General features: G+C 41.0%; 1 long non-coding RNA gene across 2 annotated transcripts; it reads left to right on the forward strand.

Moving 5' to 3' along the window:
* The first annotated feature begins 2,904 nt into the window (after positions 1 to 2,904).
* On the forward strand, positions 2,905 to 78,994 carry LOC102137358 (uncharacterized). 2 transcript variants are annotated; one of them, XR_012428941.1, is made up of 4 exons: positions 2,905 to 3,039; positions 60,961 to 61,028; positions 72,708 to 72,781; positions 78,542 to 78,994. It is a non-coding gene; the product is annotated as an uncharacterized lncRNA (long non-coding RNA). The 2 variants fall into 2 exon arrangements; XR_001487565.4 differs by lacking the exon at positions 60,961 to 61,028.
* The last annotated feature ends 65,185 nt before the right edge of the window (positions 78,995 to 144,179 follow it).

Consider the following 144,179-nt stretch of genomic DNA (forward strand, 5'->3'; position numbering starts at 1 on the left):
TTATTTATTTGAATTTGCCTGTCTTTTCGCAATCATAGGTTTGTAAGATTCATCTATATTGCTGAATGATGCTGTGGTGCATTCATTTTCTTTATTGCTGTAATGTATTTCACTTTGAGACTGCAACCTGATTTATTTCCCCATTCTAAGTTGGTTGACTCTAAGCCATCTTCAGTTTTGTTTTGTGATGTACGTTGCAAAAATTGTTCACACCTCTATACGTCCAGGCCTTCTGCCAAGCAACTTACTTTGGGTAATTTTTTTAAAAGGCAGTGGTTTGCTGGGTGTGAGCCATGGCTTCAAGAGGGCTTATATGCCTCTCCCTCCTCTCCTGCAGCTCTCCCATCACCATGAGAAAAATAAAGGCAGGCTAGGCTGCCAGTGCAAGGAGGAGGGTGAGAGATGTGGAAAGAAATAAACCTGAAAATAAATGAACAAGGCCAACCAAGATCAGCTGAACCCTGTAAATACACAAGCTATAAATGCTTATTGTTATATAATGCTAATATCTTGTAATTGTTTGTTATGTGTTATTTAGCAATAGATAAGTGATACAAGCTGCTGTAAGTGATATGCTTACACATCTTCTTGTCAAAATTAGAAATTTGCAGATTTTCCAACTGCAAAGCCTAAGTTCTTTCCATTGTACTGGATCTTAGCCTTTATCAAGTAGTTTTGGTGAAAAATGTCAGCTAGAATTTAAAACCTTACTCCTAGCATACGAGTCTAACTGTGAATAATGCACCCATGGCTCTCATAGAACTCCCTCTGTACCTTTTTTGTTCATTTGTTTTAGTTTGTTTTTATTTTTATTTATTTATTTTACTTTAGAAAATTTCAGCTTTTAAAATATCTTCTTTGATTAACTGGGAATACTTCTTGCCCATGGCATTCTCTTTCTTTGTTTTTATTTCTGAGTCCTTCAACAGCAAATGTGGAATGATCATAGAGTAAAGGTGTCTAGGTATCCAGATTAATACATGTTCTCAATCAACTGGAATCCAGAGGTCTCAAACTGGTGGCCGTGAGGACAAATTAAGTCCACAGACATACTTTAGTCTACAGAGTTTAAAAGTTGTTATTGAGACCACAAGAAAAACAAAACAAAAACAGACATTTTACATAAAAACATAGATTTTACACTTTTCTAGAATCATCATAATATTTATTAACATTGGGCCTGCAGTCCTACTTGGTAAATATTGAATGAAGCTGAGAAGCAGTTTTCCCTTTTGAGGGGTACATGGCCTCTAATTTGCCACCATCCCCATATCTCCTATTCTGCTCAATACTGGGACCGAGTACTGGTTGACATTGATAATAATCCATATGACTGTTTTCTAATGAAAGAGAACTATTTCTCTAGCAAAAAATGGGGCAAAAAGGGGGGATTAAAAGGGAATTCTAATTTATGTTTCTGGCCACTAAGGCTCTAATAAGTCTACACTCAATGATTAATGTGCATTAGATCTTGTCACTCAGTTCTCAGCTCCAGAACCTTCAATGGCTCCCCACCGTCTATGGGATAAAGTCCAACTCCCTTAATGTGGCATTCAGTCCCTTCACAGTCCCAATTCAAGCTTCCTTGACAGCCACACCTCCTACCCTATACATCTGTGAACTGTAGGCTCTAGAAACCCTGCACAAATTAGAACTTCTGGATCTTCTGCTCATTTCACATCCCCTTATTTTAGTCCATGCTGTTCCCTCTTCCTGAATTGTCCTTCATTCTTTTTTTTTTTTTTTTTTTTTGAGACGGAGTCTCTCTCTGTTGCCCAAGCTGGAGTACAGTGAGCGTGGCACGATCTCTGCTCACTGCAACCTCTGCGTCCCAGGTTCACCCCATTCTCCTGCCTCAGCCTCCCAAGTAGCTGGGACTGCAGGCGCCTGTCACCATGACTGGCTAATTTTTTCTTTCTTTCTTTCTTTGTGTGTGTGTGTGTGTGTGTGTGTGTGTGTGTGTGTGTGTTTTCAGTAGAGACAGGGTTTCAGTGTGTTAGCCAGGATGGTCTCAATCTCCTGACCTCGTCATCCGCCCACCTCAGCCTCCCAAGGTGCTGGGATTATAGGCATGAGCCACCGCGCCTGGCCTGTCCATTATTTTTAAATGCCATTTATCTGCTGTTGTATTAAAATGCTGCTTATCCACTAAGGTTAAACCAAATTCTTCTTCCTCTATGGACCCCATTGTCAGTGTTAATGGTTGGAGTTCTTTTGAATCTTGAGCTCTATGTATCTTCATTTTGAAACATAATTCCTTCTGTCCTGATGTATGAGAATGCACAAATGAATAGTGAACATCTCACTGAGTATTCACTCCATGCCAGGCACTACGTTACATACTTCATGTGTGGTTCACTGAGTCTCACAACTGGTACCTGAGACGATGTGAGCCTTATCCCCATTTTACAGAGAAGGACACTATGATCAGAGAGGCCCAAGGTCACAGCCACATAAATCATATAGCTGGGATTTTCATCCTGGTGCTTTGGCTTTAGACCCCAAGTTTCTAACCACTATGCCACAATCCCTGTCTAGTGTCTCCTACCAGATGACCAGATAAGTAATTGCCTATTATTTGTTTATTTTTCTCATTCCATCCTAGCATGATGCATTAAACATAGTATGTATGCAATGAATATTAACTGAATGACGGAATCAGTGACAGAAAAGTGTGACAATCTGTTTACCATCTTCCTTTGCTTTTGAGAAACTGATGGCGCTACATTACCCCCAAACCCTTTGTTTGTTGGTGGTTTGGGGTTGGACATCTGAGACAACCTATCCAATCATCATCCTCTAATCTCCTGGTAACACTGGTTAGCTCCAGGATTGGCAAATAGTTGGCGCTGAACCAATTGGAATTCTTCCCTTGAACTTTGCAGACTGTAAGCAGGAGAAATCAGCAGTCTGTCATCAGTGGTCGGAGCTGTAAGACCTAAAACCTGGATGTTCTTGAAGACCATGTTTCCTGCCATGCCAAGAAAACCAGGCTGCAGACAGTGAAAATTAACAGAAGAGGCAAAGAGAAACAGAAAGGTAAAACACAGAGATTCTGAATAGCATTCGCTATTTGTTACTGTTATTGTTCCTAAAATTAGTCACCTTCCTTGACCTTCCCCCAGCTTCAATGGTCAATCTTTACTGGAATCTATGAGCCAGTATTTTCCCTTTTGTAGCTAAACTGGTGTGAATTTCATTTCTGTTACTTCCAACTGAAATAGCCCTGATGGATGTAAGCAGAAGTAGAATGTGGACTAAAAAGTGATTCTGTGTCACAAAACTATTTTCATGAACCTCTGTGTCACCTATTAAAGAGATATAAAGAGAACACATTCTGTATTTATTATTTATTTAGGACTACAAACGCATTATCCTTGGAAGTTAAAAAAAAATAGATAAGACACTTGCTGTCCATGAACTCACAGTTACCAATAATTAGAATTTTTATTCACTTCTGTACACTCAGCACCTGGCCCCAGGACTGGCACCTAGCAAGATTTCATAAGTATTTGTTGAATAAATAGATGGGATACCCAGAATTATGGAATGATCGCAAGGTAATGGGGGCATAGAGGAGGAAAATAAAATTCTGCTAGGGCAGGGGAGTTGTAAATGGTTCAGGCAAAGTTTCCCAAAGAGGAGGATGTATTTGAACTGAGCCTTGAAGGATGTGTAGGTGTTTGGTAGGTAGAAAAGGAAATATGCAAGATTGAAGTTCAGACAGAGGGAAACATACATGTTATGGCCAGAGGCATAAAGTGCATGGCAAATTACAAAAACCAAAGTTCCAGGAGGCTGGATGATGGTGTTAGAGAAGGCTGGGAGAAGGGACTGGTGAGGTAGGCTGGGTTGAGTAATGCAAATAGAGAAGATTAAATATTTACATAAGCTCATTAGTGACACTGTGTGCATGTGACAAGTATGATTTAGTTTAAACCTCCAAGGTTTAAATACCCTAAGTGCAACTGTATCTTTTTTGAAATTCATTACATGACATTAATAGGCTCTTTCTCAGCTTCAGTAGTGATCATATTCATGATTTACTCCATCTCTCGTCCCTGGGGTCAGGGACAGTCCATTCTGACCTCCATCCGTCCTCTTATACCTTCCTCAGGAACTAAACATTGGCTGCTAGAAAGCTCCCATTTTTTGTCCCACATAAAGGGAAGCAATTTTGTTTCTAAAGATTTAACAGGAGAATTCCCATTATTATGAGAACCAATAAAAAAAGGGACTCTGTGTCACAAAGCTATTTCCTTGATTTTCTATGTCACCCATTAAATGCAATTCTATAAGAATCCTTTTTTTTTTTTGAACGAAAGGAGGTTTAATTGGACTTACAGTTCCACATGACTGGGAAGAATTCTTTAAGAACTTGTCAGGAGTCCTATAACATGGTAGGTATATCCTAGAAATATCTAAGCTCTCAAAGTCCTCAAGGACAGAATCTCTTCTTCTAAAGACCTTAGCCTTGTTGAGGGCACAAGATCAATATCATTAAGTTTGACAGAATCACTTGCTTTTCCAAAATGTTTGTAAAATGTTTATAGATTACAAAGCACTTTTGTGTGTCTTCTTATATTTGACCTTATCTGTGCGGTGGATGGTAATTAAGGATTATTATGATATATTAGGCAATGGCTAAGGGCTCTGAAGAAAGGCAACACTGAGCCCAAACCCTAAATTTCAATTAGGTTATCAGTTCAATTGGGTTAAGTTTTGCTGTAGTAACAAAGAACCCTGAGATCTCAGTGATTTAACACAACAAAAGTGTATTTCTCATCGATGCCTGTGGCCACTGAGGGGTGGTTAGGGGCTCTTGTTCTCACAGCCTTGTACCAGAACTCAGGATGATGGAGGAACCACCTTCTCAAGTGTTGCTTTCAGAGGGGAAGAGAGCTCTGGAGGGTCTCAAATCAGCAATTAAATGCTTTCGTTCAGAGGTAGCATATTAACCACTCACAACTCCTTGGTCAGAACCAGGTTCATGACCTCAGCAAAATACTACCAGGTGGGCCACTTGCTAAAGATAAGCAAGTCATACTTTTTGCTATGAGGTTTCTAGTAGTTAATGCAAAGGGGTTTATCTTTATTATATCTGTAATTTTTTGGTGTCTATCAAACTTAAAAACAAAATATTGCTCAAGATAAGTAGATAAGTAATGACTCCTGAGGCTGAACAAAATTTGAAACTTGCTGAAAATACAGATTCCTGAACCTCACCCCCAGAAAGTTTGACTAATAAGACTAATCAGAGATGGTTCAAGTGGAACATACCAGGACAGATGAACTGATTATTGAAATATTAAAATACTTCTTTATTTTTATTTTTATTTACTTTATTAGACAGTCCCTCTGACATTTGTCTACCCCCTAATCCGACTAACTGTCCTGACCCTAACCCAGGACTCCTTGCAATTCCTCAGTGAATGAAAGAGTAATGTTTTGCAGAGTTGAGTGTTCTGAAGTCCCTTATGGCTGCAGGTGACGTTCTGCTTGATTGGTATCATTCCCCCCAGTTGTTAAATGTTTTATATATGACCTTTGATGGTGAGGCCTGGGAACCGGAATTATATCAAGTACCCCAGAAAATTCTGATTCAGAAGAATACTGTCCATCCTTTTAGAAACACTGATCACACGACCTGATGAGCCAACCATGATAGTGACTGTATCAGAAATGCCCTAATGGAAGAGTGCAGAGGATGCAACAAGACCACAGGAACGGGACCCAGGCTTCTGGCAATGGGGGATTGTCATTGTTGGAGAATCTTCCAAGGAGAAATAAAGTTAGCAACACCTTGAAAGCCACTCCAGAGCTCTCTAAGACCCAAAATAAGTAGAAGCCTTGGTTGACTTTCTCAGCTTAACAAGAGATGCAAAATGTCTGTATATGCAACGGCCAGAGATTATGAAGCAGCTGCCTGCAGAATGAATGCAAAATGGCAGCATGGAGGAGGTAGAGAGAGGGACTTCCTTCCAGCTGGTCTGGGAACAGAAAAGGACCATTTCCCCCTTTCTGCACCTACCCAACATGCATCACATATGAGAATGTCAGAAGTGCGTATTGGAGTACTGTGGGAATTAATGGAATTTGGAGTGATGTAGTGGATTAAAGAATTCCTTTTCAGAAATAGTTGCTCCCTTTCTTACACTTCCATGAGAGAAATATACTTCATTTTGGATCTTGGGTATCATCACCTGATTTATGTCTGCCAATGGAATCGTAGCAGACGGGATGTAGCAGGGACTTGAAATGTGTTCGTGTGCTTGTTTGTGTAAGTGTACTCTGGTGTGTCCCCCATGACTATGAGAAAGACATGCCCAGACTAGCTCACTGACGCCACGGGGAGGATGAGATCAGCTGCTCACGGGCATGTGAACTAAGTAAGTGCCTATTGCTCTATGCCACTGAGATTTTGTGTTTGTGTGTTGTGCAGCTACTGCTAACTACTGGGGAGGTTTATAACAAAATGTGTCAAGGGTCAGAGAAGTCCACCCAAATCAGACTGAACTGTCTTTCCTATTTTGCTCCAAGGTAGCTGAGCTATTGGCCATGGTTCCAGGATATTCTCTTAATAATAGAAGAAGGCCAAGCAAATAAAAGCCACAGGATTTACAGTCTACAGATAATCATAACACTGTATTTTCACAATTTATGAAGCACTATGGTGTGCCAGGTTCCGTGGTGTGTGCGTTAGATGGATTAGTTCATCAAATTAAAGTTCCTCTGTCAATCAGCCCCATGTCCCTATACTCTTTTTGGAAAAATTGTGGGGCCCACAGGGGGGACCCATATGCAGACTGCGCATTTTTTGGTTCCTGTCTAGACCATTCAACCCAAAACTGAAATAGCTGAACTGAACAAGGGGCTGAGCGTAAGGGAGTTGAAGTAGGGGAAAGGCAAGGCTGGGGAGCTTAAAAATAGTGGGAAAAACATTGCATAAGGCCTTGGAGATAAACAATGCAGTAGTTTCAGTGTCTCTTCCCATGACCCAAATCACGGGTCTTGGGAGTGTGTGATGGTTGTTTCTGGGTCATGAAAAGGTATTCACTTTCCAGTAAAAGGAAGGGTCCCACACCAAATAGCCTCTGGCGGTCTTATTAAAAGGCCACGGTGGGGTCAGCGTGGGACTCTATCAGTATCAGAAGAAGAGTGTAATAGTGGCTGACATGCCCTGAGCTTTAATGTTGTGCAAGTCAGAGGAATAAATGCTTTGTATGAATTATCTGCCTTAACGCTCGGGAGCATGTGTCCAAACTCTCCCAATTGTACCCACAAGGAAACTGGGGTTTGGGGACGCGGAATCCCTTCCCAAGTAAATAACTCAAAGGGCTGGAGTTAGGATTTAGAATCAGAATCCATGATTTTCTAAATTTCATGCCATCATTAACAATTAATTATATATTGAGAAATGATGCATTTGAAGTCTAAACATCAAAATTCAATTTCAATCATGTGTTTCTGAGGAATAAGGCAAGGGAAAAGTTAGACTCTCAGCAGAAAGTAAAGCTACTGTTAGCCTCTTAGATGGTACATTTTACCTCATTTCAACTCACACTGAGAATCTCCAAGTTGCTGGTGACTGGACAAAGTCTCATGTGAGCCAATTGTTTTAGGACAAGGCAAAAAAGTAGAGAAGCCTTTATAAATTACATGAACCCCCAGTTCCTACAGACTCCAGAGCTCCTGACACGTGAGGTATGGGGGGAGCTTTGAGGTGGCTGTGAGGCACAGGCTGGTGTGAAAACCCAACCTCCCCATTTTAGGGAAAGAGAAACTGAAGTCCGAGAGGAGAAGTGATTTTCCCAAGGGTCCACAGTGACAGAGTGGGGACTCCCACCCTGAAGCCAGGTGGTCCCACACCCAGACCAGTGGTCTATCTGCTATGTCATGCCCCCTTCTTTTGTCAGTTCTGGGGTGTGACTCATGGGAGGAGCTGATTTGGGACTCTGCCATCCCAGGGGCTCTCTCTGACAAATGTCACTTTCTGGTTTTGAGGAATGAAGGAAGAGTTCCAAAAAATTAAGTGTTTGTAAACTAGTGTATTTTGTATTGTTTCTTAAGTTGACTCTTCATGGATTTCCTCTGTCGGTCTTTTTAAATATTTTTTCGTTGGAAGAAGGGGCCTGCTCACCACCTCCATCATGATGGTATCAGAGCTAGAGCTAACGAGAACATTTAGAGGTGCATCAGCCTGAGAAAGTGAGAAAAAAGAATCTCTTGTATGTGACTCTTGGTAGAGAAAATTCTCAATATGTTCTTCCACATGTAAACTTGGCTTTATTATCTTTGTGTGAGTGTGCACGTGCGTAATGGGGCTACAGTCCACTGTTCATTGAACATGTGGTTTCTGAGGAGCTGTAAGACCTTGCAGGGATTTAAGAGATGGCAACATAGTCTCATCCAACATGTCCATCAAGATTGGCTTCATCAAGCCTCTTTGCTTACAAGGAACAGAAATCTGCTCAGAACAGCCCAAGTATACCAGAGATACTTTTGAAAGGATCCAGGGATGTCTCCCAGAAGGAGATATGAATGGGAATCAGGACTTGGCAAGTCAGGAACAGGAGTACTTCAGTGTTTCTCCTAGGGTGTCGTGGTATCTCCATTTTGTTTCTCTCTATGAAATCTCTATGAATCTCCTTTTGTGGATTCGATCAGTCAGTTTTCTCAGTTGTAAATAAGAAATTCTAGCTGTATCGGGAGGGGACAGTGGTGCTCCCATCGTTTTTAATCCAGTCCAAACTGACTATGTGTGGGTCACCCTCCCTGTAAAGCAGTGAATGGTGTTTCCTGCAGCTTCTTGTTCACATTTTGACATTTCACAGGATTTTATTCTATGCTGCCTTCTACCAAGCCCTTTGCAGGTGCTCAGGCAAGCTGCCCTTGCCGAAGGAGAGAAAACTGGAGTGATCAGAATGACGGGTTGAGTGTGTTTCATTTGAGGAGAAAAGGTGATTTGATGATGAGCAGGTTATTTGGAAAGCAACAGCTTCGCAGATAGGAAGTCTTGTGACTACTGTAATCTTAACAGCTAACACTTTTTTTTGATAGTGTGCTACGTGCCAGAAAGGACTCTAAGCATTTCCCACATATCAGCTCATTTAATCCTCACAAAAATCCAATGTAGCAGTATAATTATGGGCTCCCATTTGCAATCCAGGAACCTAAGGTACAGGGAGTTTAACCTAATTTGTCCAAAATAGAACTGGGATTTGAACCCCGGGCAGTCTAGCTTCAGAGCCTGCATTCTTAACCACTATTCTAGTCAGTATTCCATGGTAGCATTAGTGCATTAACTATTTGCCTGGAATACAGTAGCACCTTGTGCATACAATATTATTTCATTAAATCTACACAAAAGCCATGACTTGTAGTCAGAACCAACCTGCATGTGAAGAAACTGAGGCTCAGTGAGATTAAATGGCTGGAATCAAGTCATGAAGTGAATAGTGACAGACCAGGTATGTGGGCTCAAGTCTAACTGGACATAGTCTGGGCTTTAGCCCCCAGCTTAATACTGAAAAACAGAGGCTAGAATGTTAACCTACGATATGTTAGGGAATAAATAGTCAAAAACGAAAAATGTTTTCAGGGCATTAAAAGAGCAAAGCACAGATTAGTTTGAAGCAATTTTCTGCGTAGAGAAGGAGAACTTAAAGAAACAAAACCCCTCCTCTCCTCTTATCCAAAATGGATGCATGAGAGAGAAAATCTGGTAGATATTGAGCAACTTACAAGTTCCCAACAGCTGAAAAGGGTTCAGCTTCAAACTCATCATTGTCAGAAAAGCAAATACAAATTTGCCCCAGAGCAAAATAACTTTCAGAAAATCAGGAAGAGTAAATGGATAGTAAGTTATGAACATAAAACTCTTTGTACTCGGCCCAATTAACCCTAACCCAAGGCAACCCTGTGCCCCTAAGCTATTCATTTAAGGGTTTTACGATTTATAGGCAGCCTTTCTCAGGGGAGGTCCCGCCTGGCTCTGATTTCAGGTTTCACAGCAGCACATGTGTAATCCTGCTGCGTCACAGCTCCACAACTCAGAAAATGCATGTTTCTCAGGATGGAAAGAGACCCGGGGAGTCCTCGGTGGGTGAGCTCTGCTTCCCTCCAAGTGGCAGGAGAGAGCCTTGTGGAAGAGTGTGCACTGAGACCTGTCAATTTCCACTCCGGGGATGAGTAAGGGAGCTGGGGCTGCTCCACCCTTGGCTTCCATTACACAGTATACACATGTACCCCATAAATATATACAATGATTATGTATCTGCATTTGGCACTATGTTATGAGTGCCAGACACAGTGATAAATTAAACCTAAAGTCACAACTGCTACCTTCAAAGAGTGGCAATCTATTATTTGATGAGATAAGAGCACCCAAGACTGCTACATAGACACAGAGGCCAGGACAAGGAGAGATGAGCATCTCCAGATCATTCTTCAGCTGAAGTGTCATTGTGGCCACAGAAGATGTGACTGAGTGGAAGAGCAGGGGGAAAGGGTTCCTGAAGGGTATGTAGAGGACTGGAGATAGGCTGGAGGCTGGAGAAGAATAGCTTGAGGAGCTTAGACCACAGCAGATGCCTCATGCCCTGCCCTGGTGGGGGCTCATGCTGAGAAGGCAAGGGGTGACTAGAACACAGAAAACTTTGAAATCAAAGTAGAAACATTCAGACCTGATGGGTTGGGCAAAAGGGAGTCACAGTAGGCTCTTGAGAAAGAAAGAGAGTCAAGAGCTTTCAATTTTCATTTTACTCACAACGTTGTGCTATATAGGCTTATTTCTGCATTTTGTCAATTGCATCAAAGGGAAGAGATCAGTTTGCTGAGAGTGTTCACCTCTGTTGGAGGAGTAGAGGAGTTGTGGAGGGGGGAGGTTGATGGTAGGGTGCTGGAAACCAGGGTGCTACTTGTAAGCTGTCATTGGAATCAAGTAAGGAAGGGCAAGGACATCAGGCAGTGAGAAAGAGGCTTCAAAAGAAAATTGCCAGGGCCTGGGAAAAGCAGAGTGCCAAAGAGGACCGAGTCTAGTTTTCTGGTTTAAGATTTAGAGAAATCTGACCCTCTTGTTTTAGTCTCCTGGAGCTTTGCCTGAAGGCATTAAATAATTAAAATGGAAAAGAGAAAAAGAAAGAGATGAGAAAAGAAAGAGTAGAGATGGAGAGAAGGACGGAAGAGAGAGGGATAAGAGTGGAGGAGAAGGGAGGGGAGGGGAGAAGGCTGGCGGGAAAGAGACAGAAACATTACACCTGCAGACACCTCCCAGTCAGTAAATCAGTCATGCAGAAACAAGCCACACATGGAAATGTGTGGAGGAAGATGGTCAAAAACAGACCCCATGTATCCCTCATTTCCGTGGGTCATCACCCAATCCTTTAAAGTTCAACTGAGACTGTAACCAATGACTACAGGGAAGAAAAGAAACCAGCCTGTGTATCTGAGTCAAGAGCTTTCAGTTTTCATTCTACTCACAATGTTGTGCTGCATCGGCTTATTTCTGGGTTTTTCCAATTGCATGCCCTCTGATATCTCAGGCCAGCAACCTTGACTTCATATTCACATCTTCCTTCTGCTACTGGCTCATACAAACACGGTTGAAAAGCTGAGTATGATGGTTAATTTTTATATTTTAACTTGACTGAGCCATGGGGTGCCCAGACATTTGGCCAAACACTATTGTGTGTGTCTGTGAGAGTGTTTCTGGATGAGACTGACATTTGAATCAGTAGACTGAGTAAAGCAGGTTGCCCTCCCCATTGTGGGCACATCTCATCCATACAATTGAAAACCTGAATAGAACCAAAAGGCTGAGTAAGAGGGAACCCCCTTCTGCCTGACTGCTTGAGCTGGGACTTGCGTCTTTTCCAGCTTTTAGACTCAGACTGAAATTTTGGCCCTTTTTGGGTCTCAAGCTTGTCAGCTTTCAGACTTTAGCTATACATCAGCTCTCCTAAGTCTCCAGTTTGCTGACTACAGATCTTGGAACTGATTTCTTTACCTCCATAATTGAGTAAGCCATGGATAGTCATGGGCTGCCTAATGATGTGTTGGTTAATGATGAATTGCATATACAATGGTGGTCTCATAAGATTACACTATTCTATCTTTACTGTACATTTTCCATGTTTAGATATGTTTAGACACATAGACACTTACCATTGTGTTAGAACTGCCTACAGTATTCAGTATAGTCCCATGCTGTACAGGTTCATAGCCTGGGAGTAATAGGCCATACCATAGAGTCTAGGTGTGTCATGAGCTACACCATCTAAGTGTGGGCAGGTGCACTCTAGGATGTTTGCACAGCCCCAAAGTCACCTAACAACACATTTTTCAGAATGTATCCCCCATTGCTAAGTGACACATGACTGTATATACACAGCCTTTCTTTTAGTTCTGTGTCTTCTGAGAATTCTAATACACTCAGGGAGATCTCTCTAGAAAAGGGTCGGGGTAATAGTAACAATGGTGCTGAGATCCAAGAAATATTTGAAATTAACAAGTATAGGAAGCTTAGAAGGAAGAGAGTCCCCAGCAGAGGCAATGGCCTAGCCAAAGGCTTCAAGAGGAGGGAGGCTGGTGGAGGGAGGGACTGACAGGTCAGCATGGTCTGAGTGAGGAGTAGAAGGGGACACTGGCATGATATTAGCTGGAGATTCTGCAGGCACCAGGCCACTCCAGGCCGAGGTGGGCTGATCATAAGATATGGTTTATCATCTTCCCGGGACATGTCTGAGAGAAGAAGGTGCTATTGAAAACCAGAATAACACTTTGAAACCAGAACTATTCTGCACAAATTGAGGCCCTCCCTTTCAGGCCATTAGGAGTTTGTAATTTATTCTACAATCAATAAGGGATTCACTGAAGTATTCTAAGAAGAAATGTCACATGATCCTATTTGCATTTTAAACTCACCGTGACTGCTATGTGGGGAATGGATTGAAGAAGGCAAGAAAAGATAAGGGCAGACCAGTGGGGACTAAATCTATTTACGACTGCAACATTGAAAACCTGCCTGAGTTTCCAGCCTGCCGCTCTGAGAATTTTAGACTCAAAATTATGCCATCAACTCTTACCTGAGTTTCTAACCTGCTAGTCTGCCCTATGGATTTCAGACTCACCAGCCCCTACAGTCACATGAGCCAATTCCTTAAATTCTCTCTCTCTGTCTCTCTCTCTCTCTCTCTAAGTTTGAGTAAGTAATATATGTAGGTATGTATTTACTATGTATGTATGTATTGTGGAGGAGGGAAAATGGTTCCCTCTACCTTTCTAGGTTCCTTGGCTGAGCTACAACTTAAATGGACACAAGACAGATCAACAGGAACAAAACCACATTTATTACATATGTGAGCACAGGAGTCCCACAAATATATGAGACTCCAAGAGAGACCAGATGATTGAAGCTTATTTAATATCCTGGGCTATAGAAAGGAATAGGGGCTTTGGCTTCTGAGGGGTGGTAGAGACAAGTTTATGGAAGGGCGAGAGGAGGAAAGTATAGTGAATACAATTTGTCTTGTTATGCAGGTAAGTCTTTCAGGTAATAAAAGTTGTAATGGAGCTGCTCTTTCTGATACAGATACTAATGCATATTTTCTTTATAGATGTAAATTTCTTTTACAAAAGAAAAACAGCTTTTCAGAGCTACTCTTGTGTCTGAAGTTTTTCAGAATAACCATTTCCAAATATGCGAAGCAAATATATTTTGGGGTGGCATATCCGGTCTCCTATAGTCATATTTGGGGTAGTATGTCCTGAACCCAAACATAATACACACACACCCACAACACACACACACCCATATATGTACATATCCATATTATATATAGTATGTGTATTTTGTATATATTGCAAAAGTTATCAGTATCAAAATGGAGTCACTGATGTCAAACCCTAATAAAATGGAGAGACAGGAAGCCATGAAGGAAGGGTCCCCTCACACAAGCCTATGACAGGGATGATGCATGGAACTCTCGAAACCTCCGTGTTTCAGGTAGGCCACGAAGAGACTTGGGTAGCAATGGCTGCCTTCATCAATTTATATATAAATATCTATCTATATACATCTATATATTTATATGTAAATATATATGAGGTGAATATATAATTATATATGTATATATAATACACATATGTGCATAATATGTATGTGTATAATACATATGTATATATAATTATATATATTCATTCCTCATGTTACATATAGAGAAATAATGAAGATATATCATTATAATTTATAATTACATATATAAATTATATATGGTTACATATGTATTTATAATTTTATATATATGGAGAGAGAGGAAGATGGAGAGAGAGAAGGAAAAAAATAAATTTTTTAAAATATATTTCCCATTGGCCCTTTTTTTTTTTTTTTTTTTTTTTCCGAGATGCAGTCTCACTCTGTTCCCCAGGCTGGAGTGCAGTGGCGCGATCTCGGCTCACTGGAACCTCCACCTCCCTGGTTGAAGCAATTCTCCTGCCTCAGCCTCCTTAGTAGCTGGGAGTACAGGCGCACGCCAGCACGCCTGGCTAATTGTTTTTGTATTTTTAGTAGAGATGGAGTTTCACCATGTTGGCCAGACTGGTCACGAACTCCTGACCTCAGGCACTCTGCCCACCTCAGCCTCCCAAAGTGCTGGGATTACAGGCTTGAGCCACTGTGCCCGGCCCCATTGGTTCTTTTTTCTGGAAAACTCTGACACAGATTTTGGTGTGGTGGCACACAGAAAGAATGCCATGTGATGACTGCAGTTGTGCTTTTTTTAAAAAAAATTTTATTTATTTATTTATTTTTTATTTTTTGCTTACAAGCCAGAAGACTGCCAGAAGGTAGGAAAGAAGTCTGGGACACATCCTCCCTTAGCTCTAGTACCATCAAAGAGAAGATAGCCCTGCCTATACCTCGATCATGGACTTCTGGCCTCCAGAACTTTAGACAGCACATTTCTATTTACTAAGACACCCAGTTTGTTGCACTTTGTTAAAGCAGCTCTAAGAAACAAATACAGATTTTGGTGCATTAGTGAGATGGCAGAGGGTTTGCAGAGGCTACGGGAAGAAGGGAGTGGATTTAAGTCAAATCTAGAGGGCCCAGGGAGGGGTTGGATATGGGAAAAAGGAGGGGGATGGGTTTTGACTTCCGCTGATCTGCTGCCTCTGAAACCCTGCCCCTTCGCCTGATCCCCATGCTAAACTGCACATGTATCTTGAGAATTCTGTCTCAAGCAGTATTCTTGATGTTATTCTTTGCTCAAAGTGCTACAGTTACTATGTGGGGCTGCACGCAGTTATTTGAGAACATAGGCTATTTGGTCCTGAGGTAGACATGACCACAGGGGACCTGGGTCTCTGTCCTGGGGTTTCCATGTGCTGGCAGTCAGGTCCCCTTGGAAGCTCTTGGAGAAAAATGGAATAAGTCTTCTCCAGTGATTGCAATACTTCTGCTACTGAGACAGTCAGTAAATTATTTTCCACATTCACTGCTGAGAACTACAACAAAACCTACATGAACATTCTTTTGGATATAATCATATAATAGACCAGCTAACATTTGGTTAGCGGTTGCCATAGTCAGAAGACTGTGTTTCACGCTTTGCAAGAATTTAACTCTCATGGCTAACTATATAGTGAGTCCACAAATTACTCTCATTTTGGAAGTAAGTAAGTAGAGATTCCATGAGTCCTGTTGAGGTGATCAGGTTCACCATGCTGAGACATGGTGGATCGAGTGCTGGTACCCAGGTCTGAGGCAGAGCAAGCACTCTTAATCATCTTTCTGTCCTCTGTCTTTATCCCACTGTCTTTTCTACACACACACACACACACGTGCATACACACACTCACACGCATGCATGAACAGTCACAGATAAACCCAAGGGAAGTGGTTCTGCCATTATGGTTTCCAGCATTCTGAATGCCTCTTCTTAGACTAAGCTGACTCGAGAATAGTTTTATTGTCTTAATGTTCTGCTATTCAGTACAGAAGATGCTGTTAAAGACAGAACTTATTCTTTTCCCATCTGCCACCCCTAGGTTTGAACCACAGCATGCTTTCTGTGGGTCCCTTCTCTGGGAAATCATCTCGTTGGGCTTCCTGGGTTGGGTTTTTCACCTCTCATTCTCCACCACTGAGAGCTGACTTTTTTCCCACTGGGTTAGGGGTTCACCATACTCTTTAGCATTTTCATCAGGTTTGTTGGTAGTCCCCATCGCCACCACACTGGGATACAGATGACAAGAGTTTAATTTTTTGATAATTATATACCCATCCCCATACTCTTTTTACAACTCTGGCTCAAAGTGGGCAACTGTCTAAGGTAGATCAACTAGTTGTTTGCTATGCCCCTGTCTTCCTTGCTCTCACCTTCTGTGGTTTGTTTGAGAGTCAATGTCCCCAGCCCCAAGAAAGACTTGCAAGGGACATAATCAATCTGATTGGGGGTTTCCCAACCCTGGCACTAATTTGGCCTAAGTAATTCTTTATTGCAGGGGACTACCTTATGCACTGTAAGATGTTTAGAAGCATCCCTGGCTTCTACCCACTATACATGCATAGCATGAGCCTAAGTATGCACAATCAAAAATGTCTCTGGGAGGCAAACTCACCCCTAGCTGAGAAGCACTGATTTAAGCTGGTACAACCTCATTCTGTTTTCCTTTTGCTCTTAGAGCTGGTCATGAAAGCTTTAATACAATATTTTACCCAATGTAAAAAAAGGAGAACTTCTCAACACATGGCTCCTTTTTCCTGCCTTGAATGTAAACAGGAGATGCTTAGAACTGTGACAAAATATAATAATCAACTATATTTTTACCTCCAAGCTTAGGGAAGCAGTGAAAACATACAGGAGGAAGGTCAGGTAGAACCTGGACCATTGATGACATTATAGAACCACTATATCAAACCTGGAACCAACAACCTCGCCTACTGTAGACCTTGCTATATAAGAAAATTTAGTGGTGCAAATGATCTGGAATACTCAAAGTAATTTTATGAAAGGAGAACAAACTTGGGGGACTCACATTACCCAATATTAAGACTTTTCATAAAACTATAGTAACCAAGAAAATGAGAAAGGATTATTCAATAGATTATTGATACAGAATAGAAAGTCTGGAAATAGATCCACACAAATAGACTTGACTGATCTTTGACAAAAAGGCAAAGGCAATTCAATAGAGAAAGAATGTTTTTCTTCAACAAATGGGCCTGGAACAATTGAATATTCAAATATGAAATAATATTAGTTATAGTAATGACAATAATAATCAACATTGACCTATACTTCATGACTTATACAAAAATTAACTCAAAATTGATCATCATATACCTAAATGTAAAACATAAAACTATACAACTGCTAGAAGACAACATATGAGAAAAGTTGGGTAATCTTGGCTTATGCAAAAAGTATTGAGATATGACATCGAATGCATGAGACATAAGAGAAAAAACCCAACATCCTTCAACTAGAAAATGATTAGAAAATCCATTCAGTAGAATACTACTCAGCAATGAAAAGGAACAAACTTTATTAACATAATGTAGATACATCTTAAATGCATTTTGCTAAGAGAAAGAAGCTAGACCATAACAAGGGCTACTTATCATATGATTCAATTTAATGACATCCTGGAAAAAGCAAAACTATGGAAGCTGAAAAGAGATGAGTGATAGCCAGGGGTGGTGGGATGAGGAGATGGGTTTGAAAACATAGGCAACAGCACGAGGGTGATGGAAATGATCTGTAAGTGATGAATGCACAATTCTATGCATTTGTCAACACTCATAGAACTGTAACTACAAAAAAATGAATCTTACTTTATATAAATTTTTGAAAAAGTCAACCAGGATGGAGAAGAACCCAAGATGGATTTCAGCCTGTGACAATGAATCCAACTGTTACAAATTAATAATAACCACACTGAAGGCAGTGGAGATGAAGGAACTGATTTAAGTCACTTTGGAATACAGTGTTCTCACTGGATACTGTCAGGCTAAAGGCAACAGGAACCACACACATTGTATTCAGTTGGTAAATGTGTTTTTCACAGGGGAAGGGTTAGTAATTCCGAAACTATATGTAGAGTAGCACTGGACAAATAGTAAATATATTGTAGATAATGAGAAACAGGTTTCCCATGGTCGGAGGAAGAAATTATAATACAAATGAGGAAGTGAAGAAAGCTAGACTAAACTGTGTGGTGGAGATTTAGAGTCAGAGCTGTTAGTATAAACTCATGATTTTAAATATATATGTGTGTATATATATGTATATATATGCAGATAGTTCAATAACAAAGTAAACATAAATATGTGTGTACACATGGGCTAGTGTTTATATATAGGTTTACATTTTCTAACTCTATCTCCTTAGAAGGCATAAAAACGGTAATGTCCCAGTATCAAGCAGCACTCCTAGCACTTAAATATCATTCTCCAATAAAACAAACCAAGGTTCTTAGGAAAACTGATTGATTCCTGGGCTAGGGCAAAAAAAATCAAGATGAGCCTGGGGCATATTGTGGTGCTATAAAGCAATGAGTTAGACAGGAAGACTAAGTTCTAGTGATCTATTACCACAGCATGGTGATCCATAGTTATTAATACTACATTGTGTATTTCAAAATTTCTAGGAGAGTAGATTTAAATGTTCTCATCACCACAAAAGACAAGCTGGTGGATATGTCAATTAGCTTGATTTAGTCATTCCATAATGTATACTTATATCAAAATGTCACATTGTACCCCATCAATATATATAATTATTATTTTTCAGTTAAATTTTTTGCAAAAGGAAGTACTTTGAAAGAAAAAAAAAGTAATGTGCATGTTAAAAGGACAGAGAAGACCAGGCATGGTAACTCATGCTTGTAATCCCAGTACTTTGAGAGGCCTAGGCAGGAGGATGCCTTGAGCCCAGGAGTTTGAGACCAGCTTGGGTAACATAGTGAGACCCCTAACTGTACAAAATATTTTTTTAAAAATTAGCCAGGTGTAATGGTATGCACCTGTGGTCTCAGCTACTCAGGAGGCCGAGGTGGGAGGATTGCTTGAGCCTGGGAGGTTGAGGATGCAGTGAGCCGTGATTGATTGTGCCACTGCATTCCAGCCTGGGTGACAGAGTGAGACCCTGCCTCAAAACAAAAACGAAAAAAGCAGGAGGGCACAGGAGCCAACCTGAAAAAGTTCCCAATGATCTACATGATTGGGGAAAATTTCAGCAACAAAATAAATAATGATATGACTGCTATAACCTAAAGAATAAATATCCTTGTGTCTCTACTGATAAGCAAATAGTCAAATAAATAAAAAGATAGAGCAGAAAAGACACCTTTTCCTTACAGAAAAATTCCAATTAATAGACAGACAGAAGCAAGAAAAAGAAAATCACCATCGGAATACCTCAGTGATAATTACTGCAAGTAAGATCCACTGATGGATGTTAAAATTAGTGAGCAAAAGTTTAATGAGAAGTGGGATATTTCTTATTAAATATCTCTTCCCACATAGATGTATTAATTGCAAAGAGAAAACAGCAATTTTACAGTGGAGCAAGCCGGCAGTCACTACCTAATCCAAGTGATCCAGATTAACATCACCAGTGATGAGACGTCATCACATGCCTGCAGGTATAGAGCACTTTGCCTTGATGGCATTCTTCCCATTAAGGATAACCCTAGTCTAGTCATGGAAGAAGACTATATAGTCTCAAATTAGGGACCATTATACAAAGCAATTGGCCGGTACTCTTCAAAAGTTTCCAGGTCATAAAAAACAAGGAAATACTAAGTTGCCATAACAGATTGGAAAAGAAAATGAGGAAAATGAAGTGCAATGTAGGATCTTGAACTGAATCCTGGAACAGAAAATGACATGAGAGGAAAATCTGGAAAAAAACTCCAAATAGTTAATAGTATTGTACTTATGTCAATTTCTCATATTTGACAAATGGATCTTGGTTATGTAAGATGTTAATGTTACAAGATGCCAGATAAATGGTATATGGGATTCTCCATACAATGCTAGCAGTGCTCTGTTAGCTTAAATCATTTCAAAATAAAAAGTTTTGTTTTCAATTTATTTTAAAAAATTATTTACTTATTTATTTTAGACACAAGGTCTTGCTCTGTTACCCAGGTTGAAGTGCACTGACTTAACCATGTCACTTCAGCCTTGAACTCCTGGATTCAAGCAATCCTCTCACCTCAGCCTTCTTAGTAGCTAGGACTAGAGGCACATGCCACCATGCCTGGCTACTTAAATTTTTTTCTTTTCTTTTCTTTTTTGTTTGTTTGTTTCTTGGTAGAGACGAGGTCTTGCTATATTGCCCAAGCTTGTCTCAAACTCCTGGCCTTAAGTGATTCTCCCATCTCAACCTCCCAAAGAACAAGGATTACAAGTGGGAGCCACTGCCCCTGGCCAAAAGTTTTGCTTTCTTAAGCTACTACTAGTCAATGTTTGTTGCTAGCAAAAGCATCCTGAAGTAATACAAAGGTCTATTTTGGAATCTGGTTGTGGTGACAAATATAACCTGACTGCATTGTTGTAAATTAAGGGTACAACCAGGAAAACAGAATTTTGGGGGACTCCTATAGGGACAGTCAACAAAAACTTCCTAAAGCAGGGATATAAACATTTTATTCAGTGGTAGAGAGTGAATTAGGTCTTCTTTATAATTTTCCCCATCTCTAAGTTTATATGAGTCATTTGTTGTATTTGCAAGTGTTTTGCAGCCAACACTTACCACTATTTTTTTTTTTTTTAATGGATCAGAATCTATTGTAGGAGGGGGAATGGTAAGCAGTGGAATGTAAAACGCGAACCAATCTATAGTTTCCAAAGGGCCTAGGGAGGCTGCCAGAATTAAAGTTGGCAGCAAACAGTTTACTAAATCTCTAAAGGAGAAAAAAAAAAAAGGTTATATTACAAGTCCCATAAATATTCCAAGAGTGGTAGGTAAAGTGTGTTTAATACTGATGAACAAAGTTTTAGCATGTATTGGAAAAACAGTTTCTAATATAAAATTACCGACAACTGGAAGTTATCTGCAAAATTTTATACCTAAGTACTTGCAGATGTAATTTATTTTTCTGACAGCACCGCCTGTGTAATGAAAGTTGCTTTTAATAAAACATGAATGCAGTTAGGTTTTGCCAATTAGGTTCAGAGGAGTTGTAATCAGTCTGATTCAAGTTGATATGTAGCTCCTTAAATTCAGCACTGACCCATAGAATGGCTTCAGTATTTCTAAAGTGTTTGTGAAAGATGAACTCCCAAAGCTCCGACTGCCCAGGCAGAAGGGAGGTGATCCTGGCCAACTCAGGACAGACACCCTGCAAATGGACTACAGTGGTGGTGGCTATAGAAAGTCATGTGTTTTGGGTTGGGTGTTAACACAAGATTACAACTGACATGAAAATAAGCCCATTCTCCGTTTCATTTTATTCATGAAAACATGAGCAAACGTCTAATGCATGCAAACATCTAATAGCCATAGATCAATTATTATTTTTACAGTATCAGCCAGAAGGCAAACCTTGGTTCCTACTATGTTAGCACACTTCTTGATACTGGATGAGATTTCAGGATCTATAAAGACAAGTCCTGTCACCTTGAGCACCTTAATAGCCTGTCATCAGAAGAAAAAACACAACAAAATGAAGTTTTGGGATCTAGAATGAGGTCATCAGTATTTTGAGCTTTTCATCTGGGTCCCTGAAGTCTATATTCAACAAATATTTGTTGTTTAAATACTTGCAAAACACAGGGGGCAAAAGATTTGAAACATTAGTTGGACTCAGCCAGAGTCCTGTTTCTAATAGTTGCTACGTTTTCACATTTAAAAACGGTAATAATAATTCTTGCCCTGCCTAACTTATTGGAATGTTGGAATGACACAGTATAATGATTTTAAGGGAAAGTGCTTTGAAACTTTAAATGCACTATGCCAATGTAAGTTACTGGTAAGTACCAGGAATAACATAGAGGGCTCCTGTCAGTTGGAAATCTCACAGGTTGGTTGAAAAGGATGCTTTTTGCCTCTTGGGTTTCAAGTTCTCTCCTAGGTCACAGATTAAAGCATTTCATAAGCATGATCTCATACCAGTCCTGCAAGGATGAAGGCATTGATGCCTGGGATAGTGCAGACACTCAGGTGAATGGTTGAGATAGATTCTGATATCGCATCTATTTTGCTACAAAGCTCGTCTATTTCATCTGACCACCTCATTTGCTCCCTCATGAAGCCAATTAGCAACGGAAGAACCTAGAAATGTTCTGCGTAAATGATGCAGACATAAATGCCGTGGGGATATCAAGGCATTGCCTCCCCAGAGCTGCAGTTCAGGGCACACTTTGTCAGCTCTTCCTTCTCCGTTCCAGCCTGCACAGAGTCGGCAAGAAAAGTTAGTACTTTCTTGGTATCTGCAGCTGGTACTCCCCAGACAGGAACTGAAACACGCCTAACGGTGATTCATTCATTCTCAACTGAGTTTCTTCTTTCCTGTACCCTAGGGCACTTCCAGGTTCTGGCCCTGAAAGGGAAGTTTATGTGTAAAAGAGACACAGAGCGGCAGCTTCCCAGCTATTTTCATCTCAGCTGGCTTGCCAAAGCCCCATTTCAAACCTCTCTCATCCCCCGAAGTCACTGGAATATCAAGCACAGTAAAGGTGTGTTTCGTTCCTTAATGGTAACTCCGACTTTTGGTTTGGCGTTTGGATAATGTTCCTTACTATCTGTCCCTTAGGCAGATCATAGGGACAAAAGATGGAGACGGGCTGGTTCCCTGCAAAACCAGAAATTATAGTAGTAAATACATTTTATTGTCTTTTAGCCTGTTGGACTGAAGCATCTTGAACCCTCCTAGAGTTGGCATGAAACATTTTTTCCAACTTGAAAAGCATTTTTTGTTAAATTTATTTTTATAGCTTTGAAATTTTACTTCTTGTTCAGTGGCTTTTGAGGGACAAGTATGAATAGCAGGAGACAATGGATTACAGAAATACTTAAATTGGCATGAACAGAAGCTGAGCTGGAACTAGGATGAGGCGAGTTGGAAAATTATGATATTTTGTGTATTGGGTTTCTTTGCATTCATTTTAATTAAAAAATTATTGCATTAAAGTATTATTGATCTTGATTACTAGGTATTTTGGTACCTCTGTAAAATTTGCACCTTGGGCAAGTATCTTACTGGCCTCAACCTAGTTCCGTCCCTACATAAGACACGTTTATTATGCTACCCATGGACCTGTGGACTTCAGAAGACATTTTGTGGCTCCCTTGAGTCAACTCAAACGGGGCTCTGTTGGAGCAGGATACTACCTCCCTCTTCTCCAAAAAACAACCCATGCTCTGCTTTATTAACAGAAAATTATTCTGCCTGTCTGCTCTGGGATATAGAGGAAGAAAGTATGCAATCTAGGCTCTGTGCATGAGCTTATTCAAGCCGACACTGCTCAGACTCTAGCATGGATATCAGTCACCAGGGACCTTGTTAAAAATGTAGGTTCTGATTAAGCAAGTCTAGGACGAGGCTTCAGATTCTACATTTCTAGCAAGTTCCCAGGTGATGCTGATACTGCTGGTCCCTAGATTATATAGTCCCTGGTAAGCCAGCGACTATAGCAGTAAATACATTTTATTGTCATTTAGCTTATTTGCCTGAAGCATTTTTAATCCCTCCTGGAGTTGGAATGAAACATTTTTTCTTACCTGAAAAGCATTTTCTACTGAATTTATTTTTATAGACCCTTTGAATAGCAAGGGTCTACATACTGGTGGTTCATGGGCTATGTCCACAAACATGATTTGTTTGGACCAGATTTGTTTTTTTTTATTAGCCAGATAGTCACCTATTCTTTAAAAATCCCCTGGAATATCTAGTAGCCTTGGACCAGCCTTTCTACATAGTAATGAAAGGCTAGAGAATGGTAGGAACTTTTTTTTTTAGACAGGGCATAGGTCCTTTATTTTCCTGTAATCCTCACTACACAAATGCACAATGTGAACTTACTTAAACTTTTCCACTTTATATGTTATTGGTCTGGACTGCATAGGCCTTTGAATTTTGCAACCTCAATGTACTATTTAGTTTGTCAGAAACATTGACTGATATTCACTCAAATCAGAAATAAGCATGTTGTTATTTGTTGACTCTTATTCTCAAGCAATTGGTCTAAATATTTTTGTGGCATTATTACCAACTTACAGCATATCCAAAGGCTATGTTTAAAATTAGCCTCATGAACAAGAGGAAACAGCAGTAAAATTAACTCTCTAAAAGGCTTAGACTTTACTTACTCTTGGATTTTGAAGCCATTGGAAAATTTTATGTGTGATTAAGTTGCGGACTAAAGAATTAATGGAAGCACCATCTACTAATTTGTGTTTAAATTTGGCCAAGGTGTATTGTAGCATTTGGAGCAAAAACCATGGAACTATTACTTTAATTTGGAGTCTAAATATTAAAATGGTACTCAAGCTAGTATAATTTGAATGATGATTACCAACTAAGTGACTTTTTAGGACACAGATATTTTAACTATCCTAGTTTTTGTTAATCACTGGCCGTGCCCCGTTGCTCCTCAAATCCTGCCAATTCTGTTCCCTAAACAGGTCCCCATCTATTCCCTCATCTTCCTTCTCCAGCCACTACCCTGACATCCTCTCTCACATGGATCATTGCAAGGATCTCATCAATGTCTTCCTGACTTCCAGTATTCCAGTATTATCCCTCTGCAAGTGGTCTTCCACCTTCCTGTGGAAGTAAAAAGCAAAAATTTACCAAGTTGCCCTCTCCCTAGACCTCCTCAGTGACTGTCCATCACCGACAGGACCAAAATTTAAAATTCCTTCCTGCCATGCAAGGCAGCACCAGCTCCCATCTGTCCACCTCCCACACCGCACAAACCCCCTGCCCCATGATGCATCCATGCTAAAGACCCTAGAGCTCTACGAATTTTCTGCCATGTATTAAACCTCTTTGCTTTGTACTTACTGGTCCCCAGGCACATTGGTTACCCCTTCAAGGTGTTCCCCATAGCACATATTATATATAGTGGAGTTCCACATTATATGGGCGTTAAGCTCTAATATCAAAAAGCGTAGGGCAAAAATGAAGTATGGTTAAAACTGTCTTGAGAAATTCTTTCTATCACCCATACCACAGAGTATATATGGTTTGGGAGATAAGCAAAGCCAATAGTTCTCCATGTGGAGCAAGGAGCTTTTAAAAAAGTTAATTACTGATTGACGTAGCTGAACTTTAAGAACTAGAGAGAGGAACTGAATTTGTGTTGGCCCTCAGTTTCCCTAGCTATGAAATAAGCAAGTTCAACTAAGTAATCATTAATAATTTCATTCAGCTTTACTATTCTAGACTAAGAATCAAATGTAAGTGTCAGGCAGAAAAGATATGTAGGTGCCATATTTGGGGTGCTAGGTACTTGGGAAGACCTGCAACAATATTTAAGTGCAGCAGGATGGACACATTTTTGTGCATTAGAACTCAAGGCACTTGGGAATTCCAGGCAGATCAACTTGGATGGTTCATTCCCCAGAGAGAAGCGATTAAAGCGATGGGGCCAAGCTACTCTTCTCAGATGCGTGCCAGAGAAGGACATGGGTGAGAACATAGGCTTTTGGAATGTGCCGACACCCAAAAGGTATAGGAGGGCAGCAGGATGGCAAAAGGCTCTGTGGCGCAATATGGCACCTCTCCACACTTCTTCAAGGCTTCAGGGAAATTACTGACCGAGGCTGTCAGGTGATTGGAGTTTTTGAGGAACATACCACAAAGGGTGCAGTGTGGCATAAATCTAAACCAAGAAGGCGATTGAAGAAATAATTCAGGAACAATCTTTTAAAACAACGATGCCAGGAAATTTGCAAGGAATTGAAGAAGGACTGGAAGCTTATCCAACTCTGGGTGATTCATATCAATCTTAGACATCCTCCAACCCTTTCTGGAAAAAGTTTCCGAAACAGAGTAGGGAGCAGAAGGTGGGAGGGATATCTCAAGTCAAAAGCTGTGACTTTCTCTCCTGATGAATCGGTTTTCCAGAGTAGTGAGTTTCAATTCCCCCCAGACGATGTCCAAGGGGCTCTTCTGTTCATGAGAAACTAGAGCTGGAGGAAACTCATTTTGACTTTTTTCCCCCAGAATTGTTACGACAGTTTCCATTTGTGACCCGTGGTTACTTTTCTTTCAGGCTGTATGCAGCTCCGGCTATTTCTAGCATAGCTTTTTTTTTTTTTGCCTCCTTGTTATATAGACATCTGTGGTGTATATTAGTTTTCCTTTTTGTGAACAACATTCTAACTTTGAGCTCTGGAAAACAATCATTTAATCAATAAATCTGATATCAACTATGCCCACATATGTTTATGACTCTGGTAAACTTAATCATATGAAGCAACCAGCAAACGAATATTAGGTCATAGCATTTTACACCTGGACTGAACCTTTGAGATTATCCAACGTAGCACTCATTTAACAGAAGCACATGAACTTTAGCAGGTTTCAAGGTTTGTCCTTAGGATCATTTCATGGCAGAAATGGACAAAACCCCTCTCTCCCTCCCTTGTGTTCTTTGCCCTTCATTCCGGGAATCTGGGGTTGTTTCTGCTAGACTGCAAACAACATCTGATGAGGAATATCATTCCTTGATTTTGCCCATAGATCAAGAATCCAAAACTTTAATTTCCATGGGTGCCAAGAAGACAGCATAAAATAGGGAAGTGGCTAACGTATGATGTATTTTTGTAATTCATCCACTCTGTTATACATTAATAGGTAAAATCAAGCTTCATTCTCCCCCATCCCCAAGAACTTTTCCCCATTTTTTCTTGAAATATTTGTTCTTTTAGGTCTCTTTAATTTTTCCATGTTTTGGTAGATACATGAATATAGAGAACTGTTCATTAAAAAAAAAGAAAAACAGACTAGCAACATGATCAATGGCAATTGTCCCTAGGCTCTGTGGCAGGGATTGCCCAGGGATGGCGCATGCAGCAGCAAATGCCAAGTGTCTAAAGTGCCCACCACTCTCCCACTGCAGCCACTGTGCTCATGCGACAGAGGACAACCAGTGAGACTGGCTATTCTGATTTTCAAAATGAAGTAGGAAGTCTGTATTTTTTTGTGAAATCTGCACATTTCTCTTTATTTTTTAAAAGTTTTAGTATTTATTTTCTTTTGAGACAAGGTCTCACTCTGTTGCCCAGGTTGCTGGAGTGTAGTGGCTTCATTACAGCTCACTGCAGCCTTTGACCTCCTGGGCTCAAACGATCCTTCCACCTCAACCTCCCGAGTAGCTGGGACTACAGGTGCACGCCACCATGCCCGGCTAATTTTTGTATTTTTTATAGAGACAGGTTCTTGCAATGTTGCCCAGGCTGGTCTCAAACTCCTGGCCTCAAGCATTCCACCCACCTCAGCCTCCCAAAGTCTTAGGATTACGGGCACGAGCCATTATGCCCATCTGAAATCTGCTGATTTCTAAAATGCTGACCATCTGTTTTTAGAGTGACATGAAACAAACAAAACACACCTGTCTGAGATGGAAAAGATGGGTGAGCTTTGGATGGAAGAAGAGCAGTAAAGAGAAAATACCACAGTCTTTGAACCGGCTACAGATGTGCTCAAGCCCCAGCTCCACTACAGACTTGTTCCTTATTTTGGGCAAATAAAGCCATCTTCCTTCTCAAGTTGGTTTCTCCAGGAAATAGACTCTGAGGTTTTGAAATCTGTGTGTGGGAGCTGTATCGGGGGAACTTACTAGAAGTGCTCTCAGGAGCAATGTCTATGAGGGGAGAGTGAAGCATCACTGGGCGGAAAGAGAAGCTGAACCTCAATGAGGTGACGCTTGAGTCCTTAGTTGATCCACGGGCAGCTCTCGAGCTGTCATGGTTTTTCACCAACGTCCTGAACTAGGCAAGAGGGCTGAACCTTCATAGCCCTGCACCAGTGAGTCATAAGATTTGGGCTATCACTGAAGAGGGAAAAGACCTTCCCTTCTAATTCCTGGGGAGGGTTGAAAGTGTGAGCTGTTTGCAGCCAACACCCGCAGCAGCAAGGAATATGAGAAAATGAGTGTCTTGGTCCTGAAAAGGGAGTAGTGCTTGGGGTGGCACCTCAGCATCCACAGCACTCTCTGAGCCTCAATCTCTTGTTTGGTGTAAGAGGGATAAAAATACTTATCTTTCTTGGGCATTATAAGGGTAAGGCATTATACCATATGCAAAGGGACTAGAATCGTACTTGGCACATATCCAGCATGCAATAAAATGTAATTATCAGAGGATATGAGCGTGAAGTCACCTGACAGCAAGGACCAGAAGCAGTGTGAGAGGAAAGTAATGGAGGTAGAAATAGTTATGACAAATTTAGGATATTAAGAAAAGCAGAGGCCCAGCATAGTGGCTCACACCTGGAATCCCAGCACTTTGGGAAGACAAGGCAAAAGGGTCGCTTGAGCCCAGGAGTTCAAGATGAGCCTGGGCAACATAGCGAGATTCCCATCTGTACTAAAGAAAAAAATTAGCTGGTGGTGCACAATTATAGTCTCAGGTACTTGGGAGGCTGAGGCTGGAGGATTGCTTGAGCCCAGGAGTTCAAGATTGTAGTGAGCTGTGGTTACACCATTGCACCCTACTGCACTCTAGCTTGGGTGACAGAGTGAAACCTTGTCTCTCTCTAAAAAAAGAAAAAAAGAAGAGTAGAAGAAGAAAAGAAAAGCATGGAGAGCAGCCATGGGTTTAATGTAAGTGATCACTTGGTATATAGCATGGATTAAATATCTTGAGACCAGATGACAGAGATTCTTCAAATTTAAGCAAGGGAATCAGGGCTGATGCAGTGGATGCTAAGGCTTGAAGATGGTTGCAACTTGCTGAAGGCAATCTGTGCTCTGATTCTGCATGCTTTCCTATTGTGGCAGAAGATGGTCAGTGGGCAACCAACTTCCCTGGCTCTATGCTTAATGAGACATTAACTGCAAGCAATGTCGGGTGGGCATAAAGAAAAGCTTACTTAAAATGGATAACAGAAAGACTGTCATGCTGCCTCTCAGAATGAGACATTGATTACCTTAGACTTATCGACTGAACTGAAAACTGTTCTTTTATCCACTGAGGAAGAGAAGTAACTTGAAGCTTTGGAAATGTGCACAAGGGCCTCTTGGGATATACCTGGTTGCTTAGAGTAGATCACTACACCCCACCATGTCCCCAGAGGGATATATAAGGCTAGGGTGCAGCATTGTTGTCTTCAGCAAAATTCATGGAAGTGTGGCACAAGCAGAGATGTTCAGGGCATCCTGATCTGTGAAAAGTTCTAAGAGTATCACACATCAGAAGGTTGTCAGCCTAGTGTGACCAGGCGTCCAAAGTCAACTCAAAGCCAGCAAATAAAGGTGAACTTTCCTGTTTTCACTCTGGGACAAAAATGTACCGTGTACCACTCAGAACCAGCAGAGCCATGGACAAGATGGGCCGTATCCTGTTTAATGGTGGCCGCAGATATTTCCTGGCTGAGAGCTCAGGTCAGAGTTATATATGAGCATGCGATTATACACAGAACTCATTTATACACAGGCAGACGAGACTTTCTTCTTCTTTTTTCTCTTTTTGTGCCTCTTGTAAAATGTCACTTGTGATCTGGAATTGAAAAATTGCTGGCTCCCAAAAGTTGGCCTACTTAGTCCCCAAGGGACATTTTTAAATGTTGAGGATATGCCTGTTGAAAATATTCCCTTTGCAAAACTGGAGGAGAATTTCCTGCAGGTTTCCACTGCCTTGCAGCCGCCCCTTCTTCTCCTAATGAAGAAATCACTTTTTACAGTGTTGGTTATAAAATAGGGAATGGCTTGAATTATCTCTCTCTGCAGGGACTTTCATTTATCTGGAATATTCAACCTAATTAGCTAACCCTACTGGTCAAGACTCAAGTTGATCGCCAGGGGCAATCTTAATACATTAAAAAAAGAGTATACAGTAGCTCTTTAAGCAGATCCATAGTGAATATTTGAATACTTAATATATTTACTTGAACAAATAAAGAAAACATTGATGACAGAGTTTCTAAACTCATCACCTGGAGATTGCGAGGGGTGATATTTCAAATTAGTGCAGATGCATCTAGAAAGTTAGCCAAGGCATGTCAGTGTTTCCTCTTAAATGCACTATTTCATGTGTATGTGTTTTAAGTGGACACAATGATGTCTGTGCTGTCTTGTGGCCCAGCAAACACAAACCAGGGTATTATCTGGTTATCACGGGTGTGAAAATTCAAGTACGGGTCAGAGACTGAGCATCGGAAACAGTGAGCTGTTTCTTTGACAAGCGTTAACCAGCTTGCCAGGCAGGGACCCAGAAGCAAATGTTTCCACTCCCTTCACCGGATAGCCTGGAAAGATAACTATGCATCAGGTAGTTACTTAAGTGGAACCGCTGGTGTAGGGTTACCAGAGTCTTTTCCTTTTAGTGCCCAAGGGCAAAGAGCATTGTTAATGACGCCTACACCGGAAAGTAGGTTAAGAGGCTTGACACCGAACTGTTGGCGGTATTACAGTTTAACACTTGGCGTCCTCTGACTCAATGTGTAGATGCCAGTTCATGCTTTGTAGCTTCACAGAAAACTGAAGTTTAGACATCTGTAGGCGGAAGGAGTGGAACTGATGAATCATCTGTAGAAAAAAAAATGAAATACATCTTTGTTTCTTTGAACTCAATAATACCCGGTGCCTGAAATGTGAATGTGTTAATTACAGAGATTTCAAAGCAAAACCATAGCTTGCAAAGGGTAAGTGTGTTTTCACTCAGCATATTAACAATACCTTTAGAGTAGGTGCTGTCATCTCCTGAACAAAGGAATGTTTATGGAATTGAATGACAACAATGCATGGGAAGCCAAATCATAACAGGCACAATCATAAAATGTCTTTCTATGATTACATTTAACAGATTATTCTCTTATCTGTCCCTTTATTAAGAAGATGCCATTTTCCCAGGAGAGCCGAACACTGCATCCACAAAGATACAACAAACAACACTTTCCTGAAATGCATGCTTAATTTTAGACAGAAATAAAGAGAACCTTGAATCTCATTCTTTCCTACAATTAAGCTCATACGTTGTTTTAAATACTTCTTGAATGCTACTAAATTCACATGGATGCAGGATGGTGTGATGGTTAAGAGGCTGGGTTTAGCGATCCAAGTTTCCTCTTTTCACTCCTTTATTTGCAAAATGGGAGTAAAAATGCTGACTTTAAAGACTAAAGTATATAATACACAAAGGCTGTTTAGTGCCTAGCATATAGTGTATATTCAGTAAACATTGCTATCCCAAATATTATTATTTTTTCAGGTAGATGAGTGAAAAGCTGAGCAAGTTGTAACAAAAGGAGGGCAATTTTTTTTTTTTTTTTTTTTCTGTTTGCAAACATTTTTATGCAGGAGAATCTGAAAGAAGTCTTAGGTTTTTTTGTTTGTTTGTTTGTTTGTTTGTTTTTAACAGTAAGAAGTGGTTCTAAGATTATCTGATCCAATCCATCATTTTACACCACAAGAAACTAAGGCCCAGAGAGGGGGAAAGGCTTTGCTCGAAATCCAATTGAATTCACAGAAGAAAGAGGACTAGGCCCTAAATCCTGATATTCAGGGCAATATTCTTTCATTACATTCCTTGTCAATCTTTGAGCATGAAACTATGTTGATCTCGAAATGTATCATTATGTGTTATCAGTTAATGCGAGCATTGAGTCTAACTTATTCTAGCTGGTAACTGGGGTGAGTGATAACATTGCATATTTCACTAAAATCTTTAGATGGCTATTATTTTAAAAGTTCATTTGTACATGTACTTGAGTTCACATTATGTATGAGTTTTGGAATACGTAGTGTCTGTCTGTAACTCTATAGGTGTAATTCAAGTGGAATTTACAAATTGAGAGTAGGGGCAGTTTTTCACATGAATATTAGAGACTTTTTAAATTTCAAGGCATTTGTCCTAAAACTTTTCTATTAGATTGACTCTTAGGGGTTAAGGTAGACTCTCACTAAGAAGTTCATGATAAGATACTTCCAGGATATATTTTAGGTAAGAATACATTTTCCATGGGTTTGTTTGTCAACTTCCGTTAGCTGTGAACAGTACAAGCCAAGGAATTAAGGAAATAAAACAGGAATATTTGAAGCAACATGAGGGGATGTTTCTAAATAGGGTGCTTTTCCAGAAGAGTAGATCCAGGGAACAGTATTAGGACACTGGACATTAGAAAAGTTAACTGAAAGTGGTAAATACCAAGACAAGAGGAATAATGGAGGTCCCAAGCATCATTGAATTTGGAAGACTTAGCTACAATAAGCCTTTTCTTGCTGGTAACCATTGGTTGTCATGGTTCCCATAACTAACTTTTTCATTTGCAAGAACACAGAAAATGTTGGCTTGCGTGTTACAGGTCAGTTTCTGGGGTGGTTATCACCATGACTGATCACCAGTGTGTTTTACAGCAGGGGGATCTTGAAACTCAACCCACCTTCTGAAACACTATAGGCAAGGAAAAAAACAGAAAAACTGGCTGGGTTTTGTTTGTCTTACAGGAGAAAGTTTGTCATTTTGATCAGGTAGAAATTACTCCGTCATCATGGGCAGTTAACTTGCAGGAATATCTTTTTCAACCTCTGTCTGTGACCACTCTGCTTTAACGACTTGCAATGTCCTTCAGGCTTCCACTGACCTGAGGCTGCAAGAGAAGACTGAGAAGGCAAATATGACACACTGTAAATATTGTTTACAAATAGCACCATCTCCACATTCTTCTTGGCAACACACTTTGATTTTATTTGAGGTCCAGCTCAAGGGAATGAAACATGATTGTTCCAAGTCCTGTGGCCATGTGATTTTTTCTTGGCAAAAGTTCTTTTTTCACTGGAAATAAATGGATAGAAGGAGAAATCCAACTTTTCAGGGAAAGTTTTTCTTCCAAAACAAAAAGACAGAAACTTATGCTGACAGTGCCTTGTACCTATGCTCCACTCCCCTACTTGAAGGAACCATGACGTCTGGAGCCATTGTAACCATCTTGGGAGCATAAGAGAAAGTTTAAGAGATTTCCAGAGAATTCTACCCGTGCTCTGACGTTGTTTAGCTGCTGAATTAGCTCTGGAGGGGCTGTCTGTAAATTCTTGAGATATTAAGGTGTATAACCTAGATGTCTAGGTTTTTTGTTACTTGCAGCTAAATGTCTTTAATTTGATATAATGAGACTTTAGAGATGGCCTTAATTTTCTCGTGGTCTTGTTCCTAACTTCCCAGATACTGGATGTGTAGTTATTGGAGTTTGGGAGATAAAACCCGGTCTCCTTATGATTTTGTGAGTTTGGCCAAAGTTGAAATTCTTCCAAAGGTCTGAGGACCATGGTTTCAGAGTAGGAGCTCTTCCTGTGACTACACTTAAAATATAAACTTAATCATTTTTCTATTCATATTAGTAATTTTTTTTTTTTGAGACAGAGTTTCGCTCTTCTTGCCCAGGTTGGAGTGCAATGGCATAATCTCAGGTTATTGCAACCTCTGCCTCTAGGATTCAAGTGATTCTCCTTGCTCAGTCTCCCAAGTAGCTGGGATTACAGGTGCACACCACCACACTGGCTGATTTTTGTATTTTTAGTAGAGATATGGTTTCCCCACGTTGGCCAGGCTGGTCTTGAATTCCTGACCTCAGGTGATCTGTCTTGGCCTCTCAAAGTGTTGGGATTACAGCTGTGAGCCACCACGCCCGGCCTTGTATTAGTAACATTCTGCTTATTAAAAATTGGACAAGGCTGATAAAGAAGGCAGATAAAAATTACTCAGAAAACTATTAACATTTTAACATGTTTATCAATTTTTTTACCTGGACATATGTATTTCTATAAGGATATATCTAAAATGGGGCCAGACTAAATCCTCTGAAGTTTTTCTATTCTAGATTATTATGAAATGTGTTATAATTATTTTATTTTAGATTACTAAAATATTCTTAGAAAATTTGATATTTAATGAATGCTTATAATACCTTTTAAATAATTACCATATTTCAAAATTCACTTTTCCATTTTATAGTATATTGGTGCTGTTTCTCTTGTAAGTTACACTGTAGTGAACATCTTTATGCACCAATTTCAACTATGTATTTTATTATTTCTTTAGAATAAGTCAGGCCGGGCGCGGTGGCTCAAGCCTGTAATCCCAGCACTTTGGGAGGCCGAGACGGGCGGATCACGAGGTCGGGAGATCGAGACCATCCTGGTTAACACGGTGAAACCCCGTCTCTACTAAAAAATACAAAAAACTAGCCGGGCGAGGTGGCGGGCGCCTGTAGTCCCAGCTACTCAGGAGGCTGAGGCAGGAGAATGGCGTGAACCCGGGAGGCGGAGCTTGCAGTGAGCTGAGATCCGGCCACTGCACTCCAGCCTGGGTGACAGAGCGAGACTCCGTCTCAAAAAAAAAAAAAAAAAAAAAAAAAAAAGAATAAGTCATAGGAGTGGAGGGATTAGGTTAAAAGGGATGAAGTTTTTAATGATTTTAGTTGGAATGTAAATGTTACAAAATTTTCCCTCTTTTAAATTGAGGCATAATTTACATACAGCAAAACTTACAGCACTTGGATCTTCCAGTTACAGAACATTGGTGTGGACATTTTAAAGTCTCAGTATTGATTACATATTACAAATTGCTTTCCAGGGAGGTTGTACCAATTCACACTTCTTCCAGCAGGCTATATTATTATTGCTGTCATTAAAAACTTGCCAGTATTGACCCCTAACACCTTAACATAGCTGATAATTTGGTGGACAAAAGTATCATTTTAATTGCATGCCATCTTCTTGCTTACTTATTTGTATTTTTAGTGTGAATCATCCTTTGCCTTTGAAAATTGGCAAGTGAGTGGCATCACAAGTTTGGAAGAGTTATTTAAATTAAGGTTATTAATTACTTGGCAGTTATTTAATCATCCTTTTGAGTTTGTTGTTTGCCTTTTAATTCATTTATATTGCTTACCAACTAGCAGTTTTAAAAAGTCTCAGATGTTTTACTTCTCAGATATATTATTCATCTTTTATTTTATTTCTTTTATTTCTTCCATTGCTTTTATGCTATGGAATTCCTTGCCCATTTAAAAATAATCACCTACATTTTCTTTTAAGAAAAGAAAGACTTATAGGTGATTATTTAAATCAGGATCATTTTTCAACAAATAATTTTGTTTTCCATTTAATCCACCTGTAATTTATTTTAGTAATGGTATAAACAGAGGCACAGGTGCCCTGTGAGGCTGCTTCTCATCATACACTAGGAATTCATCCATACAAAAGGTCGATTTAAGGGTTTTCTCATTTGTTTATTTGAACTTGCCCATTTAAACTATTTTAGATTTTTAATACATTTTGATATTTGGTAGGGAAAGTCTTTTCCCATTGGCCTTATTTTTTGTATTTTTCTCCACTGGTCTGGACCATTTGTTCCCTAGATGAAAATCATCATTTTTTCAAAACTCTGGTTTGAATAAACCTATACGACACTGTCTTCCCAACCAAAAACATGATTCATCTGGTTTTATTTTATTTATTTTTTTATTATGAGATGGAGTTTCGCTCTTTTTGCCCAGGCTGGAGTGTAATGGTGTGACCTCAGCTCACTGCAATCTCTGCCTCACGGTTTCCAGGGATTCTCCTGCCTCAGCCTCCCAAGTAGCTGGGATTACAGGGGTGTGCCACCACACGTGGCTAATTTTGCATTTTTGGTGGAGAAAGGGTTTCACCATGTTGGCCAGGGTGGTCTCGAGCCCCTGACCTCAGGTGATCTGTCCACTTTAGCCTCCCAAAGTGTTGGGATTACAGGTGTGAGCCACTGTGCCCGGTCTCATCTGGTTTTATATACCAAAACCTAGTGTGGCTGACACATAGTGTTCACAGATGCTCACGTGGTCCCCCACATCCCAGACCCTTATGTAGCTGGCTTTGGATTAGATGACTAGTTCTGACCAATATCCTGTAAGCAAAAGTGACCTGGGTGACCACCGGACAAGGAAGTCTCAGCTGGAAGCACCTCTCTCTTCCCCTTTTGCAGTGACCCCCCAGAGTCAGCCCAAGCTCACAGGAGGCTTTGCCTAAATAAGCAATAAGCATTTATTTCATAAGTCACTGAGATTATTATTTTATTTTATTTTTTATTTTTTGAGACGGAGTCTCATTCTCTCACTCAAGCTGGAGTGCAATGGCACGATCTCATCTCACTGCAACCTCTGGCTCCTAGGTTCCAGCAATTCCCCTGCTCAGGCTCCTGAGTAGCTGGGATTACAGGCACCTGCCACCACGCCTGGCTAATTATTATTATTATTTTTTGCATTTTTAGTAGAGATGGAGTTTCATCATGTTGGACAAGCTGGTCTCGAACTTCTGACCTCTGGTGATCCACCCGCCTTGGCCTCCCAAATTGCTGGGATTACAGCGTGAGCCACCATGCCCAGCCTGAGATTAAAATTTTATTTGTTATTGCATCATCAATTCCCTTATACAGATCTCTTATTGTACTACACTTAGGTAACATCTTGGAATCCTTTTATCTCATTTATACCCCATATCCACTCCACCCTCAAGTCCTGTGCTCCAAGTCCTCTCACCACTCTCATTGATAAAACCTACATCAGTGGACTTGAAACCAGAATTTTTGCATCTGTTTGGTTACATAAACGTTTTCCCAGAGGTATGAGGAACAATTAATTTTTTTTTTTTTCAAGATGGAGTCTCACTCTGTCACCCAAGCTGGAGTGCAGTGGCGGGATCTCAGCTCACTGCAAGCTCCGCCTCCTGGGTTCACACTATTCTTCTGCCTCAGCCTCCCGAGTAGCTGGGACTACAGGCACCTGCCACCATGCCCAGCTAATTTTTTTTTTTGTATTTTTAGTAGAGATGGGGTTTCACCATGTTAGCCAGGATGGTCTCGATCTCCTGACCTCATGATCCGCCCGCCTCAGCCTCCCAAAGTGCTGGGATTACAGGCGTGAGCCACTGTGCCCGGCCTGGAACAATTAATTTAAGGCAATCCATTTCCACATCCGCAGCTCCCCTCTTCTCTTTCCCCAGACACTCTGCCCCAGAAGGCTGCTGAGCTCATGGCTAGCCTTGGTGCTCTCCCTCTCCTCTGGCCTTTGCTTTCTGTGACCCTTCTTTTTTTTTTTTTTTTTGGACTGAGCCTCGCTCTATCACCCAGGCTGGATCTCGGCTCACTGCAACCTCTGCCTCCCAGGTTCAAGCGATTCTCCTGCCTCAGTCTCCTGAGTAGCTGGGACTACAAGTGCCCGCCACCATGCCCAGCTAATTTTTGTATTTTTAGTAGACACAGGGTTTCGCCATGTTGGTCAGGCTGGCCTCGAACTCCTGATCTTGAGCTCTGCCCACCTTGGCCTCCCAAAGTGCTGGGATTACAGGAGTGAGCCATCGCACCCAGCCTCTGTGACCTTTCTTACCCTAATCACAACAGAAAAACCGCCGCCATCCCTTAGTGGACTAGGGCACCTTGCCCTGCAGTGGAAAACCCCTACTGTTCCTTGGCGAAGGGATGAAAAGGAAGGCATCTAAGGACATACAGACATCCTTTAGCAAGTCAGGTCGTTTCCAACTCCTTGTGCTCAACCAAACTGAAGGAAGAACTGAATGAATGGATACATCAGTAGAGCATATTTTGAAGATAGATTCTCTTGTCACGTTTCGGCATATAACGCAGGAGTTCAAAATATTGGCAGATTTTGCCGCAAAATACTCCTTTCATTCTATTTACATATTTTTGTAAAGAAGTTTTCTCATATATTGTGAATACATGTCCTCAGCAACGCTTATTATCAATAAAAACAAATAGAAGTAGAACTGGGCCAGGGCAGTGGCTCATGCCTGTAATTGCAGCACTTTGGGAGGCTGAGGCATCAGGATCACTTGAGGCCAGGAGTTTGAGACCAGCCTGGGCAAAAAAGCAAGACCCTATCTGTACAAAAAATTAGCAAACTAGCTGGGTGTGGAGGCATGCACCTGTAGTCCCATCTACTCAGGAGGTTGAGGCAGGAGGATCGCTCGAGCCCAGGAATGCCATGCTGCAGTGACGCTTCGATTCCACCACTGCACTCCAGCCTGAGTGACAGAAGGAGACTATTTCAAAACAAAACAAAACAAAAACAAAAACAAACAAAAAACAAAAAAATTGATACTGAGCATGTAGCAATAACTAAAAATCATCCAAGGGGAATAAAGCCTCATAAACCTCTTGAAGAGATACATTTCTAATAAAACCCATTTTAAATGTCTAATCGTTATTAAACAGCATTTGTAATGTGATTACGTCATTTTGATCAATTGTGTGTTAGTAAGTGTAATTATAATTCAATCAGAAACAATTAGTAGTTAGAGCTTTATAGCCATAAAAATTAAAAAAAACAAATTTCCATTTCCACACATATTTTTGATGAAGAGAATTATGCCAAGATAATCAATAAAAGACATTCAAATATTAAAATATATTACATTTAGATAAAAATCGGTGGGGAAAATATAATGGAGAGCAGAATGAAAATACAAGTGAAAGGATACAAGAGAATGAAAAACATTGACTTATGGAAGAGCTTTTAAAATGTACTTTTAAAATCAATGCAGGCGTTAGATAGTATTTAATATGTTACAGTATGTAGATTCGATTGAATATATTGAAAGGGGTTTTACTTTAAAATGTCAACATTTATAATAAGAAGAACTTTGTAACTACTTAGACCTAGATTGGCAAAGGTTAGATTTCAACTTAAAAATGTGGAAAGGAGCTCTTTATTTTTTCAAATCCTTTTAGGGTGAACAAGAGAAAAATGCTTGGAAACTCCTGCCCTGGGAGAACACTCTTGTCTATTGCATGTTTTGTTCTACACGATCACTCCCTAACTGCTTTCTAAACTTCCACATTCCTACTTTCCACCATTAATCTTCCCCTTCCTATTCTCAATTATCCAGTCAGCAGCCAGAGTGGTCTTTTGGTTTTGGTTTTATTCATTTATTATTTATTTATTTATTTAGAGACAGGGTCTCTCTGTGTCACCCAGGCTGGAGTGCAGTGGCAGGATCAGAGCTCACTGCAGCCTCGACCTCCTGTGCGCAAGAGATCCTCCCACCTTGCCCCCCGAAGTAGCAAGGACTACAGGTGCATGCCACTGCACCCAGCTAAGTTTTTAATTTTTTGAAGAGACAAGGTCTTGCTTTGTTGCCTAGGGTGGTCTCACACTCCTGGCTTTGAGCAATCCTCCCATCTTAGTCTCCCAAACGTTGGGATTACAGGTGTGAGTCACTGTACCTGATCTTTTTTTGTTGTTGTTTTTTAAGCGCAATCAGATGACGTTACTCACAGCTCTGCTTGCAAATTCTCCAATGTCTTTTCATCCAATGCAAACTCCTCATGGGCTATGACGTCCTATGTAGCCTGGCAGCAGTCATCTTTCACCTCCTTTCTCCTTTTTTGTCTCCAGTCATGTTGGGCATTCCGATCCCAGCACAGATAAGCTTGTCCCTGCCTCAGCACCTAGGCACTTAGTGTTCCATCAGACTGTAAAGCTTTTCCCTCCCATCATTCAGTGTCACTTACTCAGAGATCTTGTCCCTAATAACCCTATCTGAAATTGCTACCTATCTACTGCCTCTCCCTTTACCTGCTTTACTTTCTTCCTAGCACATAGTACCATCTGAAATTATAATGCATGATACTTCCTTCTAAGTCATTTGTATGTCTCCCTCTGTAGAATGTAAGTTCCATGCAGGCAGAAGCTTCCGTCTGTCTTGTCTCTTTGTCCCCAGCCCCTCGAATAGAACGTGGTACATACTAGGCATTCAGTTAATATTTGTTCATAAATGAATGGTATAATTAGAAACAATTAGATAATTGTTTATATAATTAAACAATTTATGTATTTAGACATTTATATACTTATATATATCAACAACTTATATGTGGACAATTTATATAAATAATTATATAAAGGTATAATTTGAAACTATACGTCCACAAAAAAGACAAATATTTCTTCAATATGATAATATTCAATTTTAAAAATCATGTTTAAAGTAATTTATCATAAGAGAAAAAGTTAAGAACATAATTTCAGTGGAAAAAGGACAGGATGCAAATATCTTTAGTTATATCTAAACCTGTATCTATATCTTTCTCTGTATCTCTTTATCTATATATATATCTATATCTTCATCTATATCTGTATCTTTATCATCACACTGGAGAAGATTAGATACCATCCCATGAAGAGGATAACACTAGTTTTGTGGGCATGGATTATTTTGTGCTATTGTTATAAAAGTCATACCTCTATTGTGTACAGGTTTAGGAAGTTGGGGACGAATAAAGAAAGAAAAAGGACACAATTTGGCAATAACTGGAAAGCATCCTATTCAGTCACAGGTCCTGTTTTGGAAGTTCTTGCATCCATCAAACCCAATTCCCAGGACAGGGTATGAAGTCCACGTGCGTAAGGAAGGATAGAATACAGTAACAAGCAATCCCAAAATACCAGTGACTTAATATGAACCAGGCAATTGGGCTCATGGGCAAATCTGGCCTGCAACCCATTTTGGTATGGCTTCCAAATTAAGAGTTATTTTTATATTTAAAAGTTTTTTATTTAAAAGAATATGTAATAGAGATATGCCTCACAAAGCCTAAAACATTTACTATCTACACCTTTACAGTAAAAATTTCCTGACCCGTGGGTTAAAATAACAACTTCCTCAGCCTCCCAAGTAGTTGGGACTACAGGTATGCGCCGCTGTGTCTGGCTAATTTTTTTGTTTTTTGTTTTTCATAGATATGAGGTCTTGCTTTGCTGCCGAGGCTGGTCTCAGACTCTTGTCCTCAAGCAATCTTTCCGCCTCTGCTTCCCTAAATGCTGAGATTACAGCGTGGGCCACCTGTAATCCTGAGGTTCATGCCCCTGTGGGTTTGGAGGCTATTCTCATCCTTGTCCCTCCTGAACCTGGGCTGATGGAGCAGCCACCATCTTGAATGTTGCTGGTTGCTGTGATGGAGGGAGAGAGGGAGCTTTAGGCATTGCATACCTACCATTAAACCTTTAGCTCAGAAGCGACACATGGCATTTCTATTCAACATTTGCTGACCATAAGTTATCATGTGGTCCCTCATAATCATAAAGGGACCAGGAAGTATGGTTATACCCTGCCATAGGGAATGACTGCCAGGCCTTAAGAGGAACCATGAGATTCTTTGAGGCCCAGAGAAGTTAAGTGGCTCTTCAAGGCCTAATATCCAGATAGAGGCAGAGGGATTAACACTAAATCTGCTTCTAGTGTTTTCTGGAGAATACGACTGCACCTTAGAGGGTGAAACTAGGCAATGAATTATTGGAAATCACTTTAATCTCTACTGCTTATTTAAACATTTGGGAAATACCATATTTACATAATAAAAGCAAATGATAAATTGGAATTACAACAGAAGTTGTAAACTCTGATACCTCCAGGGATCAGTTAGGTAATTAGGACAATGGAAATAAATGACCACTAGAGAGAGGTGAAGACTGCAGTGAGCTAGAGTGTACAGGCCCTTTCTAAAGGAGGGTGGTACCAGGCGTGATGGCGTGCACCTGTAATCTCAACTATTTAGGAGGCTGAGGCAAGAGGATCACTTGAGCCCAGCCTGAGCAACATGGGAAGATCCTGTCTTTAACAAAATTAAATCAAAGATAAAACAAAGAGTGTGGCTACTACTCAGCTCCAGCTGATTGTAGCCAATGCTACACTGTTTTTTACTTTATTTTATGTTGAAGGGGAAAACAGTAATCTGGGTTTTTATGTGAGACCATCCAAATTTTAAAATTGGCAACAGATTTTGAAAGTTTACAAAAAATGATTGGGTCCAATAAGCCATATCTGTGGACTTTTATTGGAAGAATTCTACATTGCAAACTCCAGAGTAGGAGGACTCAGTTTTTCTTTTAGAATAAGTTCTGTCTGCTTGAGCCTGATGCCTTTGAATGTCAGAAACCTAGCTTTCCTGCCTTTTGAGTTAACTTCTGGTTCAAAGTAGTGAGTGTGTGTCTCTTAACATGTCATGGTCCTTCTCTATCTCTCCCACGTCTATGGATGAGGTTTGCAACACTATTGCAGTTTCTGGATAAAGTTTGCAAGGGATTTGTCAAAGCTGGTCTTAGAGAGTGACTCAACCCTAAAATCTCAGGCTCTCCGAAGAGGAAGTAGCCTGGCACTAAGCTTCTCCTGGAGCACCCAATCAAACCTATCAAAGTGCCCTCATTGCTGACGGGCCAGATGGTGACAGTGACAGTACCTTCTGTGTATAGAGTAATGATTTGACTGTCAGTTGGTGGCTTTTGCTTTTACAAGGTCTCTTGCTAATGTATTGCGGTGCTTGTGCGTAGCCTTGGGGGGGTATGATTAAATATATCAGGAAAATCTAGGGATTACAATTCTAAATTGCATAGAAAAACCCCCCCCACAGATCTCCTTGGGATTGTGCCACCAGGATAGATCTCCAGCTTTTTCAACAGACCACTCTTCTGCCTCTTATCTTGATCCATCCAGGAATCAGTTTTTCACTTTCCTTCTCCTCCCTTCAACACATCCCTTGTTTGTAGATAAGGAAGCCACTAGGCCAGGGATAAAAACTGCCAATAGGTTGTTACTGGCTGGCTGGAGTCCTGGATGGAGGAGAATTCTGAGGCTGCATATGGCCTTTGGGAGGGCTCTGATCCCATAACCAAGTCTGTCCTGCATAGACCTGGGGGAAGGGAATATTGGCCTTCCATCCATGAGGCTGTCTTCTGAGATTCTTAACTGTTGTCCACGCCTATTGTAAACACCCTCTTCGAAAGCAGAGTTTAAGATTATTTTTATCAAATCATATATTTTTGGTTCACTAAGGACAACTTTGGACCTGATCCGTCCTAGCATTTTTCCTTCCACCACTATCATTTTGACATCATCCCCAGTTCTATATTACCATTTGAACCAGTTTGTTTTTTTTTTAATCATCCCCAAAACAGTCTGCTGATCTTAAGGAATTACAGTACTTGGTCCAAATAACCCAGGAAGATGCCACATGCGTTTATGTGTTACAAAAACAGAGGCTCCTAGAATAGCAGGCACAGAAATGAGAGATGGCAGATATCTAACAGGTCATTGGCAGTCCTGTACAATTTAGTTAAATGCCTGGTATTTTTTACAGAATTTCTTTTAATACTCTCTACTTCGCTACCTAGTTCAGTCACACCTGTTACATAACTCCATTCATGTCTTCTATTCAGACATAGTTAGAATTTACTCTTTCATGCCAGTTCTCTGTCTTCATCTTAGTTCTCAGAAAAATTTCTGAAGCATCCCTAAGTTAGTCTGTTTAAATAACAGCAACAATAATAACACTTTAATGCAAATATTCACCCAGAAGGTGGTTTGCTGAAGCAGTTTTCACCACACACACAAGGTGGAAGTAGTCTGAATGTCTAAGAATGAAGGATTGATTAATTAAGCCTTCATACATCCATGAGATAGAATACTAGGCTGTCATTAAAAACGATGTCAGGCCAGGTACAGTGGCTCATGCCTGTAATCCCAGCATTTTGGGAGGCCCAGGCAGGTGAATCACCTGAGGTCAGGAGTTCAAGACCAGCCTGGCCAACATGGTGAAACCCCATCCTCTACTAAAAATACAAAAATTAGCCGGCCATGGTGGCAGGCGCCTGGAATCCCAGCTACTTGAGAGGCTGAGGCAGGAGAATCGCTTGAACCTGGGAGGCGGAGGTTGCAGTGAGCCGAGATTGCACCAATGCACTCCAGCCTGGGTGACAGAGTGAGACTTGTCTCAAAAAATAAAAATAAAAAAACAGAAAGCAAAAAGATGTCAATGCAAAGTTATCAATTTCAAATAACAGCCACAATAAAGACTCCGAAGCAACAAGGGTATATTACAAAATAGTGTGCACACCATGGCCCTGACTTCTGTTAAAAATTGAATAGCTATTTTTCAAGCTGGAAATGTTATATGCCACAGCTAACAACAGCTAATGTGGAATGCTGACATAATGGATACTTCTTATTTTTAATTTTTTATTAGTCATATTTCCTAATTTGTCTATAATGAACATGTGCTGCTTTTATAAAAAGAGAAATAAATGTCCATTTTAATAAGCAAAAAGCCTTACATCTTTTTTTCTTTAATTTTAATTTGTAGTTAAGAGGGGTCATTCTCCATGAGTTCATTCAAAGACAACCACTGAGCTAGAAACTTTACAAATCAATATTTACCTTCCTGGCTCACCCCAACCTGTGCTAATTGATAACCGCTCTGAAGAATTTTCTGAAGTCAAAATTGCAAAGGTCTCAATAGGGGTCTTGCCTGCTTCAGTAAAAGCGTCTTCTAGTTTTGTTAATTCTGCCAGGTACATCTTCTGACTCTTTCAAGTTCTGGCAGGTTCATGCTCATTTGAGCTACAGATATCCAGGTGCAAACCAGGTAAATAACTGCCCCCAAATGCAAGGTTGCAGTCCTCTAGCCTCCTGCAAACCTGATCCCTCACTCCAGGGACAAAGGACACAGCTTCCCCTATAAAGTTGCCCCACGGGATTGCAGCGTCTTTCTGTGGGCTCAGCTAAGCTCTGTTTATATCCCTACAAACAAAGATGCAGAAAGTCACCGGAGTAGCAAGGTGTGTCTGGCGCTGAACATTTCTCTAGGAGTGCTGCCTGGGCTTACTGTAATGTAGTTCTTTCCCATCCCCTTCTCCCCCACTTTTAAAACCAAACTGATTACAAGTGTTGTTAAAGGTTACTGAACTAGAAAAACAAACCATGCCGTGGTTGGTGCATTCCTAATTACAGTCGGGAGTGCATTGGGAACAATTGTTTTTGTACCTCAACATTTCTCAGAGCCCCAATCAGGAAGTAGGCTGTTTCTCTTTGGCCGCTCATAAGAAAGGATTACTGACAATCTAGAAACTGCTATCAGCTTTCTTTTCTATCCCAAACTAATGCAAAACAATTTCTCAAGTATCAGCTTTTTCAACAAAAGTCTTCAGCAACTGACATTGCATCATAAAAACAAACTCAACAGATTTGACCCTGAGGTCATTACTCTCTTCTGATCATTTTGCAGCTGAGAATATAGTCTGTTGCTGATAGCAAGGGGAGAGGAAGAAGAGGTAAGCCAGGGCTGTTGAGAATGTTCTACCCTGAGCAGTGGCCCGTAAATGAACACCGGAGTTTCCTCTCCTTGTCATTTGCTGTTGTGTTTGCACGGTTAAAGGAATCAGGGAGCCCGCCTGTTAGGTCTGCTTCCATCCTCTGAAGCTTAAAATGAATCAGCTGAAGAAAACATAATGGATTGACATCATTCATGATAAAGTCCTCAGTAAGATGAATCAGAAGTTATTTTTATTTTGCAAATTTCATTACCTCCCAAAGCATGGAAACTACTACCCATGCTCTCTTTACTTGTACAAGAATCTCAATGCCCTTCAAATATCAGGGAACCCTTTGTGCGGTGGCCCTTAACCTTACCTAATTGTTAAAAGGATACACACAGAGAGAGAGAGAGAGTGAGAGAAGAGAGAGAGAGTGAAAGAAGAAAGAGAGAGGGAGAGAGAGAGAAAAGAAAAAAATCCCACTATACTCCACTAACACTGAAAGGAGACATGGAGAATAGGAAAACACCTGGCCTTGTGCTTGCTAGATGTTTGCTGTGGAAACAATCTGTTCATATTTAACGAGAAATGACATCATAAAGCATTTGCTGCCATCATTTCAGCCGGCGGATCTCAAGAGTCGTGCTTTCTCAGATTTGAGTAAAATTTAGGATGCAAGAAGAAACATTTCCATACCAAAGAAAATCAAACTTATGGAAAGAAAAATGGCCCTCAGGACAGGGCTTGTGACAATTGCATCTGGACCGTCTTGTTACTGCGCCAAGCCTCCATCTTCACGGAGTCCTGCATCCTTGCCAAAGGGCCTAGGTACTATAAAATGCTTTCAAAACATTATGTTTTAACAATGCCGAGCAGCAAAACGGTTTGCTTTTAATGGCCATCTGTATAAAGTCTCTTTTTATTTAGGAAAATCTATTTTAAATTAAATATCATAAGCCCACAAGCCATGGCAAACAATATTTTTCGCCATATGCTCTGAATTAATATGCCAAACATTGCAACCTCTATTTTTCTTCATAAAAAGCTGCCCCACCCTGATGTGGGTATGGTGAGCTGGAGGGCGGGAGGGTAGGAATTTTCAATAAGGCCACCAAGGATAGGATGACGGCAAGGAACCAAAGAGAAAAAAAAAAAGAGAAAAAAAGAGAGAGAGCTCTAGGGTTATCTCTCTTCTGCATCTTCTCAATGCCGATCTACTCCCCTTTTAGGAAATTCCCTTTGATCCACTTTCCTCCCTTGTCTAGAAACTTTGCACTCAAGTGCAAGCAAAGCTGGCCACACCTTGAAAGACTTTGGAAAGCTGCTGTAATTCCTTTCACCTGTTATGTGCCACCCTCGAGGGTGATATGGTTTGAAAGCAAGTTTCTTTCCTCAGATGCTGGGCAGACATGGAAACTTGGCGTGACGGTCCCTAGTGTAGGCCATTCTGCTCTCTGCCCTTGGCTGGCATCCTTCCATTCCTTCCCTCAGTTTCCTTCTGCAGGTCCCTTTCTAATGAATGTCAAAGAGTGGGTGTCCCAGGATGTGGAGCCCCAAAATCACCAAGAATCCAGTAAGCTTGATGAGATTACGGAACTAAGGAGATTCACTTAAGGGTGATCTGGCTGCCTTTTGTCTTTGCAAAGGGATCATAGGATGATTTGGGAGACAGTTTCATGGGAGTCTCAGATACTCCTAACCTCTGAACATGGACGTTTGCTGCTTGGCAAGGTCACAGGGCTTGACTGCATGGGACTGCTGCCTCTTGTGCAGGAGTGGTGGCACCAGGAGTTGCTTCAGGCTGTAGTATAGCTTTCTGCAGGGAGACTTTACAATCATCCAGCCCGAGACCTGATTTTCTTTGTCCTTGCCTCTCCTGTTCTCCCCTAACAATAGTTTTGTCTTTCTTTTGTCTTTTTCTACCATTTTACCATGTGCCCTTACTTTTTCCCCCCTTTTTTTTTCTCGTCCCCTATGTTTTTTGGCCTTTGTCTATGCAACCTTACGTGTTACTATAATTATTTTTAATACTTAGGATTACTTGTGACATTTTGATAATTAGTAAGTGCTATCCAATTTACAAGTATCATCTTCAAATCTTGTGACAGAGATTTGGGTATTAGCACCTGCATTTTAGAGATGAGAAAATGGATTCTCAGGGAGGTACATCCATATGATTTCAAAGCCAGTGTTCTTTCTCCTTTGCCTTAATGACTGTCGTGTTCTATGTTTGGCTCTAATTTTTTGGTGGGGAGGTAAGCTGAGGTTTACGGCTTCCTACTATTATTGGGTTTTTCCAACTGGTCTGCTTATCCATTCATGAATTTCTCACTATTGCTTTCCTCATACTCTTCTCTCTATGTCATAAATTGTCTACTGGGCCATGGGGGAGATGTGGTAGAAATACAGGCATCAGAGGAACAGCTGAGTCAGACAGTAATCCCTGACCCTCAATTTTATTTTCCCTTAAATGGAAGCAGAGGTTGCACTTAAAAATAGGACTTATCTCTTCTTACTGAGGTGCAGATGAATGAGACAGTATGTATTAAGTACTTTTGGTGGCTTGGGACATACTAATCAGTTAATACTAATGTCCCTCCTTCTCCAACCTCACTTTGAGCCTCAGTCCCCTTCATTCCATGCACTTCAGCCTCACTAACTGTCCCAATTCCTCTTAAGGTTCTGGGCTCTTTCCTGAACGAGTCTGCAGGTGATGGTTTCTTCTCAGTCTGAAGTTTCTCTTTTTGTCCTTTGCAAGGGCTACATATCAAGGTTCTTTGATCATAAGAAAAGGAAACAAACTTCATTTAATTTTGTTAAGAATAAATTGACCAACAGGATGACAGTTTATAAAAATGAAAAGAGCTGAAGAGCTGGGTCATAGGAAAAAGGAGAATCCGGACTGCTGTTCTAGTGTCTATTGCTGGGTAACCAAACTTGATGGTGTAAAAGAACAACAATCATTTATTCCATTTATGACTATTCAATGTGGGCAGGGATCAGAGGGAATAAAGTCTCAGTTCCATGTAGCGTTGGCTGGCATGGTCTGGCTGGGGCTGAAGGATCCACTTTCAATATGGCTCCCTCACATGGCTGGTAAGTTGGTGCTGGCTTGCTGGGAGCTTGAATGCAGCTGGAACTGAGATCTTGGCTCTTAGGCTTCTTCACACTGTGACGAAGCTTTTCCTACTGGCCTCATTGCTATGAGCCTGGAATCTGAAAGGTCATAGAACAAGAGCCAATGGATTCCATGCTGGCTGGGCTCCAAGAATAAGTATTCCTGGAGAACTGGATGGATATTGTAGAGCCTTTTTTTTTTTGTTTTTTGACAGAGTCTTGCTCTGTCACCTAGGCTGGAGTGCAATGGCACAATCTCGGCTCACTACAACCTTCACCTCCTAGGTTTAAGTTATTCTCCTGCCTCAGCCTCCTGAGTAACTGGGGCTATAGGCACATGCCGCCATGCCTAAAATGTTTTGTATTTTTAGTAGAGATGGGGTTTCACTATACTGGCCAGGCTGATCTCCAACTCCTGACCTCAGGTGATTTGCCTTTCTCAGCCTCCCAAAGTGCTGGGATTACACACATGAGCCACCAAACCTGGCCAGATATTGTACGCCCTTTTATGATCGAGCCTCTGAAGTCAGAGAGCATCATGCGTACCATAATCATGAGGCCACTTAGATTCAGGTGGAGGAGGCACATCTCATCGGCAGCAAATCGAAAGTGACATTGTAAGGAGAGCAGGTGAGATGGAAGATATTGTCGGAGTAATCTTTGGGAAGTATAACCTGCCACAGCTCCTCTGAAGAGGTTCCTAGGACAGGCCTACGGCATTGCCATCTAAGAACTCAGCAATTCCTGCTGCCTCTTCCCATGTGCCTGATTTGAACTTCACTTCTAGGGCAAAAGAGTCTGATTGGCCTAGGTTGTGTCATTCCTTCTAGGATCACACAGTGAGACAGGTCAGACCCCAGCAACGTATGTCCACTGCCCCTGCTTAACCCTCAGTTTAAATTTCACCCATTCAAGGAAGGCTTTCTTGAATCCTCCAATTTAACTCTGGAGCCTTGGCTATTTTCCTTTACTTAGTCTACTTTTTAAATTCACAGCACATTTAACTTCAAAATTAAAATTATTTTTATATAATCTCTATCTCTTTGATATTGTTTGGATCTGTGTCCCCACCAAATCTCATGTTGAATTATACTTCCTCATTGGGGACAGTATTGGAGGTGGGGCCTGGTGGGAGGTTATTGGATCATGGAGGTGGTTTCTCATGAGTGGTGTAACACCATCCTCCTTGGTACTGTCTTTGAGATAGTAAGTTCTTGTGAGATCTGGTCATTTAAAAGTGTGTGGCACCTCCTTGCTCTCTCTTGGTCCTGCTTCCACCATGTAAGATGGTCTGCCCCCACTTTGCCTTCTGCCATGAGTATAAGCTCTCTGAGGCCTCCCAGAAGCAGATATCACCATGCTTCTTGTACAGGCTGCAAATCCAATTAAAATTTAAATCCAATTAAACCTCTTTTTTTAAAAAAAATTACCCAGCCTCAAGTGTTTCTTTATAGCAGTGTGAGAACAGACGAATACACTCTTCAACTAGTCTAATATCTCCATGGGCACAGATCATGTCTCTTTTGTTATCTTTTACTGGCTCTTTCTTAGTTGCCACTTCAAAATCCCCCCAGCCCCACCTCTTATTCCAGTTAGGGTAACTAGTTCCACACGGCCTTGACAGGCTTAGAGCAACTGCAACTGAATATTCTCTATCCTTGGGGTTTGTGCTTTGAACATGGGGGGAAAGGACAGCTGACTTTTGCAGGAGAAGTTTCCCAGTCTCTCATGTCAGTTGCTTTCTGGCTATTCTGGCCCTTAAGAGACACTGGTGAGAGATTGAAGAACAAGAGGAAGGGAGAAAGGGTATTTCCCTGTCTGACTCTAGTGGCAACTATGGCAGTGACTGGAAGAATCTGTGGCTGCAGCTTTCCCTCAGGGTCCCTCTTTCCCTGGTCCTGACTTCTACTAGAACACAGGATCAGCCAGCGTTCTAGCCCATCCTGGATGACCTCATCTCCTCATTGAGACCATATCTGTTGCGGGTTGAATTTTGTACCCCTGAAAGATATGTTCAAGTCCTAACCCTCAGTACCTGTGAATGTCACCTTATTTGGAAACAGAGTCTTTGTAGATGTAATTAGGTAAGATGAGGTCATATTGGAGTAGGGTGGACCCTAGTCCGTTGTAACTGGTGGCCTTCTAAGAGAAGACAGAGATGCAGGAGAAGGCCATGTGAACATGGCAGCAGAGTCTGAAATGATACCTCTATATCAGGGGTCCCCAACATTTTTGGCACCGGGACCAGTTTCATGGAAGACAATTTTTCCACGGTCAGGTTTGGGGTGGGAGAATGATTTCAAGGTGAAACTGTTCCACCTCAGATCATCAGGCATTAGATTCGCATAAGGAGAGCACAGCCTAGATCCCTCGCATGCACAGTTCACAGTAGGGTTCAAGCTCCTATGGGAATGCAATGCTGCTGCTGATCTGATGGGAAGTGGAGCTCAGGTCATAATGCTTACTTGCCCACTGCTCACCTCCTGTTGTGTGGCCCGGTTCCTAACAGGCCACAGACTGGTACTGGTCCCAGGGATTGGAGTCCCCAGCTCCACATGCCAAGGAACACCAAAAATTGCCAACCATATCCGGAAGCCAGCAGAGGAGCATGGGACAAATTCTCCCTCAAAGCCCTCAGAGGAAACCAATCCTGCTGACTCCCTGATTTTGAACTTCCAGCCTCCAGAAACATGGAAGAACACATTTCTGTTGTTTTAAATCACCCAATGTGTGGTCCTTTGTTTAGACATCCCAAGGAAATGAATGCAGCCTCCTTTCCACATTGCCCCTGGAGCATCTTGCCAGTTGCTGATCTCTAAGCTGCTTCACTCATCTTCTGTGCTTTCCCCAGACCTTTCAACTGAGATTTAAACTGACATTCAAACTAAGTGTTAAGCAGGGGCAGTGGACGTACCTGTCTCACTGTGTGATCCTGGAAGGAATGCCTATCACATGACCCTGGGAAGTCACATGATACAATCTAGGCCAATCAGGCTCTTTTCCCTTGGAAAAGAGTTACCCACAAAACCAGTCCCTTGTATTAAGTTGCCACTGTTTGAAATCACGGGAGTACTTTCAGGTTTCTTATTTTGTTTTAAATCCTTTTCTTTTCTTCCTTTTTTGTTTTTTTAGAGACAGGGTCTGACTACATTGCCCAGGGCAGTCTCCACCTCCTGGACTCAAGCAATCTTCCTACATCAGCCTCCCAAAGTGCTGGGATTAAAGGTGTGAGCCACCATGTCTGGCCTTGGTTTTTCCTTGACAGGCCCTGAGTGATACTATTACATGACATCTACCATTTATAATGTGCTTATTACATGCCAGGCATTGTGATAAGTATTTTACCTGGATTATTTCATTTAATCCTCATATCAATCCTATGACAGAAGCATAATGCTTGCTTGCACTGAACAGATGGAGAGAATGAGAAAAAGTATAACCCAAGAAGGCTAACTAGAGATGAATGGGGAAATCAAACCCAGGGCTAGCTGACTGCCCAACCCAGGCTCTTGAGCACGACTCTGTTCTGCCTTCCCCAAGCAGGCTCTGAAGTCAACAGTTCAGGTGTGCGGCATCCGTGGCCTGTTCTGTGGCCCTGTTCTTCCTCCTGATCCCTGCAGCATCGCCTCTGCCAGACTCAGCATGTACCCTCTCTCGGCTTCTCAACGAAGTTGGATCTAATCTCACAGTGGTGATTCTTTCCTCACCACACATGCAAGAAGCGTTTCTCCCAGTCTTCCAGACATTTCTCTTCTCTGTTCAAGAACTAAAAATGATTCCTTATTCAAGAGTACATCTTGGCTGGGTGCAGTGGCTCACACCTATAATCCCAGAACTTTGGGAGGCTGAGGTGGGTGGATCATGTAAGCCTGTGAGCTTGAGATCAGCCTGTGCAACAAGGTGAGACCCTGTCTCTACAAAAAAATAAAAATAAAAAAGGGTGCATCTTTGCTCAGAGTTGTCTTATAATAGAAAATATGAGGTACAGGCTGGGCTCAGCGGCTCATGCATGTAATTCCAGCAATTTGGGAGACTGAGGTGGGTGGATCGCTTGAGCTCAGGAGTTGGAGACCAGCCTGGGCAACGTGGTGAAACCGTGTCTCTACTAAAAATAAAAAATAATAAAATAATAAAAATAAAATTAGCCAAGCGTGGTGGCATGCCTGTAGTAACAGCTACTCAGGGGTCTGAGGCAGGATATCGCTTGAGCCCATGAGAAACCAAGTGGCAGTGAGCTGAGATTGTGCCACTGGCCACTGCACTTCAGCCTGACAATGTGAGGCCCTGCCACAAAAAAAAAAAAAAAAAAAGAAAGAAAGAAAGAGAAAGAAAGAAAGAAAGAAAGAAAGAAAGAAAGAAAGAAAGAAAGAAAGAAAGAAAGAAAGAAAGAAAGAAAGAAAAAGAAAGAGAAAGTATTTTGTACAGAAAAAAAGAGAGAATAATATTGTAAACACCTATTTATCCGTACATATCTAGGTCAAATTTAAACATTTAAAAATATACTTGCTTCAGATATTTCTTCTGTTTGCAGATAGTTGAAGCTTCTGTGTATCCCTATTCATTCCCATTCCCTTCTCTTCCTCTCTAGAGGTTATCGTCATGTTGAATTTGTATGCGTTATTTCCATGCCTGTTTTCATACTGTTAGCATCTGTAAAGGCTCCTATAAGCAATATTCAATATAATTTTGTGCTTTAGAAAATTTTATTGTAATTGGTGTCATACTTTATGTGTTTTATAGACTTGTCAATGTTGAGTCATATAGCCCCAATTTATTTAACTACTATATAATATTTCATTATATGACTAAACAACGATATATTCATCTATTCTATTAATTGCCATTTAGGTTGTTTCCACAAACCGTGCTGGAACATTCTTTAACTTATTTCGTTGTGCACATAAGTAGGAGTTTCTCTAGGGTGTACACACATCTCCAAATTTTCTAAACTTTTTCAAATTGCCCTCCAAAATGTTTATACAGATTGAGCACTCCAAATCCAAAAATCTGAAATCAGAAGTGCTCCAAAATTCAAAACATCTTGAAAGTTTCGATGGTCAAGAGAAAAGCTCATTGATACAAAAAAATGCTCATTGATACATTTAACATTTTGGGCTTTTGCAGTTTGAATGCTCAACTGGAAAATATAATGCAAATATTTCAGAATCGCCCCCCCAAAAAAAATCCAAAATCCCAAACAATTCTGGTCCCAGTGATTTCAAATAAGGGATATTCAACCTGTATCAGTTTATCCTGTGATATAATTTTAAAACATTGGTCTTAGTGCCTTGTTCCTGACACACAGTTCTAAAAAGGCTTGGAAATCTCTTGAGTGATGAGTGTCTCAATTTGAATGCCAGTTAAATGGGGTGGCTGGTGAACCTTAGATAGCTTTAGGTTGAAGGTTGATCTCCGGAAGACCTAAGCATGATTAGAGGTGTGGCACTTTCAGCCTCACCTCCTGACCTCCAGGGAGGGGACAGAGGCTAGAGACACAGATAATCACCAATGGCCAATGATTTAATAAATCTTGATTTAATGGAATCTCCATAAGAGACCCCTATATAAAGGGATTCAGAGAGATTCAGGGGTGGTGAACACATTCAGGTATTGAGGTTACTCAGGGTGGTAACCTCAGAGACGACATAGAAGCTCCACTCACCCTTCCCCACCCATACATTCCCTGTGCATCTCTTTCATTTGGCTGTTCCTGTGTTGTAACAGGAACACACTGGTAACAATTTTGTTATCAGTAACAGTTGTAACAAACTGGTAATGATAAGTCAAGTGCTTTCTTGAGTTCTGTGAGCCACTCTTGCAAGTTACTAAACCTGAAGGGAGGAGGTTATGGCAACCCCTAGCTTTGTTGCAAGGTTGAACAGAAGTGTAGGTACCCTGGGTACTCAATATTTGAGACTGGGCCGGGCGCGGTGGCTCACGCCTGTAATCCCAGCACTTTGGGAGGCCGAGGCGGGCGGATCACAAGGTCAGGAGATCGAGACCATGGTGAAACCCCGTCTCTACTAAAAATAGAAAAAATTAGCCGGGCGCAGTGGCGGGCGCCTGTAGTCCCAGCTACTCGGGAGGTTGAGGCAGGAGAATGGCGTGAACCTGGGAGGCGGAGCTTGCAGTGAGCCGAGATTGCGCCACTGCACTCCAGCCTGGGCGACAGAGCGAGACTCCGTCTCAAAAAAAAAAAAATAAAATAAAATAAAATATTTGAGACTGGCATCTGAAGTGAGGGTGGTCTTGTGGAACTGAGCCCTCAAATTGGGGAAATCTGATGCTAGCTCCAGGTAGTGTCAGAATTGACCTGAATTGTAGGATACTCGGTTGATGTCCAGAGAGTTGGCACACTGGTTGGTGTGAGGAAGATCCACTCATATTTTTGGTGTCAGAAATGTGAGTAAAAAGTTTGTGAAGCCCTCTCAGAATATATGAGAGTTGCGTGCTCAGTTTCTTTAAGAGCACTTGGTAGTGGTAGAGATTAGAATTTTTATGAAATTCATTATGGTTTTAACTTGATTTGTACTTCCTGATCATTCTGGAAGTTGAGCATCGGTTTGCATATCTATTGATTATTTCAGTTTCTTTCTCTGTTTATCACCAGCTAGTACCCTTTGCTCTTTGTACATTCTGCATAGTCTCCTTGCTGTTTGTGTTTTGCAAATATCTTCTCATAGGCTATGGGTTGTCTTTTCAATCGGTTTAACAGAACTTTTTTGTTCTATGGAAATTTAAATCTTAATGACATCAAATTAATCAGTCTTTTATTTTATGGTGTGTGCTTTGTGTAACTTTTTTTGTTTATTTGTTTTTGCTTTTTTGAGACAGGGTGTCGCTCTGCTGCTCAGGCTGGAGTGCAGTGGCACGATCATGGCTCACTGCAGCCTTGAACTTCTGGACTCAAATGATCCCTCCCCCACTCCCCACCCCTGCCTCAGCCTCCTTAGTAGCTGGGACTACAGGCATATGCCACCACAGTCGGCTAATTTTTAATTTTTTAAAAATTTTATTGTACAGATAGGGTCTCACTATGTTGTCCAGACTGGTTTCAAACTCCTGGCCTAGAACAATCCTCCTGCTTCAGCCTCTCAAAGTGCTGGAATTACAGATGTGAGCCACCATGCCTAGCTGAGTATAACTTGTTTTAAGAAACTATTCTTCTGAATCATTCTGTTTAACCTGCAAAGACTCCAACATTTGACCACTTTTCTTCTTAACCAGCTTCTCTACTAACCACATTCCAGAAAAATATCCGGGTTTCCAGGGGACTCTCATGGCTGCCTTTCATTATGTTTACTCCTTCCAGTGTCTAGAACTCTTCATCTTTTCATAGATCTAACCTCAAAGTCGCACCTAGTATGTTCCAAAGTGTATTTCTCAGGACATAGATCCATAGACTATCTCACAATAAAAGGGATCTGTGGTCAATTAAGTTTGGAAAAAAATTGCAGACTATGCAGTGAATATTTAGTGTACTAAAGGTTCTAAAAGATCCTACCGAAGAGAAACCTGTAACTTTGTTTAATCCAATGCTCCTAATTTTACCATGGTATCATCTTTGGGGTAATATCTATTAGCATTTTGTAGAACTAGTATTTCTTTGGATAAACACTCCTTGGATTGTTGTAAGCCTTTGATTAAGTTCCAGAGGTCTTAAAACTACTGATTTTACAATTTTGACAGTATTCTCATTGCTTTTATAAAGAAGGAGATTTTTGGATTCCCACCATTCTGGAAGTCTTGCCTCATAGCAGTATATATATTTTTATTACTATTTTTTAAAAACTTTTCCTTTAGGTTCAGGGGTACATGTACAGGTTTGTTACATAGGTAAACTCAAGTCATGGGTGTTGGCCATACAGATTATTTTGTCACCAGGTACTGAGCCTAGCACTCAACAGTTATTTTTTCTGATCCTCTCCTTCCTCCCACTCTCCATCCTCAAGTAGGCCCCAGTGTCTGTTGTTCCCTCCTTTTGCTCATTTGTTCTCATCATTTAGCTCCCACTTGTAAGTGAGAACACAGGTATTTGGTTTTCTGTTCCTATGTTAGTTTACTAAAGATAATAGGCTGCACTCCATCCATGTTCCTGCAAAGGATGTGATCTCATTCTTTTTTATGGCTACATAGTATTCCACATTTTTTTTTTTTTTCCAATCTGTCACTGATGGACATTTAGGTTGATTCTATGTCTTTGCTATTGTAAACAGGGCTGCAATGAACATATGCAGGCATGTGTCTTTAGGGTAGAATGATTTATATTTCTTTGGGTATATACCCAGTAATGGGATTGCTGGGTCAATTAGTAATTATGTTTTTAGCTCTTTAAGGAATCACCCACACTGCTTTCCACAAAGGTTGAATTAATTTACACTCCCATCAATGGTATATAAGCATTCCCCTTGCTTGGCAACCTTGTCAGCGTCTGTTTTTTCTTTTTTTTTTTTTTTTTAACTTTTTTAAGAAGCCATTCTGACTTGTGTGATGGTATCTCATTGTGGTTTTGAGTTGCATTTCTCTAATGATCAGTGATCTTGAGCTTTGTTCACAGGCACATTGGCCACATACACGTCTTCTTTTGAAAAGTGACTGTTCTTGTACTTTCTAGGAATAATATTTTAAGACACACTTTGACTAATGTTGATTTCTCCTTTTCTGTGAAACCATCCATCAGCGCTATATTCCTTACTGTTTTCTTCTTCAAATCTCTTTATTTATTTATTTTTGAGACAGAGTCTCTCTGTTGCCCAGGCTGAAGTGCAGTAGTATGATCTCGGCTCACTGCAACCTCCTCCTCCCAGGTTCAAGCAGTTCTCCTGCCTCAGCCTCCCAAGTAGCCGAGATGACAGGTGTGCAACTCCACACCTGGCTAATTTTGTTATTATTATTATTATTATTATTATTATTATTATTATTATTTCAGTAGAGACAATGTTGTGCCATGTTGGTCAGGCTGGTCTTGAACTCCTAGCCTCATGTGATTCAACTGCCTTGGACTCCCAAAATCCTGGGATTACAGGCATGAGCCACTGCACCTTACCCTTCAAATCTGTTTCTATTGAGGGTCTCTCCTGAATTATCTTGGACTCCCAAGCACCTTCCTGATGTCCACGCAATTGACAGTGCTGTGAAAAGGATTTACATGTTTTGTTCTTTTAAAATTATATTATAATGTTCAACTTTTAAATATTTTTGGTAAAGGCCAGTTTACACCTTGGTTGTATGTCTCAAGTATTTGTTTTGTTAATCGGTGAGTTATTGTACCTCAGGGCACATTTTCCTGTAGAAACAATGTTCTGCATCAGAGCTTATCAAACTTTAATGGGCATACAAATCACCTGGGGGGACCTTGTCAAATGAAGATTCTGGTTGGATAGGTCTGGGGCAGAGTGTGTTGTTCTGCTTTCCTAACCTCCCATGTCATGGTCATGCCCATGGTCAAGGTCTGCAGACCACAGTTTGGCTAGTAAGGCTCTATAAGGCTATCTATTATGCAGAATGTAGCCTTTATGAAAGACTGCATTAGGTTCTCATTTGGTGAAAGTGTGTTCCTGAAATACCAAATATAGGAATAATGCATGATGAAAAGACTTGAGATTTCCGTCAAAGCTGCATGTCATCCGGTCATTCATAATATAGGTCAAGAAAGCTTTAGAGATCATCCTGGCTAACACGGTGAAACCCCGTCTCTACTAAAAATACAAAAAATTAGCTGGGTGTGGTGGCAGGCGCCTGTAGCCCCAGCTACTCGGGTGGCTGAGGCTGGAGAATGGCGTGAACCCGGGAGGTGGAGTTTGCAGTGAGCCAAGATCACACCACTGCATTCCAGCCTGGGCGACAGAGTGATACTCCGTCTCAAAAAAAAAAAAAATAAATAAAAGCTTTAGTGGGCTGCTGTGTGAACCAATAATTGGGTATTTTCTTAAGCCACGGACAGTCAGATGTGTAGCTGATATTCATATTCATGGAAGTACTGCTTCCTTTGTGAGTTTCCATCTAGCAAGACCTATCTCCTCACTGAAACAGGGAGGATCTTGTGCCTGCGACACATACTCACGACTTTAGCTTCTCAGGGCACTTAGCAAAGTGGGAGGAGCTGAATGTGGGCAGGTGGTTTAATTTCTAGATTCCAGTATGTGATGCTGGCTGGCTTAAGAGTATAGTGAGCTCTCTATAGACCTTACAATAAAATACAATGCCCTTTTCATGGCCTTCTATATGCTATATAATCTGATCCTAACTTGTTTCTTTGACTTTCTCCTGTATCACCCCGTCCATTGCTCATGGCACTTTAACCACCTGAGCCTACCTTCTGTTCCTCAAATATCCTGAGCTTACCATCCTTTGAAAGAGCCCACTAGTGGGTTAGTTGGACTTTTGTTTTATCTGCTTTAACAGTTGCCCAAGATCTTCGTATGGCTGGCTTCAGTTCCGATATTCTCTCTTTAGAAAAGCATTTCATGACGTGTCCACCTACTATTGGCCACTGTCTTTTATTTTATTCATAGCATTATTCCTGATTTAAAATACTGCATGTATGCATGTAGTAGGAACTATGTGCCCTGACTCCCTTGTCCAGCTGGCATGCCCACTCCCCAGCCGACATGAGTTTTGATGGCCAATGGCCAACATCTGCACCTTTCTTCCAAGCATTACTCTTGGTCAATAGGAGCTGCCTCACCAAGGGATGCCTAGGAGGCTGTGATGGCACACACCACAAGGTAGTGTACAACCAATGACTCACTTGTACAATGTCCCGAGGTGGGTCAGCTTGGTGGGGCCATTTGCACTCCATAGCTCCTGCTGAGATCAGACAGCGGCTAGACTCAACTTTGCTTGGCCTCTTCCTCTGTCTGGTTCTGCTCTCTACACCAACTTACAAGCCCCCCATACAACTTGTTTATTGGGTCTTCAATAAAACATCTTCACAAGAACCCCCATGTCAGATCCTGTTACTGGAGAACCCAGCTTGAACAATGTATTAGTTTGCTTATTTAAAATCTGTCCTTAACTAGGTGGTAGAACACACCTGTAGTTCCAGCTACTCAGGAAACTTAGGCAGGAGACTTGCCCTGAGCTCAGGAGTTTGAGGCTGCAGTGAGCTATGCTTGCCCTGTGACATTCCAACCTGGCTGACAGAGTAAGACTTCGTTTCTAAAAATGACAATAATAATGAATGAATGGATAAATAAATAAATAAATAATAAAATCTGTAAAACTCCATGGGAGCAGAGGTTTTGTCTATTTTTTTCACCACTCTTTTCTCAGGCAATATTCATTTCAAACTAGATGCTCATTAAAGATATGTTGAATGAATAAATTCAGGTTCACATAATCAGCTTCATAGTAACGGCAGTTCAGTATTATTAGGGCTACAATCCACCAATCCTGTTCCCTAAATGGACATACTGTGCCATGTTAGAAACAAGCGTAGATCTTTTTCCATGGAGTGAACTGCAAGTTTGCCTCTCTTATTTTTATCCTTATGAAATGCAAAACCATAAAAAGCTGGGGGTGGGGTGGGGATGTCAAATTCCACCCCACAATACGCCTCCTTCAAGTATCTGATTACACAAAGTCCTCAAAGAATATGATTAATGTAACTAAGCCATATTCACACTCTGACATTCTTCCCAGCCAAACACATATTTTAGCCTCACCCAATCCCTTTCAACAAATAAGCTGTTTTGAAAATGATTTCCAGGGCGATGTCTGTTGCCATAGGAATGACATTAAATGAAAAGGACAGAAAATATAGAGGGTGATAAACTGCATGCTTGGATGACACACTTGACTTGGAAGCCTGTGTTCAAATGAGGCATACATGCCAAGATTTTTATGAAAGACAAAATTAAAATGTATCGCTATCAAGCTGTAACTGACAAGGTATTGTGTGGAGGCTGTTAACATACTGCTCCATATATTTATTGTTTGTCATTTTACTGGCCCTGACAAAGGTCTCTCAGTGCTGTAAATCACACCATTAAATCTGCCACGAGCAACAGAGGCTGTTGGAAGGAAGAGAAAGAAAGCGTGGTGTTGAATCTCGGTTTCTGATACATGCTGAGCTTCTGGGTGAGCTATCCTGTCATCCAAGGAGCCTTCCCGCTTTGGGCTGACACTTTTACAAGTGTTAGATTGTTGGCTTTTGACCCTTTGAAAAGAGGAAAAAACAAAACAAAAACGAAAACAACAAAAGCACGCACCCTTCCCCCACCCTGTTTCCAATTGCTCCTGATTTTTCTGCTGGGTAAGGTGCCCAGAAGTTGTTCAAAACCTCAGCCCTAGTTTACATTCATTTTGGGCATAAGACCTCAGATGCACCGGGGTGCACTGTGGATGGTGCCCCGCCAGAGGTGGCTTTTGTTGTTTTCTAGAAGATGTGCTTGGGTTACCATGAGCCTCTTTTCTACACCAGCAAAGACTTGTTTGTTCTTGAACTGGTAAATTAATAGAATCTGTACATCTGCAGCTGCAGACCAATGGGGGGATGTATAAGACAACATCAGGTAGCTAGGTGCTGCCTCTCTGTCTAGCTAAGTCTCAGAAGACTTGACCTTTCACCCACCTTCATCCTTTCTCTTCTAGATGTTAGCATTATGGAGACTCTGCCTGGGCACTGGGCAGCTGGAATTGTATTGTGGAAGAACAAAAAGGCAAGTTAAGAGCTGAGTTTGTGTATCAGTTCATCTTCACACTGCTATAAAGAACTTCCCTGAGACTGGGTAATTTATAAAGGAAAGAGGTTTAATTGACTCACAGTTCTGCATGTCTGGGGAGGCCTCAGGAAACTTACAATCATGGTAGAAGGGGAAGTAGGCAGATCTAACATGGCAGCAGGAGAGTTTGTGAAGGAGGAAGTGTCCAACACTTATAAAACCATCAGATCTCATGGAGTTCATTCACTATCACAAGAACAGCATGAAGAAAACTGTCCCCATGATCCAATCACCTCCCACCATGTCTCTCCCCAGATACAAGAGGATTATGAGGATCACAATTCGAGATGAGATTTGAGTGGGGACACAGAGTCAAACCATATCAGTTGGAATCTCAGATTCACTGCAATGAAATGTGTGTTTTGGGCAAGTTTTCAAACCTCTGTGGACCACAGTTTCCTTATCTGTTTGAATAAAAAGGGGGTAAAGGGTGTTAGATTTCAATTCCTTCTAAGTTGCCTTCCAGCTCAAAATTCAAATAAAATTAAGGGACTATGAGTGGCTATCTAGGGCATTCTACTGCCTCTGGGAAAGCCTAGCCTATATCATCCAGAATATATCTCAGTCAGAGGAGAGTCTCAATGAAGAGCAATCAGGCAATGTGTTTTTCTTCCAGTCAGAATAAAGGAAAAGAAAAAGAAAAGAAAAAAACAAAAACAAAAAACACCACCTCCAGCATCTAAACTTGGGGGTGGGAAAACAAGAACTCAATCACTAGTTTGGAGTGGGGACAGTGTTTTCAGGATTCACTAAATATGAGAGAGTTCTCTGCCAATGCTTCTCTGTCATGTCTGTATTTATTTTTGCAACACAAATGGATGTTTTAGGCAACAGAGTTTAAAAGGAAAGACAGCTTTCATCTACACACACTTATGTGCAGAGTCTCTTTTTCCTGAAGCCTTCTACGCTTAGAATCATGTCTGAAGACCTCCTTGCACAAAAATTAAGAAGTGCGTTTTTAAACATTTTTAAGGTATACCTTTTACATTTTTGTCAGTTATTGTCAGAATTGTGTACATGCATGCTTCAGAATCAGCAATCTATATATTGAGTTTGCAATCATGCTATAATTACAGATTTGAGGGAAAGTTAAAATTGTTTGTAATCGAGAGAAGGCTGACCAGTGAACCATGCCATTGTTTCCTCCACTGCCTAGCCTTAGAAGCCTCACCCTAGCCTTAGAGCTGCTTGGAGAGGCTCTTTTAAGATGCCCCTGCGATAAGACCAGGCAAAGAACAAAGTTCCAAGTATATGTTTGGTGTTGATTCCTAGGCCTTGGTTCTGGTTCTATAGGTAATACTGATTTGCCCCTCTTCCAGTGGGGTTAATCTGTGCTGCTTAAACGAGCAGATTCTAGAATCTGCCAGGGTTGAAGTCATGACTCCACCCTCACACTGTGACCTTGGAAAAGTCATTCCACCACTGAGCTTCACTTTTCTCATCCGTATAATGTGGTTGTTATGACTCAATGACATAAAGTATGATGGACCAGATTTATTGCATCATAAAGGCATAATTAATCTTAAATATCATTAATTGTTGTTATTCACCATGATTCCAGAAAAGTCATGTAGCATCTCAAATTTCATCTTTCCCATCTATTAAAAAAGTAACTATATATATGCACTACTATTATGATAACATTAATATATTAAACCAACTTTAATAATAGGACAAAGTCATCTGAGATTTACGAAGTACAGGTAAAGGTAAAGAAGTGATTATTACTGCGATTTTTACACTTTCTTGTGTTTCGGAACACAAAGTCTTCAAGTGAGATAGACGAAAATGTTTTATCACCAGATTGATTACAAAAATTTTAAACATTATTTAAAAGTATTAAGAATAAAAAAATGCATCTCACATGTAACAGCATGGGTCAATTAGCAAAAGCTTGAACCTGTGGTCCTTCCCTTGACAATTATGAACAATTTTTAAAAATTTAAAAACATTTAATTGACAATTAGAGATTGTATGTATTCAAGGTATGCAACGTGATTCCATACACATCATTGTTTAATGATTATAACAATCAAATTAGTTAACATATCCATCATGTCAAAATTTTAGTGAGATTTTCTCTGTTAAGTATTGGGCCGGGTACAGTGGCTTATGCCTGTAATCTCAGCAATTTGAGAGGCTGAGGCAGGTAGATCACTTGAGGTCAGGAGTTCAAGACCAGCCTAGCCAACATGGCAAAATGCCGTTTCTATTAAAAGTACAAAAATTAGTTGTGTGTGGTGGCAGGCACCTGTAATCCCAGCTTCTTGGGAGGCTGAAACAGGAGAATTGCTTGAACCCTGGAGGCAGCAGTTGTGGTGAGCTAACATCATGCTCCACTGCACTCCAGCCTGGGCAACAGAGCATGATTCTGTCTCAAAAAAAAAAAAAAAAAAAAAATGTCCAGGTACCTGCTGTGAGAGAATACCTACATGAGTGATATTTCTAATACTTACGCACATTTTATTACTATTTTCTCAAGGTAAAGAATGCTCTATCAAGGAAGATTGTCTGAATTTATTTCAGCTGGGTGTGGTGGCTCATGCCTGTAATCCCAGCACTTTGGGAGGCTGAAGCAGGAGGACTGCTTGAGAAGAAGTTAGAGACCAGCCTGTGCAACATAGGGAGACCCTTTCTCTACAAAAAAATTTAAAAAATTGGTGGCTCATGCCTGTAGTCTCAGCTACTTAGGAGGCTGAAGTGGGATGATTGCTTGAGGTTGGGGGGTCGAGGCTACAGTGAGCTATGAAATTGCCACTGCACTCCAGCCTGGGAGACAGAGAGAGCCTGCCTGACTCTAAAAAAAATAAATAAATAAAATAAATAAATAAATAATAAGATTAATTTATTTCAAAGGATTAACATGCATATTCTATTTAGAACTTTTAAAAACCAATGAGATAAACTTAAAAAAAAGTGTACAAAAGAAATGTGTATACAGTAAGCCAAAGGAAGCACACATAACTCATACTCCTAGATAATCAAATAAACAAACAATGTTGTGTTATTTTCCTCTTATCACCTTGGCAGAAGAAACTGCTTGAGATTGCCTGGGGTCAATGAGGTTTGAGGAAAATAAGTACCTCCTCCTAACAATGGAGTTGCCTCTGGGAGGTGAGATTATAATTTTGACTTAAAAAAACTTTGTGTATTATCTGAGTACTTTTAAAAGATGCATTTCTTTTATGATGAGGGAAAAAATAAGGTTTTTTTTTGTTTTGAAATAGTACACTAAAAATATATTTGAAAATATTATGTAAAATAGAACACTGATTCATACTTTTGTTTGTTCATTTTCTTTAGTACCCCCTGTGTTGAGTTTTTAGTTGGGACAGAGATGTTTGAATAAACGTGGATTCATCATATTTTCTCATTTCTCAGTGACAATGGCCCTTTAATATCCTAAAATCATAGACACCCCATACAGTTGCTTTGTTACTGATGTCCTTATAATTTCCTTGAGGATGAAGCTAATTCCATAAATAGAATTAATTAAATGCCAACAACAATTTGCCTTATTTATATTTTACGAAAAAAATAGAGTCAAAATTTAAAATATTTCTATGGGGAAGAAAGTGGATTACATATTAAATTCTACCAAAAATTAGAAAGAAAAAGCTTAGAGAAAAAATTTGGGTGCCACTTAGAGACCTATCCAATTATTATAATCTCAATTTTAGTGGCTTAACATAATGTAAGTTTCTTTTTCACTTATATGAAGTCCAGCTGAAAGTGTGGGAGTAGGAGTTGGGGAGGCTGTTCCTTGTAGTCATTCAGGGGCCCAGGCTGATGGAGGCTCCACCATCTTTACCAAGGCGTCCAAAGGCATTGAGTGTGCTGAACAGCCAGCCACTCTCTGACACAATCTCTACTAGCTGTTACGTTCCATTAATCTATTATTTTTAAGACATTTGTGACATTCAGTGTAGTAAATTACTTTTCCTTTCCACCAGGGATTTCCAGGTGTTTCCTCAGAAAGTTGACTTTTTCTGTGCCTCACTCTGTCTCACAGGCCAGAGTACAGTGGTGTGATCATAGCTGACTGCAGCCTCTAACTGCTTGGCTCAAGCAATCCTCCTGCCTCAGCCTCCTAAAGTGCTGGGGTTACAGACATGAGTCACTACACCTGGCCATTCTCACAAAGTTTTAAACAGTTTCCAACTTTCCTAATTCCTAATTTGGCAATGGTGCTGTGTCATGTGTTGGCATTTATTTATTTTGTCAATACATTCCCTGAACCATTTTTTCCATCCTGTTCCATCATTGCGGACACTCTTGTAGCTGGGTATCACACCTCACAGTAAGAGCTTCTCTCTGTAGAGTACTTTCAGGTGCTACATTTAGACACATTATGTGCCTTTTCATTAGGACATCAGGGCAAACCTTCAAAGTAACCTTTAGTAACAAGTTGTATGAATGAGGAACTAAGCATAGGAAACAACAGACCACATGACAAGGGCCATGCAACTAATAATGGACAGAAATGGTAAATGGGCCTCGAACTTTCTAACTCCAAAGAATTTCTACTCTTCTATGCTGCCTCTTAGCCTCTACTCTTATTTCTATTTTCTGCAGACCACCTCTTCTCTTAACACCTTGACTTTTTTGTTCAGCTCCCTTTCCCCCTGCCTGGTGTGAAATAGCTACCTATAACTTTTCAACTGAAAATTCTCTGAAGGCAAAGTGTTCCTGTGCTTCACAAGATACATTGCCAATCAGTTTTGCTAGCTCTGGCTTCTCTCCTCAGCCAGTAACATGATTCAATTTGTTTTGCAGTGTTCCCTCTGTAATAGTTAATAGCATTTATTGAGTTATTCCCATGTGCCATACATTCTGCTAAATGTTCTCCATGAATTATCTGAATGTAGCCTTAAAACTACTCTGTGGGGGTAGCGACCACGATCATCGTCTCCACTTTATAGGTGGAAAAACTGAAGCTTCATTATCCTGCCCAAGGAGACCAGCTTGTCAGTCATAAGCCGATCTTGGAATCCAGGCCATCCATCTTCAAAACTGCTCCTTCTCATGGTTTTGATACTCTGCTGGGGGCGCACTGTGAGGGTGGAAGAATCACCCACATGGAGTGAGAAGTGCTCGCTGGTGCTGGCTGTTCTAAACCAACTGTAGTTTCTTTCCCTTGTTTTTCCCCCAAGTACTTCAAACAAACCCCGATGAAGAGGGATTCCAATCTAGCACCATGTGGCCTCTTGTTTTCATATGTGATTGAATGCTCAAATTTGTTCAAAATTCTTTTTATGGAAAACTGTTTTTGAATAGTATAATTTTCAAAAGTTCTCAACAGAGTGGGGAAATTGGATCAGCACATCACCTGCATTTATTTTCTTTTCCCAGGCAATTTTGAAAGGACTGTAAAAGATCTTTAAAAAAAAAAAAAAAAAAAAAAGTTAATCTTCAAAATTCTTCCAGGGAATATAATCCTGAAGTGAGCTTAACTGCAACCAATACTGAGTTTTCATTTTTTCACAAGCAAACAAAAACAACCACCAAAAAGATAATTTACCAGTGTGAATTCCTTTCTGCTGATCTCTTTTTTATATAAACTTTTTTGATGTTTTGCTTTAGTCATATGAAGTTTGGAGATCTAAGTTTTGAAGGGATGTGGATTTTTTTACACACCATAAGAAGATTAGAGAGAATGGGGTTTGATAATACTGCCTAATTTGTACTAACCTGTAGTGTCATGCTTAGTTTGTTGCATTTTTTGGGAGTGTGCTTACATAAGGCACCCCCCAGAGCCCTACTTGAAAGTATTAATATATCTTAATATAACAGTAAATCTAATTACTTAAATTTCTTTAAAAAAACTGAAGCTGTCAGATGAGCACATTAATCAACCAACTTCCAAATTATCACATTTTAAAGGTGTCTTGAAAGCTTAAGCAGCCTCTAGTATAAATATTACATAGATATTTCTCATTAATTTAAACGAACAAATTTGATATGATGCAAAATTTCGTGAGCTTTAATTTTTGTCTTCTAGTGACCGACAAAGAGAAAACTAACTAGCAGGTTTGTCATCGCGCATTGCTATTGCGTTCTTACAAAACTTGATTTAAAGGCAAACAAAGCCTTGAAAATATGTTTACTTAAAAATCATCCATGGCCATTTTTCCTACGAGATTCAACCACAATCTTGATCAAAATGTCAAGATTTTTGTTCCTTTCCTTTTATTTTTAAAAACTTAATTATGTCCCGTATTTGACTGAAATCAGTAAAAGGTTTACAGTAGATAGTTGTTATGAAACACAGCCATGAAAATGAATGCCGAGCAGCCATTTTGGCCCCAAAATTCTGTTATATCAGAAAAGTACCTTAAGCCAGTGAAACTGCACATGAATCTCTTTCCTTCACTCACTGATTCTTACAGCAGAAAGGAATTGTCTGTCCACAAATAGTTCCTCTGTCAGCTTCAAATGAGATTCTGTGTTGGCCAGTAGCATTATCTATCACCTAGGAACCTCAGCGTTCAGATCTAAAAAAAATAATAATAATAATTAATTAAGGGTCTTGATATAATAAGCTAATGCTTCATGTTTCTTGCCTGCTAGAAATTCTTTGGGACTTAAGTATTTTATAGGTAATGTTTTAATAAATAGGCCAAAACATAGCAAGAAGACCAGGAGGCTCAGGATATTATTAAAAATGAAAATGTAAGTAAGGAAACATCATGATTGAGTAGTTGTTAATCCTGCATGTTTACTAATGATCATTTGCGACTCTCTCTAAATCTATCTCAACTTAAATAGATGCAATTTTCATCCATCACACTAACTACTATGCTACTTTTGAACTCCAGACACTGTCAAAGGATCTGTTTTAACAATGGGGGTCTTGCCAGTGGAAATCCCAATGGGATGAAACCTGTCCTTTAGAAGTAACCAGATAGAAATGAGAATTGGGGAAAAGAGGCAAGATTGCATGATGGCCTGGCCACGTGTTTCTGGATGACAGTGTATCCTGGAACTAGTCATTTCAGAATGTGAAAGGAATTCCACTAAACTCTAAGCTAGAAGACAGCCGCCAATGTTCTCACCAAGAAGCTCAGCGGTCGGGCTCGTTGTGTTGTAGGCCCAAAAATGACTGATCCCTCTGAAAGGGCTTCCGAAATCTCACCTCCTTTGTCTAATTGGCTGCATCAGTAAATTGCTGATGAGTTTTAGAGGTTACAGAACAGGAATAGGCTGCAGTTTTACAGAAAGGCAGGTGTGAGGCGATTAAACATTCACTGTCTTCCAGCACTTTTAATCCCTCTGACCCATTACCTGGAATATAACTTGTAGCAAGTGACAGAAAATGAGGTGCCTACTGAGCCTGTGTGTGTGTTTTAAATACATATGTGTAACATATACTACAATTGTTCATGAAGAGTTGTTTATTTCTGTTTTCTTTTTCTCCTTTTTGTTTCGATTTATTTAATTTTTTTGTGATAACTATACCTAACATCCTAGAAAAGGCTTCTTTCAATAACTTCTTAAGAAAGATTAGTAAGAATTCAAACTTGGATGGAAATTTGTACCAGATAAGGTATTTTCAATCCTAATCATTCGATGAGTTTTTAAATAAAAAATTAATGTGTTGATTTCATGAATTAATTGCTGAAAAAGATCTAGTTTTACTTTCTTTCTTTGCTAGAGTGCAGTGGCATGATCTCGGTTCACTGCAACTTCCACCTCCTAGATCAAACAATTTTCCCACTTCAGCCTACTTGGAGCTGGGATTACAGATGTCTGCCACCAGACCTGGCTAATTTTGTATTTTTAGTAGAGACGAGGTTTCACCACGTTGGCCAGGCTGGTCTTGAACTGCTGGCCTCAAGTTATCTGCCCACCTCGGCCTCCCAAATTACTGGGATTATGGGCATGAGCCACCACGCCCAACCTGGTTTTACTTTCTACTTCTCTTTACCTTTAATGTATCTATGAAAGTATACAGACTTTGTCAAAACACTCATTATAGAAATCCAATTTAATAAGTATTCGTTGGCCATCTAATATACATTTAGATTGTTTAGGAAGTAAGAGTTATCATATGAAGAACAGGAGGAGTTTAACACATGGTCTCTGCTCTTGAGGCATCTATACAGGATTAAGATGATTCTCATGGAAAAGGTAATTAGAAATAAGTACAAAACAGTATATTATCAATTCCCAAAATGAATAAAATAGATGTTAAATGCTCTGAGAAGTTAGGGAGGTGTGCAGACTAGATGATTCTGGCAAATTTTTTAGGGGAAGAGGGACTCGAAGGATGGTTTTTGGATGGAAAGCATGAGATAAACAAGAATAAGAATTCCTGTAAGTTCAATAACTTGAAAATTGGAAGCCCCAGCAATTTCTTTTTTGTCAGCAAAGGGAGCAGGTGTTCTTTCAAAGACAAGCTTGAGAACAAATTAGGCACTACAGCTTTTTCTTCATGGAAAAAAAAGCAGTTGGTTCATTTCTCTCAAATCTTGGTAAAATTTTAGGGTAGCGAAATGTATGATTTGGAGACCTATGTGTTTCCTACAGAACACCTCCTGAAAGACTAGAAAAGAGAAGCTCATTGAAACCCAGTGGTGGGGTAGGATTCCCTGGAAGATGTCTTATTTACCCCTTATCCCCAAACTGGAAGCCAAAATAAGAACGAGTGGGCTCACTGAAATAAATGGGACCCAGCTAAAAACAAACTGGTGGAAACAGATGGGAACTGCACAGGAAGAACTGGGGTCTCTGTAACTAATGCACCTTTCCCACTTTCCCTCTCAATGAGATCATGTTATTCATCTAAAACCAAGGCCAACAAGAGAGAAAAGACTGTCAATAAGAATATTGTGAACCTTTCTGTTTTTAAAAAGAAACCAAAGAACTAGCTGGATTGAAGGAGCAAGCCTGAAAGCTGTGGGAAAGAGTACAACACATTTTATGAGGACATTTCCTTTACAAATTAAATGACCATCTGCAAATACAGGGTTTGAGGATGAGAGCTTCCGTTCTGCGATGGAGGGACACCCCAGCTTTGGGCTTCCTGACAGTTCCTCCTTTCTTGAGTTCCTGTTTGGCTTGCTCTTGAAAAGGGCAGCAGGAGGACTGTGTCATCAATCATTGGGCCAGAAGGCATAGATTGTGGATTTTCTAAACATGGATCTGAATGGAACCAATATATTGGATTTTGGAGTTAGGTTTGTTTACTTGCTCTTGGTGTGTATATCGAATCTGGTATCCAGAGGACAATAATAAGAGGAATCAAATATTTCTGAAGGAAATGGCAAACTAGAATTGGAATTGTCAAACCAATGCTCTCACTAAACTTTGGATCAAAATAACCTATAACAAATTCAATTAGGATTTGGAATTCCCTACCCAGTGAGAGAAGAATGCTCATTCTGTTGTTCGATTCAGAGGCTGAACAACTGTATAATAACTTCAACAAATTATTTTCAGTCAAAAATAAGGATTGCAATTTAAATATTGCTTATCCAACTTCATGTATACCTAGAAAATCTTGAGTTATAGCTAATCAGCACCCCAGAAATGACTTTAAGATGAATTTAAGATGAGTTTAGAAACTAGCAACTTAATGGGAGATTTGGAGTCTGTGTTTTATTTCTAACTTTAAAATAAAGCCCAGGAATCAACATTAAAAAAAATACAATCCCAATAAAACTTTGAAAACCATATTTTGTGCTAAGGTCTATAATTATATTTTCCATTTCTTGAGTGCCAGGTACTGTTGAGCGAACTGGACTTGAGCATTATATCATTTCTTACTCACAGAAGTACTTTGAGGGAGCAGCTGTTATTATCCTCATCTTAAAGATGAAAATGCTGGAATGCTGGTAAAGTGAAGTGACCAGGTCTTAGTAAATAACCACAGGGAAGAAGGACAACCTGGGTTTCTCCAACTCTGGATCTGATGATCACTGCAATATCTGCCAGCTTCTTGCTTCTGGCTTAGGGTTGAAAAAATAATCATTCGAAGGTCAAGCAGCAAGGAAGACTGATTAAAATTCGAGAGGATACGCAGAGAAATAAACATAAGTTGTGGTAAAATAAAACAAAGCAAACACAACAACAACAAACAACAAAAAAACCCTCAAAAACGTAACTCTCCAGGAAAGTTTAACTTTTCTCCAAATGCTAGTAAAATACTGATACCACCTGTGATGTGGTTGTATAAACAGACCATTGGAAGGGTCCATTTTTATCAACCCCATTGCAGAATTTGTCTGAATGAAAATGTGTCCATAATCAATGATAATGATTCCTCTGTGGTTTGGGAATGACCTGTTCTAGGAAAATGAATTTTCTAGATGGTTCTTATCAGTCCATCTAAAGACCAAACCTAATCACTTCTGATAGAAATATTTCTAAAATGTACTTCATATTATTCATGCCTTCTAAAAGAGATTATACTGAGTGTTTACTTTGTCTGATGATTTGTCGTCCGCTTTTGTCCTGACTGTAATATTACTGACAGCCACTCAGAGGCAACTGGGGACGGCAGCCCGTGACTTACACACTCAATGGCCCTGTATTGCTATGGTTTTACTTCTTATGTTTGCTTTTTGTTAATTTTCTTCTGTTTTTCTTTCTTCCTTGCCCCAATCTCTCAACTCCCTGTTGCTCTCCTGCCTTTTCCACTTGCCTTCCTTTTCTCCCTGCTTCCATTCTTTACTTATCCAAAATGTATGTATTGAGAGCTACCATGACCAGCAAGGAGCTAAGCAGTGGGAATGCATCAGGGAACAAGATACAGTCCGTGTCTTTGAACAGTTTGCTGTCTGTTACTATTATTATTATTTTTCTGGGACAGAGTCTTGCTCTGTTGCCCAGGCTGGCATGCACTGGCATGATCTTGGCTCACTGCCACCTCTGCCTCCCAGGTTCAAGCAATTCTCGTGCCTCAGCCTCCCAAGTAGCTGGGGATTGCAGGTGCCCACCACCACCCCAGTTAATTTTTGTATTTTTATTAGCAATGGGGTTTTACCATGTTGGCCAGGCTAATCTCGAACTCCTGGCCTTGTGACCCATCCGCTTCAGCCTCTCAAAGTGCTGGGATTATAGACATGAGCCACCGCGCCTGGCCAGTCACAGTGTCCCTCAATGGGCTCGAAGCAGCTTGCTGTCTTGAACTCTCAGGCATCACTGGTTCTGGTTCCCTGTGTGCCTCTAGAGTGAACCTCTGCACGTTCTGATTGGCTGATTTCACCATGCTCCACAAACTTCCACCTAAAATGAGAATAAATAGCCTCTGTGTCCAGGCTTGAGAGACCTGTGGGGATTTTATGAGAATCAGTGATTTTAAAAGATTTTTAGCATCTGTCACAACTTACTATTGAAACAGCGTTATGTGGTGAAAAGAACTTAGACATTTACTCTGCCGTTTACAGGCTCCGTGACCTCAGCCAAGTCACTCCACTTTTTCAAGCCTTGATATTATCATCTGCACACCGAGAATGCGGTGAGGGTTCAATGCTGAAATATGCTTCAATTTCAAACCCGATGCTGGGCATAATATTAATAGTATTTACAATTTTTACCGTTTTTGAGGAGAAGGACTTTTTATTGTCTTTTTGTAAAATGAGATTTTTAAAGAACTTTTTGTTCTATTTTTAGTTTTTGACTGATGACACAAGCAACGTATGTCTCATTGTGGAAAATTTGGAAGTCATAGACTGAAGAAAAGCACGGTAAAATATTTTCTTTTGACATTTTTCTATACATATCTATATTTTCCCACATAAATGAAATAAACTATCTAGTCAACTGCATTTCCTAAATTTTCTATAAACTAACTTTCAATACATGTGTGGCCAAATAAATAAATCTTTTCCATTGTCAATGGTGTGTTGATAAACATTCTCAAAAAAGCCCTGATTTCCAACATTTACCAATCAATGTGGTATAAATACTTCTTTCATGACTGACGTCAGCTTGTATTTTTAGTAGAGATGGAGATTCACCATGTTGGCCAGGCTGGTCTCTAACTCCTGACCTCAAGTAGTCCACTCACCTTGGTCTCCCAAAGATCTGGGATTACAGGCATGAGCCACCACACCCAGCTTGGGGCCACTTGTTTTTCAGTTTCAGTTCCATAAACAGGTATTAAAATTTCTGAGTAATTATGAAAATTAATATAAGTATAATATTACTGACTGTGAGTACTCTCTATATTCTCTATACATGAGTACTCTCTATATATGAGATGAGGTCTTAGCTTCATGTTTTTTTCTATTAGCTAATATTATTCTAGTACTATGTGTGGAAAATTTTTTCCTTTCTTTTGCTTTTGATATGGTTGCTGCTTTTACTATATATTGCATGCAAGTATTTATTAAAATCTGTTTTTAGAATATTCTCCTTTTTTGTATCTCTCTCTGTTCTCCTGCCAATCTCAGATTATCTAAATTATTTTGGCCTTATCAGCTACTAAGCTTGTTGAAGATGGTGGTTATGTGTTTTTATCAAAGCACTCCCCCGGGCCAAGAGAGGTGCCTTCTATATGGTGGATTCTCAGAAAATATGTGTTCTTGGTATGTTATTTCCTGGAAACGTTAGTCCTTCAAGGGACTTTGATGTTTTAAGCGATGTACCAAGTCCCCATTGAACCCAAATATTTAGTAACAATTCTCTAGAATTTTGGCCCTAAAAGTAATATTTGAACGTCTGTATTCATTATCTAGTGCTGTGCAACAAGCCAAAACTGAGGTTTGGAATCAGTAAGATTTCTCGATTCCTATTACTCTTTTCAGTTGCTTGGATGGTTCCTCTGCTTGTTTCAGCTGGGCTCACTCTTGAGCCTGCATGGAGCTGGAGGAACAGCTATAATTGTTGGACCTCTCTCTCCATACGATCTTTCATCCTCAAGGAGGCTAGACCTGGCTGTCTTAGGTGGTGACAGAAACATTTCAAGAAGGCAATACCCATAGTGATTGCTTGTCAAGCCTCTGCTTGCAGCATATTTGTTGATGTCTCACTGGCTAAGACACATCACATGGCCAAGCCCAGTGTTCATGTGAGAGGAGATGACACAGGGTGGTAGAATAAGGGGGATGTGATTCATTGGGGGAGGGAGGGATGTGATTCACTGGGGGAGGGAGGGATGTGATTCACTGGGGGAGGGAGGGATATGATTCACTGGGGGAGGGAGGAATGTGATTCACTGGGGGAGGGAGAGATGTGATTCACTGGGGGAGGGAGGGATGTGATTCATTGGGGGAGGGAGGGATGTGATTCACTGGGGGAGGGAGGGGTAAGATTCATTGGGGGAGGGAGGGATGTGATTCATTGGGGGAGGGAAAGATGTGATTCATTGGCGGAGGGAGGGATGTGATTCATTGGGGAAGGGAGGGATGTGATTCATTGGGGGAGGGAGGGATGTGATTCATTGAGGGAGGGAGGGATGTGATTCATTGGGGGAGGGAGGGATATGATTCATTGGGGGAGGGAGGGATGTGATTCATTGAGGGAGGGAGGGATGTGATTCATTGGGGGAGGGAGGGATATGATTCATTGGGGGAGGGAGGGATGTGATTCATTGGGGGGGAGACATTAGTGTATTTGTCTATAGCAATATTTCTTTCTCTTTTTTTGATCCAATCTGGTCACACGGTTGGCCTCCATGTAAATGGAGTAATAAATAATGGCTTATCCAGAGCATCTAATGATAGAAACAAAAGTGTATTTTTAGGCAGATCATCACTTCTTATATTCTTGGCACACATGATTTTATGTACATGTGTTATTTATTCACCAGTCCAGGAGAACTAGAGACTCCTTGCAATGAAAAGCAGATTCACGATTAAGTATTAGAAATGCTCAAAAGCCTTGAAGGCTAACGTTAACTTTTTTGTTTTAATTGAACATTCAATTTAACCTTGAGCTTCCTAGGAATCAAGGCAAAAAGGGAGAAACATGATAGGTGTGTGCTCTTTACTACTTACTTTAGTAAGTAAGTAAGTAGAGGGCTTTGTATTCCACAAAGCCTCACTGAGAGTACAGAAACATTTTTCATACATCCTGTAATAAAAACCAAAGGCATGGCATCAAAATGAGACTCAGTGGAGATGTTTTTGACACCAGGTAAACTATGGGATGAAGGAATGCAGATTTCTGGTCATTAATGCTACAGATAGAGAACTTTGAACTTCGAATACTGAAGATTATCAATGCAACCTTAGACCACAGGGACTAACCTTTGAATACCTAAAATTATCAGTGCAACACCAGACCACATGAACATCATCAGAGATACTTGGGGCCACTTGTTTTGGTTTTATTTTGTTTTTTTTTTTTGAGATGGAGCCTCATTCTGTCACCCAAGCTAGAGTGCAGTGGCGTGATCTCAGCTCATTGCAACCTCCACCTCCTGGGTTTAAGCGATTCCCCTGCCTCAGCCTCCCGAGTAGCTGGGATTACAGGTGCCTGCCACCATGCCCAACTAGTTTTTGTATTTTCAGTAGAGGTGGGGTTTCACCATGTTGGCCAGGCTGGTATCTAACTCCTGACCTCAAGTGATTCACCCACCTTGGTCTCCCAAAGAGCTGGGATTACAGACATGAGCCACCACGCCCAGCTTGGGCCACTTGTTCTTCAAACACATCATCCACTCCCCACCACCGCAGAATGCCCCCTCATCAGAATGTCACTCAAAGGCACCCTCATCAGAATCCCTCCCTGACCATGCAGTCAAATTAGTGGCTCTTCCCATATCCCCCATCAATGTTCATATAAATATTCATTTACCCTGCTATATTTTCCTAATGGCTGATGTCACCATCACTCTGCAATTACAAGATCTACTGAATATTGCACTGTTGCAAACAGTGCAACATCAATGTTCCACAGTGACCTTTCTCTGATTGGAGACTTAACGTCAGTTTTGCTGGAGCTCTGATCAATCATTTTTATGAAGGTATTAGATGCAGAAAATGTAAGACAATGTGAAAGTGGGTCCAAAGTTCTTTTTCATAGAGTAGCTACTGCGTGCAGGCTGGATCTGCTGTGAGGATAAGTACAAGCAGTGAAGGTGGTCAGAGAGAGCTGTGTTTCAGTGTCACTTGGATGCCAATCTTAGCTCTGTCACTCTCTAGTTGTGTGGCTTTTGGTGACTTCTGGCCTCAATTTTCTCAGAGGCTAAATGGGGATAACGATCATGCCCATTTAGAAGATGGTTTTGAAGATTCAGTAACTTAACACGTAGAAGGCGCACACATTGCAAATTTTTTCTTTCTTGCTGTAATTCTGAAAGAGGCAGGAGTTGACAAAAAGGAGATCAAGCTGTTTTTTTTCTGAAGGCAATTTATTGGACTACCACAGGGATGTTTATTTTCTTAACTAGAGGTCATGAGACATGAAGACCACTAATGAGTGAAATTGGTGGCTGGGGGAGTCAAGGGCTTTCCTCACTTCTTCCAAGTTCTTCTTAGACTGAAAAAAAAAAAAAAAAGGAAAATAAACAAAAAACAAAAATATGGTTCCCTGTAAATTTTATGACTGCCGTGTCAAAAGTCTTCTATCCAAATCGCAGTAAATATTCTAATGAAGTCTGGAAAGAAAGCCATTTGTAATGGCTCGGGGCAGAGTATTAAGATAGCCTGTTTCTAGTTAGCCGGTCATTAGAGAGATCTAACATGCATGGGAAATGGTTTCCTGTTCTAAGTGCTTTAAAACCAAGTTTTAGGAAACCCCGTTTCCTGCCGGCTCATTTGGAGACAACAGTGTGCCAACTGGTCAGATTTTTCAGAAGGCCAAGTGGTCACCTTCTCAGCTGCAATTTAGTTTCACTGCAGCAGGCTCTACCAGGGAGAGTGGGCTTTGCATCTCAGGGGTCCTGGCAGCAAGTAGATAGCTCCACAGAGCGAGGACATCTGGACGGGGCAGCACTGAAGGCTGTCCTTTGCCTCTGTTGTAAATGCATTGGGATTGAGTGATTCATGGGATGAATCAAAACTACAGGAGAATCTTCCAGCCATCAGCCTAGATACATCTATCTAGAAACGGACTGAGGGGGCTGGTGAGAAAATGGTGGATAAACTCCCTGGTTTGGGAGGGACGGGGTAGCTGATGAGAGAGGAAATTCTTTTGGCTACCTGACGTGCTGTGCATTAAAATGGGATTTTCCAAAACAAGGAAGTCCCAGAGACTTCAATTAGGATGTAGATGAAAGTATTTGCTAATCAAATCCATTTGTTTTCTTTGGTGTGTGAGGTGAGGACCAATACTGTACTTGGAAGCAGGAAATTGATGGATCCAGGAAGGCCGCACATTTCCTCACCTTCAGAAGACACCCCCTCTAACAGCTGCCCAAATCAAAGAGGAAAATCCTTAGCCCCAAATTTTTCATTGCAGCCTCACCCAGTAAAGGGCCCACCTCCAGGCATCCTACTACTCTCTGAGAGGGCACAGCCAATCATAAGCACTTTACACACTTTCAAAACTAAGTGTGAGGGCAATGCAATGAGAAAGTAGTTTTATTATTCTACGTGGTAAATTACATTTGAGGCCCCAATTCTTCACTGCTCACTTCATCCACATTCTTGCCATAGCCTCATTTTGGGCAGAACTTCCTTTCGTATCTCTTGACTTGACTTTAGCTTTTGGCCAGCAACACATAATTAAAAGTACACGGTGCCAGTTCTGAGCCCTGGCCTTCAAAGGCCACATGTCTTCCTGCCTCTTTGCAGCTCTGCTCTCACCTTGAGAAGGACCAACTAGTCTGCTGGCTGCAGGAGGATGATGAGAGACACCTACAGCAGACTCACCACTACTAACCCACACACTGCAGTGAGAAGCAAAGCCTCCACTGCCAGCCCTCAGATGCATGAGAATAAATAACTGCTGTTTTAAGGCTCTGAGTTTTGGGGCAGTTTGTTATAGTACAATAGCTAACTGATGCATCCTCGTTTTACAAATACAGACTCAGAGATCTTAGTAACGGTTTTCCCAAAGCACAGAACTGTTAGCTGACTGAATCAAGATTCAAACCTAAGCTGAGTGCCTGTAATCCTAGCACTATGGGAGGCCAAGGCAGAAGGATCACTTGAGGCCAGGAGTTCAAGACCAGCCTGTGCAACATAGTGAGATCCCCATCCTACAAAAATTTTTTTTTTAATTATCTAGATATGGTGTCTTATGCCTGTGGTTCTAGCTACTCAGGAAGGAGGGTGAGGTGACAGAATTGCTTGAACCCAGGAGTTGAAGGCTGCAGTGACCTATAATCATGCCACTCCAGCCTGGGCAACAGAATAAAATCTCATCTTTTTTTTTTTGAGACGGAGTCTCGCTCTGTCGCCCAGGCTGGAGTGCAGTGGCGCCACCTCGGCTCACTGCAAGTTCTGCCTCCCGGGTTCACGCCATTCTCCTGCCTCAGCCCCCTGAGTAGCTGGGACTACAGGCGCCCACCACCACACCCAGCTAATTTTTTTTTTTTTTTTTTTTTGTATTTTTAGTAGAGGCGGAGTTTCACCGTATTAGCCAGGATAGTCTCTGTCAGGCCTCTGAGCCCAAGCCAAGCCATCGCATCCCCTGTGACTTGCACGGATAGGCCCAGATGGCCTGAAGTAACTGAAGAATCACAAAAGAAGTGCAAATGCCCTGCCTCGCCTTAACTGATGACTTTCTACCACAAAAGAAGTGAAAATGGCCGGTCCTTGCCTTAAGCGATGATATTATCTTGTGAAATTCCTTTTCCTGGCTCATCCTGGCTCAAAAAACTCCCCCACTGAGCACCTTGTAACCCCCACTCCTGCCCTCCAGAGAACAACCCCCATTTGACTGTAATTTTCCTTTACCTACCCAAATCTTATAAAACAGCCCCTCCCTTATCTCCCTTTGCTGACTCCTTTTTCGGACTCAGCCCATCTGCACCCAGGTGAAATAAACAGCCATGTTGCTCACACAAAGCCTGTTTGGTGGTCTCTTCACACAGATGCGCATGACAGTCTCCATCTCCTGACCTCGTGATTCACCCACCTCGGCCTCCCAGTGTGCTAGGATTATAGGCGTGAGCCACTGCGCCTGGCCTCTTTTTATTTTTTTTCATTAAAACCTAGAGACATTCTTAACCATTACGTTAAACTGCCCTTCCAAGTGTTACTGATGAGTTAGAAATTCCCTGGAAGTTTTAAAAATTTTGACTTTTCTTTCTCTCTTTCTCTCTCTCTCTCTTTCTTTTCTTTTCTTTCTTTCTTTTTGGAACAGGCAGGATGAAGAAGAAAGCCCTAGAGACCTCATCTCATCCTCTGTCTTTTGACCTAACTACAGAGCTTGTCACCACTCCACATATAATCTTATTTCTGCCAGGCCTTGGCCTTATTTCCTACCGTTCTTTTCCAGCTACGTTGATTTCTAGCAATAGATATTTGCATTTTAACAAGGGAAACACAATAGAATTTCAGATAAGTTGCTAGGCAGTTGGGATGAAATGTTTGGTCTGCCTAGCACACCTCAAATCTCAATCCACAGATACTGTTAGGCAGGTCTTGGTGGAATGATAAAGATAGCATCACAGATAGACAAAGCTTGGGCTGAGAGGTCAGGACACCTACACGCCAGGCCCATTTGTGCCACTAACTCCTGTGTGAACTCAAAAGGCTCCCTGTCTGATACAGTCTGGCTCTGTGTCCCTACCCAAATCTCCTGTAATCTTCAATGTAGGAAGAGGGGCTTTGTGGGAGGTGATTAGATCATGGGGGCGGACTTCCCCCTTGCTGTTCTCATGAGAGTGAGTGAGTTCTCACGAGATTTGGTTAACAGTGTGTAGCACCTCCCCATTCACTTGCTGTCTCCTGCTCAGCCATGTAGGATGTGCCTTCTTCCTCCTCCCCTCCATGATACTTGTAAGTTTCCTGAGGCTGCCCCAGCCATGCTTCCTCTGCAGCTTGCAGAACTGTGAGTCAATTAAACCTCCTTTTTTCATAAATTACCCAGTCTCAGGTAGTTCCTTATAGTAGTGTGACCATGGACTAATATACTGTCTCTCTGTGGACCTTAATTTCCCCAGTAGTCACAGGAGGGGTTATGAAGAAGTCATAATCTTTTTGATTTCTTTCAACTTTATCGTGCTCTCACTCTCTGCCACCAACCACAAGGGCCCAGAAGATCCAGGCAGTCCCACAAATACTGAGCTGGAGTCGAGTTTCCCACCATTTAGATTATCAGACCTGAACCTGTTATTTTAATGATGTGCTCTGAACAACCCAAGATTTCATGTCACTGGGTATAGCATAGATATAATTTGGAAAAGAAGAGGTTTCTAAGAAGTACAATAACATTCTCCATTATTTATTTTTTAAATCTTATTTAAATAAAGATTGTGCATTTAAAGTTGTATTTGATTGAACAACGGTCCTTTTTTTTAAATTTTCCCTGACAAAAGCTATGAATTATTAATTTCTGTCATTGTATTCACTGAACAAATGTAATTGCAAGTAAATGTCTAAAGTTAATGAAAAAATTAAGAAAAAAGGATTTCTTTATAAGAATTAATAAAACATTTCCACAAACCTCTTTGAAATCATGATTATGAAGGCTTGCAACACTTCTTTGAAGCTGCATACCCAGAGCAAAGAGGCTTGAGCTCTGCTCTTTCTGTGGCGTGAAGGATGAAAACATTCTATTACGATTGTGCCAGCTGTGGAAATCAACACACACAAGGATCCTAACCTTAACCCTCCCATTATGCCAGTTCTGTTGTAACTGTTTTTCATTCTTTCAAAGTCACCTTTCATTTATGGGAGGTCACAAGAGCTCTCCCTTCTTGTACTTTGGCTACTGTTGTAACCGTTTAATATTGTTATATTCACATACCACAGCAAAAAGTGATGCTTTCATTTCCAAAAGAGAGAAATGAAAGAAAAGAAGTGAAAGAAAGATGAGAAATTAAAAACAAAAGTGTATGGAAACATACAGGGATTGGATCTCTGAATTAAGCTGGCATTTAGCCTCAAAGCAGAGAACTGAAATAATTTAATGTCTCACCCCTCAAACATCCTATAAGTCCTTACCAACACCTGGATAAAACCAGAACTAATCTTCCAACACCATCTAGTTCCCAACTCAGTTGAGGAGCTCACCTTTCCTTCCTCACTCTGTTCCCCACTTCATCTACTCCTATCCTGTTAGTACAGTAGTAAAAACTGCAAATCCAATACAGGGATACCTGGGTTCTGATTCAAGCTCTGTCCCATTCGTTTTGGGTCCTGGGGCACAGGCAAGTCCCTGCTCCCACTCAGAGACTCATGTAAAAGTAGAGACAACAATACTTGCCTTGCCTCCCTCATAGGATAGGTGTGAGTGCTGAGGAAAATTAAACCCATTGTCAATGAGATATAAATGTAAAAAGAAAAAGATGTTTTATTATTTCAATTATTTTAGTCTCTGAGGCAATCCCAGAAGCCACTCAGCAGTGCAGCACGGTAGTTTTCATATCAAAATGGAAGCTGGAAGCCAGTTGAGCTTCCTGGGATCAGAGCTATGCCACATTTTCCAGCATCTTCTGCAGGTAAAGTGGAACCATGTGTAGAGTACTCCAAGTCTTTATAGACTACAAAGTCACCAGTTGTACCAACACTGGGTATTTGAATCACCATGTAGAAGTGCACCTTCTGAACATCCAGTAGGTCTATGATATAAGCAACAGATAGACCCTTACTGTGTTAAGCCACTGAAATTTGGGGCTGTTGGTTACACAAGCTAGTGTAATTTATTCTTGCTAATTCACCAGAGTAGGCCTATAAGAAACTTGAGTGCAAATCTACAGTCAATGTATGTCAAAACTAAGCGAGTCATTTTTTTTCTGGGGCTATTTCAAAACCATTTTTCTGGGGTAATTGGCTCTCAACTTGTACAATATAAAGAGAGGTTTATGTTGGGAAGACTCTATCCTTGTGGAGTCACTGCTGTCATAGGCAGATTTAACAAGAATCTCTTGATAGGAAACTACCAGGGTGCCACATCCTTAGTCACCTCCTGTAGCCAACACAACCATATTGCAACCAAGAGATGCTTGGTGGGGGCGAGAGCCTGCGTGCGGTTTATGATTCTGAGGTTTGCGATGCAGGATCTTTTCTTTTCTCTCTAGTATTGCCAAAGAAACATCAATGACCAAATAGGGGCAAAAGAGAATCATATTTTGAGTGCTCTCTTGTTCTCTCTCTCTCTCTCTCCCCGCCCCCCGCCTCCCCAACCCCAGGCATCCGCCTCCCAGATCTAAAGACTTTTGGAACATAAAAAAGAGATTAAGTGAAAAGGCATATTCCTATAATTTACCCAAATGTGTGCATTTCAATCTATGGATAACAGCGGCTCCAAATTACCCCCAGACCAACACACTATCCTTATTTAAGGGATCCTCTTAACTCTTACCCTGAAGTCTCCATAAATCTGCCTGATATATAGATGTCAGGCATTTTCTGGCAGTTGAAACATGAAACATGACATCAGCTGGGGATTAAGTTACAACTCATAAAGACCATGTTTATTTGCTGGTTCTGTTTAAAAATTTTTCCACTATCATTTTACTCAAATGGCCTCCTATTTTATGAGAAATAAAGTTAGAACTAATGAAGGAAGGTCTTTCTGAGCTCAGCTGGACATACAGGCTGTGGCCGTCTTTGTTGTAACCAAATATTTAAATTATTTAGAGCCAATTGTTACCTAATGTGTTGATGAAATGGCACCACAAGCTAATATAGAGACTTCAAACACAAAAATGGGAGGAGGAATCTGAGAACTAAAGAGGGAGAGATGTTAAAAATTAGAAGAAGGCCAAGTTCAAGGAAGCAGCCTGGCCGAGGACCTGTGACACTCACCCTGTCAGCCGCCCTTGAATCTCAAAGGGAGCTCTGAGCCATTTGAAGGAGCACTCCAGGCGCGTGGACAGAGAGAGGGCCCCCTACTGCATCCCTCTGTCCGTTGCCCAGTGGGGGATATTAGAGTCACTGACCAGGGGCTCTATTTTCAAATAGCAGCAGTTGATATGAGAATAAATGCCTCTTGTTTAAGCGTTCTGGGAGACAAGAACAGCTATGATAGAAACGAAGTTTCTGTAATTAGAAAATCTGGAATTTATACCTTGCGACCAACCCTCTCTCAACAGCCACCCCTCCAAACCAACAAACGAATTCACAATATGAATTGAATATTCAGAGTATGAACACGAGGGAACTTTGTGTCTCAAGTGTTGAACTCAAAGTGGACGCTCAGTAAAATTTGTTGAATTAAATTCTACTCATCCAACGAATCTGGTCATGTATACAATGAGGTACATGCCTGAATCATTTTATTTTAGTAGTGTTGGGAAGCCCCTAGCCTCATTCCCTGCAAATTTCCTTCCAGAAAGTATGCCATTACTATTTTTTTAAATTATGCCTAGCATTTTATTTTAGTAGCAATGGAAATTTTCCTTCCTGAGAATATGCTTTCCATAAATTTTAACACAATCATTGTTCTTTTCTTTCATTCTTTTTTTTTTCTTTCTTATGCTTTTTACTTTATTTGAAGTGTCTGTTGCAGTAAAAAAATAATCCCGTAAGAGATGTTAAAAGGCATTCTTAGCATCCTGTAGTGAATCAAATGGATTTTCTCCCTGGTTGGATCGATGGAGCATCCTGCTAGCCCTAGGGGCCTGATCGGATAGTGGGGCCAAGTTTCAAGAGGGAAAATGAGCACCAACTTCAGGTTGTCTCAATTGTAGAACGCCTCATGCTGGCTGAGACACTGGATAACAGGTTTTCCACGGAGGACGTTTCCCACTTGTCATGGAAAACCATCTCTAATATTGGAAGAGATTCCACATGTTGTTAGTATGGTATTGTCTCAGTCTTGCTTTGGGATTCTAGATCAGGGATCAGCAAGTTATGGCCTACAGGCCAAATCTGTCTGACTTTATAAGAGCCATGAGCTAAGAATAGTATTGACATTTTCAAGTGATTAGGAAAAAAAGTCTAAAACAGAACAATATTTTGCGATATGTGAGAATTATAAGAAATTCAAATTCAGTGCCCATGAATAAAGATTTGCTGAGAAATCAACCATGCTTTTTCATTTACATGTTTTCTACAGTGACTTTGCAGACTCAAGGACAGACTTGGCGGGATGCAAGACAGACCCTGCGGTCTATAAAGCTTAGAATATTCACTGTCTGATTCTTTGACAGAAAGTTTGTCAATCCCTGTTCTAATTGGGCATTTCATGGCTTACACAATATGGTAGTTGTGGCAGTCTTACTTTTCTCAACTTTATTTATTGGTGACATCTTTTTAAGCAAATCTCATTCACCAGGCTGGGAAATTTTGTGTCTGTGCATGGTAAAATGGTAAAATACACGTAACATAAAGTTTACTATTTTAAGCATTTTTAAGTGTAAAATTCAGTGGTAGTAAGGACATTTACAAAATTGTGCAATCATCACCCTTATCCATTTCCAGAACATTATTATCATCCCTAACAGAAATTCTGCACCCATTAAACAATAACTCCCTATGCACTTGCCCTCGGCTCCTGATAATTTCCATTCTGCTTTCCATCTCTATGAATTTGCCTGTTCTAGATGCATCACACTAATAGGATCATACATGTGCCCTTTTGTTTCGGCTTCTTTCACTTAGCATCATGTTTTCAAGATTCATTCATGTCATAGCTGGATGAGGACTGTATCCTTTTTAAGACTGAATACTATTCCATTATGTTTCTGTATCATTGGGTATATGTACACCACTGGATATTCATTTTTAGCCAAGGCTGCATTGTGTGGGATATGATTCTTCGGATTCACTCAAATACACGGTATCCATGTGGGAGCAACAGGCCAAGGCCTTTGTGCTCAGAGGGAAGTTAAGGGCAGGGAAGGAGGCTTCCGTTTCTGGACATATGCACCTTCATCCACCTCTGGATAAAATCAAGTGGTCCAAGCAATTTTTGGCTCATACACTTACTTCTGTGTATGTTTGTAATGTCTTAGGGAGTGGATTAGTCCATTATCACACTGCTATAAAGAACTACCTGAGACTGGGAAACTTATGAAGAAAAGAGGTTTAATTGACTCACAGTTCTGCATGGCTGGGGAGGCCTCAGGAGATTTACAATCATGGCAGAAGACAAAGGAGAAGCAAGGCACGTCTTACCATGGCAGAGCAAGAGAGAGAGAGAGAGAGAGCAAAGGGGGAAGTGCCACACTTTTAAACTATCAGATCTCGTGAGAATCACTTACTATCAAGAGAATAGCAAGGGGGAAATCTGCCCCCATGATCCAGTCACCTCCCACCAAGCCCCTCCTCTGACACGCAAGGATTACAACTTGACATGAGATTTGGGTGGAGGCACAGAGCTAAACCATATCAGGGAGCAAGCAGGTGATGGAACTTTCTAAGCATTTAGGAATCTTCGGGATAAAAGCTTTCTTCACAGAGAAATATCTATGAGATGTTTCAAATAGAGATGACTCCATCAATTTCCACCACCTAAGCTCTTTGAGTGCATGTAAGAAAAGATATCTTTCTGCATTGGGAGTGACTATGTATACATTGGATATATATTATCAAATTGTAGTGCTGTGAATTAAGATAATCTCAACTAGAAAAGTGTTAACCAAAAGCAACGTTCTTTAAACAATGTCTATTGAGTACATTAGTCCCCATGCTAGGCACAGAAAAGATGGATATGGACATGGTAGATTTCATGACATCAAGAAACGTTAATTCTTGTGCCGCAATTTCCAAACTGTGCACCGAGACACCCAGGATGCTGCAGTGAATTCACATGGGAACAGTCTGATATTTTAAATTTTTGAGGAAAACACAGTAACATTTGTCAGACACTGTGCAAACTACTAGCTTGAGGTAGTTTTAATTTATTTTTAACATTAGATCACAGTATATTTTTGTGGATGACAGTCTACCTTTTTGCCAGGTGCAGTGGCTCACACCTGCAATCCCAGCACTTTGGGAGGCCGAGGTGGGTGGATCATGAGGTCAGGAGTTCAAGACTAGCGTTCAAGACCAGTCTGACCAACATGGTGAAACTGTGTCTCTACTAAAAATACAAAAATTAGCCAGGTGTGGTGGTGGGTGCCTGTAATCTCAGCTACTCAGAAGGCTGAGGCAGAGAATTCCTTGCACTCGGGAGGTGGAGGCTGCTGTGAGCTGAGATTGCGCCACTGCACTCCGGCCTGGGAGACACAGCGAGACTCCATCTCAAATAAATAAATAAATAAATAAATAAATAAATAAATAAAATAAATAAAATAAATCAAATAAGATAGTCTATCTTTGTGAGGCTCGGTTTTCAGAGGCTGTGTTAAAAAGCAAGAACCATGTGAAGATCAATGTAGAACAGAAATAGTGATGGCGTCCAATCTGATGTTAAAACTTGACACATCACAGACATCTCATTAGTAATTGTGAGTATTAGAAAATAAACAGATTTTTTTTTCTAACAAATGTTGTGTAATTTTTTAAAATGCTCACTGAGTTTTTTGGACGCTCATACTTGTTTGGCCCTGACTACTTACTAAAGGGAACTGATGGTTAATTCTTTTGAACTAGGAGCACTATGAAGAAATTACTGAGCCACTAAGGGCACTACGAATTGAGAAAGTTGTTGAACCTCTGATCTTGTGAATCAAGCATGCTACTCATGTTGAATATGAACAGTTTTTAAATTAAACAAAAGCAAAAGACAAAGGCTATATGGTATGTAAACAATGCAGCAACCAGCAATGTCACTGCTGTTATAATTCAAGGGTAATCAATGTGATGCCATCGGCATTAATGACACAGAGTCAATATGCACAAACTTTTAGTATAAGCCTAATTATGAACATCTCTTTGCATAAAACTGAAAATATTGAAAATGTTGACTTTGGGGAGGTACCCTTGGATCAAAACTCCTGAAGAAGTCAATAATCTATTATGATTTTCATTTTGCAGAAGTAGTGCTATTATTTCAAAAGGTCTCAAAAATCAATTTGGCATTCAGTATATCTGTGTAATAATGACATTCTAATTAAAAATCCCAATCTGAGTAGTACAAAGGATGATGTTTAATCTCAAATCAATGAACACCAAGTTCAGAAGTTATAGATGCAATAACCCTTTTTAATGAACTTCAGTACTTTTCTCAGATTTGATCTGCTTTTCTCTTGCAGTTTTGGAAGCCTTTTCTGTCTGAGAACATATCTGAGGAAGTGGAGACAATTTGGTGCAACAAGCACATAAATTAAAGCGAGTAACATCAAAGAAAAATACCGTCAGAGTTATGCGGGTTTCTTTTTAATTGGAATTTATAATTGCTCCTAATTATAGGACATACTTTGAATGTTACTTTGAGAGGCTGAAGGAGGAGGTGGAGCCCTGTCCACTCTAGCCTCATGAGCTATAACCTTGATGTTTTAATTAGATATTATTTTGAAATATGTAAAAGGGATTTACATCCTCAGTGAAACATATCTTTGATTGTGCAATTTGCCCAAGAAGACAAAATGGTACACAGAAGTTGACAAAATCAACTTCTCAAAGGAATGGTAGAAATTCTTAAGAGGGGTGAAAGCAACAAAATATGTCAGCATTGTGTACACATTCAGGTTTTCTAGTTTCCTCTGGGCAAAATTTCTTCTTCATAGCAATCCAGTGTCGGTGGCAGCACACAAACAGACAAAGGGAAGTGGGTCCAGTTGATTTATGAGCCACACACACCCATCCTGTAGATAAAAAGGGAGGTCAGAAGACAGTCGGGAATCTTCTCTTTGAAGACAATTTCTGGTGCCATATTACTTGACTATAGGAGGATGATTAAAACAAACCCCTTAAGTCCCTTTCTCATGAGATGCTTTGCTTTTTTATGCTTCAATAAATTAACAATTTAGGATAAAAGTAGTAGGAGAGATGGGACAAGACCATCTTTCAAACTTTGCCATCACAGGTTAACTGGGGGTCTGATGACATGGAATTTATTGCCGATATCCATCAGTTGGGGAAACATACTTATAGAATTTATGGATTTTTTCCAGGAGGGAAGAGATGGAATGGAGAGCCTCATTGTTCTCCACCCAAATTAAACATTATTGTAATCTTTCAGAATATTGGGCTCTACTCCAAACCCAAAAATAGGGAGGAAGAATGAGTGTCCTAAATTAACTTTCGAAGAGGTTTGAAACAGAAGGCTGGTGGTGAAAGGAGAGCTTTGCCATACATAAGGCTCTGGGTGCCAGACCCTACCCTGACGTCCTGGGCATTGTACCTTGGAGACTTTGTAGGAAAAAAGATACCTACTTTGAGTGTGGGTTCTCTGGCAGAATTTGGAAGGAATGCCCTGGTTGTTGGGCTCCACTGTCCATTGAAGGACTTACCACCAAGGTCAGGATCTGAACTAGAGGATGTGGTGACCATTGGAATGCACAGCTTGCCCAGAACCCCTCATCTCAGGCCCAGTAGGCACTCTGGGCTTCAGCCATGGCTATACCAGAGAGGGGAAATATTTTCCATCTCGTGTCATGTCTAGGGCCCCAGTCAGGTGCACTTGCATCATTGCCTCCTCCATCCCCAGGGGAGTCCCCTTAGCTATGTCACAGCATAGAGAGAGATCAGGACTAGGAAATTCTTATGGTGTTCATGGGCGGGGTGATGCCAGGGAAGAGAAGAGTAAGCGGGAATGGGATGGAGTTGCTTTAAGGAGATGTGACCACATTCCTTTGACTCCACCTAAGCGAAGCAGATCAACCCCATTAATATGAAATTCCGAACCTGAAACTCTGAGTAGTTGGAGCGCTAGTGGAGTGGGAGAGGAGTGAAGACTGCCTTTCAGGGCACCACCTTATTCTCTATGCTGGTTTGCCACTCACGACCCTTTGACAGGGAGGCATTACCTTGTTGGAGGAAGAGAGATGCAAGAAGACTCTCCCAGACTGTTGGCTGCCGACCCTTGCCATGACAGGAACCAGAATGCTTTCCCACTTCCTGCCTTCAACTGCTCTTCCCAGGCCACCCCACACCCTGCCGCAGGACACTCACTCATCACCACCAAGAGCTGCCAATGGATTGCTCCATGCCCTGCAGCACTGGGTACTCATTCTTTGTCACACGCTGCTTCCTGGGCTTGCCCTACAAAGCAAGAGAATGGTCCCCCGAAGAGGAGAAAGAGCTCAAAGTGATTGTTGTAAGGGAATGCAGAGGCAGCCTCCTACTGACTCCTCCATTCTCATGTTTATGGGCCACCTTCCAGTCTCACATATGGCCACTTCTTTCTACTGAGGACAGAGACACTGGGAAAACACTCCTGGAGAAACTGCAGAGTAGGGGCACATCCCATAAAAATCCACCTTGTGTCCAGAATGCAACTGTATTTCCTCCACGCGCCTCAACCTAATTTCCTGTGGATTTCAGATCATCTTTTATTTCCAATTATGCTGCTGTTCACATTATTGATTTGGAGGATACAAATGTTGAATGACAAGAGAGGGAGAAGAAGGGGGTGGGGAGGAGAATTCCATTTTGCCTGAAGGATAAGATACTCGAAATGCCACCCTGCACAGCATCTCTGAAGCGTTCATCAACGTGGCAGAGACTGGCTCAATTATCCTTGTGTCAGATGATTATCTGAGAGCTTAATTTAATCTCCATTATCCTCCCCCGTCATATTTCAATTAAATCTGCTATCAGAGTGTTAACACATCTTTGAACCTGCTATTTCTTCAGTTAATTTTCCACTAAGAGGTGCTGGAGAGTAACAGATGTCATAATTATGCAATTATTAAGTGTATTTGACACTCGTTCTCTCAGGATTTTGTGGTTAGGGTAGGAGCGTTGGAAAATTAATCTGATGACAATATGCTTCCGTTGTGATCCGTAACACCACTGCAGGCTGGGGGACTGTCCTCCCGCTGTTTCCGAGGCTGCCGCCAAGGAAGATAAAGGATTAACTGATTGTGCGTCAGATTCGTTTCACTTTTGTACGTCTGGTAAATCGGATGAGTTCATTAGGTTGAGCAGAAGTTCAGAGGCGTTTTTTTTTTTTTTAAATAAATAAAAAAAAAGCCTTCTCCAAGACCTCAAGAAGTACAGCAAGTACCTCTCAGGGAATATTGTAAAGTTATCAACTATAGAGTTAAGGGCAGTTAATCTTGGCTTTAAAATTTTGGGTTTTATTTGGGGATTGGATGCCAAAGAATTGTATGACCTTGGTTAAGTCATACCCTCTCTCTGAGCTTTGGATCTACGAGGAATGAGCAGGCTTGATTCCATAGTCTACTACCTCTCCCAGCTCTACCACCCCCTGAAAATTGTTACAAGCTGTCTATTCCCTCTCCTCCCTCAATATCATCTATACCTATAGCTATTTAAATCCTCAAATTTGTTAAATTTGAAGCCTGAAAAGTTGTCTCTGTGTATATTTTGGTCCATAGTAGATACTCATTAAGACCAAAAGTTCATCAGGTCTTCAAAGCCTGGTTTTGACGTTTACCAGCTGTGTGACCTTAGACCAATTGCTTACCCCCTCTGAGCTTCAGTTTCTTCCTCTATAAAATAACAGTTATGATTAAATCTATTTCCTAAGAGTGTTGAGATGATGAACTAAAATTGTATTAGTCACAGTCCATTTCTATGTGTCTGTCTGGCTCATATTTAGAAAAGGAGTTGGAAATACATAAGTGAAGTTGAAGTGAGGAATGGATACGCAGACTGCATGACTGTAGATACCCTTGGAAATTTCTTTCTGACATCACATAAGGGTTTCCATAGTACTAAAGAACATGCTTGTGTCCTTGCAGGCTTGAGAGGTCATGTGGATGGCAGCTTTGTACTTAAGCACAGAGGGGACCTTCTCACACATACTGCCTGCTGCTGGGACAGTGGGGCTAGAAGCCCAGTTCTCCCTTCTCCTGGTCCAGGGACTTTTCCTCACTGTACTTGGCCTCTTCATCCGTGTGAATTAGATTTACATGAACTCTGAGTCACCAGTCTGCCAAATCATTCTCAAATCTTTTTCTGCTCTTCATCAAACCCAGAAATTTTCCACCCTATTTCTCCCCCAGTGCTACCCATGTGGGGCAAAAGGTAGATAATGGCCACCTACAAGCCAATGGACATGCTTATGGGCATTACCTGGAACTCTTCATTTAAGGGAAATATTATTTGGAAGCAAAATAGATAAAAATAGGTCAAAATAAAAATGCTCTAATGAAATCAGGATTATGATATTGGTAGCTCAGTGTATGTACTTACACCACTCTGTCTCTGCAGGTTTCTGAGGAAACCTTGGTCTTGCAGAGGACATTTGGAAAACAATCATTCCATGTCATAATTTTTGCCTGTAGAGAACTGCATTGTATGGATGTAGAAACTCCATTTGACTAATCTCCTTTTGTTGGGCACCTAGGTTGTTTCTGATTTTTCATAAAAAGAGCTGCAAGAAACTGGATATTCTGTTTATGAAAAACTTCCTTTCATGGGGACAGGATCCTAGACAGATTTCCTGTCTGAAAGGTGTCACTTTCTTTCTCTCAGGGAGGATATTGAGATTGGCCAGAAAGACCTTAGTGTGGATCCCTGTGTTTCTCAGAGCCATGAAATTAAGTAAAATATATTACCATTCTCTGGCATTTAGGTGTTTGGAGACAATAGCTCAAGTCAAAGAGGGACTTTATTGTATCAACCGTGGTGGATCCCAAGGGTGAAGGCTTCAGGTATTGCTGTATCAAGGGATTAAATGAGATCATCAGGTTTGTTCATGTGCCTCCTGCTCACATACTGGAGGGAGCAGCCAGGTTTCTTTTATACACCCAGGGAAGGGAGTTACCAGCAGCTGGGTTTGGTAACTCTCACAAAAAGAGTTTTGTTTAGTTTTTAAACTAATATTTTCCATTGATCTATTCTCATAGTCCCCACCTGCTGGATACTTCTTATTTTCTCCTATGGATTCATTCTCCACTTTTCCCACCCTTTTATGAATGACTTCGGCAGGATTCTTTCTCCTCTGGCTTTTGATTGGACTCGGCCAATGGAAAGCTATCTTCATTTGCTCGTGCTACCTTGACAAAGTACCACAAACCAAGTGGCTTAAAACAACAGAAACTTACTGTCTCACAGTTCTGGAGGCAAAAAGTCCAAGATCAAGGTATCAGGAAGATCACGCTCCCTTTGAAAGCTGCAGAAAAATCCCTCCTCTCCTCTTCCAGCTTTTCGTGTTTCTAGCAATCCTTGGCTTGTAGATGCCTCACTTCAGTCTCTGCCTCTGTGGTCACATGGCTGTCCTGTCCCTATGCTTCTGTCTCTGCATCTTTCCTCTTTTCACAAGAACATTCATACTGGATGAACGACCTGCTTTACTCCAGCATGACTAATTACATCTGCAACAACCCTATTTCCACATGACAGCACATTCTGAGGTCCTGGGGCTTAGAACTTCAGTATAAGGGCCACATTCCAACCCATAACAAAGACATTCACAACAGACAGAGAGGGAAATGAGGGAGAGATGGGGTATCTATTTCCCCTGGGCTGGGAAAGTGTACATTCCCCTCTTCCTCCCCTGAAGGCCACAGTTGCCGTCAGAGGGCTGCCTTGCACAGCCTCCAGGATTCTAGTGACCTCTTGTCTTTGACCCCTCAGAGTCAGGGGTGGTGGCAACTCCCTGATTTAAGAGCCTTATTGTTTTAACTTACTGATGTCCCATCATTCAACTTTCTTCAGTTGTCCTGCTTGAATATATTCTCTCCCACATGGCAGAAGGGAGCACCAAACGCAGGTGATGGGGGACTGCGAGAGCTTCCTAGAGCAGCACGTCTGAAACTCTAATGTATATAAAAATCCCTTGAGGATACTGTTAACTCGTGGAATCTGAGGGAATAGTTCCAGGAAAGAGCAGGGCCTGAGGTTCTGCATTTCTAACAAGCAGTATCAGTCCGTTTTCATAGTGTTGATAAAGACATACCTGAGACTGGGAAGAAAAAGAGGTTTAATTGGACTTACAGTTCTACGTGGCTGGGGAGGCCTCAGAATCATGGCGGGAGGCATAAAGCTCTTCTCACATGGAGGCGGCAAAAGAAAATGAGGAGAATGCAAAAGAGGAAACCCCTGATAAAACCATCAGATCTTGTGAGCCTTATTTGCTACCACAAGAACAATATGGGGGAAACCGCTCCCATGATTCAAATGATCTCCCACCGGGTCCCTCTCAACAACACGTGGGAATTATGGGAGTAGGATTCAAGATGAGATTTGGGTGGGGACAGGGCCAAACCATATCACAAGCTTATAGACAGCAATGCTGATGCTGCAGGATGGATCAGAATGTGTCATCAAGCCACAGCAGGAATGAGCAACAGGAAAAGGAAGAAGTCACAGTGTTCACCACAGGCTGGAGATGAGGAGATAAGCAGAAGCGTGGTTAAGTCAGAAAATGAAGCCTTTTATCATGTCTACAGCCAGAGGCCTCGCTGGACCTTGACTTCAGACTAGCACTGAGTTTTGCTGAATGGGGCCTGTACCATTTCTGGGAAGGGAAGTAAGAACTTAAAAAATCACACTTCTTTGCTTCCTCTAATATATTTTCACTAAAGTCTTATCTGTCTATTATTACCAAGGCAAGACACACTGCCTTAGAAAAGAATGCTCAGCCCTTTCCAGTTACCCTGGCCCACAGACCTCAGAGACAATGGCAGAACACCAGTCACCAATGCTATTTGCAGGCTCAATGGATGCTCTGGAAACTCTGGGAGCTGGGAAAGTTCGTCTCCGGGGTCCCAGCTGCTTCTTCTCTGTGATGTGACAGTTATCATCTACCCCCACTGTCAGTGCAAGTCCCTGGGCACCCTTTCTTGGAAGGGGCCAGTTTAGCTGAATCTCATCTCCCTGCGTCTAGAACTGAGTGACTCAAGGTGTAGGCCACAGAAGGATGCTCATTCACTGCTTGCTACCTCTCCATGATGAGGCAAGGCTAGAAATAAAGAGGAAGTACTTAGAAATGTAATCCAGCAACCTGACCTTACTGAGACATCCAAGCGCTGTAATACAAAATACTACTACTACTACTACTACTACTACTACTACTACACTACTACTACTACTACTACTACTACTACTACTACTACTACTACTAATGTTGGTCTTCAGTAGACTAAAAACAAGACACAGAGGATTTAAGAAGCATCCTCTATAAGTCCTTATCCCAAGGAATGGAATACCAGGCAGTCTCTGGTCAGGTGAACTTGTAAGAGGCCAGGGCCTCCCTTTCCTCGGCCTCTGAAGTTGGGCTGTGTGGGTGGCAGTCACTCTCTGTGGCTTTCCTGTGAGGACATGCTGAGTCAGGGAAGTGGGGTCTCCGTGAATATTATCTGCACTTCAGCCCTCAAATTTCATGGCAGGAGGTCTGCGATTTAGATACAACAAGACTTGGCAGTGAAAACACTGACCAGAGATAGTTAACAGCAAGTGTTGACCCTGAAAATGCAGACTTTTCTTTGGTGGAGCTTTCCATTACAAGTCCAGCAAACACAAGTCTACTTCACCATCCTCATACACATGGAATTCCAATGTGTGCTCACTCGCACTCCACTGTATAACCCCTTTCTGCTCTCCCAGTTTTATTTCTTTCCTTCCTTTGCCCTTTTCCCTCTTTCCACCCCTTCAACCTTTTACTTTTTGCAAAGCAATCTAGTGAAAGACTGCCCGATGGAAGGTTTCATATACAAGAAATTACTATTTTTATGTACTCTCCCTTAGGGTACACTCAAGCACAATCCATACTTTTGTGGGCATTTTTTTTCCCTATAATATGTTTGTAGCCGGAATGTGGAACCAGCTCCGAGAAAATTAAACAGAACAAGAGAAGGCATGTGCCCCACAATTAAAGGAAACACTCCAAGTAGCAATGGGAACCCACCAGGACAGTGTGCTGTGCCAAGCAAAAAAATGTGCAGCTGGAAAATCTGCCAAGTGTCCCTGATTTGTAAAGATTTTTTTTCCATATTTAGGTAAATTAATGTAATTGTTTAATGCCTCCTGCAATGGTAATAGGATCGTGCTTGGGCCCTTTCAACATATGGTGCTGGCACCAGAATCCTCTTTGAGGGAGGAAAAAGGTGGGGGCAGAGCAAGGCCCAGATCACATTTGCTGGGTTTCATGTTGGAGGTCTGCCTGGCCCTCAGCCAGCCTGAGGCGTGAGAGGACTGGGGCAATTGATTAAGGTCCCTTTATAAGTTGGTGGGTACAGCAGGCACAAATGCCACCTACTGCCATAATTTATGCTCCTTCCTCAATAGCCCTGCATGCTCCTTTGGGAAGCCTGGCCTTTGAATTTGGAACCCACCTGTGTGTAGCCTCTTCCTTAGGACTTCCAAAAGTTACTGAACAAGGAGGAGGTTGAGTTTCTTTGCTTTCTCTTAAGCCACCCTGTCTCCAAGGATACCACCATTTTTAGTGACCTGTGTGCAGGGATGCCTAGGAGAATTGTACAGATTGTCCCATACTCAAAAAGTTTTGTATTGAAAACCATACATAGCAGATGGCAAACTCACTTAAATCCAAAATTTGGATGAACTCTTAAGAATATAGCCTCTTATAATAGAGGCCTGTGAGGACACAGGCCACATGCATTGCTCAAAAAACAACAGCAAAAACAGCAACATTTAATTTTTTAAAAAATTTAGTATTTAGTTTATGCACTCAAAGGTTATAAGATACATTGCCTGTTTTGCACAATGCTTATAATCTCAGAAAGGAGATAAGATAACACACAATACAATTCTCCCAGGCATCCCTGCACATAGGTCAGGGAACTAATAATGGTGACATCCTTGTGAATGGGGTGGCCTAAGAGAAAGCAAGCAAATTAGCCTCTCCTCTCCCGATAACTTTTCAAAGTCCTTAGAAAGAGGCTACGGCCAGGCGCGGTGGCTCAAGCCTGTAATCTCAGCACTTTGGGAGGCCGAGAAGGGCGGATTACAAGGTCAGGAGATCGAGACCATCCTGGCTAACACAGTGAAACCCCGTTGCTACTAAAAAAACCACACACACACACACACACAAAAACTAGCTGGATGAGGTGGCGGGTGTCTGTAGTCCCAGCTACTCCGGAGGCTGAGGCAGGAGAATGGCGTAAACCCGGGAGGCAGAGCTTGCAGTGAGCTGAGATCCGGCCACTGCACTCCAGCCTGGGTGACAGAGCAAGACTCTGTCTCAAAAAAAAAAAAAAAAAAAAAAAAAAAGAAAAAAGAAAAAGAAAAAGAAAAGGAAAGAAAGAGGTTACACACAGGTGGGCTGCAAATTCAAAGACCATGCTTCCCAAAGGAACTTGCGGCATTATTGGAGAAGGAGTGTGTGTTTTTTTTTTAATCATGAAACAATGATAAACACAGGGAGATAATGAATGCGGTAGTGTGGACCCCTGTCTCCAGGTTATAGAAAGTTTAGGGGAAAGAAGTGATTCCATGCCAAAGTTGATACTGCCTTAGAAGACTAGGTAGGACTTGCTTCAACAGATAGATGGGAAAAATGCTTTTCAGACAGTTTATGCAAAGTTGGGGAAGCAGGAATAAAAATGGCATGGTTAGGGGTTTATGAGGAGGGGAATAAAGAGTACTTTCAGGGTAGGGGGGGAAAATGAGGTTGGATAAGCAATCTTGGAGAGCCGTAAAAGAAAATTCTCTAAGGATTTTTTTAAAAGGTATTATAGGCTCCAAGATCTCTAAACTCTTATTTTTCTGTGACAGTTAACTTTCAACTCACAATGCCATCATGCTTCCTCCAGGAGAATTTCTATTCCTCTAGGGATCACTCAAGGAACTGGCGCTTCTGTGGGTCTCACAGTGCTTGAAGGAATGGCCCCCAGTGGACATCCTCAGGTTCCTACTTTCTTGTGTTGATGAGAATAGTCTAGGCTGTAAGTCAGCATCTGAATCAGAGTGTCCTAAAGTCAGGGGAAGTGACCAAGTGGCCGGTTCCACGTGGGATTGTCCCATGTTTATCTCAGAGGCCACAACAGCTTGTAACCAGAAAAGCTGGACTGTGGTGTGTATGGATGTAGGCTCTGAACTGACAGCTGCATTTTTCAAATTGTAAATCAGAAACCTAGGCTAAGGCACTGAGAGAACACTTCCAGACTCTTGGGGGCCCGCCAAAGACCGTCCAGTTCTTGAATTTAGACACTTCTTCATTATTTCCAGGCACATTCAAAACTGTGCATATTTCTAGAAGTGGGATTCAGTGCTTTCTTCCCATGTGACATCCTTCCTACAACTTTGTTCCTAATAATCTGATAAATTAATTTAATGATTTAATGTCTCCTGCAATAGTAACAGGATTGTGCTTAGGTAGACCCTTTCAGCATATGGTGTTCTTTGCGGTAAGAAAAAGTAGGGGCGGATCAAGGCTCAGATCAAATTTGCTTGTTTTCCTTCCACTAGTTAAAGGAAGAAAGGGAAGGGAAAGGACTGTACTTCATAAAATGCCAAACATGAGAGTGTGTGATGAAATATCCATCTGTACTGTGGATGCATGACATTTTGATGCATGAAGTGAGACCCAGGGGGTAGTAGGCGCCTGACCAATAAGTACTCATTGAATATTAGCTGAATGAACAAATGAAAAAGTCCGGGGCTCTGAACTTGAGCTTGTCTTTAATATTCTGTGATGTCATCAAGCCACATCCCCTCTGGGATTCTCCCTTCATCTGTTAAATGGGTGTATTTCCTTTTGTTTTCTTTACTTAAATAGATAAAATAATCAAATGAGATTATGGATGCAAGAGTCCAGCTACTGCAGTTGGTGCTTTATAAAGGAGAGGGATGACCATCAGCACTGCTGTGTACATATATTCTTGGAGGACTCTAGTTCAACAGTCTAACTAGCTATGACATTCAAGACACCACTCGAACAATAGAGGGGTTTTCCCCCTCATGTCTTCTGACACTGGATCTCAAAGCAGATCTGAACAGTTTGGATTGCTTTTTCTGTAGAGGCAAGGTAAAGTAAAGTGTGAGAGATCATCAGTGACTACAGACCTACCATTCTAGGAAGGCTCCATCAAGTCCATTAGAGGTCTTAATACCTGAGTTTAATTATTCTGATAATTATCGGTTCCCATGTTTTAGCAGTTCTCTGACCCAGGGAAGGTTGCAAATATATCAGAATAAGATCTTTGCAGAACACCTATACTTTAATTAATTAATTAATTCACTCATTCAGCAACATTTTTGAGCTGCTGCCCTGTTTTGATGATGTGCTGCATGAGAGATTTGTAAACACCTGTCCCAATAAATTTACGGTTGTGTCAGAATAGGTATTATTCTCAGTTATATCTTCATGGAACTCATAATAAATTAGTAATAATTACAATGTTAAGAAGAGTTCTGAGGCCACAGAAAGAATGATAAAAAAATGTTATAATCTACTAACAACATTTCCAGTGGCTTTGTAGGGGAAAGCAGCAATATATTTGCTAAACATTAATGCATGTAAAAAGAAGGTAATATTCCTCAATCTTAGGACTTAATGTTACTGTATTGGTTTAATACTAGCTGCTCTTTAAAAATCCTCAAAATATAATGGCATAAATATAATAGAACTTTACTTTACACTCACTTTAATTCTAAAACAGATCTTCCTAACTGGCCATTAGCTCGTCTCCAGATGGTGATTCGGGTATTCAGGCTCCTTTTATTTTGTGGCACTGTGATCTTTAACATGCAACTTCCAGGTGACTGTGCTCTTCCACAGGAAGCTAGCAGAAGGAAAAAAGGAAGGGGATTGCAGGCACTTCTGCTTCTCAAGTTCTTTGGTCTGAAAGAGTCACCTGGGACCTCTACTCATATCCCATTGGTGACATTCCACAGCCCCACCTCGGTGCCAGGGAGACAGGAAAACATAGCCCTGCCTGGGAAGCAGCTTCCTAGCAACAACCAGAACTACCTTTGGTGAACAGGGAGCCATCTCTTCACAGTGTCCCGATTTCTCCCAGTCAAGCTTGCTCCAACTCATTTTTGTCTTTTCTTCAATGAACTTGAACCTGACATCCTTTATCCAGTCTGAATCCCTATATATAGAGACTGTCCTCATCCAGTTTTTAAGTAAAGACAGTCATTTCTAATTCCCTTCTGACTTGCTATGGAGCAAAAACTCTGAGACAGATCACACCTATTCACGTTCAGGGCTCTGCCAGGTGTTGTTAGGAAGGGCTGTTAAAGGAAAAACACCCAACAGAATATACAACCATAAAAGCTCGAGGTTACTTGGCCCCAGGGAGAATGCAAGGACCTGAGCTTCTCTTCCTCAAGCCCCTCACTGCGACTGGGCCTTTACAACTCAATGTTTGAAGCTCTGGGACTGCTTAAATAAACACACCATTCTAACAGTGCCTGGCAGCCCAATATACAATTAATTTTACTGTATCTTGCAAGCCATATAGAGCCTTTATTGTAGAGGGCAGCATTAGATCTTTGTATAAATACTAGCAGATAATTTTATCTAATTTCATTGACTGGTTAAGTGGTGTTTTTTCTTTCTTTTTAATTTAACCCCTGTGATTGCTAATTATGAGTCTCCTCCCAATTTCTCCATCACTCTGTCCCACGCAGCATAAAAGAGGGGACTCTGAGTGACCGAGTCATTCCTACTAATTTCTCCGGAGTTTCTCTCTCTGGCAGTTGACTCTGGTGTTTTTCTGGAGCAGGAATGAGGATGAAACCAGCGTCTGGACTCCCCCGCAGGGTTGGGCTAGCCCACTCAAAGCCAGGAATGTGTGTCTTCCTCCTCTCTCTTCCCACATCACTCCCCACTCCAGGGGAGCAAGCAGAATGACTCAGTGGAAAGAGAAAACCAGGATTGGGTTTGTATCCAAACTCCTCCTTCACTTGCTGTGACCTTGGCCAAGTGACAATCTCTCTGAATCTCGTTTACTCACTTGTAAAATAGGGATACTAATTCCCTCTTTCGGGGTTGTCGTGAGGTTGACTTGGGCTAACCTAGCACAGTACCTGTGGAGCATCATGGGCTCAGGTATCCATTAGGACACAGTGATGCTATTTCATGTAGCCAGCGACCCCTTAGCTCAGCGCCTGAAGACCATCTAAGTTTATTACTCACTTACTCAAAGTCTAGCGAGGGTGTTTCTAGTGGGAAGCTCTTCAGAATGACTGTCTTCTAGGGGGTGACTTGAGGAGCCAGGTTTCTACCTTGTGACTCTCCCAGGCTGTCTTCTTCTTCTTCTTCTTTTTTTTTTTTTTTTTTTTTTTGAGATGAAATTTTGCTCATCGCCCAGGCTGGAGTGCAGTGGTGCGATTTCGGCTCACTGCAACCTCCCGGGTTAAAGCGATTCTCCTGCCTCAGCCTCCTGAGTAGTTGAGATTACAGGCTTGTGCTACCATGCCTGGCTAATTTTGGATTTTTAGTATAGACAGGGTTTCACCATGACTGGTCTTTGAACTGACCTCAGGTGATCCTCCTGCCTCAGTCTCCCAAAGTGTTGAGATTATAGGCATGACCCACCATGCCTGGCCCCAGGCTGTCTTCTATAGCCTTGGAGGACAAGAGAGTAAAAGACAGTGGAAGAGACTGCAGGAGGCATTCCGGCCAGCCCTGAACATGCTGCATACATCATTTTTGCTTATGCTTCATCGGCCAGAATCAGTCACAGGCTCCCACTTAAATGCAATGGGTAGAGGTGGGGCTATGGGAAATATAGTTTAGCTGAATAGAAGAAGGGAGAATGGCACATGAGTGAACACCAGCAGCCTGTGCTATAGCAATCAATAAAGACGATGCTCCTCCCCTTCCTCTCTGGAATCCATGCTCCCCCGAGCCAGCACACAGGCTTTGAATATCCCTGCAGACGCCCTTGCCTGCCTCCTGCTTGCTATCTCTTGGTCTTCACCCTAGTGTGCTGGGTTCTGCCTCCTCTTTCAGACTGGCACACAATACTGCATCCTGGGAAGAGAGACGACTCTCTGAGTGGCCACTGCGGGGACAGAGGAAACGACCTGAAAGCAGTGAATCTTTACCAATGGGAAATGGGAGAAAGAGCTGGGCAGATAAATCTTCCTTCTTCTTGTCTCCCGGAAACTGCCCCAGTGTGCAGTCCCTCCTTGCAGCCCGGGAACAGTCTGCCATGTCACTTCGTGGTGCATTACAAAGTGGTATTCAATGCACTAACGTGTATGCTGCATTGCCTCAAACCTTCCTTGTGTCTCATCCTCACCATTCTGCCCTTGTACATCCCATGTGAAGTGAGGTATCTCAGTCATTGCCTTAAACTCTATGGCAGACTCTAGGCAGAAGACCAGGGCTAAGGGTGATGTCCTTCCATTATTAATTATCTATTTTATTATTGATCCTCCCCAGCGCTTAGTTTCTGAGTTCTGACAGCACCGGGCTACTTTCAGATCCTCAAATGAAGCATTCCTTGCTCCTGTCATCTCTGGGTTTTTGACCAAGCTCTTCCTTCTGCTGGGGGCCATTTTCGTTGTAAAATAGCTGTTTCTCCAGCTCCTGTTCAGGACATCCATCTTGCTTGACTTCCAAGTTGACCCAGGTCTCTCTGGGGATTTAGCTGCCTACACAGTACCTGCAACCTAGTAGGTAACTTAAAATATTTTTTTAATATATGAGTGATGTTCTTACTTCTTTACATATGAGACCCTCCTGTATGTGGGCTGTCTTCACTCGTGTGTTTCAATGCAGTGTTATAATAATAATAGTAATAATGATAACAAAAAGTCATCCGTATCAAGCACCTGCTCTATGCCAGCCTGTGCTAGCTATTTCATAGTTATTTATTGGCTTCTGGATTCTTCCCAGATGCCCTGCAAGGTGGATAAGTGACAGTGATTTGCTCAAGGTCGTGGTTAATGAGTGGCAGCGCTCAGATTTGAACCCAGCCTAGTCTGATTCCCAAGCATGTTCTACTTTTTTTACTCCAAAATGCTGCCCGCATTCAAGCTCCTGAATGATCCAACAGCAGCAGTGCAAACCATCCCACAGGCCGTGGAATCATATGGATGCTCAAGAAAGGTCATTGTCCCTCAGCCTATGTGTTCTTGGGTGGAGTCCGTCTGCTGGGTGCGCTGCTTCCTTTCAGGGCTGTGCGGACTTTCCTTCGCGTGGATCACGATGCAAGATGGACTTCCCCCCACCCTCCGAATCAGTCTGTTCCTCCTGGGGCCATTCAGCTGACAGCTGCGGAAAGGACAGCGCCTGCTGAAAAAGGGTCCATAATTTCCCTCTGGCAAGAGACGGCAGCCCAACTTTGGAGAGGACAATTAGCGTGCTCTCAGCTGGAACAATGGGGAGCAGCAACAGATGCTTCTCGTCCCAGGGACGCTCCGAACCGCAGCCTCCTGCTAATGGGAGGCTTTCTTCTTCCCTGCCCGGGAAACCTGGCAGCCTTGCCAGCAGCTCGGGTAGGGTGGGGGTGGAGTTGGCTGCTGAGCTGGGAGGAGAGCAGCACTATCAGCGCAAACCAGAGGAGCGGGGCCTGCAGGAGTCACTCACCTCCCTCCTGGGGCTGGTGCGCCACCCCACCTTCCTCCCAGATGAGCAAGGGGCCAGAGCCATTTCTGCACTGAAGCAGGTTTTTGGCAGACTCAGAAAATGTTGCCAAATGGTTAAGAGCAAGAAATCCACAGTGGACTCTTGCGAATTTGAGGCCCAGCATTGCCATTTACTAGCTGTTGCCCTTGGAACAATTCTTAACTTCTCTAAGCCTCTGTTTCCCCATTTATACAATGAGGACATGATAGTATGTACATTACATATTTATTTTGGGAGATGAAGGAAAATAATATGTGAAAACACTTACCTTACAGTGAAGAGTGCTGAAAATTACCTGTAGAGTTAAGCTGTATATACAAAAGGTTGTTTGTGTTGTAGTCACCTTTGTCTCTGGGCACTAGCACATAGTCTCTCCTCAATAAATACATCATCAGGCCAGGTGTGATGGCTCAGGCTTGTAATCCCAGCACTTTGGGAGGCTGAGGTGGGAGGATTGCCTGAGGCCAGGAGTTCAAGACCAGCCTGGGCAACATAGCAAGACTCCTGTCTAAAGAATAAAAAATAAAAATTTAGCCAGGCATAATGGCACATACCTGCAGTCCTAGGAGAGGCTGAGGAGGGAGGATCACCTGAGCCCAGGAGTTCGAGGTTGTAGTGAGCTATGACCAAGCCACTGCATTTATATATACATACTCAGATTGCGAGCCATTTAGAACTAGAGGAACTTTTATAAATCCTCTAGCTTAATGATGTTCAGATTGTTTACTTGGAGATGCTTCAGGGGACCCAAAAACATTCTTTTGAATATTTATTAACCATACTGTGGAAATTAAGAAACAATCAGCTGCTCATAAGCTAAGAAAATATACTTTAGCCTATTGGTGACCCCAGACATGTAAAATTGTATTGCCAGGCTAAGTTACATCTCTGAAGACTCGGAATAAGGCTTAAGTTGCCGTTTTGGTTAAACTGAAGATTATGAAATTGAAAAAATAAGCATTTACTGTCTGAAATTGCTTTTCTGTGAAAATCTCCTTGTTTTGCATGCAAACAAAATTCAAAAATAGATTACATGATGATAGCAAATATAAAGGTGGCTCTTTCTTCCATTACCAAAGATTTCAATGTTTGGTTTACTCTCAGGGGTATTACTGTTCTTATTAATATAAGTAAATGCTATACATTTGAAAATACTATAATATACATAAAAACTAAATTATACTTTTGTTCTTTTTTAATATATTGGGGTTCCTTCTATGACTCCACAGCTTAAAAATAAAGCCCAAGTACTACTGATTGTCTTCATCCCCTTAATTTTGAAGATAGGATTCCAGGCACAGAGAGGAAAGCAGTTCGCCCAAAAAATCACTGGTACAGAACTGTGGCTGGTAAAACTACTCCTTTACTTCCCCTTTTCCGGGCACCCTCTTTCATTTCCCATTCAGAATCAGTGTCACCAATTTATCTCTGACCTCCAGGATGAAAAGCAAATGACCACAACATCCACAATGCACTGTGAAATCCACTGACCAGCTGGGTGCAATGGCCTGTGCCTGTGGTCTCAACTACTCAGGAGGCTGAGGTAAGAGGATCACTGGACCCCAGGAGTTTGAGGCTGCAGTGAGATATGAATGATTACATCACTGCCACTACAGCCTGGGTGACAGAGCAAGGCCCTGTTTCCAAAACATACAAGCAAGCAAACGAACAAACAAACAAAAACTTAGTGCTGAGGTGGTGCTCAGTTAGCTTTCAGTGATTCTGGCCATGTTGTGGCACCATGAAAGTATGTTGACCCAGTACCAGAGGGTAGAAAACCCTAGATGAGGGATCCAAAGCTAACCTGCTACTTAACCCCTCCAACCTCCAGAGCCCAGATTTCAGGAACCTCTAACTAAGCCTCTAAGGCTGGTTCAGGGAATGATAATAAATTACTTTCTGCTCTCCTTGTTTTTTCTCCAGCCTTGCTTTCTTTTTCCTCCCTGCTTCCTTCCTTCCTTTCTTCCCTCCCTCCCTCCCTCCCTCCCTTCTTCCTTCCTTTCTTCTTTCCCTCTCTCCTTCCTTCCTTCCCCTCTCCTTCCTTCCTTCCTTCCTTCCTTCCTTCCTTCCTTCCTTCCTTCCTTCTTTCCTTCATTCCTTCCTTCTTTCCTTCCCTCATTCCTCAAACATCAGTTGAGCGTTTTCTAAGACCAAGCACTGTTCTAACTGATAGGACGTTCAGCGAGATTCCTGTTCTAAAAGTGTTCACATTCTAATGGGGCAGATGTATAAGAAATAAACACACATAAATAAGTATCATAATAATAGTATAAAATGTATTTAAAATGATGAAGATGCCCATGCCTGCCTCAGCTGGGCGTATCCTTCTCTTGACTCCCCTCATACTGCAGAGAGGGTCCCCTGAAGGGGATCAGTGGTGCCACTTGCCACTATGAAGAGCAGAAGAGCACTGGGTGAACACTATTCCTTAATGCCTTGTTTGAAAGGGCAGCTGGCCTCGCTCCATCTAAGGCGCAGCTTCAGATGCGTTAACTCCCTGAATCAGCCTGAGTCCATGGCATGTTGTCTTCAAAGGCAGCTCTCAGGACGCCACCATGGCAGGCTTTCTGGGAAGCTCTGACTTTGTCTTGAGATAACTTCTTGAGTGAGGTTGTGGGGTGCAAAGCTGGGAGGGTAGAGGGGCATGGTTACTCACTCTCACTGAAGGTAGGAAGGACCCACATGGCAATGGTCAGGACTACTGATCACTGATTGGAGACCTCTGGCACCAAGTCTCGGCTTCTGGTGAGTTAGGGATAAGTGGGCAGCTACTCTGGCACCCTCCAGCAGATGCCATCTTGTGGCCCCCCGAGCTGTGACCTTGGTTTATCTGAACCACTTGAAGGAAGATAGCTGCCTGGTCACTCACTCAGTAATACAAGGGCCTGGGGATACACCAGTGAACAGAACAGAGACCTCTCTCCACATGAAATCTCCTTTCTTATGGGAGAAGAAAGATGAGGAAGAAACCAGTTCTGATGGTCAGCTTTATGCATCAGCTTGGCTACAGGATCCAGTTATTTAATTAAACACTAATCTAGGTGTTGCTATGAAGATATTTGGTAGATGTAGTAAACATCTGTGATCAATTGACTTTATATAAAGGAGATTATTCTTAACAGTCTGGGTGGGCCTCATCTAATCGGTTGAAAGACCTCAATAGCAAAACTGAGGTTTTCCCGAGGAAGAAGATAATCGGCCTGTGGACTGCAGTGTCAGCTCCTGCTCAAGGATTTCCAGCTGACTGACCTGCCCTACAGACTTTGGACTTGCCAGCCCCCACAATCACAGAAGTCAATTCCTTGACATAAACCTCTCTCCATATGTGTGTATATATATCTATATATGGTTACATAAGTCAATTCCTTGAAATAAATCTCTCTCCATATGTATATATGTCTCTATATGTATATTCATAACAGTATATACACACACACTCTGTCTCTCTATATATACATACTGTTACATATATATTCTATATTCTATGGTTCTATTTCTCTAGCAGAACTCTAACCAATAAACCAGTCAACAATTGCAATAACAGCAAGAATAAGATGTAATCAGAGCAGGTGAGAGCTATAAAGGAAATAAGAAGAGTGATGTGATATAAGGTAGTGGTGAAGACTACTTTGGGGAGGGTTGCACGGAAGCATCCGAGAAAATAATATTTGATTTGAGACCTGGAAGATGAGGAAGAGCCAGTCATGTGAAGATCATGAGAGAAAAGTACAAGACAATGAAGCAGCCAGTGCTGGTGCAGAAGTGAGTGGAAGGGTTACTTCTCTAGTGAGGTTGGAGCAAGAGGGGTAGTGAGAGGGAGGAAGGGCAGACAGAGGCCAGATCAGGAAAAGCCCAGGAGGCTGGGAACAAGCATGTAGATGCCGTTCTAATGCAGCCATGGGAGAGTTTTAAGCAGGGACTTTAGGAAATCCACTGGGCATCAGTTTCTTTATTTGTAAAGGGGAGATTTTCATTCCATACCAGGCTCCTTTACAGACTGGCTTTGAGGATCACATGAAAATACTGTGTGTGAAAATGTCTTCAGAAGTAGAATGTGCCTGCCCAAGGTAACAGAAGACTTTTATTAAGCAAGGGAGATGAACTGAAGTTCTGGAGGAGGAGCACAGGTCCTCTTGGATTAAATGCAAATCTGCTACAAAGCATGATCTACTTTGGCTTCCTGGGGATCTATCTGGGTGTGGATGTTCCACACTTTAGCTTTTCCAGCTGCGCTGAGAAGGGTATTCCACAGCTCTGTTGAGAGCTCTTCTCTGAGCAGCCCTCTGATTCTGACGACTGCCCCTCCCCAAAATGAGTTTCTTCTGCTTCCAGTCCTTGGAGATCAACAACTTGGTTTATACTCACCACCAAATCAAGATGAAGCAAGTGAGAGTGGCTCTCACTTTCCACTCTCCATATCATCAGCCTTCAAAGAGCTATAATCTGGCCTCAGTGGGAGGAAAGTATTAGACAGGACATATCCGGGGACAAAGGAATAACAGTGATTTTTATTGGTATACATTACTTATTTATTTATTTATTTTAAGATGGAGTCTTGCTCTGTCACCCAGGCTGGAGTGCAGTGGTGTGATCTCCATTCACTGCAACCTCCAACTCCCGGGTTCAAACGATTCTTCTGCCTTAGCCTCCTGAGTAGCTGGGATTATAGGCGCATGCCACCACACCCGGCTAATTTTTCTATTTTTAGTAGAGACAAAGTTTCACCTTGTTGGTCAGGCCAGTCTCGAAGTCGTGACCTCATGATCCACCCGCCTCAGCCTCCCAAAGTGCTGGGATTACAGGTGTGAACCACCGTGCCGGGCCTGGTGCACATAATTTAAAAGGCCATACTAAGGTATGGTTAAATCCAGAAGAGCAAATTAGCTCTATCAAGAATGATTCTCCTTCACCATGTCTCCCTTTTCTGCTGTATTTGGCTCCATTTTCAGACATCCCTTCCCTTGCAGAAGCAACATGGCACCAGTAATATCACCAACTCTAAGAGAAACAGAACGCCCCTCTGGCCATAACTCTTAATGATTCTATATTTCACTTGGGTCTCTTGCCAGTACATTTGTAACCAGTTGGCAAGATCTCCCATGAGAAAAACTAGAGGGTTTCTAGTACAGCTCATGGACCTTTGGTCCATCCAACTTTCCTTGACATTTTTTGTTGGTGTGGCCTATGCATCATCTCTGTTCTATCTCAATACATCGAAGGATGTTTCAAGAATCCATTGCTGACTTAGGAGACATGAGGAGAGTGTTGAAGCACTGTGGGATATGACACAGAGTTGGTTCCGAGCCAAGTGGTACTGATGAAGCAGAGCTCAGGAGGCCACTCTAGTTTGATTTTGTGCTTATACAGAAATGAAAAGGGGAGAGGGAAGAGGCTTTCTGCATATCACTATTTCCTGTTTCTAAGAATCCTCAATGCCCAGAATCATGACATCAGCTCAAGGAATCAGAACTCCAAAGGACTTTAACCAAAGGACTTTGCTTAAAGTGTATAGAATAGGTTTAAATTTAAACCACACAGAGTTATATTGCTTTTCATTTGTTTATCTATTTTAATTTTATTACTAATATGTGAAATATGTATAAAAATTAAGCTTTTATCTGTATAAAGGAAAATCTTACAAATAAATGCATAATGCCTCTTTAAAATCCCTTCTTTTCGACTCTGGTCTCCTCTCACCTCCACAGAGGTAGTCACTGTTACCAATTTGAGATGTAAACATCCAAGTCTTCTTCTATGATTTGCATATAGAGAACTTCTGGAAAATAAAGTACTTTTGGAAAAGAAAGAGTATTGTTTTATGATCAATTGATTTATTATACAGTGTTCAGCTGTATATATTACTCAAAAATGTGTTTTTTTCTCCACCCAGCCTTGTGTCTTAAAGAAGACCCTATGTTGACAAATTCAGATTCCCTTCATTATATTTAACAACTACATATGTATCATGGCTTATTTAACCTGTTGATGGACGCTTAACCTGCTATTTATTTTTTATCTAATACAAGCTATGTTACAATGAACATCTTACATGTGCTTTTTGTGCACATGCATTTTTCTAGGATAGATATTGAGAAGTGAATTCCTGGACTATAGGGTAAGCCCGCTTTTCATTTTAGAAGATATGTTCAACTTAATCACCCTTTGACATGGCTGTATCAATTGCCACTCCTGCCAGTTTACCAATTCTTTAAAAAATCCCTTTCTTTGTATCATGGCCTGTGTGGGTGCTCAGACTTTATTTTCCTTATTTGTTCTCTTGCCCAGTTGCTTCCAGTCTTGGCATCCCTGTTGATAGAGCCAAAAGTACACGTTGGCTTTGCTGAGCAAACAGAGGTAATTGATCAGACAAGTAGCCGACAGCTTGGCTTCTATCGCACAGATCTTCGGGAGAATGCTTTGCTTGTTTTCTGCTTTCTGATGCAGTAAAGGCTGCTCAAAATCAAGCAGCTATTGACTGAGGCTTGGAAATATCTGTTATAAAGATATTTGACTTAAAATACAATTCTACTTCTATATTAGGTGGACATTTATCTTATGTGTAACTTCCCATATATTTATTTTTTCTATTCTAGCTTGAAAAGAATAAAACAGAAGTTTCCTAAAAAATTTAAAAAGAATCAAACTACACTGCAATTAGCATGGATAAAATGGAAATATAGGTATTGATTTTGACAACTAACCATCGCATGTGTCAGCTCTTCACACAAACACTCGGTTGCTGCTCCATTTTCAGCTGTAAAGAAACCACTAATAATCTGGCTCAATAAGCAGGCACACTGAAGAACGGATCTAAGAGAATCTTCCATCTGATTTCTGGTACACATTTTCCTGTTAACTTTTAACATATGTAGCCTGCAGGCATGCTACACACAAATCTCCAGCCTTCGAAGGAGCCAATGATCCGTCGGAGAAACGTGTAAAGATTTGAGAACATGTGCAATTTTCACTTTATATGTTGTCAGTGAGCAACTCTTCCAAAGGTACTTTTCTCACCACTTGGCTGTAAAAAAATCTTTAATGCGGTGGCACTCTGACAAAGTTACACATTTAATGAACATACTACCCTAAGGAATATTTCTTCAAATTTGATAACTGCTTCACTGACGTTCAAAGACATGCGAACTAGAGATTTTGAAACTAGTTGGAAATAATTCTCCAGTTCATCTAATTATAGAGAGAACATCTCCAACAGGCTGTTCTACCTTGTTCAACATTTATTGAAGAATGGGCATGGGCTGGGTTTATGCTTGATCAGTAGAGAAAGAAGTTAGTAACCGAGCTATCAATGTAAATAAGCATCCATTGAGAATGTTTACATAAATCTGCTGTTTTTTGTCTGACCCCCTACATAATTTGCTGTACATCTTCCTCATTTAGACAGATCCCTCTAAATGGCATACTGTCGTTGTAAGGTTTGTCTCCTAGTTAGATTCCTTAAGGGGAAACATCCTATCTTTCTGCAATGACCCTCATGGCTTCCATTACAAGGTATGAGATTTAACAGACACTGAATAAATGTTGGCTAAAATGTTGGACACCTCAGGAATTCCCATTTACCAATCAAACTAAATATACTAACAAGAAAATATTCTTACCAATTTATGAAGCAATTTTCCAAAAGTATCTGCAAATATTTTAAAGCTAATTCCAAGTTACTTCCTGTGCTTGAAAATATTACCATGAATTAGCTTAAAAATTATGACAGTAATGAGAGTGATTTGAAGTTAAGAAGGTAATACAGGTTCACACTACATACTTCTAGTCTCAACACATAGCAATAATAGATGTACCGGTTAGAATAATAAGCACATTCTTTATACCTGGTAAAAGAAGTAATGAAGGAGGATGACTTTTGGGTTGGCTAATTCAGTGACTGATCAGCATCAGGGGCCTGAATTCTCTTTATTTTTCAGCACTGCACTCCTTTGTATGTTGGCTTTGTCTTCGGCTTGACTCCCTCATGGTCACAAAATAGCTGCTGCTACACCTCACATACACCTCATATGTCCTTATATCAACATTCTTATGTAGAGGACAAGACTAAGTCTTCTTCTTATGCCTCTTTTTAAGCAAGAGGAAACCCTGACCAGATTTCTTCTCCCATCTCATCGGCTGGTATGTGTCATGTGATTTTGATTTCCTTGAGGTTTCTCATGTGAAGCTGAGAACCAAACAAACCAGTTTCATGTTTTTGAAATTAGGGACTCGGGTAGGATACTCCTTCTCATAAAAGAAGGGTGAGAAGGAAAAGTAACGTCTGCTCCTGGGGCTGTAGTTTCCAAAAGCTGATTACCTGGAAAGGTAGACAGAAGCACCTGCAGTCAAAACCAGCTGAACCCATGACTGAGTCCATAAAATCCCAATATTCTTTGGCCAGGAGCCCCAATTCAATGTGTTGTGTGGTACCCTAATTGACACACCTGTGGACTGTTTGCCATTTATAGCTTTTATAGTAATATATATGGCCAGGATATATGAACAGATAGTCATTTTTCTTGGTAATTTATTTTTATCAAATTTTACAGAAACATCAGTCCTTGAAGGACAGAGTAACAAATTGCTGTATTAACACAGATTATAAGAGATGTACTGCCCTAAGCTACCAGAGTTAGACCTGGGCTGAAGGCATAAGGGTGCTGGAGCCCTGGATAGAGAAAAACACAAAATATTTGAACGGGGAGAGAGGCTCATAGACTTAAGTAAAGAAAAAAATTAAAATAAGAAATTGCCACTCAAAATGAGCCTGCAGGCTAAACTCTCAAACACATACGGGAGAATTAGTAACCAGCAAAATCAATATTTGGGTGAAATTTTCAAAAGCAGACATGCCTGAAAATGACTTTAAAATAAATATACTTAGAGTCACTAACGAGATTTTTAAAAAGCATGCTATCCACCTAAGGAATAAAATATAATTGTGAAATAAAATAGGCAGAAATAAAATAGGAAAGGAGGATGTGTGAAGGAAGTAGCAAGAAATTCTGAAAATAAATCACATTTCACAGGATACTTTTTAATGGGAACAGTCATTTAAAAACATGACATAGAATTAAGAAATCCACCAAGAACATGACAATCAATAAAGAAATGAAAGATATAAATATCAGTTCAATAATATGATATATTGAGAAGCTTCAGAAGACTTATAAAAAGAGTTTCAAAAGAAAAAAATAGGGTGCATACAGTGAAGTTGTAATATTTGAAATGACAATGACTAAGAATTTCTTAATTTGATGAAAGCTCTTAATTTTCAGAGAGTACTAAAGTGCTGAGTGAACTAGTAAAAACCAGACTTGTCCCAAGCTAACCATGGAGTGATGCCTTCAACATGTTGAGAGAAATAATGGAGCACACAGATCTTATGTCTAGCTATATTATGTTTAACGAGTGAGAACAGGCTGAATGCAGTGGCCTGTAATCCCAGCAACATAGGAAGCTGAGGCAGTAGGGTCCATTGAGCCCAGGAGGTCAAGGCTGCCGTGAGCCATGATCGCACCACTGCACTCCAGCCTGGGCAACACAGTGAGACACCCTGTCTCAAAAACATACAAATTAAAGAAAAAGTAAGAATGAGAACAAAATTAAATATTTCCAGGCATGTAGTTTTAACAGGCCCTTATGGAAATAACTACTAAAGGATATACTTCATTCACCAAGGGGGGCATAAGTCCAGTGGGAAGGAATGAAAATACCAGAAAAAAAGAAAAACAAGTAATCTCAAAAATTGGTTAAGAAATGTTGTTCAGTGTCATTAAATATTACCTGTACTCTAATATTCTGTTGTTTTAAACCTGTAATTAAACTTTTTAAACTGCAATTAAAATTCTAGACAACACTGAAGAGGAAGTTTGTGAGGGAAATACACTGATAGTTAATGAAGTTCTTTGGTTTCAGTGAAAGGAAAATAAAGTCACAGAATAACCTCTAGTTTTGTTAGAAGACGTTAGAGCTACATATGGATATTAAATATAGAAGGGGAGCCACCGAGAAAGTAAGAAGCAATTGCTAAATCCTGAAGGAGCTGAGGAAATTTTAAAAAGAGAGAATGAAGATAATAATAGCAATGCAAGAGAAGACAGGAAAGTAGGTGAGGTGGGCAGGAGGAGAAAGAAAACAGAAATGCATTGTAAATATGAAACAAAAGTAAGTTGGTGGAAATAACTTCAAATGGATTGGGTCTTTTTGTTTTGTTTTGTTTTGTTTGTGAGGTAGAGTCTTGCTCTGTTGCCCAGGCTGGAGTGTAGTGGCACTATCTCGGCTCACTGCAGCCTCCAGCTCCCAGGTTCAAGTGATTCTCCTGCCTCAACCCTGAGTAGCTGGTACTACAGGTACGCACCACCCCGTGGCTACTTTTTGCACTTTTAGTAGAGATAGGGTTTTGCCATGTTGGCTAGGCTGGTCTCGAACTCCTGACCTCAGGGGATCCTTCCTCTTCAGCCTCCCAAAGTGCCGGGATTACAGGCATGAGCTACCACGTCTGGCCAAATGTATTGTTAATCATAATAGACTAAAGTCATCTACTTAAAGGCAGCAACCATCAAATTGGATTAAAAAACACAACTTAAAACAGCATAGATATGTTAAATGTTAAAGATTGAACATAACTGAATGAACGTCAGGCAAATACTAACTACAACAAAGCTGATGAAACAGTAGTCTTATCAGACAATACAGAATTGGAGACAAAAAAGCTTTAATAAGGATAAAGAAGAAAACGTGTATATAATAAATGTGTATACATAATATCACCAATAATGTGATATTATGGTCATGCACTTGTATACAATTGAAAGCATACTATTTGGTTTTTTAAAAAATGGAAAAATTTAGAAAATAATGCACTGAAAATATGTTATTACCTGGATATGATAACTGCTAATATTTGAAAATATCTAACTGGAATTTTCGTATGCACATTTATGTAATATATATATGCTTTGTTGTCATTCAACATATTTCCATATCAAATCATCTACATATATTAATAATTAATGTTTACAAAGTATACTACTGAAGAGATATATCATAACACGTTTAACCAGTCTTCTATTATTAGATATTTAGGATTCTTCAAAGTTTTTTCTATTATAAGCAACTTAACGAATACTCATGTGCAAACACTTTTACTTTTCCTACTATGGACACCTAAAAAGCATACACACTGCAGTACCTTTGAGGAGTATCACTGCATTATAAAGGCAAACTTTTCCTAGTGGTCTATAAGGGTACATATCTTATTATCTACTCATTAGCACAGGGAATTATCCTTCTTTCTTCCTTTTTAATAAACGTCAAAAATACTTTTGTTTTTTCAGCATCTGTAAACAAAACAATATGTGATTACTATAAAGAATTTTATACAGTTTAGGGAGGTGGATAGAGAAAGTCAATAGCATCCATAACCCATCACTAGATATAAGAACTATTAAAAGTCTGGCATATGACTTGCTAGAATGTTTTCTTTTTTATGAAATTGAGATTGTAATAATTTTGCCATTTTAATAGTGAAGTATAATTTACCTACAGACAAAAATGATTTTCTTTTTTGTTTGTTGCTTTTGGTGTCAAGTTCTCCAAGTTTTCACAAATATATATAGTTGGGGAATCACCACCATAATCAAGATACAGAATAGTCCCATATTCCCCCTGGCTCCTCTGTAGCCACCTCCTCTCCCCACTCCTAGCCCTGTAGTTCTGTTGCTTCCAGAATGTCACATAAATAAAAATCACATGGTTTTGAGCCTGGCTTCTTTCACTTAGCATAATGCATTGGAGATTCATCTATGTTGCTATGTGTGTTAGTAATTTGTTCCTTTTTATTACTGTGTATGATGTATTTCTTTTAAATCTTTGCTATTTCTATTGGCAGAAAAAGAAGATATTCTTTTAAAAATATACATCGATTGATTATTGGTGCAATGAAATTATTTATATGTTTATTGTCCATTAGAATTCTTTCTAGAGTGAATCACACTGTCTTTCTTTAAAATATATCACAAGTTAGGTTTTTTCATTCTCCTCTTTACTGTCTATCAATGATGTGGTTTTACTGTCTAATATTTGGAGGCTTAATTGACCAAGAAATCTAGCCTCCATCCTAGCTGATACTGACAGCATCTGTGTGTGATAGAAAGTTGACACTTGACTCTCTGGGAGATGACCATTCAGCCAGGACCTTTAATACCATGTAGGTGGAGGCCGGAAGAAGATAATTTCAGTCCTTTTCATCCGAGACGTAAGGAGAGGGGGATCTGGAAAACTGAAGGCTCACTTCTAAGACATTCTCTGCCTTTCACCTTGTTCTCACGGTAAGAACTGTTTCTCTCTAGTCAGCCCAGGACGAATACGATGAAAAGTAATGAGCTGGTATCAATAAACATTTATGAGGCTAGTTTCAGGCTAACAAACTAGGTCCCCCAGGCAAAGTCCATCCACCTGCCAAGCTGCAGAAAATGGTTAGTCTTCTAGAATTTTCAGCCATCTTTCTCGTGAGACAGTGCATCCTTGTGCTTAAGGGCAAAATCTTCAAAATCAGCTGGTCCTGGGTTCAAATGCTGATTCTGACAGTAGCTGGAGAGACCTGGTAATATTTGACTAACTTCTGGAACTTCAGTTTCTCAGCTATCAAAGAGAATAATTGTAATTCTTACTTCCTTAAGAAGTCAGTGAGATTAGGTATGTAAAAAATCTAGTACAGTCCTTGGCACATGTTGAAGAGTATTATATCCTATGAATGGTAGTGATTGCTATCATGACTTAAAGTAAGAATGACCACCCTGTAGGTGGATCTAGGGCTCAAGAATTTCATTTGCTCTCTTTCTTTCCAACCAGAGCCAAGAAGGGAGGTGAGTAAGAGTAACTAGACAAGCTCTCATCAGAATTGGAAAGTTCGGTGCTGTCTTTGGAATGATTTCATGTCTACACACTTTCTTCCACTAGACACCAAGCAGTGCTCCATGAGCACCAAACCTTGATCTTAGATGGCCATCAGCATATCTCCGTGAAAGTGTTATCCCAACATGGTTTTGCAACCATTGCCCTTCCCAACAAGAAGTCCTCTCTTTAGACTCACAAACTGGAGCACATACAGTATATTATGTCAGTTCACTGTCCCCTGAACTGTGTCCCATACAGTATATTAAATCTGAAGCACAATAGATGATATGATTTAGCTGTATCCCCACCCAAATCTCATCTTAAATTGTGGCTCCCATAATTCTCACGTGTCATGGGAGGGACCTGGTGGGAGGTAATTGAATCATGGGGGAAGGTCTTTCCCATGCTGTTCTTGTGACAGTGAATAAGTCTCACAGATCTGATGGTTTTATAAAGGGGAGTTACCCTACACATGCTCCCTTGCCTGCCACCATGTAGGATGTGACTTTGCTCCTCCTTGCCTTCTGCCATGATTGTGCTGCCCCTGAGCCATGTGGAAGTGTGAGTCCATTAAACCTCTTTCCTTTATAATTTATCCAGTCTCAGGTACGTCTTTATTAGCAGCATGAGAACAGACTAATACAATAGATCTCTTGACATGCATTCATGCTTTTGCCTTCTAAGAGGCAGAGTCTGCTATTGTTGAAAGAGTGTGAGATCTGGAGTCCAAAAGACCAAGGTTTCTTGCTGTCCCTGAGACCCAATTTCCTTATCTCACCCTCCAAGGACTGTGATAAGGCTTAAATGGGGGGAAAGGCAGCTGCAAACATGTGATTCCATTCATCCATTCTTCTCAATTATAATTTATCATTTTGGATCTGGTTCACATTATTTATTTTGGAATCTATTATTTCTCTTTTTTTTTTCTCCTGTTGTTCATGATGGGCTCTATGATAAGAGTTGCTAGCTTGATAAGGACACTTGAAGATACAAGCCATGGAGAATCTAGGGCACACATATGATCCACTCACTACCTTGCTGCAGGTGTGTGCTGATTACTTCCAGAGGTGGTGGCTCTCACTGGAGGTGGCCACCTGTAGGGGACCTTCCCAAACACTGCTGTCCAACTTTAAGTGGCCTTCTATCATAGGTTCCCCCGGCTTCACTGGAGTGGGCTTGCTACACAAAGCCTGTCAAGTAAATGTTCATCAACCCATTTAGCACAGGGCTGAAATGCCAGAGGCATCTTTTATTCTCACTAAGATATTGCCCTCTCTTTGGGGAAGGCAGGCCTTGGTGGCACCAGTCTATTTTTCCTGGCTCTCTTGTTGACACTAGAGGCGCCGTCTTCAAAAGCAGTGTGTGCTTTTGTGTGGTAGAGAGCCAAGAGGGGTCCAATTTTGCCATCAATCATATTTAATAGCATATGCTATTAATGTAATTTTGTTATTGAAGATTCCTAAATCTATTCAGTGGCTTGCACAAGACAATTATGGTTTTTCAAAAGTACATGCATGCAATCAGATATCACCTTTAATTAGAGCTGTAGCAATTAAATATGGTCATTATGAATGTAATATTATAAAATATTCATTAAATAACAGTTGACGTGGCATTTCTTTGATTTAAAGGAAAATGACATTGGGATCAAACATTGAGAGTTCTTATGAGTTATTTAGTGTCTTATAAAAAGATTGTCTGCCAGGAGGATAATGTGAAAAGGTATGGGGAAGTAAGCTTTTGACATTTTGAACAGCTTTCCTCTGCCTCAGAGCCACTCTCAGCTTTGCTCTCCCATGGTTCAAGGTTTTAAGATCTACTCGTTGCCTAAAGCAAGGCTGTTTTAGTTCAGATTTTGGATCTGATTAACAGCAAGGCCTCTGGGCTCCCCACACGCTCCCTTGTAAGTGAAGGCAGGAGTCAGACGCGATAGCAGCAGTGCGATGTCCGTATCTCTTTCATGAAGTGCTTTGCCTTTAGATTGAAAAAAAAAAAAAAAAAAAAAAAAAGAAAGAAAGAAAAGAAAAAAGAAAAGAAATTAATGTTAGCTCAATGCAAAAAATACTTCCTTAGAGGAAGTTTTGTGGGCAGTAAGGAGGTGTAGGGGGAGAAAGATCCCAAGTTCAACAGCAGAATAATCATATTTAGATGTCAGGAGACAAACTTGCTAAGCTCTTGTCAAAAATCAGGATGACTTAATTAATTTTTTCCTTAGTAATAGAAAGTTATAAATAATTAAAATAGACTAAATAAATAAAAGAATACTTTCCCCAAATCTGTCTTTGTGCTTGCTGTTTTGCATTTTGATGTAACTAAAAATTGAAGAGTTTTTTTTCCCCCTTCTTTGGAAAAACTAATGGTCTCAGCTTACGTTCCTTTATTGTATGTTCTCTGGTCATTTTGTGACTTGTCATTTAAGAGCGGGGGAAAGAGGCTGCTTTGTATCAGGAGAAGGTTTCAACTGGTTCCCTGGCCTTGTTGCTACAAACATATTGGCTGGGGAAGGATATGGAAAGGAACTACAGAAGGTGAATAACGACTCCTCCAACAATTTAGAATGTTTGAAGTTAATTATCCTACTCTGATGACTGGTTGTCTAGACATTTTAAGTATTTATTTTGTGGTGTCCCCTACAGTTCATAATTAAAGACCTAAAGGAAGGCTCCCGGACGTTTTTACTGGCCAGACCAGAAATTACCCACACAACATACTGTGCATGGGCAAAACACAGGAAGAAGTTGCATTCCTTTATTTCATGTAGTCTGATCGGAGGCAGTGGCTGGAGTATTGACCGTCTTTGAACCGCAATGGCATTAATGAACCCAGCTGAGACCCAGTAAGGCGCAGCTAAGGATCTTAGACCAGGACTCAGTTTGTCAATGGTTCCTAAGAGACAGGATGGGAGTGGGACAGATTTGCTAGAGTCTTGAGTTTCCTAATCGTTAATCTCCGAATGTTACCTATGCCTCAGAGTCAGGGGCACAATAGGGTCAACTGAACTGACATAGGCATGGTAAAATTGTTTGTTCATTCATTCATTTTGTTTATCCTAAGAGTATTTGCTCAGTGCCCCTATGTCGAAAGCATTGGGCTAATATTTTTGAAAAGAGCTCAGTCATCTGGGTCTGAATCTTGACTTCGTTTACTAATGAGTATATGACCTGAGGCAAGCTGTTTAATCTCTCCGATACTTAGTTTGTTCATTTGTCAAGTGAGGATAATATTTATTCTTGCATGATTATTAGACAGATTAAATAAGATATAAAATTCACTGAATACAATCCCCAGCATATAGTCACTGCTTGATCATCATGGATTATTAATGTTTGCAAATATTTGATAATTGATGCAAAGATGGTGTGAAAGTTGTGAAATTCTATCTACTTGTTATGGTGTCTTCAGTTCTAAGATTCTTTAGTTAGCCTGAAGTCTCTAAGATAAGCTGTGAAAAGTTTCAGTGAGGCCTTTTGTGTTAGACCTTCCCTTTCATATGAAAACAACACAAATCTCCCAAATGGAGTAAAATAACAGCCAAGAGAGGCCAAACAAGATGCTATGGTATCCAGGCAGGTCAAGATTTCAAGGGGCTGGGAGGACCCAGTGAGGCTTTGTAGAGAACACAGAATTTGTAAAATAAGCATCCTGCTATCAGGACAGCCCCTGGCTGGGGCTCTTGGCTCCTTCTCCTGGAGTTTCCCAACTTTCAGATGAATGCACACAAACACAATCATACACACACACACACTCAAATATGGTCAGAGCTTAAGTAAAGACTGGGGTATGTGCAGTGCATTTAAATTCTAAAGTGTGTTGTGTGTGTGAATTCTAATTTTAAAAATTTGGTCACCAGAAACTGTCATTTCATGTCACACCTGGTGGTGCTGGGACACAGCTCCAGTACCAAATGCAGCCTTCCGCGGCCACCTCTTCTCAGTGGCTTCTCTGCATTCCAGCAGGTCCCAAATGTCATGAGGGGTACCCCGATTATAAATTTAACTCTTCACCTTTTCTCAGAGCCAATGTCTGCCTTGAATTTGCCTGGAAAACTCGGCCATTTTTAGACATTTCTAGACAAGCAAAAGATGACCCCATCACCCTTAACCACATCTGTTATGCCACAGGGATTGGTGCTTGTAACAGCTACACTTGCAGTCTGTTCTCAGAGAGTCAGGGAAAGGCAAGGTTGCCTCTGGTCCCTGAAAAAGAATAGGCTATGGACAGACAGATGGACAAGAAGGCAATGGAATGGATGAGTGAATAAATGAGAGATTAAAGTTCCCTTTCAAGCAAAAGATTCAATTCAAAAGTCTAATTCATGGACAGTTGTTGGTATCCTTGGAAGAGACAAGCCATTTTCCATAATTACTATTAGAGAAGACACGGTAAAAATTTTTGCCACTATTTTTAATGGCAAAAACTGCAATTACTTTTGAACCAAACTAATAGTTGTAAAGAAGACGTAATCCCAGAGTGAATGGGAGCTACCCATGGGAAAGCCTACTTGAGCCAAGAAATGGAGGGAAGGAAGGAAGGAGAAAAAAAAAAGAGAGAGAAAGAGAAGAAGGAGGAGGAAGAGGAGGAGGAGGAGGAGGAGGAGGAGGAGGAAGTGGGTCCTGATGACATTGTCTAACTACCTGCTTCAGCTCAACCTACGCCATGACATCCCTGGCCTTTTCTGGTGTATGAACCAATAAATGTCCTTTCTTCCTTAAGGCTTTTTTTTTTTCTTTTTAATTTGCAAACAACAGTCTTGATTAATACAATAATGGAAGTGGGCTTTATGCTTGATTTTCTTTTGGAAATATAGCAGAAGATGACTCAGAGAAAAGGTAAACTGTTTTTATGGCATGTTCCACAGCAGTTTATATTCCGCGGTAATTTTTAAAGGGTTGAGGAGGTAATCAGGCAAACAATAGTCCTGCCTTAAATTAGATTAAGCTGCCTTAAATAAGGTGGTTACCCTGGTTCTACTGAAAGTCATCACAGTGGGGAAGGGGAAAGTTCTTTGGGAAGGGACAGCACTGGGGTGCAGACAAGTGGAATTCTGATTTTCTTTTGTTGGGGAAGGAGGGAAGCTGTGTTTTAATCTCTATTTAAGCAAATTGGTCAGTTGGTACCTTTCTTTCTTCTGAATTCATTCACTCTGAAATTCATATCCATCTCTCTGATTTAGACACTGGGAAAATACTCTTTGGGCTAAAATTGGACTAAGATGGACTATTAGAATGTCTTCCCCAAATTATGTCCAAAATATTTCTCCAAGTGGGAAAAAGTGCATTTTAAACAGCTCTGATATTTTCCCCTTTGTTTTATCAATACTGCCTCATTTCAGCGTGGGGAGGCCAAACGGCTCTCGCTTCATCCCATGAATTAATGATTCTTCAAATCAATTTAATCTGCAGCCTAATAAATTTTCTTAATGACAAATCAATGTCAAAAATAATGAAAGAAGGAGTGATTCAATGTGTTTGCCCCCCAATTTCTACTTTCCTAAGCAGAGATGTATTATCTGAAGGGCAGATTTAGCATTTTCTCTTTCTACAATGCATGACACTCTTTCCCGTGCAGGGTGAATTGTCAGCAAGAATACAGATTTCTTGCACCCCCTACAATCAGATGCTAGTATCTACAACGTTTTCCTTTCTCATGCTTTTTAAAGCCTACGAGGAGAGTAAGCGACAGAGAACCAACTTCTTAGGCATTGTCTGCTAGGGCAAACAAACAAACAAAAGGATGATGAGTGTGTGAGAGTGTGTGTGTAGTATATATGTTACTGGAAAGTGTTTTAAACAATGTTGATATGCTGATAGGTGAAGGGTGTAATCTATTAATATAGTGGAGTATGTAATGAAGAAGATGGCAAGGGAATGAGAAAGATAGTCCCCTGGTTTCTTCCTTCTAACTTGAGTTCTATTGCTAGAGACAAATAAATAGTGACACTATTAAACTAGCAATCCTCCATCTTTAAATGCTTGGCTGGTAATTCCCCGCCCCTTCTCCTCCAAAAATTAACTAATACTTGGTAGGAGACTACTTACTATATGTCCGTGACTGAGTCAGGTACTGTTGGTGGTTAAAGAAATTAAGTCGCAACTTCAGGAAATTTACATCCAAGCTTAGGGGTGAAAATCTAATACATGCATGACAATGAGAAGAAAAGGTGTGTAGGGATAATGATGACAGGGCTGCTCAAGCTTAGGGTGAGGTGAGAGCCAGTTGTGAAGGAAAGTAGAATGGGGAAAGTTGTATTTAGGAGGCTGGAAGGCAAGACTTAGAAGGCAGGACATTCCTGGTGGAATTGAGCGTGAGCTAAGTGAAGATAAGACCCTGAAAGACCAGACGGTAAGCTCCTTGTCAGTTCTTCCCTATTTTAACTGTGAAGAGGGTCCACTTGTACAATGATTTTTTTTTTTTTAAGATTTCTTTTCCATGCTGACTCCTGAAGGTGTGCTTGACTGGTGAATTTGTGAGGTCCTGCTTCAAGGTACTCCATTTGTAAAGGGCAGTGGAGATACATTTTTTTTTAATGCATTTATCTTAATTCTCTAAACTACCTTCAAGTTGGACTGAAAGGTATGGAAATAGAAAGGACAGACCTTATCATCTCAGGAAGATTTCCAGAGAAAGTTATTCTAGAAGTCTCACAGGCAAGGATTCAGGTGTTCTATTCCAGGATCAGGAAGCACAGATGGTACGTCCACAGTAATGGAAGTGTTTAATAACACTCATTGTTCTTCTGGGAGCAAGACTCAAAACAGCTCTACTTTTCCCTTCTTAGAGATGTAGATGATCAAATATTTAAGGCTAATACTTGCCTTTATCCTTGGTCATTGTTTAAGATTGGGAGGGAGGAGAAATCCCAATCTCAACCTGGGCCATTTTGAGAGCTTATTTCCACGTTCTAGCAGGGGAGTGCAGCTACTGATAATACGCTTGACCAAAGATGGGTCCTCCTCTATCTGGGATGGTCATCCTCTTTGACCAAGCCCACAGCTTCTGAAGGGATGCACATGGAGTGATGAGAGAGGGAAGGAACACATGCCTCATCAGCCAGATCAGCCAAATTAAGCCTAGTGATCAATGGGGTGACAGATGTCACAGCCAGATCGCCCTGACTTCCAACCTTGGCCACTTTGAGATGCAGATTTTTCTCTTAGACATTTAAGTAGAAAGGCCAGGTGTGGTCGCTCACATCTGTAATCCCAACACTTTAGAAGGCCAAGGTGGGAGAATCACTTGAGCCCAGGAGTTCAAGACCAGCCTGGAAAATATAGTGAGACCCCATCTCTACAAAATTTAAAAAAATAGTCCAGTGTGATGGCACATGACTGTAGTCCCAGCTATTGGGAGATTGAGACAGGAGGATCATTTGAGTCCAGGAGTTCAAGGCTGCAGTGAATTGTGATTGTGCCACTGCACTCCAGCCTGGGTAACAGAGCAAGACCCTGTTTCTTTAAAAAAAAAAAAAAAAGGGAGGGGGAGGGGCATTTAAGTGGGAACAAGTAGGAACCAGGTAGATTTATGACAAATTACATCAAGCTACTGGGACATGGGAACTGAACATGGCAGCAAACCCCTCTTTTATGTAGCCTAACTTATTGAAAAGAAAAACCACATTGTGTGATCCCTTTGATGGTTGACTTGCCCTTGTCAAGATGGTCCAATAATGTTGCTGGCAACTCCGTTGACTGTTTCTGGTGAGAGTGGTCAGTTTGCACAAGTTGAAGGCAGGGTTAAGACACAAATGGGAAATAAAAAAACAAGAAAGACCCACACAGAAAAAGGTTACCACCCGGTTAACCGCCCACAGAGAAGATTTCCCCTACATCATCAAGTCCTAGAATGCCATTTTCAGCATACTCATTGCTTATCAAATAAATACTCAAAACCACGATTTGATAAAAAGAAGCGTATGTCTTTCTCTTTACTAAATTAAATTGAATTAAAATTTATTTTTATTTGAAATATTTGGATGTTTCTTGAGATAAGTGTTACTGAGGTGAAATGAACTGAGGCTTACTAGGAAAGAGAAAAGGACCGCTCTTGCTGTTGAAAGATGAATAGCTCTAACTGAAGCATCCCATTGCCCATAGCCCAATGTACATTACCATATTACATGTTTTGAGAAGTCTTGCAGTGAAGAATTCTAGTTTACCAGTACATCATACATTACATGACAATAGGACATGTGTATTCAGGCAACATCTCTTCATACTCTATAGAGTGCACTTTGAGAAATGTGCTATGAGCTACATCATAATTCTTTGAATTCAACCTCACTCCTAGCACCTTGCACAGTGCTCAGCCTATAATAGGTGCTTGCCATATATTTAGAAATCCCTTTTTAAGGTGCTTTAGCACTCATGACCTTATTTGATCCTTGAAACATAGAGTTGTCCTCTTATAGACAAGGAAAATGAGGGACAAAGAAGTTCAGTGTCCTGCCCAGGGATCACACAACTAGAAGTGGTAGAATAAGGATTCTAATTGATGTCTGCTCTCTCTAAAGTGTGTTTTTCATGCCACCACCCCAGAAACCATCAGGGCAAGAAGTATGAAGTCATTGCGGTGCCATAAGAATGAGAGCCCTTTAATGCTGCAGTCTCCTCTGCATCCCCGTCATCTCCTAAGGCCCAGTATGAATGTTTCTGTAACAGGCTTAGTTTCATTTTGCTTTGTTCTAGTCTGTAATCTAAACAATGGCTAAATGGGGCATGCAATTTCCAGTCTAATTTTTCTTACTTTACCTCCTTATTTTTCTGAAAGTCTTGGCTAATCAACAACTTGGACTTTCACAGCAGGCTTGAGCTGTATTGAAGCTGAGTTACACCTGGCTGAAATGCTATGATACCAGGACAGATACACTGGGGTCTGTGTTCCCTGAGCAAGGACAGTAGGGTGTACAAGAAATTCAGGGAAATAAAACATGATTTTGGGCCCACCAAAGAGAGAAATGTTGAAGATTCATGGGTTGGGAAGGCTATATTGAGCTTTGGTGAGGCGAGAAGGCCAGAAAATTCCAAGACAGTATCAGTTTTTAATCTTTTCTAGTCCCTTCCATGTTGTCTATGCATGTGAGCTTCCTCAAGTACTCGCATATCATGGTCTTCTCTAGCACAATAGCCTGTATTGCCCGTAGCCCAGGAGGCACAGTGTACCTATGCCTGACCCTCCCAGATGATAGCACCCTGCCCTCTGCGCCCCATCTGCCTGTCATTTCTCTATCCAGATTGGCATTCTCACTACTCACCTTCATCTCCGGCCCAAGCTCACCCAAACTGTGCCATCATTTATGCTGTCTCCTGGAACACTCCACTGTGGCCACTCTGCCTTTCTTACTCCTACTCATCCTTCAAAACCCAGATCTAGTCCAACTTCTCTGAAGTGTTCCCTCACAATTCTAGACCTCATTGATTCTGAGTCCGACTTAGGTGGTCTCCCCTTTGGCTATATCAGGTGACAGAGCCCTGAACTATCACTTGACCCTTGCTCAGGTGCACTTGTCACACAAGGTAGATTTTAAGTTTCTTGATTGCTATCACGTATCTTCAAGGTCCTGGGCCACCAATTCCTCGATTCCCTGGTGGTTATAGGGTTTGAGGCCCAAACAAGCACTCTAATTCCCCTTCAATCCTTGTTCATTTCATAACGTTCTCCAGATAACCCTGAAGAGGAAAGCATTTCTATAAATGAATGTATAATAGCGAATGGTTTAATTAGCAATTTCTAAAGACTGGTTATTATTACTTTTTTTAAGTGCTTACTAAACATCAGCTATTTATACTAGGTACTTTACATAAATCATCTCCCAACAATTCCATGACATCAGGGAATTGAGTGAGGCTCAGAGAGGTTAAACAACTTGCCCAAGCTCACACTGGAACTAGTAAAAATGAGATTCAAGTTCAATGAAGAACATTTCATTGGTGGCAGCTGCCACTCCAGGTAGGAAGTTATTGATTTTCCATTCCAGCATCCTGATGCTGCAGTTGAAATCCTCCTTTGTTCCTCTAGCAGCTGGAAAATAGACTCTGCCTGTTCTGTGCCAGCCACTTTGAGGCAGAGGAGCCGGGCTTTGACAAAGGACCCTTGGAAGACCAGCTTCGGTCTGTGCTGCACCTCACCCCCTCTACCTGCCTATGGTCTGGAACCACTGTGGTTGCTTCCCTTCCTCCTGCCTCTTCCAGCTCCCTCCTCGTCCTTAGCCCCCAACCCTGCCATTAATGAGAATCAGAAGGAGAGAGAGTGAGGACTTGAAAGAGTAATTCCTTTCTTATTTATAGGTCTCCACTGGAGGACCAGAGGCAAGGAGTGTGGTCTCTACCCTGAAGCGAGGAGCAAAGCCCTTGTAGGGGGGCTGGGTCCTGGCTGGGCTCGGCCTGTGACCCTTGGTGCCTTAATCTCCCCAGCTGTACAATTAGGTAAAAGTTGGTCTACAATGAAAGCCAGATGTTCCATCAGGAGCGAAGTCTCCTGGGCAAACAAATTAAATAATAAATAAATGCTTTCAGTTTTACTAGCAACTGGCCATTCTGTGCCTCCTCCCAGGCTCCAATTAGAGTACTCCTGCTGTCTTGTGGGGTTTTAAAATCCAAGCATGAATAAGAAAGAGTCCTGGAAAGCCAGAAATGTTTGCTAGTTTTGATTTTGATTTTTGTTGACTGTTGGCTTGGGTTTGGTTTCATGCAATGTCACAAGCCCTTTTTTTTGCAAATCATCATGAGTTTTAATTTCACATTCTAGTTTGAGGGAGAGGGGCGGTTAACCGGGTGGTAACCTTTTTTGAGTAATTTTGGAGACATTGATCCAGGAACATCTAACGTGTGAAGGACTCTGGGAGATTACAGAGTCCTTCACACGTTACAGAGTCCTTCACACTGAGAGAATAGTGTGATTTCTCTCAGTCTGTCTGATCCAACCCAAACCCAAGTCAGAAGGACTTGAGCTCCAGGAGAAGCACTCCTGGGCTTGGATATTCAACTGCGGCCATTCACTTGAGAATGTCTTTAAAATGTTTATATCTGCCTCCCTGCCTTAGCATCATGTTTGTAAGTAGTCATATTTGGTTGAGTAAAGAACTTGAAAGGCCTCAGACACATTACTGTCATTCATTCTTTTATGAGCAAGCTCATTCATTCATTCAACAAATATTTGTGGAGCACCTGTTATGTGCTCCACAGTATTCCCGGCATGGAGGGAGCAGCTGCAATTAAGAAGACTAAAGTTCCTGCCCCCTAATAATGGAAAATGGAAAAAAATTCCAAGTTCATAACCTGTTTTGGCATTTAGGGGTCCAGTCATTTCCATTTAAGTCTTTTAAAAATTTAAGGAAAACATGCATCGCCTGATTTAAAAAAATGGTACAATTAGTGACTATCCTATGCAAGCCATATTTGGCCAAAAGGGAGCTGAGCTTCCCCTTAGTGCAGTTGTGACTCTCATTTAGTAAGTTCCTACTGCATGCTAAGCTTGGATATAAGCATTCCACATAAAATAAGACATCTCGTTTTATTCTCACTGCTTTAAAGATGAGAAGACTGAGCCTGCAAGCACCCCACTTGTAAAAGCTCTCCCATTTCTGCTAGCTTCTAGGAAACACAAGGAACTGTTTGGGAGAAGTGATCATAATATCTATACATTTATTCAAAACGTACTATTTGGAAGACACTGAGCTGGCAACTCTCCATATGTTATCTTGTTCCATCCTCACAACACCTTTGTAAGGTTGATATTGTGACCCCCCCACCCTTTTTTTTTTTTTTTTTTTTTTACAACAGAGGAAGTAGAGGCTCATCGGGGTGGTTATTTGCCCCATGTCACACAGCTAGTTAAGTATCCAAGCCAGAATTCATACCCAGATCTTTCTGATCCCCAAGTCAGCATTCTATCAGTTTCCTCTAAGTGTCATGTTTTATAAACAAAAGAGTAAAGGCTGGAACTAAGAAAACAAGTCCCAATGGATTTATTTAGCTCCCCTTAACTTTGTAAGGGCCTGAACTCTCAAGACATGCTGTTGAGATACCCACATTCATCCCTGGAGGGTGATGACCTTCTCAATGAGCAAAAGAAGATACTAAAGGCTAGAATGATTGTGCTGTTTCCCTAAGGGCTCCTGGCAATTTCAAAGGCAGAGGGATTTCCCAGCTGTGTCCTTGGTGGATTTCCATCAGAGATACTGAGTAGATACAAACTCTGGTCAGCATTTTCCTGGGTAGATGTGGATAGGGAAGGAGCTAAAGGAAAGTGACATTAGGGGATTCCCTATGCATCCATCCTTCTGTGTCCTTCTGCACAGCTCCAAATGCAGACACAGCTCTTGGGTTCAAGAAGGATAGGCCTGATTAGGATATGGGACTTTTCATTCTTCATATCTTGCCTTGTTTTTTGTTTTGTCAAAATGCACACCTTCTAATGAACAGCAATGATTTTTTGACAAATGTATACACTCATGTAGCCACTACCATTATGGCCCATATAATTTCTGTCTTTCCTTTTCTCTCTCCTCCTCTTCCTCTCTTTTATTTTCTTCTCCTTAGATGATAATGTGTTTTCTTTGCATGAAAGCTGATGATCACAAATGGCGCACCTTCTTGGGTAGTTGTCTCTTTTGCTTGCTTTTTTTCAATGTCTTTACTTGGCAAAATAAAAAGTTCACAACCCTAGGTCTGCAAATTTTACTAGTCTATGAAATCTAGAGAGCTATTTCTAGAAGAGGAGAAAGAGTTTGCTCGATTGGGAACATCAGAGAAAGTATGATGAAAAGGAAATGGTACTGTGGATAAGGACTCAATATTTTGATTACAAGATGACAAACTCTGAACAAATAAAGTAGACCCAAGGCAGGATCTGAACACCACTGTCTGCCTAAGGAGGGTTTAGGCAGTTAGTCCCCAAAGTATTCCCAGTTCCACCTCTGAGTTCCTAGGTGACCTTAGAAGTGGCTGCCCCTCTCTAAGCACATTTTGCTCATCTGTAAAGTAGAACTGGTTGGTTAAATTATATCTCTGGCTTGATTTTTCCTCTGGTAAGATTTGGATTAACTGGCATTGATTTCCCTAGAGCTGTTCAAGGTCTGAACTCTAGGCTAGCATTTCCAGCCCAAAACAAACACAGTTCTAAACATCAGGCTTCGAACAAGTTCTGTCTAAAGTTTCCCTCCACCTCTTTCTGGGAAGTAATCAAGGAGTCCTTTTTCTAGGAGACTGTAATTTGTTGAAAAACATTTGATTGTTGTATTGAAAGGTTGCACTGTACGTGTAAAAAGGTGTTTATGAGGCTTCGTACAGTATAGTTAATAACCAACCAAGACCAGAGCCTTTATAACAGGGACCCTGGCTGCAAGCATCTATACCATGCCTTGCTGAGGCCTGCGAATGTATAATTACAGTGGCTGGTGGTCTGGAATATAAACCTAGGGTGCTTGCTGCAGGCCTGGAGGGCAGCCTTCTCCTCTATCAACGGTAGCACTTTCTGTACCTTTTTCAGGCCAGGCCCAATTATGCATCCTTACTCTTTCATTCCAACTTGTTGGACACCTGCAGATTCTAAACAGCAGGCTGCAAAGTTGGCCAAGCAAGGTGCATTTTTAGATACATTGGTAACCAAGAGCCAGGCGGCAATCAGTCACAAAACCAGTTTTGGTGTTTGCTTACTTGTGTAGAAAAACTTATGGCTAAAGGACCAACTAGGTCAAGCTATGACCAATTCTTGCCAGGAATAGGGAAACAGCCTCTTATGAAGTCTCCCAATTTCTAGTTTGCCCTCACTCCCCAGTCCATGCCCCACACCTCAGGGAGAGCACTTTCCTGAATATATAAGTCTGACCATGCCTTTCCCTCCTTAAAACCTTCTGATGGCTTCCTCATTGTTCTCTAGGACAAAGTCCAGCCTCCTCGTGATGGACTCAAGGCCCTGCATCATCTTGTCTTCGCTGACTTCCCTGGCCTCTCTGCACCACACTCCCCCTTGTTCCTAGCCTCTTTTCCCACTGACCTTCTTTTGCTTCCCTTCTGCCTCTGATTCTCCATTTGAGTTTCGGCAGATGCTATTCCCTTGATCTGCATGATCCCTCTTCTCTCCCATCCTCCCCCAATACCTGGTCCCCTTCTCAGCTTGACAAACTCCTCCTTAGCCTTTAAATCCCAGATCAAATGGCACTTCTTCCAAGAAGCCTTCCCTGATCTCGACCGGGTCAAGTTCCTCTACTTGACTTATTTATTCTTCATTCCAAAATCACACTTCTAGAGTGCCTACTATATGTCTGGAATTGAGTTTGCAGTTTACATGCAATAACTCACTTATGACACAGGTACTAAGAATATGGTCATTTAACAAATGAGAAACCTGAGACTCGGAGAGAGAAAGTTCTTGGCCCAGGCTGTGGGAACTGGCAAGCAACTGAACCCAAACCCCATAACTCCAAACACAATGACAATGTCAATTGTCAATGACATTTGTCAATGACACATGTCAATCTCATGACATTTTACTCCTGAGTGGAGAAAAAGAAGGTCTAAATGATAGGCATAAAAATCAAAGATGTAAAATACCCCCTACAGTGTAAAATAAAAAATGTAGGAAGACTCCAGCCTATTAATAGTAATTGTTGACTGGTGATAGCTCTAGGAGTACATTAATTTATCCTTTCAGTTCTTCTCTAGTTTCCTAACTTTCTATTGTGAGAGCCTATGTCTCTTACGATGGAAAGATACTCAACTTTAAGAGAGATTTAAGTAAGCAAAAGGTCTATGGCCTGAAATGTTATAACAGCTCTAGAATTTAAAAAAAGTTACCCACAATATCACCAGGCTAAATAAACCAACTCTTCTCAATATTGTGTTTGCCTTCCAGGGCTCATCTCTTAAAAATATTTTATTTATGCATAATCATAATCATAGTGTACATTCTATTTTAGTAGTTTATTCTTTTCACTTAATATTTCTTCCTGATGATCACGTAGATAGCACTACAATATTCCATCAAGGTGAACCTCAGTTTGGAGTCGTTAGTGGAATTCTGGCATTAACAAAGCCTCCAAGACTAGCACCATGTCTTTTATTAACACCGTCTGCTTGACTTTCATTCTATTCAGTGATTTAGTTGTTCATTCTAGAAGTACTATTTGAGTGCTTACTTTGCACCAGGCATTTGCTAGATATGCTTTAACTTACCCATGCTATGTGACAGCTAGCTCCAGCAGAAAGGAAAGCAATTTATTTCTTAACAAGTCTTTAAGAGACAGTAGGAAACTTCCAATGTTTAAGGGGTATCTTATACAAAGCCAATAATTTTGGCTTTCAAGATTTTTCCCTCTCATTTGATACATTTTAAATGGTGGAATTAGAACTTTGCAGTGTATAGAATTCTTTTGACTCCATTATCACCTTTAATTCTCCATCATCTGGAAAGTTGGAGGAATTCTCCACAAATGAGGAGACTGAGATCCCAAGAGATCATTTGGTTTGCTCAAAGTCTATTCATCCATGAAAAAAAGGACCACACCACACACATTGTGTTTTGACTTGATTTTCTCACATATTAATAGGTCTTGGAAATATTTCTAAGCCAGAACACACCTCACTCAGTTTTTTAAATAGTTGTAATTTCTTCTGCAGAATGGGTAAAACACAATTGGTTCAACTTGTTTTCTATTGATAGAAATTGATGTTGTTTCAACTTTTTCATTAATCTAATTCTACAGTAAAAAGTTCTCATAATATATCTTTGAGTAAACTTGAGTATATTTCTGAAAAACCTGTTCTGAAATGCACACGGATCAGTGGGTATGCTCATTATAAAGTTTGACAGACAGTCCAAGTAAGGCATCCCCTCTTATTGTATAATGACAACTATTTGCCAGCAATGGTGTCAGCTCATAGAACTATTAATTTTTTAAATTTTGCCAATATTATGAGACCAAAATAATAACTGACTGTGACTTCCAGTCTGCATTTTCCTGATTGCCAGTGAGTTAGCTTGAGCATTTTTTCATATGCATATACACCTGTCATGTTTCATCTAGGAAGAGCTTCCTAAAGTGTCTGGGAAAGCTCTCTATGAAGAGAGTCCTGGGGCTGGGGAAAGCTAAGACAGGCTTTACTCAGGGAGCTTATGGTCTCTGCAGTCAATCTAGATGATAAATTGAAGCCAGAAAAGAAGAATAAATTTTAAGATCAATAGATTAGAAATGGAGACAGAGAGCCGGGCGTGGTGGCTCACGCCTGTAATCCCAGCACTTTGGGAGGCCGAGATGGGCGGATCACGAGGTCAGGAGATCGAGACCATCCTGGCTAACACGGTGAAACCTCGTCTCTACTAAAATACAAAAAACTAGCCGGGCGAGGTGGCGGGTGCCTGTAGTCCCAGCTACTTGGGAGGCTGAAGCAGGAAAATGGCGTGAACCTGGGAGGCGGAGCTTGCAGTGAGCCGAGATCAGGCCACCGCACTCCAGCCTGGGCGACAGAGCGAGACTCTGTCTCAAAAAAAATCAACCAAAAAAAAAAAAAAAAAAAGAAATGGAGACAGAGAAAGAGAAGGAGAGGATAAGATTTAGGACATATCAAACAGTTCATGAAATAATCCATAAAGGCAAAGAAGGCTCTGGACACTCCCTTTTTGTGGTTCCCAGTATGCACCCTACGAGTGTACTGGGGACAACAGAACTCGTACGAGTTCCTCAAAGAGCCATACCAGCTTGGGCATGAAGCTTTAATATAAAAGTCTGAGTCAGGGGAACCCAAGCAGATTCAGACGCTCCATGAAGTTAATGGAGCTTGATTCTCAGGTTATCTTATTTGCTTAGTAGGCCCCTTATCAGGCCCAGAGATGAGCCCTAGCAGTGAATTCACATAGTCTCATGTTTCTGTAAAAAACTTGCAAAATTAAATATTTGAACTTCAATAGGTTAAGGCTTGTCTTTTTCCACTCCGGCTTCCTCTCCAATATACTCTGCATGTATTGAGTGGCCATGGACATTATTTAGAAACTGATCAAAGGAACACTGAGTTGGGGGTACATTTAACTTGTATTTAGTAAGATATAGTTGACTTGTATTTAGTAACTTGTATTTACTAAGATATAGTTGAGGCAATAGAGTAGGGTCTGGAGGCAGGGAACCTAAGGCCAATTCAAGCTGACTTTCTACAACTAAGTAAAGAGGAAAACTCTAACTTTGCACACAAAAGTAGCAAAAGGACCAGAGGCTACTCCGTTTGCAACCTTCTCCACTTTTTTTGTGTCATAGATGAAAAATGGAAAGTACCTCTAATATGAAGTCTAAGCAACCAATCAGACTTACCTCGGGCATAATCTTTATATGCATAGGATTATAACCTTGTAACTTCACTTCAACCTCTAATTGGTCTTTTTCCACAATCAATCAGACATTCACATAGGGTGTAACTTTGTAACTTCACTTCAGCCTCTGATTGGTCTCTTTCTGCAACCAATCAGGCTGATCATGGGCCACCACTTTATTTATATAAGGTGTACACCAAGTAACCAATGGGAAACCTTTAGAAGCTATTTAAACCCCAGAAAATTCTGTAACCAGGGCTCCTGAGCGTCTGTTCAAGCCTGCTTCCACCTTGTGGAGCATACTTTAGTTTTCAATAAATCTCTGCTTTTGTTGTTTCGTTCTTTCCTGCTTTGCTTGTGCATTTTGTCCAATTCTTTGTTCAAAACTCCAAGAACCTGGACAACTTGCAGTCAAGACCCTCCACGGGTCTTGTAACATAGTTACCTGTAACATAGTTACATAGGTATGAGTAACATAGTTACCTGTCTCATAATGTCCACGGACAGTAAGCTGTTGCTAGTTGCCTCTGTGTGAGTGTGGCTTCAAGAACACTCCTCATACCCACAGGGCCAACTCATCTGCATAATGATATGAAGGAGTGAGCACAGAGACTGTGTGGGAACAGGAATGTGTCCTGAGGTACTTGGCTTCAGAATTTGAGGGATAGAAGAGAAAAAAGAAGTTTGAGAGATAGAAGGACAGAAGAGAAGCTATGAAAAATTCTATGTTCATCAGATATGTGCAATTATTAGCAGAAACTTCTGTTCGCATTGATTCTTAGTCAAAATAGAAGTTCTTTCCTGTCAGAATATACTTAGTAAAGTAGCATTCTTTGACTCTATAATTATAAACCCACCATAATTTTTATGAGAATCCATGAAATATAATTTATCAGAAATATTGTGTGTGAGGGATGCAAATCTGTATTCTTCAGTGAGTACATCTAGCTGTGAAATTGCATGTTTTATGCATCCCAACTATCATATTTTTATGACTTTTGATCAACTCTACTAGAGGAAAGACTAAATTATCTTTCTCTTCTTTCTTTAGGAAATATTACAAAATCATCATCATAGGAAGAAGCAAGGAGTGTGACAGCTAAAATTGTAGGAAAAAAATCACTGTAGAGCTATATCAAGCAGTTAATTAATTAAAATATATTTTTTTGATATTGCAGTTTATTAATATTGCCAGCTTTTTGAAATCAGTATTGCCATAATTTCTTTTCTTATTCTAAATAAACATTATTTTTATGGCTAAGATGTGGTTATGCCTGTGCATCCTTTTACTTGATAAGGGCTCCAAAATGGAAATACTCTGCAGGCCCCACAATTTATTAGAGATTAGAGGGCCTGGAATTGGTCTCAATGGTTTTTTTTTTTTTAATGAACATGAATCCTTACCATATTACCCAGGCTGGACTCAAACTCCTGGGCTCAAGTGATTCTCCCACCTCAGCTTCCCTAGTAGCTGGGACTACAGGTGTGCATCACTGCAGGATGCCCATTTACTTTAAGGACTTCTTTACTTCAGACTGTAAGCACAAGAAAATATGGGTTTATGTCTTCTTTTGTTTAAACACTTATATTACTAATACACCTTCAGTGATCAGTGAAAAGTAAGCACTCAATAAACATTTACTGCATGAATGAATGACCCCTTCTCATTTTAAGATTATCCTCCATTATTCCTTTGTTTCCTATGACAGATCCCATTGTTATTCAAAAATATTCACTGTTTTCCCGACTCTCACTGCCATAGGAGCAATACACTTTCCCACTCTGCTGATATTGAGCGTGGCCATGTGACTTGCTTCGACCTCGTGGTGGGAGGAATACACTGACTGTTCTTCAGCTAGTCTGCCGATCCAAGGAGATGAGTGGGATAAACCTGAACCCAATCTGCAACCTTTGGGCCTCTGAGCATAACTGGAGGCAGACTTCAGCCCTGTTTCCTGGTTTTTGTCTTCTGTCTAAAATGTAGCCAGGAAATCATACTCCTCTTCAAGCAGACACATGGGTAGGGGTACGATGAACTAGCAAAAGTGAGAGGCAAGAAAAACAGCCTTGCAATGCAACCATTTAGACAAAGTCAAATATAGATTTAACAACTAATTATAGGAGAAAGCTGCAAAGTGCGTTATAAAATCAAGTGTTTGCACAGAAACATTTTTGCTAGAAAGCAAAGTGGTAGCTCATTTGCATGTTTGGTATTGTTAGCATACAAAGGAGCTGAACTGCTAAAATTAAGATAGTGAGTTGTTTGAAAACCTCATTTTAAAATAGAATAAATCACACCACAGACAGATGTTTAAGAGGGTGCCTGATGTGGGGAGAGCTGGCCTCCAGTGTGAGGCTTGGCGGCATTTGAGACTTTACTACAGAAAGGCCAACCCCAAGCTCTTCTGGGAACATCAAGGAGCCAGGAGCAGGAATGTGGGAAGCTCAGCATCTGAGGTTTCCTGGGGTGGCATCATGGTTGAGACTTTACAGTCCAAGACTTGTCCAAGAGAGTGAATGTCAAAGCTGGCTAGTCACCAGGGACTAAGAAATTGAGATGGAGCAGGAAACCCTTTTCGGATCCTGTCAGTACTCCCCACCCAAGCATAAAAACAAAGGAAAATCTTGAGTTCCTTTGAGGTAAATTCCAGGCACCTACCTAGCCCTGAGAACTCAATGAGCAACTTAATAAGCGAAAAAGTAGTAGTACCTTGAAACAATAGCCAAGGAAGTTGAAGTCACTGGATGTTTGGTTCCCCTATAAAAACTAAAGATTACATCTCAGCATATGTCCCTGAGTTGTTTGTCAGAAACCCAGACACTCACTAAATGGATCTGCTGGCACATAGACTTCGGATAAGAGGGAACTGAGGACAGAGCTCTAACCTCCATTTTCCGTGCAGAAAACCTTTGAATGCACCCATGACCTGTGGGCCCCTGTTTTAAGGTGTTCCGTTTTTAGGCCAAAGCAATGTAGACCCTTCATGTATTGACTTAAGACTACCTGTAACCTTTGCCTCCCTGCCTTTAGAAACCTTTGCCTGCAAATCACTGCAAAGAGACAAGAGGGACCTGTGTCTTAAGCATGAGCTGCCTGATTCTCCTCGCTTGGTGCCCTGTAAGTACATGCCCTCCTTTCTCTCGCTGCAGACCTCAGTGTGAATATTTGGCTTTACTGTGCCAGACGAGTGACCCCAGGTTGGTCTGGTAATAAAATGTCTGTGTGCCAGGTGTATGTCAGTGGTTCCACATGCAACAGGATGAGGCAAGGAAGGCTCTTGGGGCACCCAGAATGTCATGGGCTTCCAAGCTTGGGGGCTGCCCTTGCACTTGCTTGGCCCTGTGAGGGAGCCCCTCCCTTAGCTCACAAATGCTAGTCTTGGCTCTGACATTCAGGATCCGTTTTTACCCTCATCCATCTTTGTCAGCTAAAATATTATTATCTTTATTAAAATCCTGGAGGGATTTTAGGATTTGGAGGATGGGAGAGGTTCCAAAATGTCACCAAAGTCCTATGGACAATGAATGGGTTGGCTCTGGCACAACCCAAGTCTCACTGCAGGGATTAGTCAGCATCAAACTTCTGAAATTACCCCGGTGTGGTGGGGCACGTGCCTGTGGTCCCTCCCAGCTACTTGGGAGGCTGAGGTGGAAGGGTTCCTTGAGCTCGTACTTGTGTCACTGCACTCCAGCCTGGGCTGGAGACCCTCCAGAATGAGAGCTTGCCTCAAAAAGCAAAAACAAACAAAACAAACAAAGAAACCCAACTTTTTTATTGTCTGCTTTACTGCGAAGAAAATGTGTGAACATACATTTCCATCTGTGCCTACTTATTTGTTTAAAAGCATATGCATGCACAACTATATTATCTACTTTATATAGCATGACCAGAAATAGAGTAATACAAATGAAATAAAGAAAAAAATAGAAATATTATTTTCTTCATATACCAAAATTGGTTATTTTGCATTTTTGAGGGTGTGATAATTTCCCTGCATTGGAAAGAAGTGCTTAACTACTATGCCTTTCATTCTTACTTCTTCTAGGCTAGGGGAACCTTTATTATAAGAGTTCACAGAACCCAGTCCCTCATTTTTATTAATGTACACTATATTACTTTCCTATTTTTGCTATAACAAATTACCATAAACTTAGTGGCTTAAAACAATACATATGTATTCTTTTGCAGTTCTGGAGGTCAGAAGTCCAAAATCAGTCTCACTGAGCTAAAGTCAAGGTGTAAGAGTGTGAGTCCTTCTGGAGGAAGGAACCATTTTAGCCTGTAGGGACCACCTTTGCTCACTGGCTTATGGTTCCCTTCTTCATTTTCAAAGTGGATCACTCCAATCATCACATGTTCTTCTCCTCTGACTTTGCGTCTCCTGATGATCCTTCTGATTACATTGAGCCCACCCAGATAATCCAGGATAATCTACCCATCTAAAGACCTTTAACTAAATCATATTTGAAAAGTCATGTTTGCCATATAAAGTAGCATTCACAGGTTCAGAGGATTAGGATGTGAAGATATATGTGACAAGTCATTATTCAGCCTACCATAACATCTCCCACAGTTCTTGCCTAATTGTGGCTTTCTGTAGATTCAAATCTCTGCAAGAACAGAGGTCACCACCTATAGTGACCAACTGCCCTGCTTTGCCTGGGACCTTACTGGTATTTGTCCTAAAATTCCCATGTCCCTGGAAGTGTTTCATTTCCAGGCACACGAGGATGGTAAGTCCTTTTACTCCCACCTGTAGGTGCAATGCCTTATGCAGAATGCACACTTATTGAGGGTTAAATTGACTCTCCTTCAAAATCTCTCTAGACTTTTCTAACCCTTTTAACTCTTCTTTCTGGCCCAGGTCATCCCAGAATCATGAACATTCATCCAAGCGCTAAATTCATTTTATAACCTTTATATTCCTATATATATAGCACTATGTATATATGTCCTATATACATAGCACATTTACAAATTAATTGTTTTATGACAGCAAGTACTGATGTTCTGCTTAACATATTAAACCCATGAAACCACACATTAAATGTCTTCAATTTGTATCCTATTTAATACCTAAAACAGTCCTAACAGTCCTAAATCTCAACAAAAATTCAGAGTAGGTACATTCTGCCTTGCCAGCAGCACTTACTCAAGATAGCTACACAAAACTGCCAAGGAATAAAGTGGTAAGTGAGACAGAAAAGAAAGCAGAGTGTGAGGGTCTTAAATGGTGACAAATTGTTGGAAGTGGTAAATTCAAAGCCATTGCCTAAAGCAGCAGTTCCCAAACTTCAATAATTTTTATAGTGTTTGAAATACTCTGCCATATCTGCATCAACTGTACTATTATTCTCTTATCTTCACAACAACTCAATTTTTTGGAGCTTAAATACATTAACAAAACCAAAATATTCTAAAGTTACAGTTTTTTCCAATAGACATAATGATAAATATGAGATTATTGGAATGAAAATCTTTGTTTATATGAGTAATAGTTATCTATTTTCTGTGTAATGAGTTACCCCAAACCTCAATGACTGAGAGCAACAACATGTATTATCTCACCATGTCTGTGGATCAGGAATTCAGACATGGCTTAGCTGAGTCTTCTGGCTCAAGATCTCTTAAAGTTTGTAACTGAGGTGTTAGGGCAGGCTCTTGTCTCAAGGCTGGAGTGTGAGGACCTGACACCAAGCTCACTCAGTGATTGTTGGCAAGATTCAGTTCTTCACTGGCCATTGACCAGTGGTCACCTCCATTCCTTGCCACATGGACCTCTCCATAGGGCAGCTCATAACACAGCAGCTGGCTTCATGAAACTGAACAAGTGACAGAGTGATAGAGGGTACACTTACTAGACGATGTCTTAGTCCCCTAACCAACCGCATCTTGGAAGTGACATCCCAGCACATTGGAAACAAGTCACATTGCCCCAACCCAAACTTAAAAAGAGGGGATTATCCAAGTGTGTAAATACCAGGAGGCAGGAATCATTGGAGGCCATGTTTGAAGTCAGTCTACCATAATATTCCATCTGAAATCCACTTGCTTACTCTTCAGGGTCTGTGTGTACTGCACTTTGACAATCCCTCAAATTATGGATGCAATAAGTTGAACTTGGCACAAGTTGCATTGGGGTGAAAGGGATCTGGGGAGGTTGAGGAGGGAAAGAGTGCAGTACAGCCACAGAAACACGGATGTGTGACAAAGAGGGTAAGTGAGAGGCTGCACGCAAATCAAATTGGTTAGCTGGAGTGGAGGAATCACACTAGAAAAAGATGAGGCTCGAGAGTTTTCTGAACTAGGAGAAAAGCCCAGAACCATTTAGCCAGGCTCCACCCTTCCATTGTATATGTCAGCTTCACCTCGGTGGAAAGCTGAGTAATAGCTTCTTCAGTTACAAAGAAAATTATTTTAGATAGATTTTTACAGGTAGCATTGGATAAAGGTGGATTTGATATAAAATCTTCAGACTTGGATGCAGATTTTTCAAACTCTTCTTTGCTGCTCTCCTTATACTGAGAACTCCTCCTATTCCTTACGAATCAAAATCTTACCCAGTTCTCTAGAGCAATGGTCAGCAAACTACAAGAGCCAAATCCGGCCAGCTACCTATTGGTTTATGACTTAAGAGCTAAGAATGAGTTTTACATTTTAAAATGGTTACATTTTAAGTGTTTATACAAGTTCCTACACAATAGCTTTAATTTTGCCCCATAAATAGCACAGCCTAAAATATTTATAATCTGGCTGTTTAAAAAAGTTTGCCAGTTCCTGCTCTAGAGTTCCCCAAACCCCTGCCCAGCACAAAAAGGGGATCAAAAAGAGTGAGCTATATCGTTGTTTTATTTTTTGAAGAGAGAGAGAGGAAGAGGGGAAGACATGGAAGGCTGAAGGGCAGATCCAGGATGCACAGTTCTCTAGGGTCCAAGCCCATCCTTACCTGTGCTGCTTTATATACGCCAGTGCTGGCACTTGTGGATGCTGTTTCCAGATTTTACTGTCTTTCAAATTATCAGAATCTCTAATGAGAAAGAAGGTGAAATATTCCCTAGGTTGAAAAATAAATATCACTTAACCCAAACAAGAAATAAAAAGCACCCCTGACTTCAAAATGTGTCCCACTCTCAGGAAACTATTGTGGTAGTGATGTAGGGGGAAATGGAGCAGTGCTCAACACAAACCTTTAGTTCAAGAAACAGAGGGGAGGGAGATGGAAGAGAAACAGGTCTTGAAAGAGAACCAAGGGACCCAGAACTCAATAGAAGGAGACATAAGCAAAAAGGTTACATACATTTTTTTCCCTTAAAAAGAATAAGGCACAGAAATGTCAATATCTTCAAGAATAGAGAATGAGATTCGAAGGCTTTCCCATAAGAGTTATGTTTGCAGCAACACTTTGGGTGACTTGTCATTAAAAATCTAGTAGAATAAATTTGAAAACCCCAGAGACTTAGAACCTATGGCAGAATTATCAATCCATTGGCATGAAGGGATCAGACTGAACTATGAGACACAGAAAGTCTTTCTATCCCATAACACAATAATAACCTATATCCAAGAGTAGAAAAGACACCAGTGGAAGAAGCATTTGGCTTTCTCGACCTCAGAGGCCAGCCTTTCCAGCTGGTGTCATATCACATCCTTCATGTGTCAATGAGTAGCTTGAAGACACTCTTTTTAAAATTTTTTTGTTGTTTTTCTGAGACGCAGCCTCATTCACTCTGTCACCCAGGCTGCAGTGCAGTGGCGTGATCTAGGCTCACTGCAACCTTCACCTCCCGGGTTCAAGCAATTCTCCTGCCTCAGCCTCCTGAGTAGCTAGGATTACACATATGTGCCACCATGCCCAGCTAGTTTATGTATTTTTGGTAGAGACAGGTTTTTACCACGTTGACCAGGCTAGCCTCGAACTCCTGACCTCAAGTGATCCACCCACCTCAGCCTCCCAAGGATATTCATTCTTTTTTTTTTTTTTTTTTTTTTGAGAAGGAGTCTCACTTTGTCGCCCAGGCTGGAGTGCGGTGGCACGATCTCGGCTCACTGCAAGCTCCGCCTCCCGGGTTCACGCCATTCTCCTGCCTCAGCCTCCCAGTAGCTGGGACTACAGGCACCCGCCACCACGCCCGGCTAATTTTTTGTATTTTTAGTAGAGACGGAGTTTCACCGTGTTAGCCAAGATGGTCTCGATCTCCTGACCTCGTGATCCGCCCGCCTCGGCCTCCCAAAGTGCTGGGATTACAGACGTGAGCCACCGCGCCCAGCCACAGGCCACAGTGCTTCTTGGAATTGGGTTGGAACAAATGAATACATTAATGAACATGAGTGAGTCGCATTGCCCCAGTCATTGATACCCTAGTTATTGGGTTTTTAAGCATCAGGAGGCTTTAATATACTTACCACTGAAAACTCAAATCAAACTGATAGTAAAATAAATGTATTGGTTCACTTAGAGAAAAAGCACCATAGTATTACACTTCAGTCATAGTTTTATCAGGGATCTGCCTCCATTTCTCCACACCTCTCTCACCTTTGCCCTTCTTTGTGTGTCAACCATGACATCTGTTTCCCTTGTGGTTGCACGTGTCCATCAGCAGGAGCTGGAGCTAGATGCTCCACCACAGAGTGAGACACCTTTACTTCCCACAAGCATCTAACAAAGCTCTGAGCGCCTTTCTGACCTCACCATTTTAGAGGACAGGTCCGTTCATGAACCCATCACAGTGCAAGAGGGTGATGTGCCTCTGGCTGGTGTAGACCATCCAGGGTCTACTTGAAGATCTTAGAGAAGATCAGTCTCACCCAAATCACAGCACTCACTGGGGAGGAAGGATGGAGTTGCCAAGGATTAGTAACTTCAGTATGTGTTTCTTCTGTTGGCCAGGTGAGAGGCAAGGGAAGCCTCCTTTCTCCTTCTTTTGTTTTTCCTCTCCTACAGATGCATATCTTGTTTACCTCAAGTTGGGTTTAACTTCCTGGAACTGTGGAGCAATAGAAACTTCCACTCCCATGCTCCTCACTGGCCATGGAAACATATCCTCCCTTGCCTCCAGGACTCAAAAATGAACTGGTTAGTGTGGGAAAGTATTCTGTTTCAAAAGCAGTGGCCTAGAGTAGACTTTCTCAAAGTGTAACCCTTAACCCTTGGGCACTAGAAATGTCTAGGATTCTTGAATAAATGGAAGGACTGAAAAACTGAACTCTATGTCTCGCATGTCAGGGCTCAGTAAACCATATTTCCGACACTATTCCCAAGTGATTTCACCTACTACACTTTTGAGAATTTGGGGTTTTGAAAATAAGAAATATATTGTATTGATAAACGGGGCTTTGACATTTGCCACTGCCACCATCACCATGATGTTCAAAAAAGTGGCTTCTTACCTATTACCAACCAATCCTTACCATATCAATGAGGGACAGAGCAGGAATTGTGATATCCATTTTCAGAAAAAGAAGCAGAAGACCAGAAAAGAAGCACAATATAGGTTAGCAGGGTAATTGACCTTTCAATAGTAACAATTGTGTCATTAATATTGCTTAAAGTCACATGGTTAACAGGCAGTTTACATTTCTGGCCAAGATAAATAAAGTAACAGATTTACCCTCCTGCTTGAACAATCAAAATAAACAGATAAAATATATGAAACAATGGTTTTCAAGATATTGGTCGTAATAAAATAAAAGACAGTTGACTAGGCACAGTGGCTTATGCCTATAATCCCAGCACTTTGGGATGCCAAGGTAGACGGATCATTTGAGGCCAGGAGCTCAAGACCAACCTGGCCAATGAGGTGAAACCCTGTCTCTACTAAAAATACAAAAATTAGCCAAGCGTGGTGGCTCACACCTGCAGTTCCAGATACTCAGGAGGCTGAGGCATGAGAATTGCTTGAACCCAGGAAGTGAAGGCTGCAATGAGTTGAGATCACGCCACTGCACTCCAGCCTGGGCGACAGGGCAAGACTCCGTCTCAGAAAAATAAAAAATAGAAAAGAAAAAGACAGTGATCCCTGAGAAAGAAAAACAAGCCAAATGGGCCTACAATTGCCCCAGCTTACTGCCTTGAGAGGTTTCCAGGCCACAGCATGGAGAAATAAAACTCAGGGAGAGCTCAGCAGACTCCTTGAGTTGAAGAAAGGGAGCTGAGGGTCTAGGGACTCAAGAAGGCTAAAGTTCACAGGACTTAGTAACAGAGACAAGAGAACTGAACACAGCAAAGCCTGGAGCTCTTCCGAGAGTCCCCTCTGAATATTCAGCATAGTAGTGATTTGTGCATGCAAGTGAGGAAACTATGCAAGGCTGGAGAAATAACCATTCAATTAGAGGATTAGAGGGAAGAATGTTGAATGCTTGCACAGGGCTGGGCACCACGCCTGTTCCCACAGCCCAGAGAGGAAAATCTCATAATTCATGAAACACTGAGTAGAATACTCAGGAATCGGGAATGGTATTGACTCAGGAATGGGGAATAATTAGCCTTAAACTAAGTACTGCTCCTGACCCACCTAACAAATGGTATAGAAATAAGAGCTGGGTTCAAAAGGAACAAACTGTTTCTAAGTAACTCAACTGTATCCCATAACAAAAGTCAAGAGTATTATTAGGAATACAAAAATATCCAGCACTCAGAGATTATCAGGCATGCAAATTGAAAACACACTGTGATCTTTCTACATATCTATTAGAATGGCTAAAATGAAAAAGATTAATCAGACTAAGTGTTGGTGATGATGTGGAGGAACAGGAACTCTCATGTCCTGCTTATAGAATTGTAACCACTTTGAAAAACAATTTGGCAGTTTCTTAAAAAGACGAACTTGTGCCTACCATATGACCCAGTCATTTTACTTCCAGGAATTTACCCAAAAAGAAATGAAAGTATATGTCCATACTAAGATTTGTCCACAAATATTCATATGGGCTTTATTTGTAATAGCAAAAAGCTAGAAACAATCCAATGTCAATCAACTGTTGAATCAATAAACAAATTGTAGTATATCTACATGAATTAGTATTATTCAGCAACAGAAAGGAATAAACTGTGGGTGCATGTTACAACAGTTGTGAATCTCATAATAATTATAGAATGAAAATATATCACACCAAAAAGATTATGTATGGTATGGCTCCATTTACATCAAATTATAGGAAATAAAAACTAACATATAGTAACAGAAATTAAATCAGTGGATGTCTGCGGAGGAGGGTGACGAGGAAGAGACTAAAAAGAGTCATGGAGAAACTTTTCGGGGTGGTTAATTTGTTCATTATATTGATTGTGGTAGTGGCTTTGGGAATGCATACATGAATCAGCATTTATCATATTATGATATAATAAATTTATAAATGCATAAACTGTACAATTTATATAT

This window comes from Macaca fascicularis, chromosome 20 (assembly GCF_037993035.2).
Source record: "Macaca fascicularis isolate 582-1 chromosome 20, T2T-MFA8v1.1".
NCBI lineage: Eukaryota > Metazoa > Chordata > Mammalia > Primates > Cercopithecidae > Macaca > Macaca fascicularis.